At 41.9% G+C, this 144,179-nt stretch overlaps 5 protein-coding genes and 1 long non-coding RNA gene across 12 annotated transcripts in view; 3 read left to right on the forward strand and 3 right to left on the reverse strand.

Moving 5' to 3' along the window:
• The window catches only part of srpk1a (SRSF protein kinase 1a), a 12,935-nt gene extending 5,123 nt beyond the window's left edge, over positions 1-7,812 (forward strand). Inside the window, exons 6-16 of one of the 2 annotated variants that reach the window (XM_037104670.1) lie at positions 147-234; positions 713-819; positions 1,688-1,853; positions 1,955-1,980; positions 2,108-2,333; positions 2,468-2,836; positions 2,995-3,095; positions 3,303-3,410; positions 3,550-3,619; positions 4,748-4,840; positions 6,413-7,812. In XM_037104670.1, the coding sequence (XP_036960565.1) occupies positions 147-234; positions 713-819; positions 1,688-1,853; positions 1,955-1,980; positions 2,108-2,333; positions 2,468-2,836; positions 2,995-3,095; positions 3,303-3,410; positions 3,550-3,619; positions 4,748-4,840; positions 6,413-6,597 (1,539 nt within the window). In that variant the 3' untranslated portion in view covers positions 6,598-7,812. Of the gene's footprint in view, positions 1-146; positions 235-712; positions 820-1,687; positions 1,854-1,954; positions 1,981-2,107; positions 2,334-2,467; positions 2,837-2,994; positions 3,096-3,302; positions 3,411-3,549; positions 3,620-4,747; positions 4,841-5,974; positions 6,068-6,412 lie in introns of both variants that reach the window. The other variant, XM_037104669.1, reaches the window with a different exon arrangement.
• Positions 7,813-7,906: 94 nt separating this feature from the next.
• Positions 7,907-11,877, reverse strand: lhfpl5b (LHFPL tetraspan subfamily member 5b). Its single transcript, XM_037104475.1, has 3 exons — positions 10,870-11,877; positions 8,525-8,781; positions 7,907-8,077 (listed from the first exon to the last, which is right to left on the reverse strand). Exons 1-2 carry the CDS (start codon positions 11,276-11,278, stop codon positions 8,534-8,536), a joined length of 657 nt encoding a protein of 218 aa, XP_036960370.1. The 5' UTR covers positions 11,279-11,877; the 3' UTR covers positions 7,907-8,077; positions 8,525-8,533.
• Positions 11,878-32,907: 21,030 nt separating this feature from the next.
• Positions 32,908-110,875, forward strand: cpne5a (copine Va). Of its 5 annotated transcripts, XM_037104470.1 has the most exons (21): positions 32,908-34,165; positions 47,006-47,046; positions 47,829-47,875; positions 53,479-53,582; positions 54,873-54,912; positions 55,897-55,911; positions 56,073-56,149; positions 72,340-72,403; positions 76,570-76,673; positions 76,933-77,037; positions 79,708-79,749; positions 80,072-80,147; positions 82,784-82,837; positions 83,396-83,457; positions 97,538-97,584; positions 98,534-98,715; positions 99,616-99,743; positions 102,816-102,918; positions 106,539-106,596; positions 106,798-106,871; positions 107,061-110,875. In XM_037104470.1, exons 1-21 carry the CDS (start codon positions 34,056-34,058, stop codon positions 107,247-107,249), a joined length of 1,722 nt encoding a protein of 573 aa, XP_036960365.1. In that variant the 5' UTR covers positions 32,908-34,055; the 3' UTR covers positions 107,250-110,875. The 5 variants fall into 5 exon arrangements, with proteins under 5 accessions (XP_036960365.1, XP_036960366.1, XP_036960369.1 ...); XM_037104471.1 differs by lacking the exon at positions 55,897-55,911 and having other exon boundaries at positions 32,911-34,165; XM_037104474.1 differs by lacking the exons at positions 32,908-34,165; positions 47,006-47,046; positions 47,829-47,875; ... (8 more) ...; positions 80,072-80,147; positions 82,784-82,837 and having other exon boundaries at positions 83,417-83,457; positions 97,510-97,584.
• Positions 110,876-112,860: 1,985 nt separating this feature from the next.
• Positions 112,861-117,132, reverse strand: LOC119022187 (kelch-like protein 10). The gene is made up of 5 exons (XM_037102784.1): positions 116,876-117,132; positions 115,600-116,083; positions 114,788-115,396; positions 113,447-113,596; positions 112,861-113,322 (listed from the first exon to the last, which is right to left on the reverse strand). Exons 1-5 carry the CDS (start codon positions 117,025-117,027, stop codon positions 113,002-113,004), a joined length of 1,716 nt encoding a protein of 571 aa, XP_036958679.1. The 5' UTR covers positions 117,028-117,132; the 3' UTR covers positions 112,861-113,001.
• A 15,697-nt stretch (positions 117,133-132,829) lies between these two features.
• Positions 132,830-138,757, reverse strand: dclre1b (DNA cross-link repair 1B). Of its 2 annotated transcripts, XM_037105109.1 has the most exons (5): positions 138,640-138,757; positions 138,068-138,252; positions 136,551-136,716; positions 136,193-136,375; positions 132,830-135,399 (listed from the first exon to the last, which is right to left on the reverse strand). In XM_037105109.1, exons 2-5 carry the CDS (start codon positions 138,164-138,166, stop codon positions 134,096-134,098), a joined length of 1,752 nt encoding a protein of 583 aa, XP_036961004.1. In that variant the 5' UTR covers positions 138,167-138,252; positions 138,640-138,757; the 3' UTR covers positions 132,830-134,095. The 2 variants fall into 2 exon arrangements, with proteins under 2 accessions (XP_036961004.1, XP_036961003.1); XM_037105108.1 differs by having other exon boundaries at positions 138,068-138,732.
• Positions 138,758-138,885: 128 nt separating this feature from the next.
• LOC119023290 lies at positions 138,886-139,648 on the forward strand. The gene is made up of 2 exons (XR_005076224.1): positions 138,886-138,992; positions 139,108-139,648. It is a non-coding gene; the product is annotated as an uncharacterized LOC119023290 (long non-coding RNA).
• Positions 139,649-144,179: the final 4,531 nt, after the last annotated feature.

Consider the following 144,179-nt stretch of genomic DNA (forward strand, 5'->3'; position numbering starts at 1 on the left):
GATTCAAGGACAACATGACTTACAGTGCAAACCACTGCTCACTTTACATAGTGACATATGTGTGAAACCTGTATTGGTCCAGCCTTAAATTAGCAAGTGTAAGTTATGATTGTTTCAGATTGTGGTGTTCTTTTCCTTGTCCCCAGGTAAGAAACTCAGACCCCAATGATCCTAACCGGGAGATGGTGGTCCAGCTGCTAGACGACTTCAAGATCTCTGGTGTTAATGGAACTCGTATCCTTTACAGCCAGATATTGCAAATGCTTCTTGGACTTTTTTATGACTCTGATTTGGTCTGTTTAATCTCCTCCTACTGGAAAGACCAAAGCCTGCAAAGGAAAATACTTTGTCAGGGAAAGAATCATTCTTTCCTCTGGTGTCAAATTTAGCTGGAAAGCAGTATGCAAGTAACAAAGTAAACAACAGGTGACGGGTGTACCAACTGGAACTGTGTGCGTCCACCTATCACAACACTTTGGCTGAGTAAGATCCTCTGGATGCCACAGGGATTGCTGTAGCTGTAATGTGAGACTCCCAAACAACACTGCAGTGTTTGCAGTCCTCTGACCTGCTCTCTTTTCTGTATAAATAATAAGGCTACTCCTTATGTAGGTAAATGACCACAGAGCTTCATTGTTTTTAGTAAATGGTTTTCCTTTAATTGGTTTTCACTTGTTAAAACTGTTGATATCTTAACTGCTACGGTCTTCAGATGTCTGCATGGTGTTTGAGGTGTTGGGCCATCACTTACTAAAGTGGATCATAAAGTCCAATTACCAAGGGCTGCCCCTTCCATGTGTCAAGAGCATCGTAAGACAGGTAACACAAGACCATCACTGTCTTCATTTGTTTGCTGGTTACTTATGATGAAGGTTCAGTTTTAGCTTCCAGATGTTTATAAGAGCCAGGTAGCCTCCAGGCTGTGTGACGGGTGGAAACAAGTCAGGGTGGAGTATTTTCTGTTGATTGTTCACTGTATGAGCGGTGACAGAATAAACTGAGCCTTGTGATGTCATGATACAACAAACAGATTTGTCAGTTGTTATTTGTAAAAACACTGTTCAAAGTCGGCACCTACTCCGCAGCTCAACAAGGGAGAACAAGAGAATCAGACAGAAATAGTGGAGTGAGCTGTAGCGTGAATGAAGAGAGGGAGTGGCATTAGCATGCTCAAAGCAGTGAATCAGTAAAATACAATGTTAATTTTTGATTGTTTTACAGCGGTTTTCTTCTAAAGAACAAAAACAGTCCTATGGGAAAGGTGCTGCATTGTCTGATTCTATTTCATTTAGCAGAAGCACACACCTCATCCTGTCAGCCGTGTGTGGCCAGCTCTCAAATGTGTGTCTGTGTCTGTACACACAGACGTGCAGCCCTCAATCATGAGGGGGAGAGGCACATTCGGCCGGCTTGGAGATTTGTTTGGAGTGACGTCATCAGGTGGAAAGCTACTTTAGGGCACCTGGTTTGAGAGGTGCTTGGGATTGCGTTTTTGACTATGAAACAGACATCGTTTGACCAAGTTTGAATGTTCCTTAATAACTAAGGAACACCACTTGGAGGCTACAGAATTGTATAAGAACTTCAAAAACGCAAAAAATGGGCCTGCCTGTGCTTCTTTCGCTATACACAGTTTAATTTTTACAACCAGTGTAGTTATTCTCCATTCATTTAATTCATTTCACAGGTTCTCCAAGGCCTGGACTACCTGCACACAAAGTGTCAGATCATCCACACAGACATTAAGCCGGAGAATATCCTCATGAGCGTTGATGAGTCGTATGTACGAAAGCTCGCAGCTGAAGCCACAGAGTGGCAGAGGGCTGGGGCACCTCCTCCCTCCGGTTCAGCAAGTATGAGACACACACGCGCGCACACACACAAACACACATGGTCATGTCACATACATTAATGAGCATAGTTTGGTAACAGTTTATACTCATTCTCTTTTCAGTAAGCACAGCACCTGCTCCAAAACAGGTACAGCCTATTTCTTATTTCCCTTTTAACATAGGACACCAGCCTTCGATATGCTCTGTATAACAGTCATCCACCTACAATGAAGCTGCTATCCACGAGAGCTAATTTATTTCCTCTATTCATACAGGCGGTTAAAATGTCAAAGAACAAGAAGAAGAAGATTAAAAAGAAGCAGAAGCGTCAGGCAGAGCTGCTGGAAAAGTGCATCATGGACCTGGAGGAGATGGAAAAGACTACAGAGACACGAGAGGAAGAAGACGATGACGAGGAGGACCCACAGAGTCCTAAGGGACGGGCCTGTGCTCCTCTCAGACAGGTGTCTCTTCAAGAGCTAGAGAATGAGGAAATACAAGGTAAGAATCAAGGGTCAGACCTTACATATTTATTGCCATTGGTTTTAGGTCTGTCATGTTGTAAGACAGAAATAAAATCCTGGTATGAGTCATTCGGACATTCTTATCATCTTTCTTCGACCGATTATTTTCAGAGAGCAGCATCAGTGCCGAGCTCATGCGGTTGGGACCAGAAGGGCTGTCAGAAGTGAACTGCAATGGCCATGTGGAGGTAGACCAGAGACAGCCTCCATGGAGGGACGAAGACCAACACAATGGAAACGCAGAGCCCTCTGAGAAATGTGCCAGCCAGGAGGAGCAGGCCAAGGATTCTGTTCACCCCGTCTGCAACGGTGTGGACTCTGCAGATCTCAAGGAGTTGGACACTGAGACTAAAGGCAGGGCAGGTCACAGCAGTGGAGTCACAGAGAGATACCACCATGCTGGGCTGGAGGAAGGAGAGCTGGAGCACAGCATTTTGCAGGAGGACTGTCCATATAGAAATGAGGAAAGCCTGAGAAACGGTTAGTCAGCCAAATTGCTTCATCTAAGTGTAAAGAGGTTTTGAAGGAGCTGTTTGCTCCGACTGGGCTGCTTAAATGAAGTCATAGACTTTATTTTGACTGTTAGTATCTACCATCCTTATCTCTCTGTCGCTCTCTCTCTCTCTTCTCTGATGTAGGCAAGCTAACAGCAGGATCCCTGCTAGTTAACCCCCTTGAGCCACTCAATGCAGACCAGATCAAGGTCAAGATCGCAGACTTGGGAAATGCCTGCTGGGTGGTGAGTGTCCTACTAATGATCTTAGGGATTTCCTGATTAGGGCCGGAGCCTTCCACTGTCATCAAGCTACCGAAATAGAAATACTTTAATCTTCCAGCCACTTGTTGAACTGATATTTGTAATTATTCTCTCTTCAGTCTCATTCAGACTCTGTTACTTACACAGGTTGTTGAATCTGTTTGTTTCTCCTCTGTCTCCCTCTCTCAGCACAAGCACTTTACAGAAGACATCCAGACACGGCAGTACCGGTCCTTAGAGGTGCTTATTGGTTCTGGATACAGCACACCGGCTGATATCTGGAGCACAGCCTGCATGGTGAGAAATTGCAGTGGCGGCTATTGCACTATATGCGAACTTGTGACAAAAATCATGGTCTAATTTATCATGTAAGAATAAGTGGGAGGTAGTAAATGTGTCTTTTCCTGTGTTTATTATGATTGTGTTGTCTCTGCAGGCCTTTGAGCTTGTCACAGGGGACTACTTGTTTGAACCACATTCTGGGGAGGATTATTCCAGGGATGAAGGTATTGCTGGGACTTCCTCTTCCTGTCCATTCTCTGTTTTATCCAATTATAAGTGTACAATATTAATAATAAGTACTATACTTGGAAATATTTTTGAACTTCGACACTGGTAAGAGGCTTTTAGCATTTGTGGTAACTGTGAACAGTTCTTGCTTCTGTGAAAAGCTTCATGACATTTTTCTTGATATATTGGCCTTCACTGGTGTTGTACTGCTCTTGTCAATTATTAAAAATATTATAAGAGTTTCACAGTAAGCATGGCAAGTTGTGACCTTCACTCCAAGTTATTGTGCCGTTCACACAATAAGTTGGAGTGCACTTTGCTTACTTTTTCACAGTCTTAACACTTAAGTGAGGTACTCCATTACAGTGATTTTTAAATGCTCTCAGATTAAGAGGATATGTAAATGTGAATCATGTGATGATGAGTACCAACATTCCTGTGTCTATTTCCTCTTTAACACCTCAAAACCACATTTTTTTCGCCGCACTGGAGACGGGGCCATCTTTCATTTCCTCACTCATCACTCCTCTCTTCATCACGTCCTCACCCACGCTCCATGTTTCCTTTTTCCCCTCCATATGCTTTCTGTATGTTCATGTTGGCTTGCTGCTTAACTTTCTGCACTGACTTGATTCTGTTGCAGCATGTCAGGTATGTGCTTAGACGCAACCTTCAGTTAATTGCCACATGCCCTGCAGCTTTTTCGCTTGCATTACATGAACTTATGAGTCTACTGTTTAATGTTCTTCCACACCTTTCTGTTATGTGACGATCCTTCTATTTAATTGGACTATGCACTCATCCTGCATCACAATCTGCTGTACAAGTTTAAGTGCAAGTGGCCTTGTTGGCTGAACTTAAAGCCTTAGTTTCAGTCTTAAGGGTTTGTTTTCCTATTTCAAAGTGAATGGCCTCTGTTAAAAATGTTTTAATAGCTGTTGATGTGAAGAAATAATATAGGCTGCTGATACATGTGCTTCTTCTCATACGAGGCTGTCATCATCATCATCATCCATTGTTCGACATGACTGTTTGCCATCTCTCTCCCATCTCCTCCTCTTGTCAAACTGTTACCCACTGACTCTCTGTCCTCCCTCTCCTCCTCTGATGTGCCTCATTTCCAGACCATCTTGCTCTCATGATTGAGTTGCTCGGTAAAATCCCTCGTCACTATGCTCTGAGTGGGAAATACTCACAGGAATACTTCACCAAGAGAGGTATGCCACCCCTCTGTCAGTGGCTCGCTCTGGGGGCGGTGGATGGCAGGTGAAGGGTGAAGGATCTGGTCAGCACGTTCAGCTCTACTAAGCAAAATAATGAATACAGGCCAATAAATGAGTGTTTGTTTGAGCAGAGCCATCAGGTATTGATTCAGGTGTCAGTGGTTCTGCCAAAGATTGTCTGGTGGCAGTACATTCAGGACCTCCTCAGATGTAGCCAGAGGACTTGGCTAGACTTTTGATACTTGATTGAACCTTGCAGTCGCCGTAAAGGGATCAGTTTAATTCTTGAAACTTTTCAAAAGTCAAGTAAAGTAATTTTGAGTTTTTAAAACAAGTGTAAAATGTCCAGAAAACATCCTCAGTCATCATATTTGACATGTATGAATAATATATATTAAATCATATATGAAAATGAAGATCAATTAACTAATTAAAACCAAACATAAGAAAAGTGAATGCTAACCCATTTATAAGCATAATAAGAACGGCCTCAAATGACAGAAAAATCCAGGGAAAAATGTATTCTACCTGTATTTAGAGTTTGTAGTTTTGACCATATACCCAAGTACCATCTGTTCAGAGGGATCGGGTCTTTGCTGCATCCAACCACCAGGGGGCGATTGTGATGTTTTTGGCTTGACTTTTGGGGAGCTGTCATGTTATCCGTCTTTATATATAGCCAGTGGCTTACAACCAAGAATGAGGAAAAGTTTTGGGTTTATAAGCATGTTTAAAAAGAATATGACTGATTAAATACCTTCATCAAAAATTGGTGACTTTGAAATGGATTTGATACCTTTAGTTGTAGGTGGTGAAATGTCATAAAACACTACTGTAGTTTAATGTGACATTGAACTAAATGAACATGTGGATACAGAGTATTTACTGATCTGGCGCTGTATAAGGTTTGAGCACCTTTTTAATGTCCTGGTGGCCATGTTTGATCAAACTTTAAGGTCTGTGCCCCAAACACAACGATCGGACCTAAGTGTGTGTGCTGTCAGTCTGACCGCTCTCATCCTCAGCCCTCCACACCCAGAGTGGGCCTGTGATTGGGACATTGTCTGATAAATCTGTTGTGTGTTTTGTCTGTCTTTCCCTCTCCTCTTGCCACCGTCTGCCACATAGACCATATAGCGCTGATCATTGAGCTGCTGGGGAGTGTCCCACGCAAACTCATAATGAGCGGCAAATATTCCAAGGATTTTTTCACCAAGAAAGGTAAAGGTGTCAGTGTTATGATTAGAGAAGTTTTTCTGCCTGTTCAGCTCAGCCCAGGAGCCACTTCACTATTTCCTCCTATCTGTTAGAAATGTAATAAATCTTCTTCTTTCTGCACATAAGGCTTAGGGTTTTCTGCACATGAACTTTTATAATTTCTTACAATATACCAATATTAAATATCACTGTTATTTTTTAGAAATGTCATTTGCAAATATATGAACAGGTAATGCTCGTATCGAGATATTTGAATATGATCTATCGTCTGAGCTAGCTTGTTGTAGGGAATTCACAGGATGAAGTTGCAGTTCTCTGACACAGCTCTGTCTGTCTGACCATCTCCAGGTGATTTGAAACACATCACCAAGCTGAAGCCGTGGGGCCTGCTGGAGGTGCTGATTGACAAGTACGAGTGGCCCCGCGAAGAAGCTGAGTGCTTCGCCGACTTCCTTATTCCCATGCTGGAGCTGATCCCAGAGAAAAGAGCCACGGCGGCAGAGTGCCTGCGCCACCCTTGGCTCTCCCTCTAGTGGAGACCTCCTCTCATTGCACCTCCCTCCCTTCCTTCCCACTCTCTCCAGAGACTGCAACAGATCACTTTTTCCAATTTGGGCATATCAAATGAATATTTATTTCTCTTATTTTTGTTTTTGTCGTTTTGGACTTCCTATGTTCTCGTTATTGAGCTGATGCTTCCGTGTACGTTTTGCTTTGTATTTGTTGGTTCTTCTCTCGGTGTGATGACGTCGGGATTCCAGTGGGTTATATTACTTTGTGGTCACGTTGGCTCCAACTGCTGTGCTCCGTTCACCCACCCATCGAAGCAAACCTGTTATTGTACTGCTAGTGACTCATCCTTGTTTTGTTACACTCCTGCACTAAACCCAAACAAATCAAGGATATGTAGCCTTTATTGGTCATTTTTGTCCCCTTAAAAAAGGACTCGCTTTCACTTATTTTCTCGTACATTTTCATTAGTGCTGTGTTGTTTTGTTTTTTTAAGAATTAGTTGATCTTCTATTACACATGTAAGGTATATATTTTGTATTTGTAAAGTAGGTGTAGGAAGTTGCACACTGGGCTGACATTTACACTGACTGTGGTAATAGCATTTCTACAGACAGACTCTAGTTTCTTACGGAGACACCCACTGTCTGATACTTTAGACCATTATTTAGCCATAACAAATCCGTTGTCTCCTGGTATCTTGCGTGGTTACTTAATTATAATAAATGAGATCTTCCATTCTCATGGGAGGCTGGTATTCTCATATTACAATTCAGGAATATAGTGTTCTAGGTTTCAATAAGATGACACGTGAAGAAGCCCAATTCAAAGGAAAAAAAAGTGAAAAATAAACTGTATATATCTGTACCAAAGAGGTTGCCTTTATGTATATTACAGTTATGTACAGTTTTTAACAAATCTTATATCTTAGCTAAAATTATTTAGCTGGGTAGCTGTGTTTTAATAAAGCATATGGAAGATGTGTTTGAGCTCAGTTGTATGTATGGCCAACTGTTCAATAATGTCACTGTTTTTACCATTAGAAATGGTGAGATCTGATGATATATAATGGTGTCCAAAATTGATCATATCCAAGTAACACATGTATCTGTTGAGGCCTAGATAAAAACAAATTACCATCAGTGTCAGATTCAGGAACATAGCCTATATGTGAACTGTCAATTTACAAAACTGTACAACGCACCATACAATAAAAACAGATGTTCATACAATGCAAAGTGGCTGTGTCGAGCTGGTTTTTCTGACTTTATTATGTATTTGACATGAAGTACAGAATACAAAAAGTCTAGAGGTCTCGACAGGTCTGTGGAGCAGTAAAGGACTGCTTAACTGAATTCAACCAGAAGTAACTGAAAACAGCAGAAAACAACACAAAGGCAAGTTTGGTGAGCAGTTTGACCTAAACTACATGACGACATCTCTGGATGTTTGTTCATCTGTATCACACTGTGGTCCTGAAGGTGTGAGTTCATCAGGGCGTATCTGGAGATAAGGAAAAACACTTGTTGAGTATGATTTATTTAATGGATTTACCAAAATGGATCTTTGCTGACTATTAAACAACTCTGTAATACTGCTTTGTAGTACACTAGTTGAATAACTTAACCTCATACTGCCATTTGTATAATCTGATACATGACCAAAATCATGCTACGGGTTATGCTAAGTATGGGTCCAGTGCAACATCAAAAAATGATTACATAAATAGTCACAGTTCAGTAAACATTGTTTGTAAGTTTTCTGATAATTCTAAGATGTTTAACGTGTTGATGTGTAAATGACTTTTTTTTTTTTTCATGGAACACCTTTTAAATTGCCACAGCAGTAACGAGCAAAGGTGTACATAACAAAATGAATGTTGGCTGAATTCCATTTAGCTGCTCCAGTTTCAGGGCCCTGGTTTTGTTCCTGCTGGTTCTATCTGCTCACCTGTTGGCATTAGCCTTGACCTCCTCCCTCCACCTCGAATTCATCTGGCAGCAGTTTATCCTGCCGGTTGCCGAGGGTGAAGGACAGGAGAGCGAGGAGGAGGGCGTCCAAGATGCTGATGATGGCCAGGATGTAGGCCCAGCGCACGGTGCAGTTCCCCAGGCTGTACTTGTCCGTTCTCTGGCCACACATCCTCTTCACCTCCGGAGAGTCCCAGCCGTCTGGGTAGATCATGCAGCCCATCACCATCAGTGCGGCTGCGGGGGAAGAAAAGTCATTGAAATGGCAGAGCCTTGCAATAATTACCCCTTGTGTGCTCTTACTTTGATAAATAATTATTAGAGAGGTTTATCCTGAGCCCCCGCGTGCAGGATAAGGCATGATGTTCTCCATAAAGTGCTAAAGGTTTAATTTATTTATGGCGCAGCAGAGCAAAGGATGCTCTCTGGTGCAGTTTGCATGATGTACTGTTATGAAAGTTCTTAAATGTTAAAAGCTCTTTATCTGGTAAAGTTCCCTTTGGTTTTTGCCATAGCTACTGGACAAATCTTTGAACAGTAATATTTTAACAGGATGTCTTTAGTTTTTACTCAAGTATGACTTTTGGGTACTTTTACAACACTGCTGGTGCTTTTACTCAAGTAAAGAATCCAATTACTTCTTCTTACAGAAGCTTTTATTATACATCCAGTTGCCTTGGCTCTACCATACCTCGGGCACAAGTTTAGATGAGTTAACACCGCAGCAACACCTGATCTTGTTACATGTAACCGATCCACCTTCTGAGGTGTCAGAGTCTGGCCTGAAACCGGATCTCTTATTGGCTTCCACAGTCATGAAGAAACACGTCTAGTACAAACACACGCCACTCCTGAAACCAGAGAGGTGTGAAGGCGGCTCACGACACGATGAGTTTGTCAACAGAGACAGTTCATAAGAGAGCCGCAGGTCTGACTCATCCCTCAGATCCACGGCTTCATTTTCAGGGTTTTCCATCATCACTGTGATGAACTCCTGTGAAAATCTAAAAGGTTTTGTGGAATGTGACATGTGGGTTTTTACATAATTAGACGATGATGATGATAAAACAACTATAAGGTTTAGATAAATGGTGGAGTCTTTGTAATGTTTCTCCACAGTGTGACCTTTGACCTTTGCAAAAAAAAAAGAAAAGAAAAGCAAACCTTTATCTTGAAGGAACTTTTTTTTTTTTTTTTTTTTTTTACATTTTAAGACTAGTTCCCATTCTCTTCAGTTGTTCAGGTGGATGCCACAACACTGTTTTTCCCATCAGCATGGTGATGAGCAGATATTGACTGAACTTATTCTTGAAACCCAGAGGCACTTTTGTTGGTACAAATGCCTCCATATCAACACTCTAAGGATATTTAAGGGTTAATCATCTGCATTTTATTGATTTATATATACGAGTTTGACCGTATGTAAGCAACACAAAATGATGTCTTTTCCTACATTGTTTTTAAATCCTGATGCATTCATGTTAATTGTTGCTGCTGAATGCCACAAGTGGTAATAGTTTCTTTCCTTAAGGGGAAGTAGCAATGCCCCAGTTTAACACTCCATTACACTTCATAGGTGTTCAAGGCGAGAACATATAAGTATCGAAAGTATGATGTAGAAATGGACAATCTAATTTGATCTACTTTATATGCTGTTTAGCACTTTAATCAATATTAGTGACGGAATGTAACTAAGTACATTTACTCAGGGATAGTAGCCAACTTGTATTTTACTTGAACATTTCCATTTTCTGCTACTTTACACTTCCAGTCCACTACATTTGGAAGCTAATGTCTTACCTTTGCCTCCACTACATTTCTTTGATAACTTTAGAAACTAGTTACCTTGCAGACTGCATGTTGTGGGCTTTTAAAACATGTATTTATTTCATCAGTAACTGGATGAAAAAAATGTATCCTTACTCATCAGGATGAGGAAAAACGCTGAATATCAGATTCGATTATCGGTAATTGAATATACATATATACATACATGAACATTGAAAATTTAATATCAGATAGTTTTACACAAATACTATTCATTTGGGTTACTATTCACACTTTTACTCAAGTATTTTTGTACTTTCTTACAACTTTGATAAATATGCATCATATGTTATACATTTATAATGCAATCTTAACAGCAGAATCATTTTCAGGTAAATTAATTGGAGTAAAAAATAAATACAATATTAACCTCTGAGCTGTTGTGGAGTTGAAGTATAAAGTAAAATAAAATGAAACTGTTCCATTAAAGTAATTGAGTACTATAACACTGGAGTAAATGGACCTTCCCCTCCTCTTCCTCCTCCTCCTCCTCCTCACCTGAGGCCAGCTGCATCCAGGCACAGATCTTGTAGACGTTCCCCGCGTTGCAGAAGAAGAACAAGCTGAAGCAGACCATGGTGCCCACGATCAGCAGCATGGAGGTCCCCACGAAGAACATGGCGGTCCTGAAGGCCGGGGAGGGGATGGAGGCGAAGTCCAGCACGCTGCCCTTGCAGGTGAGCTCCGAGGTGAGCGCGTTACCGATGCAGTAGTGGAAGAGGCCGAAGTATCCGGCCTGCGGGGTGTTGACGCTGTCCCCGATCCAGTAGGGCTGGATGAAGACCACCATGGTGATGATGACGAAGCAGATGGTGAACACGGCCCACATGACGCCGATGGCCCGCGAGTTCCTCACGTAGTTGGTGTGGTAGATTTTGGCAGCCTCCTGGGCTGGAAGCAGATCCATGATGGTGGGCCTCTAGAGAACACTGTCAGCTGTTAAATGTTCTCCATCTTCAGTCAAGAAACATTTTCTAATAGGTCTTAATGCACGATCTATATAAACCTACCACCACATCACACACACACACACACACACACACACAGGCTGACACAACTGCTGAGGCTGCTGTGCACTGAAAGGCCAGGCTCGGGATTCAGCACCCTGGACAGCACCCTCTGCTTTCTTATTAATGAGCTACTCTGACGTCAGAGATTGACAGCTGCCTCACACCTAACAGTCTCTACTATCACTGGACAGTTGCATGCAGAAGTGCACAGTTTGTTCTAACGCCTAATGATGGAGAGTTGTAGCCATCGATTCATTGTTCTCCAGCTGCTGGCCAGTTTAGTCATTTTCATTTAGGACACGTCCTTCTTTGTTTCCAGTATTTTCAAATGTCATAATGTGATATTTAGTGAGCCGCTGCCTTGCTGCGGTTTGCGGCAGATACCCCAGAAGCTTAAGATAAAGGTTTGCTGCGATCACATTCAACACGGTCCAGCTGAGTCTTACTGTTGTGCTGCTTATCTGAAAACGTACTGCCACTGACAGGAACACGCAAGGATTTTATTTTTGACACATTCAAAAAAAAAAAAAAAAACTCACACAGATGGGTTGTCTTTGGATTTTGTGTTGCGGAGGGTTTTGGGAGCACTTAACAGCAAATGAAAAAAAAGAAAAGAAAAGATGGCGCAGATGTGAGGAACTTAACACACATGTGGACAGCTTCACATCACACAGTGCGCTTGCGTTTGCCAAAAACCAGCTGGTCTGTGATGCTCCGTACCAAAACTGAGATCTCTTTAATGCTGGCGAGTTTAATGAGTCCAGCTTTTCCCGCTCTATCTCTCAGTCACGGCTGTTCATTTGTTCCCATTTTAACTGCCCCTCTGTGGGCTGATAAGTTAATATATTCAACACCAGAATTAGATTTTGGGTTAAAAAAAAAGTGAAGCTCATTTGCTGCAGCCCCGCTCTCTAATTAATCAATCTAAATGGTGGGTTTTTTTTAAATGTTAAAACAGTCTCCTTTGAATCCACAACAACACATCTGTTCCCACTGTTTGCACTGTGCGTTTTTTCTTTTTCGTGCCATATTGTGTTCGGAGCATCACAGGAGCAGGCAGACAGAGCGTGTCACCTTACGTAACCTTCGTCATCCGGTCAGTGTTCATAACAAGGAGCCTGACGGCCTCCGACATGACACCCTGCCACATGTAGGGAAAAGGCTTCATGGATGAGCGGTTGTCCTGCATCCCCAGGGGATCCCTGACGGCTCCCTGCAGCTCAGGAGGGACAATCACATGCCGGTGGGGGGTAGCGGAGAGGAAAACAGGAGCTCTGCCTGAAAGAGGGGGATGAGACGGGGAGGAGACATCAGGGTTTAGATAAAAGGAGGCTAATCAAACTCAGCGTTTGGAGGAAAAATGAGGGGAAGCTGCTTTTGAGTGCTGCTCTAATGAGGCGTAATCCCGGCTACATGTGACAGCCCGACTGAGGTTTCATCAAGCCTGCTGTTTCTTCAGAGATGCCTTGAGGAGGAGACGTGGTGCAAGCATCTTGATGGAGAAAACACACCGAAGGCTTCATTCACACTCAATTACACACATGCCTTATGTTTTGAGGAGAATTGGCTTATTTGCTTTCTGACATAAATCCTTGATTTGGGCTTGTTTTAGAGTCAGAATAATGAAAGCCTGTAGTAGTATGAGGGAATTAGTGAAATCCAAAATCCACTTACTCGCTCACATTCAGAGCCCCTGGCAGTGAGTTAAAAGATAAATTCATGACCATCTGCTCTTGACCAAGAGCAGTGCTGGTGTTTTAGTCTATCTCCCAAATGAAGATGAAATGTGATGTCCATCTTACGGGTTCATGTGCTGGATAAATTGCGTATGTTAACAAAAGGTGGATGGTAAAACTTTTTTTCTAAACCCCTCTTGGTTTTGCAACCTTTGTTCCCATCACAGAAAGGGTGTGATATTAGCAGAGGGATAAAGGTATTTAACCGTGTTACCATTTTCACACATTGTTACTAACTAGAGAACGCTCACAGCTTTGAATTTAGAGCACCGCCGTCTCCTGAATATAAATGATGTGAGCATTTCTCTTTACTGAGGAGAATGAGACTTTGTTTGCAATGGGCTTTTCAGTGATATCACCATCTGTCACTCTATAACTTTTCTACTGCTTTCTTTTGTGCAGTGAAGAGAGCATTTTTTCATTTTTTTGATAAAAAGAGGTGTTTTTTGTACCAAAAAGCGATCCAGCAAATTTCAGACATGGCTGAAGGTGATGGTACAAGAAAAGAAGTCTCCTTGCAGCAGACAAAGGTAACAAAGGAGCCTCAATTAGATTACTGCACACTGACGGAGTAAATCAGAGGCTTTTGGCACGTCTGGGGGCCCTGAGGCTCTAAGACAGTTGCTTTGCGTGGTTGAAATCCATCCAGCACCACATCCAGGCTCTATCCTTTAACCCAAATGTGGAGTTGGACTTTATGAATAGATTTGAAATTGATTAAACTGCTTAATGTTTCAAACACAGGGCTCTTCCTGCTGCTGCTCTATACTGACAGATGCTATCTTATGTACACAAAAACAAGTCACCATGATAAATGTAAACAATATACATTTCTGCAAACCACCACTTCTCTTTGTGGTGCAACTTTAGCTTTCTTTAGATTGAACATTGCTGTGCTTATTATCTGTTTAAGTTTACACATAAAACGCACTTGATTAGGGTCACGAAGCTTACCTGGTTGAAAACTGTCACGACATCTTGTAAAAAATGTCATGTTTTGTTGCCGCTTACACGGCTTGAAAACATCTTATGTCTAGTGTTTTCACACTTACAAATGTTGAAACACTGTTTCAATCAGATGTCACACCGCCACTGTGCTCCTCACTGTCTGACATCACAGTCAGCATGTTATGTGAATGTGATCGGAGACTTATTGTTTAAATGTTTGTATGAAATGTACAAATTAAAAGGTATCCCTCTTTTGCAGGAAACGTCAAATGCCAACATTTTATTCTGGCGACGAGGCATCTCCCTCACAATAAAGCCGTGTGGCGTAACATATCTGCTCCAGACTGCTGTTGTATTGAGCCTTACAATCATTACTTTATATAGAGTGTGTAGATATACCCTCATCTTTTTAAAAGTACAGATAACGCATACATAGAGAGGTAAGATAAAAGAAATCTCTCCTGACTCCGACCAGAACACTGTCAGAAAAACAACCCAGATTGGTGACAAGAGGAACGTCTGTTCATACACACACAAGTAATAACACTTAGGCTCTTGTTATTTAAAAGTAAATAGTCAAGACAACAGGAAATTAAGGAGGAAAGAGAGGGTGTGCATCCAAGTTTACCACCTGGACTTGAAGCAGGGATGTTGCCATCATATTGCTACTGGCTTAGATACCAAAACCCTCGAGGACACCCAAACACTATCTTTGTCATATAATTATGAATTACTACATCATGGCAGCTGCAGAATGTAAACATGCTGTACCAGAGCCACGTACCTATTTATGCATTAAGGACTTGGAGAGAGCAAACATACGTATGAGCTCTTTACCTCAGAAGAATGACATTTTTTTTTAAGCGAACCTGGTGGTTGGGCTCTTCCGCCCCGTGGTTCTCAGACCTCTGGGAGTCAGGTTTGTTTATCTGTTTGTTCAATAATTCCTGTGCCTCACCGGAGTTCAGAGAGGCTGTTAAAACGATTTGCCAGTTCTGTTTCCTTAGCGCCACATTCACAAGCTGGAGAGGCCAGAAAGAGAGAAGTGAAGAGGGAAACACGTAGGTGAACGTTTTCCATCTGGATCTCTCTAAGATGGACAGAACACAGATAAAGTGATGGAGAAACACACAGAGGGCGGGACGACGGTTGCTGTATGTCGCCTGTAGGATGGCGGTGATGTCAGTAAAAGGTGTAGACAATTCTCACGTTGTCTAATTCTTTCATATATGATAATACAGAGGGTGAGATTTTAGTTTTGAAAAGACACAACTTCACAAACATGTTTCAGTGTATCACGTTAGCCCACAGTTACAGCACATTTAACTGTTCTCCTCATAGAGTGTCCTCACAGACTTACATAAAGTTTAAACACAGCAACATTATATTTTGAGCATCATCAGTCTTTACCTCGGCAACAACTTTCTCTGGGGTTCATGTATAAAACATACAGTATAATCAACAAAATCAACCAGATGTTGTGTCAGACACATCTGTTATTGTAACACAAACTTCTAACGAGGGTCCTTAAAATGTGTTTATCAAAGCATGTATGATCATTACAATCAGTATCTTTACATGAACAACATATTTGATGTTGAATTGTGTGTGAAATAGAGCTGCAAGGAGTAGCTGACTAATTAATTACTCACCTGAAGATCAATCAGTAAGTGTTTTGATAATTGACTCTTTGGATCGATTGTTTAAACTGAAAATCATTATGCTTGGAAATGATTTTGGGACAAAACAAAACAAAAAAACTGATATCATCACCTGGGACTGGTAAATGTGACATTTTTCAATATATGAGACAAAAGGATTCATCCATTAATGGAATCAATCAATCAATCAGTAATAAAATAATCTTGGAGCATTAATGTCAAAGGAGCCAACCAAATTAAAACCACAGTGTATTAGCACCTGAATCTGAGTGTTTGAGTGTCTTTCAGCTCATCATTCAGATGTTTTGGGTCACTTTCTGCTAGATATACTGTTGACTGTTTGCTATAAAACCTGGCATATCAACATAAAAGGTGATGATATATCGATGTCCAGTGGACAAAAAAATCACTTATTACAAGTTCAAGCAATTGTGACTAAGATACGTAATGAGCCGGACATCTAGCAGACGACAAATTACCTTATTAGTGCTCTGTGGTGTATGGACTGTGAAGTTGCAAGCTGTCACTAAACTATAAGCAACACATGGCGGTGGACAAGCAGTTGGATTGCAGCCCTCCTTTTAAAGGATGTCTCACCGAGCTGAGACAAACCGCTGCAGGCTGTCATAGCTGTAGGAATTAATGTGTATGAATGGATCCAGTCACAAGCCATTAAACCTCCCCTGGTCCTTTGTAAAATGGGTAAGTTCTACTTCCTTGGTTCATCATATCCCTCTCCATAATCCAATATGAGGTGTGTGAGCTATTGTAAAATGGCCTGTGGCACTTCTAATAACCTTGGCAGCTTTATTACATTTATGGCCAACTTCCATCAAATGAGCGGCATGCTTATTCCTTGATGTGATTAAAGGTCCGCCGCCGAGACCGAGAGCAGAGTGCATCATAATGTTTTCTGTAAATGTGACAGATACTTTGTCATCGTCACATGTTGTTGTTGTTGTTGTTTTTTTTTGCTCTTTTATTGTTAAATGTTGACTGACTCATCTTCCCACCAAAGTCTTTGTGAAATACGCTGTTTGCAGGCAGGGATTTGAAACAAAAACAAGCATTTCTCGGCTCACACTCTAGCAGGATTTGGATGCCAGTCTCAATTAGAGATGAAGAGGCATTTCATCTGATTATTAACAGTCTTTAAAGTCAGGCACTAATTTCTTGTATGATTTCTTGCCCTGGAGGAGGGTGCTGCCCATTGATTCTGGTTTGAGGAGAATAATAAGATTAAGTTAGTCTTCTCTGCTTAGTATTCAGTTTAATAAACCACTCCAATCAGTATGCAGGGGGGCGGCTGCAGGAGGGGGAACTGTCTCCAAGTGCATATTTGGTATCCCTTCATTTCTATAGTTTTAATCTCACTGGTCTTTTGCATATTGTAATATCCCTCCAACAACACCCCCTCGTGTTGTATCAATAACCTTGACCCTCTGCTGTATTGTGACTTTGTTTCCCTGCAGCAACAATGTCTGACGATAATGAGCTGTGTGAGTTCAGTGCAGGTGTCGTAATGGTTGCAGCAGCTCTGCCCAGGACGAGGGACGGGCATCCACATTTCTGTGCTCCTCCCAGAGCAACTCAAACCTTATCCTCCCCTCCCTGAGACCTGACCCTGCACTAATGCCACCCCCTCCCGTTCATTACGGCATCGCAGCTTCGCAGCCGACTCTGGGGCCAGTTTTCTTTCATCCAGATCTCTGTTACAATCAGCTTGGTTTGGCAGCAGAAAAAAGCAGGAGCCGATCTCCTCAGCCAGATGCATCTTGTTATTTTCAGACAGAAAAAAAAGAGCACAGTGGGCTTCCACACCCTCAGTGACCACTATTTTTTTTTGTGGGTTGGGGTGGGGGGAATAACTGAAGCATCCGCAGTGGTTACAACTTCTGCAATGTGTGTTTGGTGTCACACTAATGAGATTTTTTTCTCCTGCACCACAGTTGCTCTGCTTTTCTGCAAAAAAATAGAGAACAAATGAAAACACAAAAAATGCCTCAATATGCTTTTTCTCTGTTTGCTCTCATATTGCTTTGATGGAAAAAAAGCCTTTTATTAGCTCAGATAGTCCAAGAGGGGGCAGTGTGCCATTAAGTGTACTGAGTCAGGTCACTTATCAGAATATATGCACAGGGGATAGATTGAGAGCAAAACAAACAGCCGGATGAGGAACAGACTCGCCCTGCTGTTCACACAGGTATATTTCCATACAGTGTTTACACTTGCAGTAGACAGGAAACTTTATTTAAAAAAAAAAAAAAAATCAATATTAAACAAAAGATTAAACCTTCTGAGAGTCCTGTAGTGTTTATTTTCCTGCAGGGATTGCCTGTGTTGTCCCTGGATGCTGAATCTGTCTAAATCCTTTGCGGTGTGACGCCCTTTGAAGAGGCTCCTGGATCCTCCAGAGTGATGGAATTAATACGCAAAATCTTCAGGCACACCTTCACTGTGGAAGTCTTCCCCTCACTCCATTCGCATTCCCTCTTCATTTAGTTTGGTGAATAATGTGTTTATTTGCTGGAGGTCTCGCACGCGCACCTCTTTGTCTCCGGGATTGAAGCCTGCTGTGTGTGGGAACAAGATATCAAGTGTGAGCTGGGGGTCATCATTCAGCCTCTCCCTGACAGACTGAATCCCTGTGAAAACCACGCCGCTGCCTCTCCCAACGCAGCTGCTATTGGTGCACCGACACCGGCTCCATCTCCGAGCTCACACAGGCTGCATGAGATATCAGGTAAGGACACGCGTGACAAGGAGACATATTTACCTCCGGGGGGGAATCTCATCGTTACTCTTTCCTTTCCAGCCTCCCCCTGGTTGACTCGCTGCTGTGCAAAGACCCGAGGCTCTGAACTCTGATTGCGTGATGTGTACTCTCACATGCATAATATCAGAGGCCCTCCAATGATTAAAGAAAACACACCTATAATTTCAATCATGATGCGCGTTGCCCTTTCGAAATGTCACCATCAATATGTCTGTCAAGTGCCCTGAGCGGAGGCGAGGGCGGCTGCCACACATCAGTGCACGCTCTCTTCCTCTGTACATGCTACTTTGTGTCCAATCCTTCATGGAGCACTCAGATTGTCTCTGCATTGTGTCTGTTAGTGTCTGTTTTCTGTCAGCGGATGTTTCAGTGATGCTCCAGCAGTTATATAACCCTGTAGCAGAAGTGATAGGAAGGAGGGCCCCCTCCCTTCCCCTCCTGACAGTAAAATTTGGCGAGGCATTGCTGCGAGAGCTTTGGGGAAATTCTTGCTGTTAATTGGACTGTGAAGGATTTCTACTGCAGATTCAGCCTACTCTGCTCGTTCACATCAGGGACTGCAAAAGGGTATTAGTTTGCGGCATGTCCTCTGTTTCTCTCACTGTGTCTGTCTCACAGTTCCATGTTATAATCGCACCCGGTATGTGCTACAGGTTATGAATTTTTGGGGAAATATACTAAAATCTCTTTTGCACTGGACAAACCCCTCAATAACATCTGTTTTAACTTGTCTTCAGTAGGAAAGAAGAGGCTACAAGCTGCATTAATTCCTTGGTCAAATGAGTGGAGTAGTTATGGCTGAGTCACGACACACGACACCCCTTTTCTGGCATTTCTACAAAACGTGTCATGGGGCGGGGGGGATGACATGCAGTACAGGTCCTCTGGCTGGATTCGAACCAGGGTCCACTGCGTTCGTGGGATGCGCTCTAACCACTTTATGCATTCTAATGAGACCTGGGGACAATTTCCAATTTCCACAACGAAACCAGGTATTTTAGGCCAAAACAAGATCTTTTCCTAGTCCTGATCAAGTGGTTTCTGTGCATAGTAACAAGAACTAAAAAAGAAAAACTGAACCTAAGGAAAAGTTTCAGCACACCTGTGGTTTGCAGATACATATACATTTATTCTGGTGATTGGCTTGTCCAGGTGGTTATCTTAGCTCAGCATATAGACTGAAAACAGTTACTGGAGCCTGGCTATATCTTATTTATTCAAGTTTTATAAGTTGTATCAAGGACATAATGTATCACTGTGAGGCTTCCAAAAAAACAGTGGATTTACAGGTGCTGGAGGGCAGATTTTGTTACCTTTGAATCAGGACAGGTGAGCTGTTTTTTGCCTACCAGTGTTGCCAGATTGGGCAACTTTTAATCATTTATTTAATTGTATCATTTGGGTGGATACCCTTAATGAATAGTTGGACCACAATCCACTGAACTGGCCCCTATCATAACTATTAATGAGATTTACAGAGCGCAATAGTTCACCTCATTACTGTATGCTAATAAGAAACTAATCGAGCTTGTATTTAGTCACAGTACATAAGAGGAAACCTTTGAGCGCACGGATGAATGAAGAAACCCCATCTGAGCTCCAAAATAGAAAATTTAAAGAAGTCAGACAAGGTTTATGACGACTGGCCACCTTTGAGGATTTGATCGGGTCCACTTGGTGTAAATCACGTCTGGCAACACTAAATCCTGCTTCTACTCCTTATGCTAAGCTAAGCACGTGCCCATACCGCCCGCTTCACATTTATCTCACAGACATGATAGTGTTATTGATATCGTCATCTGACGGGCTTCCCCACAAGAGGAAGCTGCAGCAGCAGAGTGGTAAATTGTGTTCACGCAACAACAGAAATCCAACTAAGCTTAAACTTACACCGGAATATCCCTTTAACAAGCCTGTTTTTTTTGCAATACAATGTTGGCCTAGTCCTCTGAAAAGAGAAAGCCAGTACTTGTCTTCAGATCTGAAACTTAACTCGGTGGTCTGACTGGAGCTGTTTTCACCACCGTCTGCAATTAGTCCTCATGTGCTGCAGCTGTGAGGCGCTCCTCCATGTTCTTTGTGCACCGGCACAGTGGTGCCCGTCAACAGCGCACGCAAAAGATTTGGTGAAATAAGAAAGTGAATTTCATGATACATGCTTAGAGACTGTGTTCACTCTACCTCACACATGTACACACTCTTTCACAAGGCTGTTCACATCAGCAGCATCCAAACAAACAGCATTTGCATCAAAACACTGATGAAACAGCGGCTGGTGATGATGTCAGTTGATGTAAACCGACTGTAAAGCGGGATGAAAGTGACTGGGTGAGGCTTCAAACGCAGGGGCCGGGGATGCAAAGACATTCCTATTCTCTTTCATTCCATTCGCTGCTGCAATCTCTTCTTCATAGTGTATTTGACTGAACGACTGATTTCCTTTCCCTGGCATTACAGTTTGTATTAGCTTTGCGAGTTGATATATCGCAGTAATGGAGGCACGGGCGGGAAAAAAAAAAAAAAGCCCACAGAAAAACAAGCTTAGTTTTTAAATCACTCCACACCGCCAGGCGTTTAGCCAATAAACTGCTTTGCTTTTACCCACGGAGGAAAAGAGAGGTGCTCCATCACATGAAGCAGCAGCTAAATCCTGGACGACATGGACGGGGATCTAAGAACTTTATTAGTTAGTTACTGACCCAGAACAAGTCTTAAGTGTTAGCAGCTTCTCACTTATTTTAGGAATCTCACTGTAAATATTTTATTCAGCAAACCAGCCTCCAGGTTGTCCGTCCTGCTTCCATCTTGCCTACAGGTACGTAATAGAGAAAGTGTCTGTTTTTCACTGCAATGATTGTATAAAGATTGATCGTAGCTCTGCCTCTAGATGCTACAGTCAAACATGATGTGATTCCATAAAATTGTTCACAAGTTATAAATGACTCCTTTCATTTCATTGTTGCCTCTCGCCTGGTTTGATTGTGGGGAAGAGTGATCTCGGGCGAGCTGTCATTTCTATGGAAATTGTCAAGAGGTGGCTGCTGGTGGCGGCGTGGAAAGGAATAGCTCACGGGGTTAAAGACCGCTGGCGTTAACGGCACCACAGCAGGCCCGCACTCCTTCCCGGATGTGCCACTGATGAGTTCCCCCCTTTTTTTTTCGCCCCCAGACAGTGATGGCTTCCCTGGGCCCCCTTCAGCATGTGAGGATGCCCATCAACTCCTAAAGTCATGCTGCTCCTGTAATGAGGAAAACCGTAATGGCAAATCCTGCTCGGAGCGTCCTCTGGCTGTGATGGCTGCACCGGAGGGCATGTGCACAGAGAGTGGGGCTCGCTTCAGCTGGCGAGCAGGCTTTCCTCATTATCTAGATGTGAGCGCCACGAGGGTCGAAATAACGCAGAGGGTGTGGAGTCACATTAATCATGCTGTCACACATGTGCGGGTCCACTCCAGAGACAAGAGTTCACACCAACGCACACTAATGCTCCGACGATGACAACTAGTGTCCTCGCTCACTGAGCCACAGTGGTATTTAAGCCACACGGACCGTGGCACATTATATTTTTCTACTTTGCTGGCAGAGCACTTTTGATAATATTTGTGCTGTAATGGTAGCCCTCCTCTGTAGCTCCAGCTCAGCTGTGCTCCCCTGCACCTGCATCTGATCTCTGTGTGGGAGGCATCCTGCTATTTCTCCTCAGTGAGCCATTGGTGGAGCACTGCGCCTGCTGCGATTCTCACCATGGCAGTGCTCACATATCACTGGCTGTGTATTCATTTCCACCCATACTGCGCACAGTGCACGGGGGATAAATGCAATGATTTGCATGGATATAGCTTTGAGAAAACACAGTGATTAAAGCCCCTCCCACCCACTATGGAAAGCAAACTTTAATCAGCCTTAGGAGGGAAATGTCTCCATGCCTCCTGGCTTTGCAGGGCAGGAGGCGACAGGGTTGTGCAGCATTTATGAGTAGCCCCAGTGCTTGTTGGACAAAAAGATGAAGTCAAAATCCTCTGGGAGAGGCTCGCCTCTAGTTTTCTCCCTAAAAGTTGAGCCATGACGATGCAGGCATTTTTTTTTTATTGAGCATCTCAATCATTTTTATTCCATTAAAGAGGAGCAGCGGCGCCGCCGAGTTTCAGTCAACACAAACTAAATTGCTCCAGTTAGCATTCTGAGGTGGAATGATTAGTGGGTGTGTCGCTGTTGCATGTATAAGCCGAGATGGAAAATTTAGATGATGCTGTGGCCTGGGATTCAGTGGATGAACAGATGATACATTTCTCAGGCTCCCTGCCTCTGAGGTAATTCAATTCAATTTCTTTTATTGATTGACACTGGACACCGTGACGTTCACGGAGCATTCAAGCTGGCAGCGATAATGAAGGAATAACTTGCAATTCGGCTCTGAAAGATATATTTTAAGAGGATGCCAAGAAGTCAAAAGTGTGAGAGTGCGTGTGTGTGTTTGATTCTACTCCCATCTTTGTGAGCACAACAAACAGAAGTGGTGGTAACCAGTCATTGTCTGGGCATGTTTAAGGAGTTGTTTGGTGCTGAGGTTTGCCATGGAGTTGTGATGTTTATGGTGAGTGTGTGTGGGTTTGTGTGCCCTATTGTGAACCTATATTTGTGAGGACAACCTTAAGCTTTAAACCTTTGCAGAAGGAAACATTCTTGGTAGGTCCTCACCTCCTCAAAAGGCTGTTGGAGGCTTAATGATTAATTCAAGCGTTAAGATTAGCCCCTAGAAATTCAGTGACACACCAGTGACATCACATTTCAAGTTGATATGGAGAACTTGGCTTCTTATTCACACATTCTTTTAGAGTCCTGTATTGATGCATTGGGCAAATTTAGGTCCATGATGGCATTTCAGAATTGAATTGATGACATACCTCCGCCAAGGCTTCACAGTCCCCCTCAATTCAATCAAGCCTAATCTAATACTGAACTGGAGGATATTTACTCATGGATAGCAGCCACAAAAACTCGTAGTAGTTTTTGTGCAGTCCTGCTGACAAACCAACCAACTAACTAAGGAATGGACACAGGTGAATAATATTCACTCTCCTTTTATCTCTGGGTTTGGTCTCCACCAGATCCTCGGGTAAACAGCCAGTCCATTAGCTGATAAATGCTGCGCTACATTCACCAACCATCTTCTCACTTTGCCTGACTGTTGTGTGGTGCCGGGCTAGCATGGCGTGCTAGATGCAACAGACGCAACTTGTGGGCCATGAAACCAGAACGATGAGCTGAGGGAATCGTGAGAGCCGAGCTATAATTCTCTGTGGGCTCATTACCAGAGTGTCCTCACAAGTATAGAAGCGACACAACGTGTGTGTTTGTCAACAGTCTCTTTCTGAATTGTTTTGGAGAACCCAGGAGGAACCTGTCAACTTAGAGCTGCCTCTGTTTGATTCCCAGATATTTCTGCCCTCTGAAGCCTTTGAAGATATCGGGACTTTTTTTTTTCGTGTCACCCTCCAACACGTCTGTTTCTGTCAAGAATGGGAGAAGAACAGTTCTCTTTTATTCGCACCTAATTCTGCAGAAGGAAATGTGACTCTTTCTGGGTTGGCAGATTGTTTCAGAGCCTTTTAAACTGTTATTCATAATCACATTTCAAGGCATCGTCTCTATCCTCCTGGGAGCTGTCAAACCGCCGAGGTGCCTGAACTTCATAACTCATGAAGTCTGACCTCGGTTTGCCCAACAGCTTACTGGGGAGGGATTTCATACTTGTGAATTAATTTCACATTGAAGAGAAGACTGCTTGACCTCAATAGCTGCTGAAAATAACCTGCAATTTAAAAAGTGCACCTGACCAATTTTACATGTCAAAGTCAATTTACCAGTCATGAGTGTGCTCACCCATATCGCTACTCAAGAATGCAGATGTCAGACCTCCCTGCATACCACAGATTATACCCAACAATGTTTTCTGGACAGTTTCTTCCTTTTACTTCAAATGCCAACCCTTTTACACATCTCGCCTTCTCCAAATCTGCGCATGGCACCTCAAACTGGCAATAAACATTTTTTCTACTTCAAAGAGCTGTGATTGCACAGTGTAACAGATGTAGATTAATGAAACCATCAGTGTTTACATCGGTTCCCTTTGAACCTTGTTATCACGATGACCCACTGGTCTTGTGGTCACCCCAGAAAATGAAGCTTAACTGGTGATCTGTTTCTATTAAGGGTCACTGTTACTAACTGAGTCACCAGAATAAATGCTGGCAGTACCTGTATGTGCAAAGTACAGGTATACTACAACTTTCATTTCTTTGTGTTGCAACTCTACATTTCTGCAGGCTAGTTTTAAACTTTATATTGTGACGATGATGTGCTTAAGTTCCTGTTAGGTTTGGGCACAGAAACTAATTTGTTTGGATTAAGAAAGTATCCTGTTTCAGCTAGAAAAAAAAAGAAGCTTATTGTTGCCAAAAATGTGAATGTGGAAATGTTGAAATGGTACATATGGCAAATACAAATTTGAATGCATTCATGGTTTACAGAACATTTTATTTTCGAGACTTTGCAATTGTAAGTGATAGTTTTTTGTCTCTGATGTTTTCTGAGGCGGTTATCAAACCTTGGAAATCTCATACTGTTGCAACCCATATTGTGGGAGTTATAGGATTCAGTGTTTTTAAAGCTTGATCCATACTCTCCATATCCATAACACACATTCTTTCTTTTATCTTGTTCTCAATCATCCACCAGCTTTATGGATCCTCAACCAGAGGACTGTTTTGATTCAGATGTAGCTGTGTGTTCTTTCATGATACTTTTGTTTGTTGCAGGATCAAATGTATTCGTATCCCAACATCACAACATGTTACTGAGCAACAGCACGAAAAAATGGTTTAGAATTCCCATTAAAACAACAATCTAATGCTATGTACCATGTCTGTCCCATTGCATTCACTTGAGCTGCAAATCTTGAACAACAACAATCACAACTGACATTGAAATCAGTCGTTTTGTGAACGATGGGAGGGAAAAGAGTGCCTGTTGTGAAGTCTAATTTTGTTTGGACTGAATGTCTAAAGTGTCTTTTCTTGTTTACAGAAAACATTTTGCATGAAGGACCAGTTAGCGTCTGGGCTGAGTGGATAACAGAAACACAATGTGAAATAGTCAATAAGACAGAGCGTGAGCAGCAGCCTTCAGTCAGTCGTGATTATGTGCAGTGGTTTCTGAAGTACTACAGCTTGTGTCTGCTTTACCAAACATCATGTATCAACCCCTTTTTCTTTTTCTTTTTTTTTCTTTTCTTTTTTTTTTTTTTACAGGTGACCACAGATACGGCAGATGACAGCCAGCCTTCGAGGTGCAAGAAAACGACCGTGCCAAAAGACAAAATCATGCGGCGTGCAAGACAAACACAACCAAAAGAGCTGCCATCGGCTGATAGCAAGTAATTAGCGAGTTTTCTCTTCTGCTCAAGGGGCTGTCTTATGATTAAGAGAGCCCAATGAATATGTATACGGTGTGAGCGCAGGGATGGCTGCATCTAGGTCAGACTGCTGGTGGATGAGGGGTTGCCGGCGAAGTGAAGCAAGGAGACATGCGGCAGCACCACACTATTCAGAGAAACCCTCAAGAGGTACGCAGATGTGAGGGACCTTAACTTTTCCAGATTAAGTCTCTAACAAGTTTATGGGCTCTTGGCATTCAGATGGTGGCAGCTCATCCAGCTGAGGAGCTCTAAATGACTTCTCTGGGGATCATTTCTGCCTGTTACAGCTTGGCATTTAAATAGAGCAACTGGATGCACTGATTGGTCCATCTACTCACTCTGCAAACAGAATGTAAGAGAGACTTTTCTACAAAGGAGGTGAAGTAATGTCACATGCTGTCGGACTTATGTTCGTTGTAGAGAGAATATGTGGAAATTAGGGGTTTGAAATAGGACCTAAAATTCATATCATGGCATTATGTTTTTAATTTAAGGGATTCTCCACTCGAATATGAGGAGCAGAACGAGGCAGCTCACCAAACGTTTATTTGTAGAAAACCCAGAGTATAATTATATAAGTACAATAGTCAGTCTGTCACAGGGCTTGAACATCTAGTGCATTTACACATATGGCACCAACAAACTCATACTGTGGAGAATCACAGCGCAGAGGGAGCTTTCATGTGACATTAAAAACAGCGCCTGCTGAGCTTCCATCAAGTTTGAACCTTTCCAACAGCCGACCGACAACTCAAGTTGTTTACTTGGCTACAAATAATACATGCAAACTGAAGGTAAAAAAAAGAATAATAAAAGAAATGAAGACATGAAAACTTAACTGGTTCCAAGTTCAAACTCGGTAACGATGCATCCCTGATCTTGAGTTCTCAAGTGAATCCTGCTTTCTACGTTGCTGGCCGTCATTGTGAAAGTCAAAAGGGTTGTTGTTGTTGTTGTTGTTGTTCCCATCAAGAATAGCTAAAGCTAATCTACTGGGTCTTCACCTCCTCGGATAGTGGGAGTACATGAAGAGGCTCTTGCAGACAACAACTGAGAAATCGGGGGTGTCTGCTTGTACTGTCCATGTGTGTGTTGCAGAGGAAAACAGCAGTCGCTGGATGTAACTCCACTTCTACCAGTGCATGTCTAGCCCACTAACTGCATGTTATCACAGCCACCGTGAAGCATCTTTTTTAATCGGCTAAAACATTTATCACTGTAATGATGGTATGGCAAAATCCATGTTGTGGCAGAATGTGGTTATTTAAACAAATACAGTCTGAAATAAATAAGAGTTCAACTATCTGGGCTGCCACAGCCACCCTCCCAGGGTCTCTAAGGTACAGTGAGTGTGCAGTCCAGAATCATCAACAGCCCTTTAAATGGACCATGGGCCAAAATCAAACACCATTGCAGTAAATATGTAAAAATGGCACATGGATCTGAGGTTCCCTTAAATAAGTAACTTCCTGTATTACTTTGCCAGCAACCCTAAGATTATGAAAAATAACTATTAATGTGGGATCCTACATATTCAAAAAGCCGTCTTACCGCACAGAAAATAAACTTGCATGAACCAATTTACATTCTGATTTCTTTTAATCGATCTAAATTTTTTTTTTTTTTTCTTTCCTCGAGAGAAATATCTGCCAGTGGCCCCACATCGTGTCCCCAAGATCCTTAGAACAAAAATTACAATGGCTGGTGCTAAACCAATAAATGACTCTGGCTTGCACGATTATGTTTAGTAATTCAATTGGTCCAACAAGGTGAATTCAAAGTTTGGAGATGAGGTGGGAGTAAAAAGACGTGTCTTTCGCAGCGAGCCTGCCATACAGAGTCCTCCCTGCTGTCAGAGACGCCTCACCAACAGATCTGTCAGAGGATATGAGAAAGGCCCACAGCGTTATTTTCATTTATTAAAATGTGCAGGCATTTTCTTTCTTCCACTTTCAATCACACTTGGGAAGTTTGAAAGGTTATATGAATCCTACATGCATGACAGCTCTCAATAAAAGCAATAATTTCTCTCTGATTTTTTTTTCTCTTCGAGGGAAAATGATTGGTTTGAATTGCCCCGTGTTACGTGTGCAGCATTTCAAAGCAAAGCCACACGGAGCCAGATCTGTGATCCTGGGCTTTTCAAAGCATACTTACATAACTGCTACTGTACCTGTGACTGTGATTCGAGAAAATTTCTGAGATTCACACCACAAAAGGGATTTTATGTGTGAACTCTGCAGCAGTTTTTTCAGCCAAAACATACAAGTGACAGTCTAAAATATCTCCGCTGTGTAATAAAATGCCTCCTCTTTACAGGACTGTGAATCTTTCTCAACATAATGAACTCCCTGACAGGGAAGTGGCAGAGCTTCGCCACAGTAAAACAGGGCTGTTTGCTGTCACCGCCACTGAAAACAGTCACCATTCCAGTGTTTTAGTGACGCTGCAGGAGCCGACTTCACATTTCCTGGTGCTCAATCAGTGTAACGGATTAGTCCCTGCGACAGACAGTGATGCTGACACACGCAGATGTGAGCATGCATACATTTCACGCAGAGACACACATGCGGCAGCCAGGTCCTGTGATGCCCTCTGTGGTATCTCGCTATATCTCTGTCAAATAGAAGATGAATGGGCTAAAACATCACTGTCTTCCTCCCTGCGTGCTCAGTGAAGCTCCATCCACCTCACATGAGTGCAGCTCAATTGGACAGAGCAATGGAGCAGCGATGGACTGAGCACCACTTCTCTGCTGAGTTCAATTGCTCATTTGCGCTCCATACTGTTATGTACGACTGAACATCCACACACCACTCCCCTCATTATGACTTGAACATCATTTGCGCCGGAGGGATTTAATGCTCCCTTGTTTTCATCTCCTCAGAGCAACCGCAGTGATGACAAAGTGATAGGATCATATGAAATGGAGAATGACAAATGTGTTTCCAGCCCAGCACAGGCGCAGTGTCGATTTATGTCATGGAAGAATGAGAGTGGAACTGTTTTGTTAGTGTTCAAACGCTACTTTCAAGATAAATGGAGCTCAAAGTGTGAGGCTCTGCTTGTGATGAGCACATATTTCTATATACTGATTTTCATGTTTTGTCATCATCTTTTGTATATCATTTTACTTGCCACATCACACCGTCTCTGATCAACCTTTCTCTTCTTATTTTGTAAATGTACTGGTTTTACAGGAATGGTTGCTGCAGGGTCTGTAACCTGTATCTGTGATGGTAGATTATCTTATGAACCATCAAGATACTCCGAGGTGATTCAGGTGCTGGTTCCGAGCTAGTGCCTAATTTGAGATTTTTTGTGTTTTAACAACCAAAGTACAAATCAGAGCTAGTGTAGCGTGTTCTGACAGATCCATGGGAGAATTAGCAAGAGATTTTTGCTTTGGACCCCAAATCGAAGCAACAGTGGTCCAAAGACCAGTCAAGTTGGGATGCCAATGAACTCGTGCAAAGCCAGGAGCAACACTTGCAAAGAGTCAGTGTAGTGCCACCATGGTAGGAGAAATAAGCAGTGATTGAGTGATGTGACTACGATGGCTCTCATGCACATGGAAAAGCAAACCATTTCTTAAAAGGTTCCCAGGTCGAACCGACTCCGAACCAGCACAAGCAACAGCCCAGAAAAAGCACTTGGTTCGCTTTGGTTGAAAGGAATTTAGAGTACCAGGGTTAGTCCATCATCTTCTGCTGATGGTGTACATTGATGGACTGCTTAGTATCATCATAACATTGCAATTTAAAAGCTGACCCACTAGAGAGCACAAAAAAGTGTGTCCCCTCACAGTTGCCATATGACAGGAGTGGTTGGCATTTGTGACATGTGGGAGAGAAAATTAAGAGAAGTTTGTTGCTGCTCCATATGTTTCCATATCCTGTTTATTATTTTCCTAGTTAAACAGAGTTTGGTGAACCCAGGAAAGATGTTTATATTGTTGGTAGCAGGCTGTGTTTCTATCAGTCGTGCCATTATTATTGATTTCTTGTCTTAACTTCCTCAGTATGGCTAGCTGCCTAACAACACTTAAAGCCACAGAGACTGAACACAGCTTAGTTACAGACATGTGGTGCGGACACAAAGACATCCCAAAGTGGCGACGGGGACAGTGATGTCATTGTCCATCGTGATGTTTCGATGTGGGCATCGTCATCACCCCACGCTACTTGATTTAGTTTTTGTTCCTGCGGTTGAAACACTGACAAAGTTCCTGAGTTCCTCAAAAGGGCTCCTGGTCTATCCACTTCATAAAGAAAAAAAAAACATGTTTCAGATGGATGGAGCTGTAGAACTGAAACGAATCACTATAAAACCAGACATGGGAGAAGTTGCTGGACAAAGCCAAGAACAAAAACTACTGTCAAAGTCAAGACACTCTACAAGCAAAGACAGTGTGCCAACTCCGTCAGAAAACCACAGTAACATATGCAGCAAAAATATGAAAACATTATGCATCAACACATTTTTAGCACAGAGCCTCAAACAAACAGATCCTGGTGATTGTAAGAAGTTGCACTGTCAGTGTTTTCGCTGCCGTCTTGTACTGTTGTTGTCTGACGCCAGCAGGCTGTGAATATGTTCCTTCATCTGCTAAACTCTGTCTGGGTATTATAACGTTATTTTAAGTGGGATACGAGACCCGTATTAAAATCAAGCTGATTCATTCAGTAGGCAGTGGTTTTTGTGTTTGGAGCACTCAGCCACAGATGGCAAGGCTGTCCTTGAAAAGTATCTGCCTTTCAACATAGACTGAAGCAATACGTAAAACTAAAACTAAATTCCACTTTTAGCAACAATAATTGAGCGAATTAACATATTTCTTCCACGGTACATTTACAGTACATTGCTCCACAGATGTTCATTTTGTAATAGATGCATGGAGTGTTTTCAGACCGCACAGAAATAGACGATGTTAGACTGTGTGGTGCTCGATCCTTATTTCAGGCTCTTTCGTATGTTTTCTCTCTCCCTCTCACACAAGTATTTAGCCCTGTTTTACATACCAACAGGCAGACATATGCTGCTAAAAGTCTGTGACAAACCTGCCGGACATTACCTACCCTCCACTGTCTTTGATTCTCTGAGGTTGGTGGAGACCATAGTTAAGAGGCAGGGTAAATATTTGACTTTAATTTGTCAGCTGGCCAGAAACAGGACTTCAATTGAATGTTAATGCAGCTCTGCGCCTGCTGGATGTGCTACTGCTTGCCACAACATTTTTTAAGCAGACTTTAAGACCAAAAGTTTAGAGAAAAGCACAAGGGTAACAGGTGAGACACTGAGCTATGATTCAAAGAACAATATTTCCCTTCAATCTGTAAATTCACAGAAAATCGAAATACTCAAGTGAGGTAAAGTGCATCCGAACTGTACTTAAATCCAATATGTCTTTGAAAGCACTGTACTATATACTGTACCTGAGTAAGTGTCGGCCTCTGCTCTTGCTGCTGTAGGCCAATCGTCCCTGCAGAACAGCAGCAACGTTGGATTTTGTACCCCTTCATCTGGCCCCCTCCCCCTGCTGGTGCCGAGGACTGCTGCTGAGCAGGTCTGGGTAGTACCACGGCTCACGGCTCACACCATCTCACACACACTCGCACACACGCACTCCCCACAGAGAGGGTTCATACAGTCGTAATTACAGTCCTGCCACAACTGTAGGAAGTGGGGCGGCTGCGGGTGGGAACAGTGGAGAGCCTCACAGTGGGAGGCCGGGGAACAGTACACGGAAAGGAGCTCGAAATCAACCATCCAAGGGCCACCACGGGGCCTAATTACTGACTGAACATGACTAATGATGAAGCTGTGCTCTGGTGGGGCTGTGTCCGAAATGCTCAGCCCTCACTGCTCTATCAGTCCAAGGCTCCCTCCCAGGTGTAGAGGTGTAGCTATATACAGTGTGCTCATGCTGTGAGCAGCCCTCCCACAGTACTGCTGCTCAGAAATGACATATGGAGAGTGATGCATAGCCTGTAGACTTCATATGGTCTCACCAGTCTGGTTGATATGTATGTGTTAACTGTGGAACATGTGTGGGCGTTTCATGTTGTTGCATATGTATTTCCATATGTCATAAATTTGAAGCAGCTTGTTATGCCTATGGCGAATGGTCCTTATTGTGCTGTCCATTGCATTATAAGAGGGAAGGTGACGCTGTGAGTGTTAGTAGCCTTGACGCTGCTGCTGGCAGTCATAGGATGAAAATGATTGGCTGACACCAGATATGCATGGATTTTTACTTACAAACAATTGTAATTTTTCCTTTTGCAAAGTCTTATCATTCTTCAAACTGTTTAACGGAATTCTCTTAATGAGGTAATAAAACGTAGGGTCCTTTACACCATGTGTATTATCACCAAAATGCCCCAAAGGTCAAGGCTGTGACTGGATCTGGGTACTGGATGTGATGAACTTGGAATGAATGAGGTGGAGGAGAGTCACGAGGATTTTGCACTGAAATCACAGCTGACAACAGATGAGGAAGAACTGAGAGTTTGATGTACCACCTGGCTGGTTGAACTGAAGGAGTAAGAGCCCAGTCAGCTGAGGGAGGAGCGGTCGCCTGATTGAACTGAGCATAATTTTTTTAGTAATCAAGGTGGCAGATGACCGATATTTGGAACTGATATTTACTGTAAAAAGAATAATCAAAATAAGATTTACTCAGGTACTGTACTGTGCGTGAGTACAGTTTTGAGGCACTTGTACTTCACTTGGGTTTTTCCACAACAGTTTGCAGGCAAATGTGGTACTTTCCACTCCAACATATTAATTTGACACTTTCGCTACAATGTCAGATAAAGATGATCAATTTGTTTTATTGGCAAGTACATCCCCACAAATCACCAATAATCCGAAAAATGTCAATGATCCGCCAGGTCTACCCTGGTTTCCACTGATAACTGTGGTTTCAGGGGACTGATGGAGAGTGACGGCTTTAAAAAAGGCGTTTTGCCAGAGAGCAGCCATCACTCTGCCCACTCGTCCTCTTCGGGAGATTCCCGCTAGTTGGTGGGTGTGACTGATGGTAGTCACCCCCCACCGCACACACACACACGGCGGTTTACCTATGAATTATTTGGTTGACGGGTTGGAATTTCTCCACATTTCTCCGCCGGGTTGTCCAATCAGGGAAAGCGATGAAACAGAAACGAGGCTCCCCTGGGAGACAGCCTCGGAGATGACTCCCAGCGGGTGTAAGGGAGAGGCAGGCGACGCTTTTTACTGGCAGGATGAACGAGGCTGAGACCGAAGCTGCAGAAGTTTGAGGAGCTGTCCAGATGCTGAAAGAGCACCAGGCAGCCCTTCTTTCAATTAGTATTAAGCTGCTGGCTCTGGAGGAACTAATGTGATTTTAAAACGAGGTGAAAGCCATTCATCCGTGGCGTGTGACGTGAAAGGTTCAGCTTGTGTCGCTAATTTGAGTCAGTAATTTCACCTCTGCAGAGATCCCCTCCTCCCTGTTTTTTTTTTTTTTTTTTTTTCAAACAAGAGATTTCACTTTAGATAGTCGCCTCATTCTGTCATGAATATTTCACCTGCATTCATCTTCTGGAGGGAGAAAACACAGTTCAATGCAAAATCCCCCCGCTCCCCCCTCGGTGCTTATTTATTTTCTGTTAGAGGCTTTTAGAACCAATTTGGAGCAAAAATAACGATCCGTCCAGCCACAGATCAATAACTGGGGTCTGCAACGAGTGTCAGTCGCAGCCCCGCATGTAGGAGAATGCAGACAGGAGGGGTGGAGTTCACAGCTTTTACTTTTCAAACGCTGCTCTGACAGAGGAGCTCATTCTTTGCCTGGAAAACAGCGGAGTTGGCCACTGATGCGTCCTGGCATGTGATCCCGCTCTCAGTCAAGTCAATCGCCTCGCCGCTGCAGCCTCTCCATTAAACTTTCCATGCTGTTGCCCGTCCAATGGACAGCACTTAGGAGGTTTGTCTGGACCGTACTCGCTCCTGCTCGCTCGCCCGCCGCGCTCCGGCTCTCCGCCGCCGGCTCTCCAGGTTCAGAGGGACTCGCGCGGCTCGGGGAGCTGCCCCGGGTCTCCCGCACGCATGGAGGGAGACGTCATGGACAAGGTTGAGGCCACGGCGACGGTCCGTGACTTCGACCCGATCAGCGGGAGCATCCCGGCCACCAAAGTGGAGATCACCGTGTCCTGCAGGTGAGTCCGGTCCGGCGCTGATGCTGCTATGTCTGCGTCAGCGCCGCGCGCTTTTGGTGCGTGAAATTGAGCGTTTTGGTGCGAAAAATAAACGGCCCCATGTTTTATTTCATTGTGAAAATAATTACCTTAAACATTTTGAGAAATAATAAAACTTTGCAAAGGTGAAATTAGTAAATAAAACAGATCTTTTATTTGAGGACGCACAGAGGTTTCAAGACGTAGTTTGAATATTTACGCCTTTTGGAGACTTTTTATTAGGATTTTTAATTTAAAAAAAAAGAAAAAAGAAAAAAATCCAGTCAGCTCCTTACTCGCATTGCATTTGTGTCCAAAATCTCACTCAGTCGCAGTTAGTGAAGTAGACGAGGTCTCAAAATCTGACAGCCCACCAACTTTTAGGCTACGCCCTTGTTTGTTTGGAGTAAATATGGTCGCTTTGGTGCATGTTTACAGGGGTCTCTGTGACGTCTCCTGGCTCTGCATCGCCGTGTGTTTGTGTTTCACGCGCGCCAGGTCGCGTGCCACATGAGATATCGACCGCGGTGGAGTTAGTTGGCGTGCCAGAGAGCTTTCCCTGGAGGCGGCAGGTCGTGTGAAGCCGTGTAGCCGCCTGACAGCCCCCAGCAACGTCACCAGTGTGTAGCGGAAACGTGGAAAAAGCAATTAGCGCTAAATATTTACACCCCTCATAGTCCATTAGCCTTTAAATGAATCCCCGGTCCCTCCTCCTCCACCAAAGCCCCCCCCCCCCCCAAAAAAACACCGCGGAGATGGCAAGCGCCTCGGCTGGGAAGGGTGGGGCAGAGCTGGCTGCAGGTAGAGTCACTGTACACTGTAGACTGCTGCACGATCCAAGGTAGTGGCTCTGTTTGGATCTACAGTACAGTTACATCTCTCACGGAAATGAGCGCCAGTTTGTATATACAGGGCCTCCCGGGCTGTGCGTCATTTTGCCATAACCCACAGTGTTTATCTCCTTGCAGCTCCAGGCTACATCGGGCCTTATATGCATGTAAATGATATGTCGGCCCATGTGCACTGCTGTTGAAACTGATCCCATGGAGATTTTATACATTAATGTACGTAAAGCCACAGGCCCAGAGATTTATTAATCAAACACCCTGCTGCCATTGTTTCTCTCTCTCATCTGTTTCCACTCATAAGGAATTTGCATTCAGCTCTCTCTGGAGGGCAGCTGATTGATTCTTTCTCTGTTTGGCATCCATTTTGATACATTCCTTAGTTCTTCAACATATTCCCCATATTGGTTTTGCTGCTCAGGCGACCTTATAAGGCATTTGGGATATTAATTGATTAGTCACATTTCAAAACAGATCTGTTAACCTTTACAGAGTTGACAGACTTAGATGATGGTGTTGCTACTGGCGATGGGGGGGTGGGAGGTGTTTAAAGTTTAACAGCTCCATTGTAAGATCCTTTGTTTACGTAACCAAAATGATTTGATTATGTGTAACTGAGGCAGGAGTAGAAGTGTGTGTGTTCGGTCGGTACATGCAACTTAGGCTGTGGTTGCGTGTGAGCATATTGTGTGTGTTGTATCCATGTGTTGCGAGTAGCAGCTGGACTCGAGTCGTTTCCCTCTCGAGACACAAATTGTTCTTTTTTTCTTTCTCCCTGAGACCTTCATACTTTAAGCCAGGATCTGTGTTGACGCCCCCGGGCTCTGTCGATCTGCAGCTCCCTTGTCTGTCATTAATGTCTCTCCAAACAAAGACTTGCTCCAGGACACAGTTTGATAGTGAAGAAAAGAAAAAAACCCCCATCATCCCTGCTTTCGCCGGGCCTTGAAACATTGTCTGCTTTAGATGCAAAGACTTCGGGTCCCGCCTCTGCTTCTTTGTGACTTGTGGAGATTGCCGCAGTAGCTCATGTCTGACCTCTGAGGACCGCTTAAATGTTGGAGACGTGTGAAATGCACTACCATGTATGCAGCCCCATTCCTCCCACCTACCAGCAAGTGCGTATTTGGTCCAGTAGAGACAAAAAGAAACAATGGGTGTTATGTGGGTGAGAGGCGCAGGCTCCGCGACGCTGTGTAATTGATTTAGTAAGCCTGAAAGCTCCGAGGTTGCAGCGCACACATGGAATTGAACTGTGGCTCGCGGCCCTACCGGCATTCTCATAACCCTCTGCAAATATTGCAGCGAGTCCCCCGACAAACCGGAGGGACTGGAGCTGACAACCCCCTTATCAAAACAAGTGCATATCGCTGTGATAGCACATTGTTCCCCGCCCACGGCTCTGATTGGTTTTTGCTCACAGGTCAGCCAGTGAGCCGAGCCCAGAGCATCTGCTTCGTAGCTGCGAGGGGCTGCACTCCAGCTCTGCGATAAGATGACTCTTCAAACTCAAGTGGCCTCTATCTGCTTTAGCAAACGCATGCAAGGGAATACAGTTCAGTGGGTTAGGCCCAGTGGTCCCAAGGTGCCTCTCCAGGCTCGATCCCACCTCTTACATGGCAGTTGTGTCTTCATTTGTTAATATTTAAGCAGCCCGGATGAATATTTCACAAGTTGTCGGTGCGGTTTGCCACATCACGCTAGAATTATGGGCAAAGTAGTGACTGTGAACGCTGCTGGATTGTCAGAATGTGCCCTTTCTATATCTCAGCTTACCAGACTGTCTCAGAGTTCCCATGTACAATGACTTAAGGGAAGTTGGGGCTCCGGCTCTGTGGTTCCACAGCGAAGAACACTTTTGGTAATGAATGTCGAAAAAAATGTGCATACTGACAAAAATCACAAAGCCTCCAAAGGCACACGGATCTCCGTTTAATGAATGGGGCGTCTCTTTAGTGCGTCACAGTACAGATTCATGTTCAGGATGTAAGTAATGATTTTTTGAATGCACTGTTTACTGTATGTGACCAGAACGAGGCAGCAGAGTTGATAAGCTCGACAACGCTGACAAAGGTTTACAGCCCTTATCAGTGCAGAGCCAGGGGAAAAGAGCTTCTTTCTCTTTAAAGATTCGTTTTTGGCATTTCACTTTGTCAGAAAGTTCCCTTCCAGAGGAGAGAGAGGGGGAAGAAAATAACACTGATTTGATGAAAAGCCAAGATGTGGACGCTGTATCATTGTTAGAAAACGACAACACAACAAACCAGGCAGAAAGGCGTGGGTTTTATTTTTATAACACTGCCATTTTTAAAACAAATCAACGGAGGGCATATTATTGAAATTTATGGGCGCTTTGCAGCGTGTCAAAACACACCACAGGTACGCTGTTAAAACTGGAATTGGCTGACGAAGCCACCCTCCTTTCCACTGCGTTCAGCCTCCCGCTTGACAGCTTGAACATCGAACTTTATCAGCCCCCATCGCCCATTACATCAACACGAAGGCGCAGCATCTTGTCCATCCCCTCCTGCGCTCTGCTGTTGGTTTAGAGCTGGTTGTAACCATTCATTTGCTGTGATAGATTGGTTAGAGTAGCACTGCATCCAATCAATGCATTCCATAGCTGGAGGGATCTAACTCAACCAGGCCACTGCGCTCCCGACGGATTCATTACCTGGTGAAACACACCAAGAGGTCACGTGACTGCCAGCATCCTGTGACAAATGCTCGCGGGAGACGATCCCTGGCACACAAGGCCACTGATTGCTGTTCCCCGGGGTCAATCTGAAAACTTGCAGCACGCCTTTTGATCCGAACTCTTCCTGAGGCAATCATCGCAGCAGAGGGGGGAGCCCTAATGAAATCATCAGCACGATTAGGATGTGTGGCATCGCCGCTCGATCTGTCAAAAACAATTGCTTGAGCGGAGCAATTTGGATTTCAAGCTGTGTAACAACCTATTGTTTATTTGAATGCATTGTCGTGGCCCATAATTCTGCTGCTGTTGTCGTCTTGTATAGCGGCTGTAGCTTTGGATCTCATTCAGTCTCGGTTACCCATTTAATCAAACCCCGTGACCTGGTTTTTCTGGTTGAAGCATCCTTTTGTTTTGCCTCGGCAGAAAGCAAGTTTGAAGTGAACTAGTTTGCATTGTGTAAGAGCATGAAATATTAATAAAGGATGTCTCTGAGTAAAAGAGAAATTTCAATTTGCAGCGATTTACCCCGCTGTTCTTTTCACATCGTGTTCTGGGTTAAGACTGACCCGAGGCGAGCTCGTAGCTTCTTTCTTACAGGATGTCTTGGGTGTGTGTGAGTGATGTGTCGCATCTGTTTTTGGGCGTCGAGGCTGAGACACACGAGGGGTGCCAGGAGGAGGCAGTTTTTTTTTTTTCTTCCAATTTTGGGGATGTTAAGATTGCAGCAGGCGAGTCTCACAGGTCGATGAAGCGGATAATTATGCATGAACCCCTGACACAGTGAAAATGAGTTTTGATCCCAGACACTTGGCTTGTGGTTGTGTCAGTGTTATTAATATATTCTTGTTTGGGACCTACGGCAGCTGAGGGGGATCCCTTGGAAACACAGTCGTGGTGCCGTGCTAGTGGTTTATAACGCTCTGCATGTTGCCGGTGTCATCTGAAAGTGTTGATTGGAACGACAGGGAAAGTCAAGAGTGTGGCATAGCAATAAGAAATCAAAGCGGTCCCTCTCGGCTCTGAAGTATCAAGCTGCTTTTGTCACTATTTTCAGAGAACCTTAAGGGTCAGCAGAGTGTGTTAGTGGATTTCTGTGTCGGGGGATATTTGACCTAACATCACAGCTTGTCTGGGAGATGTGGGAGCTGGTGGCAGATTTGACACGTTGCTTAGTGGAGATTTCACCAGATTATGTTGCATATGTTGAAGGTTTCTCGTGTGTGGACAGTCTTAGCCCCGGGCTCGATTGAGCTTCTCATGGCCTGGTTATTGTCACATCTGTAGACATAGGAATTTGAAAGTTAAATGTATTTAAGTGGATATACACAGCCAAAAGGGACATTTCTTACCGCGTGGGTGCTTTTGCTATAAAGCTGTGTGTAGAGCTGAAACATCAGGTTTGATAAGTACAAATACAATTAATTTTCACTGAAGGGAAATGGATTATCAGTCAGAATGTGTGAATCACTCAAGATAAAGTTGTCCACAAGCTACAACACAGTGAAATGATAACAGGCTTCTCTAGAAGCTGCCAGTTAGTCTCATTTCAATTATGTTTCAGATTGTGTTTCTTATTTGTGTTTGACGCCGGCAAGTTGAACACGAAAGCTCATATTTTTGACAAGGGCACAACGTGGTCGTTCATGGTGCTTGTTGAGTAAAAAGAAATGTCTTTTTTTAAAAAAACTGACCATAAGTTTTGTGTTTTCGGCATTTCCTCGTCATGCCAGGAGCAAGAAAGTGCTACAACAAAGCAATTAAACAAAATCAGAATTATCAGAAAATGAACAAAGTCATGACTACAACCATCACTGGGTTTTACAAGTGAACATAGACTGAAAGAGAGGACATGGTGCGAAGAAATATTGCTTTACACACACACACACACACACACACACACACACACACACACACACACACACACACACACAAACACACACACACACACACACACACACACACACACACACTCTCACACTCAATGAATGTTGGTGCTCTATGTGGTCAAGGGCCTCCACAATGCAAACAAAACGAAAAATCCAAGACACAGCATAATAAAATATCTTAATATTGCAGCACTCACACTTTCATCCAGATGTTGAGCTAAGATACAAAAACAGACACTCCTGTGGCAAAAGGCATGACAGAAATGAATTACATCCTTCTTCCATACCTCTGAATTGCCACCTACATCTCCAACATGTACAAAAATATCTTGAGCTGTGTTTTGTGACGTTGTGTTTCTCACTGTTGAACTGGAATGATGTTCCTCCAAGCTGAGCTTAAGCAGTCACATACAGACGATGGGTTTGTATGTGTCCACTAGGAAACAGTCTTATTGCAAACCACGATGTATGCAACACGTAGAACATATCAGGGAACAGAAATCAATTTCACCCCATTGACAGTGTGAACAAACCACTGATGGCTGTGAAACAAATATGAATGAGTTTGTCTTTATCGGCTTGAATGGACAGTACAATGATGAGATAGAGAACAACAGAAGTGAGTGATCTGAAAAAGAATTTAGTGTCCCGGGGATCAGCTGGAACATCATGCAGCAATGGCTCTGCAACTTGTGGTTACCCGTACCACCTGTTTTTGGGTATTTTTGTACCAATTGGAGTTAAGATGCTCTACCTGGATTAAGAACATGTCAGAAAAATGGCAACAATTGTTGATGAGATTGCCGTAGCTGAACGAGTTGTTCTAAGTTGATAACAACTCTTAAAAGCCCAGTGGCAAGGATTTACCCAGGACGGACCCATCCTCCATCCAAGGTTTGTGGAAATTTAATGTCCTAGGAACTGCTATGGCAACTTCCATCTTGTGAAGTCGAATAAAATGGCAATTATCCCTCTATCTGTTGTGGAACTGCAGATTTATTTTCAACCCAGTGGTTACATTTCAGGTTAATTATCGCATATGCTTGAGTGGATAGGTGTGTGTGTGTGTCACAAGGTTATACCTCTCTTACAGATCTATCAGTAATCACCAGCTCATGCTCATTACGGTTTACCACCACCTACCTGCTCGGTGGTGCTTTCACCTATCGAGGCCCAACATGAGTCGACCACCAATTAGACAGCTCCGTTTCTCTGTTTCCACCCTATATGGTGGGCTCGCAGCTGTCTCATCCCTCACCAACATCAATAAGTGTTATCCTCCGAGAGAGCTGTTCTTTATACTGTATTATCATGATCACTGTTGAGATTGATCCTGCTCACTCTGTGCCACACTTGACTGAATGCGCACAGAGTTTCCTTTCTCTGCCTCGATTTAATGATGAGTTACTGTCATTTCAAAGTCCAAATATGTATGAGCTTAGAAGTGCTCGCCTGATTCGCTGCCTAGTGTACGATGTAACACGCTTTACGTAGCCAGTACCAGTGCTGTGAGCATCATGGACAGTGTGTGCGGGCACAGATTTGCAGCTTGGGTTTTTTTTTTCAGTTGGAATGGAAAGATGGAAGGAAATTGGCGTGAATTCACCATCGGCTAGGTGCAAAGTGCTGTGCCAGGGTTATAACAGACATATAGCGTCAGTGTGTGCATCTCCCTCAGCTCCTCGCAAAAAAAACCCCCCAACCTTTCTTTGCACTAACCCCAGGCTGTTACAGTGTGCAATTAACAGTGATATTACTCCCTTGTTGGGCATTAGTCACACACCAAAAGCCAGTTTGAAACAGGGAGTCTCAGCGTATGTGCACTCTCATTTATTATACTAGCAAAAGAGTGGTTTTATGACTGAGATTCTGTCACTGCCAGCCAGACGGCCGCCCAGGGAGTGCTCTGCTGCAGGTATTGTCGACCTGGAGAGATCCCAGGTTGAACAGTAACTGAATAATTAAACAGATGGAGGAGAAGAAGACACCTGGTGCCATCACAGTGAAGGTCAGCAGATGGCTCTGTCGCTAATAAAGGTGCCAGATTAAGCGTTGAATGTAATTGACGGGAGTTCTCGGTATCCGGACAAAAGTTAACATTACTCTTTAGCATCGTCTCTCACCATCCGGGGAATCGGATTATGCAATGCAAGCAAAGATCGTTTCCAGTAATGAAATGCAGGAGTGCATGAGATTTGATCATTTGTTGCTTTAATTAGTTTGGTTTAATTTCAGGGGTGGTGCTTTCTGACGACCTTTCGTGCATAACATGCGATACGTATTTCTCTGACAAATGACTAAAACACCCTAGAGGAAAACCAAGAAATTCAATCTAAATAATGGGATTCCTACAGTTTGTTAAGGGTCAGGCGACCTCTGCAGCGTTATATATCTTCCCAGTTTTGTTCTCTGACCATTTGAACCCTGAGAAGCTGCTTAAGGGTATACTAGACAAGAAGAAGACCTACTGACCCCACGGTGTGTGAGTGGAAAGAAAATGTCTCTCTGTAGTCAAAAAAAGGGCCATAGGGCAGTAGAGAAAGTGTAGTGACACCATCCTTCACCTTCTCCTCTCAGCCGTCTCCCATTGTCTCTAATGTATTAGAGATTAGATTTTCCTTCCCCCAGCCCAGTCAGAGACTTGACTTTCAAGCTTGCATTTGTCGTGTCCTTTTAAGAAACCAATGAGGCAGCAGCTCATACTGGAACTAGCCAGTCTAATTCAAGTCTATTTAAAAGCCCTTTCCACTGAATTAGATGCTGCTTCTCCAAGGTGCCAATTATGATTTCGACACCTCTAAGAAAGTGGAGGAGAATTAAGGGACTACTGACAATAAGGCACTACGGGTGCAGGAATTAATTCCCACATTTCTTAGTTTAATAATCAGCCACATTGACCAAGGAGCTGCTAAAATATCTCAAGGGATCTGACCAAGAGGGAGCAAGTGCTCCTAATATTTTCTTTAAATTAGACTTAGCTCAGCCAGCCATGTTTTAGAGGTCAAGCATCCTTTACACTTTTCACTGTCTTGGGAACATTTAGCAATATTCTAGCCAAACTTTATTATAATACTATATTTTTATGACACATTTATACAGCTGAAGAAAATTGGCACATTTGACTTCAGAGCACGTGCACTGGTTAGGCGATGCTAATGCAGCGTCTTCTGATTTTCCTGGTACTGCCTTGTTAATTAAAGTGTGCATAACTACAAGCTTAATTCACTGGTAAATAAAACAAACACTACCTTGTCAGGGCTGGTTAGACAGAAAGAAAACTATTCAAGTGACATTTGTCTTAATTTCTCAAGTGAAATTAAATTACATTTCTTGTACTTTTGTTTGGCCTACTTATAATAACGCACTCCACACTCTTGCTTCACGTGTGATGAAATATTAAACGCTCTAGTGACGAGGAGATTATTGCACTCGGAGGTTTTAATGAAGGTGGTGACATCAAGAGGACTAGGAAGAGTTTGTCTTTTTCATTCACTCATTTCAAGTCGGACGGTTGTAGTGATCTCAGAAGTGCTTCGCTGTGAGACGAGGCTGGTACATGAAATGCAGTGTGGATTGAAAGTAGCTAGATCTAATTACTTTTGTCCTACTTTCAATGAACTTCATCTTCATCAACAAACTTTCTCGGCATCCGCTTTCGGGGTAATGACGTTCTCTTATCCCCCTGAGATTTGAAGAGAGAAGGAGTTAACTTTTGCAATTGGCAGCGTTACTTCAGTGAAGGCAGACGGATTAGCTGAGATGTTAGTACCCGTCCTGCAGTCTTGCATACAGTAATATGGCGGATTAATTTATTATTAATGTATAAATTTTTATACTTGTCATTTCTGATTGGGAAATATGGGGATTGTTTTCTACAGCGACATTGTGTAAAAGTGAAACAGGAAGTTGTGATTCCCTGCTCACCTTTTTGCATGTAACGCTTGCTCTCCTGCGCTGAGAGACGGGGCCAGGTGACAGAGCAGCTAATTGTCGGTGGTTAATGGATGCCAGACAGAGCCAGGTGGATACAAAGAAGCAGTTAGTCATGGATGGCTTTGTTATCTTCAATGATAATTACTCACTCACAATATTCCAACTGTAGTCAGGTCAGCCCAAGGCTAATACCCAACAAAGCTGCATCTATTATCCCCCTACATATCCCTGTGACAGAAGAATTTGTGTCCAGGGAGGCAGAATTACGTGTACATGAATGATGTGCAGATGCTTGGATTCAGTCCTGAAATTCTCATCTATATTCATTGAAATCCTGCTGTCCTCTAATGCCTGGTGCACACTGGAGGATTTTCAGTTCCTAGAGGATTTAAAAAACGTGGGAGACCACAGACGTGATGACAGATTTAACCGATTTTAATATCTTGATTGTCAGAACGCACACACCAGATAATTCAGTCAAGGTGCACGCACTTGGCATTTTACACTAAACAATTTCAGGGTGGAGATTTTCAGGGATCTGGCATCCCTCAGAAACATGCACGATCAAACACAACACAAAACAAAAACAAAACATTCATGGAGGTGGACTGTCACCATCAGATTGTTGCTGCTGTGTGTGCAATAGAGAGTTGAAGACATGCCCCTTCTGGTGGACCACCATGACACCTTATTCCAGAAAAAATATGTACGTATGTCAGTGAATGTGGAGGGTAAAACTTTTGGTCCCATCTGAATTGTGCCGTGTTACACATATGATGGTCGTCATAAAACTAATCAAGTATAAGACTGTGAAAGTGCAGAACTGGGAAGACTACATAACTAACAATCGCAAGTGACCTTGTAGAGCTGGTCCCGCATATTAGCTGGCTCGCAGATCTGACTAATTCTCCTTTCATATAACTGCAGCTGTCAATTTGACCTTAATAATTAAATTAAAAATAAATTGTAACGCTTTTTCTGTGCCAAGGCGACATCCCTGTTGGTGTTGATGTAAATATTGTGTGAGACAATGTAATGGTTTTACACAAAACTAAGTGGTGATCAACACTTTTGTCTCTCCCCATTTGACAACTGTGCAAATGTTTTCAGAACTAAGTGCTGTGTCCCATAAGTCACATGCACATTGTTGCCATAATTCCACAAGCTTATTCTCCTTTTCCATTATGTGCCCTGGTCAGAAGTCCTCTTCTCGTTAGGATTCTGTTCAACAGAAGCATGCAACATCAAGTCGGCGACTCTTCCCTGCAGGAGTCTGCTCCATAATCCATTGCTCTTCCTTTCAGTGGTGTCACACTAACAACCCTAACCCTAATGGACATATAGACAGACATCTACATTACATCTTTTGAGAAACATTGTTGGGAAAATAACAGATTTTTAACAATGAAGTATTGAAAAAGTAGCTTGTTTTGCTATAGAAAACCTTGCAACACTAGGAATACACATTGGGGAGACTCTGATCAAGTAGGTTTCATTAAGGTTTTGTCTGTAAAATCTAGTCACACCACTGGAACAAAACCTTATGCTCCAATGCTCAAACCTGCCTTGAATGTGGGACACCTGAAACACCAGGCGAACTGGGCCGCAACCTTTTCTCATCTAGTGTGGGACCAGCATAAATGGATGAGGTCTGTTCAGAACTGTCTTAAATGACACTGCTCACAAGGTGGATCCAGAAACAAGACATGTTTATTGGCAGTTAAATAATATGGGTGTGCTAATTAAATCATCTGGAAAATGTCTCTCATCTAAAATGTTTAATGAACTAAGCAATTGATGGTAGCTCTGTCTTATGTTGTAAAGGTAGTATCCGCCGTATTAGATCTTGTTCAGAGACAGAGAAAATGTTGGAGGGAGTCGAACTCAAATTGTCGGCATTACTCTTAGAATTTCCTTTACATACACAATCCAGTCTGGAATAAGCTAAAAAGGAAAGACTGGATGAATAATGTTATTGCTGATTGCGGCACTTATTTTGTCAATGAGCCAATCAGAGTATGTGGCTGCTTTACAATGTGTTGGATGATGATCAGCACCAGGGAACTGGATAGCTCCCCCACAGCGAGCAAAGGCTGCGCTTTATTTTAGGGTTTGGTGGGTTTACTGTTAACGCTGAAGGGAATGAGTAGTGACTCCGCTGTACTGTACAAGAGCTTTGAATTTAACTGCAAGCAAACCGATGGACCTGCTCAATGCATTGATAGTTCCACGTTGCTGTGAATGGAGAAATAAATGTGCCCAGGTACTCTGTGTTGTGGCTTGTTGCTTTGCACCCTGAGGCCAGAGTCACTGCGGCAAAGACAGCGAGGCCCCTCACCTTCACCCTGCAGAACTGCGCTGCAACAGAGCTGATTATGTGTTAAATGTCACCAGTTTCCTCTGCATTATCCTGGACATGTGAAGAGAACTGGACACCCACCATCATTATGATAAAAGCTGCTCACATGGTGGTACGCCACCGAGAGTTTGCCATTTTTGGACCCATATCACATATACATGAGGGTTGGGGTTGCTACCAGCAGAAGGTTTCATTATTGATTATTCTGCCAATCTATATTTATTTTGTTGAACTGTTTTGTCAGCACAAATGCCAAATGTTAAGTCTGATGTTGAAGTTAAAATGAGAAATTAAGTTTATATAGATCTTTTCAAATTAATTGTCCGTTTATGGAGTCCTTTTTTGGACGGAGCACTCTCATTGCCAACACACAAATGGCACAAATATAATGTGCCGGTTCAAGACTTTGTAATTTATGGACACACTGTCTCAAACTATAAAACACTAGAGTTATTTCTGTATTAATAACATTTGGTGGACAAGAAGGTTATAAGATCAAGTGAAGAAATAAAACGCAGATATAATTTTTGAAAATCTTTCAGGAAATATTTATTTTAAGATTTTAAAAATGTTTTTGCTTTAAGTGTTTTGTCCTTAACCACTTTACTTTCTTGAATTTAAAAAAAAGCACAAATGGTGAGTGTCTTTTACATGTAAAAAAAAAATCAGCATTTTCTCTTATTAGAATAAATGTGTAGGATCATGCAGCGTTGGCGAAGGTATGCGCTCTCTGAATGCCTTGTGCTGTTTTCTTAAGTGTGCCCATGTTTCCACTGGTGTCTCAGCCTCTGCGTGCTCCGTGTCCTTTCACTGAGCTTTAATGTGCTTACTCTGCATATTCACTTGGAAATGGTAAACTTGAGGACAGAATGGTTCATGTGAAATTAAGTGCGGGTGTGAATTATAGTGCAATTATCTTGTCGCTCTTTGCGTATGGGAGTTTTTTTGATTAAAGTGTGCAAGAGAAGAATAATTTACTGTGCAAGATAAGCTGGAACTTCCCGACTGTTTTACAGCAGTCTGAAAACCTCAGTGAAGTTAATTGGACTAATACAAACACATGGTGGACTCCAGTGTGACTTACGTTTCCTTCTCTTACAGGAATCTGTTGGACCGAGACACTTTCTCCAAATCGGATCCATGTAAGTTCTCAGCTTTTTTAAAACATTTTTTTTTATGATGCCTCCATTTTCGCAAAGCTTTACTTTTTACTTTTGCTGCGCTTGATTTTGATTCAGTTTACTCTTCTTTTTCAAAGTGTTCCTTCAATAACTGCATATCATTTGCACAGTAATGTGACAACCTTTCTTCACTGAGAGCTACAGAAAGTACCTTAATGCATGCAGGTTATAAACGCCAGCCTTTGAATACAAATGTGTATCTTTTGGTGAGACACATGGGGAACCGCCATGAAGGCATTTTCGCTGATACTCCCCAAAGGATAGAGGATAGCGGAGACATTTAACATAATAGGGAGGAGGTTCAAGCCCTTTGTGTAAATAAGCTTCCGGGGAAATATCACACTCGTCCTGTTTTGTATTTGCCTGAAGATGAACCTTTGCAATGTATGACAGGTCACGTCGTGTTCGCCTGCCTCAAGCTTTATTTAAAGTAGCAAAATCAAATAGGAATCAGGAGAATCCCAGCGTTCAGGAAATTGGAATTTGATTGCACGGTTGCAAATATAGCTCAAGGAGCCTCCAGTATTGCATCCCAGCTTTTGTTCTTTGCATGTGGACATCATGCGCTGAGTGTGATGCAGCGTGGCATCATCAAGCTTGGCACTTCATCATGCTGTCAAGGCGTGGCACGATAATTAATGATGAATGTCAGCAAAGAAGGAGCAAAACAAACAACCATTTGAAGAAGCAGGATGCCTGATTGAGACTGTTAAGTGACGATGTTTTCCCTTCTCTCTCCTCAGTGGTTGTGTTGTACACACAGGGCGTGGAGTCCAAACAGTGGAGAGAGGTAAGAGACCACAGCTGTCCCTGTCAACACAAGTCAATCAGCCTGCCTCCCCTCCACATGACAGCCCGCTCTCTGTTTACAACCCTCCCCTCTTCTCTCTCTCTCTCTCTCTCTAAATGCTGTGAGTGCCAATCATTTGCAATTGATTGATCCTGCGAATGTCCGTGCGTTCTTCAGCACTGTGTTAACCGTGACTGATTGGCTGATTAAGGTGACAGCGACTCGTATCGATAAAGATTTGCCTCTGCGTCAGAGTCCCCCATAGCTGTTGCTTAATTAGACCAGAGAGACAGATAAAGTAAGCAGAGCTTGAAGAAAGATTCCTTTTGGGATTCTTATCCCCTACTGTAAATTCAGTGGATGGACACGGAGAGAAATGGAGACTTTAAGTGCACCTGAAAGGAGACTGTTTGATATTTCAGGATGTTCCAACACTCTGATATTCTTTTTGTCCAGGGAAGCCCAGCCGCGAACATGAAAAGCTTTTTCAGACGCCAAAGTCAGACATCCAATGCAATCAATACTGTACATGCAGCCTAACAGGAAGACAGATACCTTTCACACTCAAATCATTTTTGATTGAATAGGATAGCTGCGTTTATCGACTCCACAGAGACCCCGGTGTCAAACTGCTGCACGATGCTGTGACACAACAGATGTAAGAGTTGGACACACTCGCCACAAAGATTTAAGCGTTTCAGTTTTAATAGTGTTTTTTTGGTAGCTGTGGGCTCTTTGAAAGGCAGGAGGGTTGGAGACAGGTTTAAGCATAACAACACAGGATGATGATATGAGTTTCAACATCGATCGGAGACTAAATCTCACATTTTCATGGCAAACACACTAATGTTTGAACTTCTGTATTTGTGAGGACCATCACTGACACAAAGTACTGCCTAATATCACCAGAACCTTTACCTCAGATTTTATTCCAACCCTAACCCTAAAGCCAAGTCTTAAAGGGATGATTTGGGCATTCTGGGAACTACTTGCCAAGAGTGAGATAAGAATAACAATACCACTCTCATGTATGTACCTGAAATATGAAGCTACAGCCAGGAGATGATGTGCTTAGCTGAGCATAAAGACTAAAGGCAGGGGTGAAACAGCTAGCCAGACTCTGCTCAGCATCACCTCTAAAGCTCACTAAACACATGAACTGAATTGTAACGACAAAAAGTCAACAGGTTTCATGTGACTATTTCTTGGCCAGCAGAGTAACTTATCGGAGTGTCTGCAGGTCGTCTGCCAACTGCTCAGTGACGCCAAGACTCCAGCGTGTTATCGACCTCCTTGTCTAACTCTCGACAGAAAAGCGAATTAGCGTATTTGTCAAACTGTTGCTTTAACCTCAGATAGCCCTTTGAAGACACGAGGACAGGGTGAGATGTCCTCGCATTCCAAAGATGTCCTTGTTCTCAATGTTTAAATCTCAAACAACCGGTGCTTTTAATCTTTGTAGCTCATCTTGAGAATCGTGGTCCACTACCAACATGTCTAAACTCTTTTGGGTGTTCCTTGTATTTGAATGTATCTGAGGTCATCTGTTTGTCTCCATGGTGATCACTGTCACTTCTATCAACCTGACTGTGTGATGCATTTCCCCGTGGGGACAATTAACATGAATGATTGACTGAATGATGGACTGGTTGGATGTTTCATCAATTGTTTAACTGATTTGATGCTTAAAAGGGAACTCTGGATCAAAACCCTCACCCTAACCCTTTTTTCCCCTCAAGTGTGTAGGTGACTAATGTGGGACAACAATTTTTGATCTTGGTCCAGAATTGAGTGAGAGCGCTGAAGCAGACAGGCGAAAAACAGTCTGCAGCGTAATCCTTCAGGACACTGTCAGTGTACGTTTGTTTGTCTGGTTTTTGGGCACTGACAGCCTCAGCTTGTTATCCTGTGTCTTTACAATGTTTTTACAGATAAAATAAAAAAAAAAAAAGAAAATGTTTCAACCTTTAGCTTGATTCATTCTCCTCTGTGGCTTGTTTTTGTTCAATCGAAGGTAGTAGTCTACTGGGACGTGTTTTTTTTTTTTTTCTGGCACAGTTTGGAAATGCACAAATCTGAACCGTAGTTTCTTTTTTTTTAATCTTTAAGATAACACTAAGCTACACTTCCTACTCTTCCCGACGCTGCACTCTTATACTCTATCATTCATGTTTCCACCGATCTCTTCCTGCAACACCTCAACTCTCACAAGACTCAGATGGAGACTTTTTTCCCGTGAGTGAGACTTGGTTAAACACATTAACACATACAACGGATCAAACTGAATTTAAAAGAGAAAAAGAAAAATGTTTTATGTCTTTGAAGGGATCCTTTCTAAGGTGCTGTCAGAGACCTTAATGATCTGAGCCTGTCAGAGGCAAAAACAAGCACTTTAGTGAGGCTTACATTGAAGCTGTGCAGTCACGCTTGAGAAATGCCAAACTTAACCTTTAACTCTGTGAGCTGAGTATAAAGTGAAAAAAATGCAAGTGGTTGATAAATGAATTCACTGCTATGCTTGAAAATCTTTTCACAGTGGTAATCACTCAGAGCAAAGCTTGGTGACTGCTTGTCTTTTTGGTGCACGTCTTACGAGACACGTCACCTGGCCTTCAGCCACAGAGAAAGCCAAACTTGGTGCTGGTAGCAACACAGTAATATTCAGTCGAGTCAGACAGTACATTTACTGATTTATATGCAAATGTAGACAAACGTTAACTTCGGTATTCAGGCTGGAAGAGCCTCCTACACCTGTCACCTCTGCTTACACCGCCCGACCTCCAGCTTACAAAATGTGGGTGCAGCCTGAGTGTCTCTCCCTGACAGAGATATGGGACTCTGCTTTCAGTGGAGACGACAGCTGGCTTTGTGAGCAGCAGACTCAAGCTGTCCCGTATTGATAAAGCTAAGCGCCTCGTTTCCCCTCGGTCATGTAATGTGTTTTTGTTCTCCGGAGACTAGATATGGTTGGCTGGAGCACCTTTAACCATGCCACCAACCGTCTGTAATCCACTTATTCTTCTGTGGGACAAACTCCCCACTTTGGATCCTTCGCCGTCAAGAGAGGAGTATTCAAACAAATACTTATGGATACATTGGACGCCTTCAACAGCTTCACTTGACACCTGTGCCCCCCTTGACTAATTTCTGTCAGCATCTGCAGTTGAATATGTAAATATTGTAGCTGCAGCCCAACACTCTGTTACCACATGGCTTTAAAGTCTTCATCGTCAACTCCCTCGTCTATAATTACTTCTAGTGCGTGACAGGTTCTCCTCTTTCTACGGCTTTCGCCTAATTGAGCACCTGACACAATATAACCTCCCCAAATTCAAGCAAAGCCTGGTTTTTTCCACTTCCTAGACATTAATCTTTTCACTGAGATGAATTGTCTGACATTGCAGCTCATAATTAATCCTAGTAAGGCTTATTGAAGAGAGAGTGCACGACGCAAAAACCTAGATACATCTGGGTTCGTTTTGGCAGTGGGGGTGGGGGATAGATAATTCTATTGATTTGCATCTCTGGCTTTACACAAGACTGTGTACTTGCCAAGGTAGGAATAATGTGCGTATTGGGCGATCTGTTAGTTCCTCGGGTGGCTGTTCTTTGCTCTGGTGCTGATTTGTCCTTTGTTAAGTTTTGCCTGAGACCAAATTGAATATGATATCAGCCCCCTGCTGCCACATTCAGCTCCTGTCAGTGGAACAGGCTCCTGAGCTTTCACCTCCTTTTGCATATGCTGGAAGGGAACTCTCCATATTTTCTGACAGGGTATGAAGAGGAAGAGCGAGAGGAGAGGTGGTGCCACACAGCAGTTACATTTTCATGGGCTTAGGCTCACTTTTATGTGTGATGGCAGGTTCCACTTCAGCAGAGCCACTCTCAGACTGTCATGTGATACACACTATTCAGCTCGACTGTGTTTGCATTAGCAGCTGCAGCATCTGTCTGTAACGTTTCTCACTGGCTATTCACGCCTGGCATTAACATGCGTCTCAAGAGACCACATGTGATCAGATCTCACTTCCCCACTCGATATGCAAATATACACCTACATCACTTGGACACATGGGCCCAACATCTTTTTTACACAAAGAAAGAAATATTTTCATATATAACAATTGCTGACTTTAAACAAAGGCCCAAATAATTCAGAATTTGTCACAGAAAGCGTTTCATTAAGTTTTTCCTTAGTCAACAATTTGGAAGATGATGCTCATTTTAAGGTCATTATATACCAAGGAAGTCAAAGGTTTTAAGAACGAACCAGTCTACCTTCTGACATGTATCCAGATCTCATTTTATATCTAGATGTGAGTCACACTTTTTGCATTAAGTGGTGAACTTAGAAAAAGGCATGAAAAATAAAAATGTGCAGATTTGTCATTTTTGCAAAGTTGATTAAGTTTCTCTTTACTCAACAACTCTCACATTTTTTCAAGGGAGTCTGGAGATATTACGGTTTCTGAGTTCAGTGGTGAGATCAGTTGAAACAGATCTGCTTTGATCAGTGGAAGGTAAAAGAGCCCAAACACACATTACAGTGAACCAAATGTAAATCAGACACCAGTTACGTCACTTGAGTGGGTGTTCCTTGAATGTTGCCCGTGACACATTCTTGTACACTCTACATACAATACGTGGTCTGATGCATACCAGACCGCCTCCAAATGTGGTCCAAGTTATTGGACCTCAGTGCATCTCAGTTGCATTCACACCTGTGCTCAGAGCTATCCACTTCTGTTTGGATCACTCAGGATGGATGTCAATGCCAGGTGTGAATGGGCTCTCTGTGTAGCTCCCCCGTTAAGTCCCACTTTGCGTTTTAGCCCCTCTGAATGTAATCACAAAGGTGTGAGCCTGTAATCCTGCTGTTTCATCTCCTCATTAAGCCCCAACACCGCTGTTATTAATTCACTGTGTCAGTTTATGGTAACACTTTCTACTGGGGATCTTTTATTTATGCGGCTCAACATCAGTTCTCTGACTTCTGAATTATTCATTTTGGATATAATTAATGTGTGTGTGTGTGTGCGCAGCGGGTGCAGCACTTTCTGTGTCTGTTGATTTGTTTATCAGCACATCAACTCATCCGAAGGTCTTGCTCTGTAACACTGGCAAATCCTTTTTTCTGTGCTGGCGGGTTTTCCATTTTCTTCTTAACGCCAGGGAACAGGAAATAGTTTTGCCGTCTTCTCCTCATCTGTGACAGTTCCCCCGTGTGAAGACAAATATGTGAAAGTCACTGCTCCTCTCCTGTCATCCCCCCCATCCTCAGCCCTTTGTTTTGAAGTGGCTCTGAGAACAACGGTGGCATTAATGTGGTATTAATTAAAACGAGCGTAATTGGACTCAATAACGCGCTTTCCTCAGGCTTGCTCATCCCAGCACAATAAGAAGAAGCAAAGAAAAGACGACGCTGACTTCTGTTAATCAAAACTGATCTTTCTGAAGAGTTCACATGGTTGCTGGGGGATGACAGAGGGGTTGGGGTAACGTAGTAGAGCTTTAGAAGCAGTTCATGTGTTGCATCGCAGGTCTGTGCTCACATCTTTCTCTGTCTGTCTTTTTGTCTCCTCTCTCTCCCGGTTCTGATCTAGTTTGGGAGAACAGAGGTGATTGACAACACGCTAAACCCAGACTTTGTCAGAAAGTACATCCTGGACTACTTCTTTGAGGAGAAGCAGAACCTGCGCTTCGACGTGTGAGTTATTCTGTTTGAGCCGGTCCTCTGTGGACATGCTCGAGGTGCCGCCCTCCTCTCACCCAGTACTCCAATTTTGCCTCTTGTTTTTGCTGCAAGCTCAACACTTTCTTCCTCATTTACTTCCCCAAACTGGCTCATTCAGTCACTCCTCTTATTCAAAGGAAATATAATTTCAACATATGTTATTCTAATTTAATATTCTAGTTTTTTTTAATTATTATTTGTGTTAATATTATTTAGCTGATATAAGCACATAGCACAGTGATATGAAGAGTTGAGGCAAGAGTCGTCCCTCTCGTCAGTATCGCTAATGTATGTCTTAAAATGTACATGTCTTCCATTTTATAATTCATAGGTGAATGAGCTTCTTCCTTCCACGTATCACAAATGTATTTTTAAAATATGATATTTTTCAGGATATGTCTATTGTTCTGTCGGGGAGCTCCTCTCTCTCCTGAGGAATTATTCATCTGTGCCGTGTCTCTGTAGTCATTCGTTGAGGGGAGATTGGTATAAGGCTGATAAATATTTCATGTAAAGTTTTATCCTTAATCTCCATGCTGCTAAGCAAATCAAATGTCTGAAACCAAGTCCCAGAAAACTCTCAAAGGCCTCCATCCTCCCCACATTCACTTCCTCCTCTTAAAAAGGCCAGACTACTGAAAGGGTTAGGAGGGTGCAATGTCATTTGAGAGATCCTGGCTCTCCACTTCCTTGTGGACAACAGATATTCTTCCAAAAACCTGTCCTTTTCCTGCCACCTTCAAGCATGACGTCCCCGGTGAACTATCAGGGGCGGAGCTGCTGGTCTCTGAGGATTTTTAGACACTTCATGAATTAATTTGCTGTGTTATCATGATACGACTGTGGAACAGGAAAGGAGGGAGTGCATCCCCTCACAATTAGTGTGACTCATTTACATCTCTCTTTATCACAGAGGTGGGAGCCCGGGCATACCGCCGGTTTAATTACTTTTACATTAAGTTTGACTGGCAGATGCTCAAAAACTTTCTCTGCATTGGTGGATTGTTTTAGAACGATCCCTCAGGCATCGTGTGGAAATTACATTCATAAACTATAGGAAGACTTCCTTAATTAACTGTCACATTATCGCTTACGCTCTTTTTTTTCCACTGACCGTTCCCTTCTGCTGCCTCATTGACCCAGGTGTGTGATTGAAAGGCAGAAAAAATGTTGCAGCCAGGATGCTTTTATGAGATTCTGTATTAACATGTAAGGTATAAAGATGTTTTTCCTCTGTGATTTGTGGCCTCTTTGTGATTTCAGATATGATATTGATTCTAAAAGTCCAGATCTGGCAAAGCATGTAAGTGAAAAACCTTTTTTTTTTTTTTTTACTCTGGATCAGGAGTTCGACTATGCATTTGACCCTACAATGAGTTTGACTGCATGTTTCCACCATGTAGGTTTTATGCAAACCAAAGTTTATGGCACCTAAATGCTCAAATATATTTTGATACAAAGAGTGAATTGTTGCTTAATCGTGCAAAATGCTGTTTATGTTTTCCTTACTCTCCACCTGCTTCACTTTTCGTGAAATGATGTATTTTATTCCTGCAGAGCCTCAATAATAACCAAAGTGTCATTTGCATCTGGCACACCCTCATTACCTTGTTATTTAAGATGAGAAATGAGGAATTGCACATCATTATCAAAGCTTTTCAACACATTTCCCCGTGTGCTCTGTGGTGCTGTTTGCAATTAAAATTTGCATTTCCAAGACAGCGTACAGTTCTTCAAAACATCACGTTCATATTTATTTAAATGGCGGTTTTGTCTGAAAGGGACAGCTTTTCATTGTAAAACATACATTCAGGTATGCCACTCATTGAGGCGGATGTATGTTTTTTGCTGAAAGCTTTGATAAGATAAACTCCCACTCATACAATGCGGACCCATAAAGAATATATTTGCAGCAGCTGGTTTGCATACTACCAAAGTGTTCATCGTTAGTTACGCTTTTGTCACTGTCACGCTTTTGTTGTTGTGTTTTGGCACTCTGCTACAAACCAACCGCTCCATGTGTGACATGCTGTGTGCCTCCGCTCCTTCTCCTGCGCTCTTTCACTTTCCCTTTTTTTCTTCTGTGTCTCCTCACCCTCTGCTGTTGCCATTCTGCCTATCTGCTCTTTCGCACATCTTCTCTTCTTTCTTGCACTTTGTTGATGACAGTCTGGTATTTGAGTTGTGTGCCTTCTGTTCCATGATATGCTCTGTTGTGTCACTGCTGCTGCCCGGTCTCTCTCTCTCTCTTCCTCCTCCTCCTCCTCCTTCTTCTCCACCCTGGAAGCCAACCGACTTTAACGTACGTGTCTGCCTCAGACGTCCTTATTCATAACCGTACAATGCTTATACCGATGCTTAACTCCTCACCGACTTTCCTTGTTACCCCCCGTGGTCCACCTGAACGCCCCCATCTTTTGCCCCAAACCTATCTCTCTCTCCATCCCACTCTCCCCATGGCAGGACTTCCTGGGACAGGTCTACTGCACGCTGGGAGAGATTGTGGGCTCACCTGCGAGTCGCCTGGAGAAACCTCTCGGGTGAGTGTTCATTTTACTGTTCTTTGTACAGGAGAAAGATCCTCTCAGAGGTGGGGAGAGGTTTTTCCTTCTCCTATTCTCTCAAGGAGACAAATAGAACAAATTCAACTTTGCAAACACGAGTTCCCAGATATAATCAGATAATGAAAACTTAGTTCCCCCTTACCGCCTGCACAGACGTGACATGTGTCTCCTGCTGGATTTCACACATTCCAGCAAAGATGAGGGGGTGATGAATATGTCTGCCTTCCAGAGCCATCTGTATCGTACATTACGCCGCAAGATTAGACCCGTGTGCTTGGATGGGAATGGGTAATTGAACACGACCGGGGGCTTCCTCAATACAATTACTGTCATTAGGGAGGCGATCTAGCACGGAGAGTGGATTGAAGTCGGCGTCAGACACATGGCGCTATCAGCTCTGCTTCAGCGCAAATTGGGAAATATGAAGCCCTGAAGCCACTGGCACCCACGGATATGTGTGTGTTTGTGTGTGTGTGGTTATGTGTGTCTTTTTCAGTGAGAGAGAAGGACGGTCCGACTGACTACAGAGCTTGTGTTTGTGTGTGATGCTGTGAAGTGCGGTGTGTGTGTGCGCCTCTATGTGAAGTATGAGGTTATGCTGGCCCCGGCAGTGGGGGGTTTGTGTGAACAACAGAGCTTTGGTGTCGACCACGAACCCTGCCAGGGACTGGTGGCGGTGGATTACAGAGCTCGGTGCCCTTCAGCGCTGAATAAGAGGATGAGCAGGATCAAGAGACAGTGTTCACCAGTATGCTGTAAACTACGCTCCACTCTCCACATCAGAGACAGGCAGGAGGCTCAGGAGCCCCTCAGACATGATGGACAAAGGTATTGATTCTGCAGCTTCAGCGGGGCACCTTGATCTCCGCAGAGACTCCGCACTGATGCAACACCCAATTTAGCTGCAGCAGAGGGCGATGATGATGATACGGTTGCCGTTACAGGCCACAGTTTAGTGTGCAGCCAAAGAACTGAGCCCTTATGTGTTACTATTAACTCTCCAAACAGCGCCTATGTTGGGGAGTAGCAATTCAGAAACACAGGGAAAGTAAAGGCTTCCGTTGAGCCTTTGTTCCCAGTGTCATTCACTTGAAGGGACATTTTTATTCAGCCCTGTCCTTTTTAAATAGCTAAACAGTGTCCATGGATAATAGAGTTTTCCCTCCTCATGTGATGGACGATAGATCAGAAGATGTTTAATGGCTATGTGCTCCATTTCCTTGTCATGCCCCTGACAGTGACAGTGCCTCCCTGGTCCGGAGCTTTGAGGAAACGTCTCCCGCGGGGACTGAGGAAATCTGTTAGCCATGCCTAAACGAGCCTTCCCAAGGCACACTGCGTCCAATGACCTGCTTAAGAAGCACATCAGCACCCCTTCATCCGTCAGTTATTCCCCCTCCTTCCGTCCACCAGATTATTATTTTTTTTCCTGGCTTGACCCCCTTTCTCTTCATCATGTTTTCCCTTTCTTTTTGCTCCCCCAAACCTCCACCATCTCCCTGTTCCGCCTCCTTTTCACTCCCTCCTCCATCCAGTAGACATTCAAAGATGTACGCTGCTGTGACTGTGAGGACATTTTACTGGTCATAAAGAAAACATAAATGCCACTCACCTCACAAACCCTAACCCAAAAATGAAGCTTCACCTCAAAGCCAAGTCTTAAGCACGAATTCTTTACTTTTTAATCGTTTTGGGACCAAACGTTTGGTCACCAGACAGGCGGTGAGTCGACCTACATCAGAGTTTTTACCATGTACTGTACGGTTAAAAGTAACATTACCTGTTGGGGCGTAGGCTACAGAAATGACAGCTTGACTATAACCAAAAATAACACTTAGTCCGGGATGTTGCTCTTGGGTAGATATCAAAGACACTAGCAAAGCAATACAGTTTTCTTCATGGGAGTGACTGTTGTTGGTAGCATGATGTCACGGTGCAGTTTATTGATCAATAAACACATAGTCCTTGCAGCATTACATTACCTTCCATATGTAAGTAAGATGCCAATATAAATGATCTGCATATAAATCTAGTTTTAGGAAGACAGGTTGGATTACATTCACTCCCTAGTCTTTCCTCAACAGTAACCATCGCTGGTTAATCCAAAACTTTTCCCTTACTCAACGTTCATTTTAACAAAATAAATATTTTGCTTAATGAGGACTGAATTTTTGGACTGATTATTCATCATGTTGTGGGGTTTCTTGTCCTCATGTAGTGATGAATACATACACACAGACACAGAAAAATAACCTGCTACTCACGCTTGGCTCGATAGCTCACCTCAATCATTTCTGAAGAGATGCGCACAAGGGGACAAGCGTAATGTTCTGTGATTTGCCTCTGAAAAAAATGTCCACAAACTTATTTATCTTGGGGAAAATAACAAGTCAGATGAGATGCATGACTTTTCCAACATGCCTTTATTAAGACAGAAACATATGCCAGCTGAGGAATGTGAGCTATGGAGCACCTAAGTGACAGTTGCACAAATCCCTCTATACTTATAATCTGCTTTTAATGAGAGGCATGTATCAAAGTAATTGGTTGCAGAGGAAATGTAAAGCTAAATGACTGACTGATGCAGAACGGCATCTTTCCTGAAAAACATACAGCTCTAGTGGCTGTAATTATCTCTATAGCCTGCGGGAAGGAATCATGTATGTATAGGTAACATGATAATGGAGTTCATTATATAAATGGCGGTAACCTTTTTATGTTGGTATGGTAAATCATACCACACACTGAAGCATATGAATGCAGCGCAACATTAGCATGTTAAACACATTAACCCACTTCCAGGCAGGAAATGAACCGTAAAAATACTACAATGACTGTGGTGGGTGTTGTGGTTGTACCCATGGGAACCAAGGGAGGAATGGGGTTTGTACAAATATAGAATAGTATATATAAAAAGCATGTATGTTAAATTGATTCAGAGCCGGAGCACTCATCAAATTTTCAACTGAACTGTGTCCCCCTTAGCCATCATCAAAAGGTGTAATATTTACACTCAGTCATCTCCATGTGAAGTGAAAAATGGAGTTTAGGAAAATATTTACTACAGTAAAAAAACTAAAGTAAACACCTTCTACTGCACTTCTAGCCTCACTCTGAGTTAAAGCTAACATAAAACACATGTCCTGCTAAAGGGTAGCCTGTATGTAGAGGTGCAGTGGAAGTTATTGATTTCGTGCCATCGGTGTTGTCATCGGTGTGACAGTATGTTACTGTGTTTTCTTTAAGCCTTCACCATAAACTGTTGAGCTGTTCATAGCTCAACAGAGCACTAGGCCACAGTGGTGCTTTGAATGCAAAACTTCAAAGTCGAAGGCCAAGCAGAAATTAGATTGAAGCAAGCCCAAGGGTTTCACTCAGAAAAGAAACAATAAATATAGAGGAGATGAGAGTGAAGTGAAAACTGATTTTCTCTTCATTTCTTACTTGTTCGGATAAAGACACAATTCGATTAAGATATATAGATAAGATAAAGCAGAGCCAATATTTGATGAAATCGCAAGAAGCTTGATTTGATAAGATGTTTATCATTTCTTTTCTCTGGTGTGGGAGTTTATGGCTCAATGTGTGTGGTGGCCGATGTGTCACAGGCCATGTTTACATCCAACAGGCTCTCTGAAGATTATAATTACACCTGTTTTTAGATAATCGCTATTGAGAAACATCAATAAAACAGCTGAAAGTCTTGAGAGAAAAATAAACAGAAAGTCTGCCTCACACCGAAGCTCCAAACAGGGTCTGTCACATTCAGCTACCTGATAAGGCCTCAGGGAACAGGAAGCCAGAGCAATCAGCACTGACTGTTCCAGATGAAGTTTTGACTGACACACTGGTGTACATTTAATGTTAAATGATAACTGCTCCCTTCAGTGCAGATGTCGAATGATAGGGAGTGATGAATGATAATGATGTTTTTAAAATGAACTTGGTTCTGCTTCCGTCTACTGATTCGTCTCTCTAGCAGAACAAATCAAGATGCCTTAAGAAAAGTTTTCAGTTCTGTAACATAAGATTGTACCAAATCAAATCAGTTTGGTATTAACTTGAATTAGTTTATTAAACTGTCTCTCCTTGTGTTTCCACTGAGGATTAGATATCATTTCAGCATTGTACTGCTCCCTATGATTGAGTTTATACTACGTATTAAATACAGACACACGTGTGCAATAAAATGTGATAAAATCCAACAATTCAATAAATACTACATCTGTGAAACCTCTAATGTTTGATACGAGGCTGCGTGAGAGGCGTAGATGTAACTATTTATTCTATGAACAACGGTTTCTGGTGTTTTGCTGGATTTAATTAGTTTTAGGTGGCAATGGCATTAAAGCATATTAAGAATTGAGCTGTACTTTATGCCCATGTTGGGCCACCTTGGGTAAGCGTTTCCACACAATGCGAGCAAACCAATACAGTAGTGTAACCAACTGAATGACTTCAAGTGGTTCTTCTGAACAATGCAGCGTGAGTGATAGCTAGCAGCATGGTGGATGTGGGGTATGGGCTGTAAAAGAAATGTCTTTAATGCAATGTTGTGTCAAATGTTGCAAATGCAGATATTGATAAACTATTTCAGGTCAGGCTATAGCGTACAGTAACAGGACACTTCAAATCTGAGGAAGAAAGATCACAATTTAAATTTTAGATTATTTAGATTTTAGAGGTTTTTTGGTCAGATCGCCCACCCTTAATCTCAGGGGACAATGGCTAAAGTACCAACTGTGAATTTTCCCGAATTCCAGAAAGCACCAACATACTTGTGCTGCAACCCCACAAACCGATGTAGTGCGTTTTTGAAATGCTAACCCTTTAGCCTTGGAAGTAATTCTTGGTTACAAGTACATGCTCATATATGCAGCTTGCGTTGGAAACACACTTTGTCCATTGTTAAAACTTTTGCTCTTGCATTTATGATTTTGAAAAAGCTAAACAAGATACAAATGCAAACTCTCTTGACTGAACATATTTAAAAAGGTCAAGTAAATCTGCAAGATGTCGTGCGTACAAGATGTCAACCTACTGCGTGTGGTAGCGGAGCCATATGACTGAACAGAAGTTTACTCAGAGAGTGCATCACTTGTCTCATCTCAACTTGTGAGACTCAGACTTTCTTTAAAGTTGGTAAAGTTGGTGAAAGTACTTGGCTGACTGACTCTGGGCTACACAGCAGCAGCTGCTCTGACATGACAAAACAAAAAACATGGTGCCCCAGGTTTAAATGATGAGTGGGAGTGAGAGTTCATTTTTCGGTGAAACTGAGAATCCTTAATTTAAGCTGCAATAGTGCACATGCAGAGGGGGAACTTGTGCCCTGTGTTTGTCCGTGTTACTTAACTGGGAGGTGAAGTGTTTAAGACAGCTTACAGTAATCAGCATCCTCTGCCTCAGGACATCACACACAATTAGAGCATTCTGCTGCCTCGCTAAATGCCAATTTGGGCTCCAAGGCTGAGCACTAACAAGAGGTCCCTCTCTAATAATGTGTATTCCTGCTTAGGTGTGAGAAATCCTAGTGTGCTGATTGTACAAGAACCATTTTTGTCCACTGAAATGGGAATTTATTAGGTACCATTTTGGTTGCATAAGCGGGCACAAGCCTCCCTCCTCAGCAGCACTGTGCTGTTTTTTCACCTGGCCTTCCCACATCCAGTTGAATTGCATAGCTAATGACTCTACGAGGACTTTTGGTGTCAAGCATAAAATGAAAATCTCCCCTTTTTTCTGCCATGAAAAGGAACATTTTATTCAATATAAAAGTGTGGTTGTTAAAGGGTTTAAAGCTCTGTTGATAATAAGGTAATACATTTTAGTCTCCACGCTGATAATGAAGACCTCTGGTGCAACAGCAGGCGAGGACAATGGAGGATTTTACTCCGTGGGTAAGCCGAGCTGATTTGTTTTGCTCTCAGAGCAGACAGTGTTCATTCCTGTCATCTGCTGAAAAGGTGAGAAAGCACCCCGAAAGCCTCCGAACAAGAGCCGCTGCCCCAATTTAACACGCCCAGGCTGTTAATCTATTCAGCAGCCGAACACAATCTGTCGGCACGCAGATTGCAATCTATAGCCAGCAGTAACCACCACAGTGGAGGTCAGGGCGCCTCGGTGTAACATCATATGAATTCCATTATTTGCCTCCCAGCACAAGGTGAAGGGGTGAGAGTGCAGCGGCCTCATGACACTGCGGGGGGAAAGGGAGAGGGGAATCAGCTGTGACTTGATGTCAAGCACAGAGAACGGGAAAGTGGGATAAAATGTGACTTAACATCATGAGTGGAATAGCAAAGAGGACTGGGCAAATCTTTTGGACTCTGATAGAGAGGGATGTTCTGTTCCTGCAGTGGGGAAATTTGAAATGGGCTTGTTATGTCCTCTCGAGGAGGGCTTTTCCTTGTTGGCAGCAGGGAAGGATGTGAACACTGTCAGGACTCTTGAGTTATTTTTTGCCTGTAGACCGAGAGAGAAAGTTTCTTTTCTGACTGGCATCTTCTTCTAATCTTCTCTTTCTTTGTCAAAACAAACAATTTCTAGCTTGCAGGTGGCTGATGAGGGCCTCATTTACTTAGAAACACGATACATTAAACATTGTTATAGTGATTAAAGCCTGCGCCTGTAATCAGAATGTCAACAGTGGTTTCATTACATCAATACATGCTCATAAAATAATACATTAGAATTTAAAGGGTGCAGCGTACAAGCTAATGTACTTGTTATGGTATAAGTTTGTGGTGTATTTATTTTCTGTTTTTTGTGTCATGTTTTGCAGTTAATTTCCTCCCTTTGTCCTTTTCCTGCCTTTTTTCATTTAATTACTCTTGTCTGTTAGCCTGTGTTTTTCACTTTGTCAATCCATCTGTTCTGTTTTGTCATGTTTTGTCTTCTTTTCCTGTCCTGATTCCCTGAGTCAGCCCTGTTCCTTGTGTTCCCAGTGCTTCTTTGGTTTGTACCTTTTACATTTTTGACTTCTTTATTCTTAGATATTCCTGCCTCCTGTGTTTTTTTTTTTTTTTTAAGTATTTTTTTGGCCTTTTCTGGCTTCATTGATAGTACAAGCTGAAGAGTGTGACAGGAAACAGTACAGGTAAGAGAGAGCAAGTAGACCCGGGCCGGGAGTCGAACACGGGTCTGCTGCAGAGCCTCGGCACATGGGTCGCGTGCGCTACCGACCGAGCTAAGCGGCGCCCCCCTCCTTTTGATCTTGCATTTTGACTTGATTTCACATTGTTTAAGTTTTGCTTTGGATGAGCTTGTTATTAAAGCTCGCTTTTTGTTTCAAGCTGCCCGCTATTTTGGGTCTTGGATTTATGTACCCTTTTGTTTAACCCCCAGCAGTATTGGTTATTATACAACACGGGGTTGCAAAACATCAATCCGTAGTGCAGCTTTTGAATCTACGTATGGATTTAAACAGCAGCAACAATATGGTGATGATGATGTGGACGGCATCTTCACATTAGATGTTCGACATCTGGGAAACGCTGTCCATCTTTGACTGCTTGAAAGCACCAACCATCGGTGTTATAAACACACCTCTGTTCATGCGCTGCCCTGAAAGACGGCCCGCCCCTCGAGTGCAGCAGCTTGATCCGAGATGTTGTGGTGGAGACAGGCATAACAGTCTCTAATCTCACATTGTTTGAGTCCCATTTGTCCATTTCCTTTTCCCACAACTGGATATTAGCCAGGAGCAGCCTTAAAACCAAGCTGGATTAGCATGGCTCTTATTCCTCCCTGGGGCGGTCCGGCTGGTGAGGTTGGATTATTGAAACATGCCGCGGGCAGTGAACGTTTCTAAAGTAGCCCAAAATAGACAAACGAAGCAGTAGCTCAAGAGATGGCCTTTTGCTTTTTTAGCAGCCACAGTGTGAGGGTGAGGTGAGGGGTATTTCCTTGGTTGCTGTGGCATTAAATTCTACACACTGGACCTTCATTGGTATCAGGAAAACTTTGGGAACACAGTCCAAAGTATACTGGAGCAAACAGATTGATACTCAGAACTTTTATTCAATGACCAACATTTTGACGGCATGTGTAGCGCCTCTCTAGCGTGTTTGAATATAGTGAGAGGAGGCTAACCTGTGTTCTTTTAACCATCAAAAGTAGCTTGGGATTTCCTGCTGTGTGTATGATCATTTACTTTTAAATGCAATACTTTTTACCTTTTAGATCACTATTTATACTTAACCTTTATCATGAACCGAAATGTATTAAGGACTACTTTTGTTCCTTTTAAACACTTTCACCCTTTAAACACTTACTCTATCAAACACAAATCACTCTTTGTCTTAACTTGAAATATCAAAGTATTCAAAAACCACACCTGTTTTATGAAAAAGTATGAGTTATTTAATATTATTTGAACTCACTGGTTAAATGTTTTCTTCAATTGTCTTATCAAGTGCTTTACATCTCACAATATTGAGTGCATTCACACACACATTCTAAACACATGGGCCCAAAGAAAATAAAATAGCCGGCAATAAAATAACCTAATGAAAATACCCAGTTCAAGTTACAGGCCTGAAGGTAGGTATGTTGTAGCCTTAAAGAAAAAGGCTGCTTCACCACAAAGGCAAAAAACAAACAAAACAAACAAACAAACAAACAAACACTGGTACCGTCACTCAATGGAGTTAGCCTCCCGCGCTCAGGATCCAGGCAGTCAGAAACAGGAGGAGAGGTGAAGAGAAGACTCACACCGCTGTCGATATCGACAAAGTCCGCCACTCGGCAACACTGTCCGGCTCCGCCTGGGTCTCTGTGTCTGTCGTCGGTCTCACAGCTCCACATCGGCTCTACTCATCAAGTTTGCTCTCGTTAGCTTGTTAGCAAAGTCCGTGCTGGCACCGCTAGCCGCTAGGTCAACAGCTAACTCAAACTCCTTAATGTCTTCTTGTGCTGAGTAGTCCACTCAAACCTATAACTCTAACACCGTTCAAGTTTTTAAAGAGTCCTGGTCGAACACCTTCACTGAAACTGGCATAGACATTACTAAAAAGTTCGTCTCTTTACTTTACAGCAGACAACCTGCATCACTCGGCTTCCTCCGCTCGTCACTCTCTCTCTCACTTCCTCCTTCTCCTGTTCATCCCGCCCCCTGGTCATTTGACCACAACTGAGATTGGTCCAGGAATACGAAAGGTCCTGAATAACATAAAATCACTTAAGGTCCAAGAATAACACATTTACAAAACATTAGTGCAACTCTTTCTTTCCTATTCTTATAGGTATATTCAAAGCATTTTAACATTATAACACAACCAACAATTAACATTTTAAATGCTGTATTTTATGAAACCTTGTTGTTACATGAACTTTACCCAATATGAATTCCTCTCATTGAGCAATATTTAACTTCAGCTGGTCAATGAATTTTAACATTTTAATCTTAAATGCTATTTATTACCCCATGAACTGATTTATTAAATTATATTCTGTTCATCTTTGAATACATTTCAACAGGGTTACACATGTCGATCCTCATCAGAGTCAAACAATACAAAGACTCAGAGTGCGTTAAACTCCTTCCTTTCGTCCTGGACCGTCAGTGATATTTCGTGCTCACAATTATCAATCGAGAATGAACAGAATTCCCTGAGATAACAGATGTTATTAGGATTCATTGAAATGCATCACTGGGAGACCTGAGGTATCCAGTGAATGGCACCCAAAAGGTCACCCAACATGTCTGCTACAAAAGAAGAAGAAAAAAGGACCGCATGTTGTTGACAATGCGGTTTCATGCCTCGCACCTGGTTTCCTCTGGTAACTAAACTAAACACATTCTTTGCTCTCGGTTGTTTTGTGTATCCATCTGACATTTTCTGCAGCAGACTTTTTTTTTTTTTTTGCCCCATTTACTTGCTTTGTGCTCATTCTAACAAAGCTTCAAAGAGCTTAGCACAGGTTGCCTGTAGCTGCCTGCTTTTAATACAAACACCAGCTCCCCTAGCAGAAGCAGATGCAGGCAGCCTTCTTTTTTCCTCTTGGAGAACCACACTTTGAGTACTTCTCATATGCTGGTGTCCTTTTGAATTAGCCCGTGCACTTTTCATCCGCATTATTAATCCTAGTGAGGTGAGGGATTATGGATGCTTATCGGTGTATGAAGATCAAGGGGATTAGGGGTATAATCCCATTTGAACCCACATAGAGTTTTGTCAGCCTCGTCTAATTCTGTTCAACTATGATCTGCCCACTGACCCAAACCTTTACAGTGGCACAAAGCCAGATTATCTGTCTATCCTCCATCCCTACTGGTCTGTGACTCAACTTAAAACTATGAGATTTGTTTATTCACCCGTAGTCCCAGGCCAACCAGAGAGATTCAGTAGTCTCACTAACCTGTGCAGGCTCATTGAAATCACTCTCTTGCGCAGTGAAAATGATCCTATTTCTTGTTTTATTGAACTCCGCCTTCACAGATTATGTATTTGAATTTGCTTATCCGGAGATGTGAACTTGCAAAGTAATAACCTTCTTAGCATTGTAACACCACAGTCAGATCTGTCTTTTAGGAATATAGGCAGACCCACCCAGCAACAGCTGCAGTGAAAAAAATAGAATAAAAATTGTTTTCTGCTTCTTCTTGGGCTCTCACTCACACTGTTGAGCAGATAGCCCTCCCTACTCTCATATGCGTGACACGTTGCAGTGTTGTTAAATATCAAGCCCATTTTTCATCTTAATGACCTAATGTGAACGGCATCAACAATTGCTTCCTTCTCCTTCTTCGGACTTTAATCTCACCAGCCACCACCCGCCCCACCTCCGCGCTGATAAGTAGTGGAGGATACAGGCATTGTGAATCACCATTTTCTGACAGCAACTGCCTCAAGATGGGAAATTATAGAGGCTATACATTGGGCCTGAATATCTGTAATATAATATATCATGCCCAAATGATCTCTGATGCTTGTTTTTTTTTTTCAAAGAGTAAATGGCTTGAATGCGTTTCCCTCGGAGACGAGATAAACTCAGTATCCTCATCGGTATTCTGCAGAACGGCAGTATCAGTAACTTTGGCCAAGTAATTGTAATGATGCTGAAATATGCTGCTTGATCTCTTTCCATTCAGTTGATCAAACAGGGGATCTGTCAAGGCAGCTTCGGCTAACTCCCTGTTTCAGTGTGAGCATGTGAGAGCATGGCAGCACTTCTTCCTTCCATTTCTTTGTGGGTAGAGGAGGCCACTCTGCTACAAGGCCCTGTTTGATTTCTGCCTCTTCTTGTTTGTTATCTGCACAAGGTTTTCTTTGATCCTCTGGGTTTCTGTAAAAGAGGAGGTATCCTCACTGACATGATGCTAATATAACTGTAAATATAAGGCCCGCTGAGGTTTTCAGACAACGCCAATACACATCATGGCCTGGCGCTGGATCGGTCGGGACCATATGGCACGGTGTCTGTTGAGTGCCAAGGGAAGCCTGTAAGTGACTGTATGAATTATGGAGACTTGTGAAAGGTGTCAAATTTCATAGCTTCTTAGCATGTGGTTAGTGCAGTCACCACTCACCTGCGCTGCTTAGATGATGAAAGCATTGATATCTTTGTCTTATCACGTTCATCATTCCCTGGAAGCACAGAGGCTGTGGACGATAACATTGTCATTAGTCTTCTCTGAACAATACCACCTCATCAAATCTATTCAATCTGCACTTCATTGGGTAAATTTAGATGCCATTGTCGCTTCTACAGAATGATCTTTTCTGCACCATATTCCTGTAGTTAAACTGATTAATAGAATTGTATTAGTGCTTTCAGTTCTTTTCTTCAAATAAACTTGTAGTTGTTAGTGCAATCAGTTGATTGCTCAGCTCAGGTCCATGTGAAGATGGGAGATATAGAATATTTATTAGTGACCTTTCTTAGCAATCATGTAGGTCTGTATTTGGAATCAAATTTTTATTTTATTTAATATGTAAATGAAAGCCCATACACACTCAGATGCAGGTCTGTTGGAAAGTGTCACTTCAATAAATTAAGAAAAGAAGATCCTGCATGGTGCTCCTGCTCAGCATTATAATTTATTCATGCTAATAATCCTGGACCCTCCCGATGGTACGTTCATTCATTTCTTTTGCGAACAGCCATGCAACGCGTTCGAGGAGCAGAGCGTCACGTTTCGAGAGACAGGGCATGGTGTTACCTGCCCCTCACTTGCCTCAAGTTGAATTCTGGCTACTTAGGTGAAGAACTTAAATTAGGGGCACACATGTTGCCTCTGGAAACAGTAAGACAGTTTTCTATCAGAGTATTTCCAACAATTCTCACAACAGTGATGTTTGATAGAAGAAGAAGATCAGTGGATCAATTCTTCTCCTTTCTGACGGAGTTTCACATCATAACCAACACCAAAGAAAAATGCTGCTCAACAGAGAAGCACATGTAAGCAAGTGAGATACCCCAACAAAAAATCAAGTCTGTTAACAAGAATATTTAGAGAAATGACATATCTAATAAACGAAAACATCGGATTTACACTTTCTCAAGTATTCCAGAGCTATGTAATTATAATAAGGGGGATTAAAACATCAGTAGCCTAGTATGAAAGATTGTGATTTTGAGCAAGAACGTTGTGAGGCATCTTCTTTTTTTTCTATTTGACTTTAACTTTATACTGTTATTTAACTAACAAGTGTATGTGACATCATGCAAAGAAAAGCTAATTCATGTTTAATTAAAAAAACATGTTTTGGTCCTTTGTTGTTGATGTAATTAAATAGAGACTCTCTGTCACTGTATGAAATGCCCAATATACCAATAGTTTTGCTATTTGTACAGTCTTCCAAGTAGTCTGTAGGCTAAATTATGAGATTGTTGAAAGTGCTGGCCAAAGGTTGCGACTGAAGAGAGTTTAAATTATCTTCCTCTAATGAAAAATTTCCAGTTAGACTTTGATACTACTTGTGGGAGTAGAGGAGCGGCCAGGGGATCACCAAAAACATAAGCGACGCATTTTATTAAGGGTTTAACGAGCCTGTCTTCACTTCCTCTCTGCTTTTTCAATACTGTGAAAACTCAAACTTTGTTACAGTGAATTATGTACACTTAAGCCATGCATACTATCCAGAATGCATTATGTGGTGTTGAGTACTTAATATCAGTTGACATTAACAAACTTTATTTTACATTCTGTGCACTCTGTTTTGATTGAGGTACCTGCACTAGCAGAATTTACATATTGTGTGTTTCCAGAATTACATAGCTGCAAAGTTCACACTGGGCATGACAACGTTATAAAGTGACATCATAGCCAGTGTTTCCCACACATACACTTTACATGGGCCGGTCCCCCAAATATGTTTGGCAACCCATTTTGCCATTTCATACTTCACACTTGTTTATTTTCTTATCAGTGAAGGAGAACAATGCCATCAATGATCAGTTAACTTGTGGACAGTCTTCTCTTGCTCTTCCCCTCCTTCCCCTCACATGAGAAAGAGTTTCTCTCTGGTATTACTTTCCTTCTGTAAATGCACTGATTGTGATGCATCTACTCCTATCTTATGTAGACCTACTTATGCCATTGTGTTATACCAGTTTGGAAGTGCACCTGGTTGTGTCGTGTCTTGTCCCATGTCTGAATCAGAAGATACCAATAACACATGGCATTTTGGACTGGCATTTATATGGCGCTTTTGATGATGACTGATGATTTTGATTGCTTTATAGCACGTGCCACTTTGACACAATCCCACACACATCCATACATTGAAGGCAGAGGCACATAAGGAGATTTGTGGGCGACCCACTTTATGTACCTGAGCCAGAAAAGCTGCTCGGAAAAGAGGAAGAAACACTTCACATGATGTATACACTCGAGTTGTAACCTGAAGCGCCGATGCTGTCATGTCGTCTTGTTGACATGAGTTGGGCAGCCGAGGATTATAGGACTATTAATCATCACAAAATACGCTAATAGTGTATGACTGTTGTAATTTGAATATTCAAACGTTTCAGTAGCAGCAGAATCAGTGGGGACAAATATGACACACATTTACATGACCAACTGATTAAAGCACGTCAGCGCCTCACAGCAGTCAGACTGCACGCCTTGTTCATTGCAAATACTACAGCAAAGAGGACCACAGCAGTGCGTTGCACATGATTTCATCATCAAAGCATTTTCCCCACTGAGGAACCCGAAGTGAATGAGTGTTGAGCGAATGAGGCCTCTTGATGCCGGATGCTTCGTATCCCTAGCGGCTACATTTCAGCACAGAGGTGAAGAACTGGCAGAAAGATTGTCAGCATGGGCAATAAAAATGAACTCATGTGCCTCAGATAAATGACAGTATTTATCCATTCAGTGCTTGCTTGCTCTTCAAGTTAACTAGTCATTGTCAGAGGAAATGCCGCGCTCAATAATGCATGCCTCATTTAAAAGAGCGTTGCCCTTTTGGTACCCGCTCCTGACTCGGCAGTGGAGATTAGAGCAGGGTGGTGCATCTTAACGTGTCTGCAGCTGATGTTTTAGCAATCGCTGGACCTCATTTCCCAGTTTGAAAGGAGTGCTGGTCATTATTCTGACCGCAGAGAGATAACTTGACCTGTGGAGTATGCAGGGTTTACTGGCTTCGTTGGTGAAGGTGTTTACTGGCATTCTGAGGTGTCGTCAAACTGCACGGTGGCAACTCGGAGTGAAACATAAATAATTCAAGGACAGTTAATTCACCTTGAGATTGGCCTCCATGGAGCTTTAAAAGACAGAGATTGAAGCCTGCTGGCCCTCTCAAACTGCGACAGCTTAATTTTACATTTTTTCTCCGATGGTTCTCTTGCACTCACTGGTGGATGTGCAGAGTTTGCAGTCGGATGCTTTCGGTTGGTTGATTTATATTGTCGTATCGATCAAAGTTGACATATCAGGGGCTACAGCTGCTTTTATGGAGCATTGCTTTGCCTGTATTGTGGGTGTGGGAAACCTGCGAGAGGCCAGTAAAGGTTAATGGAAGCATCCTGCACCATATCTCCTTAAATCACCTCAAACACTTCCTACACAGGCTGATAAGAGAGACGAAACCACACTCTATCTCTTAATAGGTGCCCTGGCATTAGCAGAACTGTACGCTCAGCTACTGCAGGTTCAAGCTTTAGATTATCTTCCTAAATAATGCAAGCTTCTGCTACTGTAGTCAAAGGCTGCCTCCTGAGCAGCAATATGCAGCATTATTGCTGCCATTCAGAACTGTCACAGCTTGATGAGGATCCGCAGCAAGTCTGACCTTCTAATGATTGTCCTCCAGCTAAGGCCACAGCAGGACTCTCATGTTATCTCCTTCTTCACCCAGAAAGATGACAGGAGTGTCCACAGTTGGAGTGCTGCTGTATGATTTAAAAGGAAATAGTTGAGTAGAATTGCATTGGAGTTGGCTGAGATTGGATGCATAAAAAAAGCTCATTTTGTACCCTTTCAGATAATGTTTAGGAGAAACTCTGGAGCAGTGTTGTCTCTATTTTTTGCCGGCGCCTTTGGATTGGCAAGCTACTGAAGGGGAGATGTGTGGGAACACAGACGCGCAGGGAAACCTCTCGTTTCACTATGCCATGTCTTGATCATCTGCTGGAGCGGAAGTCAGCGGTAAACAACTGCATACCTGCAGAGCTTTAAAGTCTCAGTGCACTGATGGCAAACAGGGATCAGAGGAGTTTTGTGTCTCAGCAGTTCTATTCCACATTGTACTAAAACACTCAAGAGTCAGTATTCATAACTGGCTTTTGATTCAGTGAGAGTGGTGAAACAAAATAATGTGCTCATTAAAGCTGTCAAACTGTCACTCTAATATCACTTTGCCATTTTTTAAATGCATAATTCGATTAAAGCTCCAATTTTATGTAAATATGCTTGTTTCATCAGCCTGGAATTAGAAGTATGACTGCAGATTTTTGAATGTTAATTAATGTTAATGTTAATGAACAGTTATTATTGCTCTCTGGTGGAAATGGCGGTGAGAAATAAAACTGTGGAGTAGAAGTTGAAGGCCTCAGGTGTCCCCACTGGACTCACCAACCAAGTTAAAGCTGCTGATAAATAACTCCTCCACAGCTTTCACCCCCATCGACCTTTAAGAAATTTAGATCAGATTTGTGTCCAGTGTATTGGCTCTATTGCAGTCAGAGTGAATGATGTCTATTTGTTTTCACAGTGGCATACCCGGGAAGAAATGTGGGACCATCATATTGTCGGTAGAGGAGCTGGGAAACTGCAGAGTAAGTCTGAACAGTTCTAACCAGAATATGTTTTTCATTTTCCTCACAAAGTTGGCTTCATAATAAATGTTTTGCAATGTTCACCCATCTACGTTGAGACTGGCCCTTTAACAGCAGTACATTAGACTTTAATTGAACATTATTATTTCCTGCAGCTGATGGCGTGTCACTGTGAAATTGTATGTGACACTCGGTAGGGTAATGGTGCATGTTGTTTAAGTCACGTAATGTTTAGCAGTGTTCACAAGCCCGCTGAAGTGAAGTGGGATGTTTAATGGCCTTGACTTCAGTGAGATATATTACATCATAACTGTCTGCCGTTAAACCAGTATGATACACCATGTCACTATGCAATTATGTTCGTCATTTGGAAATTGTGTACATAGTAACTGTGCTGCGAGTCTGAATGGCTATTTAATGAGCCCGCCTTCATCTCAGTTGCTAAAAAAGGCATTTCTTCCACAAGTCCGCATTAATAACTTGTGTCCACTAATGCCCATTGGCTTTCTCTCCGTGCTGCCAAATGAAGATAGTAAATAATCACATTATACTGCTGCCAGTGGAGCAGGAGAAAGTGGGAACACTTATTGGCCAGAACAACTGGCCTCCCTCGGAGGATATAAAGCAAGCCATTGAGCTGTAACTATCCCATACATGTTTTTTATGATTTCCTAATGAATGTAAGCATCTAATGATTCAAAGCCTTGTGTCTTGCAGTCAAACATATTGAGTAAAAAGCTCTAAGTGTAACAGCCTGCTATTTTTTTTCATCTAATTTTTTGAATTTACTAATGGCATCATGCATTTCGTGACAAGTAAACAGCCTCAGGTGACAGTGAGACAGATGAGTCATGCTGACAATAAAACCTGCATGATAACCGTTACTGATTTGGTCCTGGCTGCATTGAAGTGCTGATGCTCACAGTCACTAAAGGGCTGCTGTGAGTCATCAGGTGCATTGGATCTGAGATGATAGGAGTTAGCATAATCACTGCAAAGCACCACTTCACGAAGCGGTTTTGTAATATAAATGCAAATGATGATCACTGGTACAAATGACCGATTCCTTTCTCCCAGACTCAATTAGATAGACACAGTCTTGACATGTCACTCTGGACCTGCGCTGTTTACACAGAATGTGACCCTGAATGGAAATACCTCAGGTCTGAGTAAAGAACAGAGAATGAGAAAAGGCTGAATAGTCTGACAACCCTGCTGTCAGGACAAGTCCCACACCTGTGAATTATAGCAGTTTGTAATTGCTACCGTCCATCTGGATGGTGTTTATTCTGTAATCCACCTGCGACCAACAAATGGAGGCAGCAAGGTTGCTGTTTCGCCTGAGGTAAACTCCTGTCTGGGGAGACTGAAACCAGCAGAGTGGGGATCTACTGGGGAAGTACTGCAGGGAGTTTTAACCAAGAAGCAGGGTTGCTCTCACCTTGGTGGAGGATTTGCCAGCTATCATTAAACAGAGCAACAGCCTCTGCTTGGATCAAAGGCTTCCTCTTGGCTGTCGTTATCTCAGGCACATATGACATGCTGAGCAGCGGCTGGCTGACCCTCAGATCCTCCTCACAGTCCAGTCACAGCTCTGGCTGATTTATATCGAAGGAAACCACACCAGACTTTAAATATGACAGCAGTAATCCACAGGCAGAGTCAGCCGTCCATTCATATACTCAACAACAAGCCCAATTACCATTGACTTTTCTGATTGTTGGATCTATATACGACCCACCCCACCCCACAGTCAAATATGGAACTGAGCTTTGTTACCATTTGATTATTTTCTCTGCCAAGGAGGTTACGTTTTCACCTGCGTCTGTTTATTTGTCTGTTTGTTTGTCTGTTTGTTGGTTTGTCAGCAGCATTACACAAAAACTACTGAACAGATTTCCACAAAACTTGAATGTTGGCTGGGTTGATTTAAGTCCTATATCTGGTTAGCTTCACTTATGGTTAAGCAGTTACAGGTGGTTTAAAATGCAGCGATACAGGGCTTTCAAGTTTGATATCAGATTTTACTTGATTGAATCAAAGGGGACTGTTGGGCCTTGGTAGATATGTGCTCTACTGAGTGCCATTCTAGTTTCTTTTTTCTTGTGGATTTGAAACCGTGCCTCTCATTGATAAAAATCCTTCATTGGAGGCTCTCAGTCATAAAAGACAGACACCTGAATCAATGGAATGATGCACACATAACAATTATTTTAACTTCTGATTCATATGATCCTCCAGCTTGTGATTCAGTTTTTCAATCCAGAGGAAACTGTGAGCTGATGCAATGTTCAAGTACCGTCTGCACTGCTTTAAATTCCTTCGAAGGACCAGGCCCGCTCTCTGAAAGTGACAGTGTGCGTTGCTCCCCGACTTACCCCATGCAGCGATATCTTGGTAGGGCAGAGAAATGGAAAGAAGGACGCAGCCTGCACTCCGTATTCCCCTGCTGCTTTTAAAGCTCAGCGGCTGAAATGAATGTTCTGCCTTTTTTCCCCACTTAATGAGAGAACACTGCCAGGCACCAAAGTGGGTATGTGTTATCTGTGCCTAATGAAGGCTTAAGTCACCGTGTTGCCATGATAGTGTAATTGTAGAGGCCATGTCAGGGCTAAGCAGGACAGTTATAGGGTGCCTCCACTTTTAAGGGCTTTGATAACTGACCTAAGCAAACTCCTCTAACATAATGTGTTGGTTTAAAAGAAGAAATGAGCCGCGATGGGAACTTTGAAAATTAGATGTTGTGAAAGCTATCAAGGGGGAACTTGACACACTTCAGGTACAGACTGCACAGTAGATGGCTCTATAATTGGCTGAACCATGTCCAACTACACAAATTGGAAAAAGACAATCACCCATAAACAAGCTCTCTACCTGTATTGTGGAAGTGGTGAAAAAAACACTGATAATAACCGAAAATGACGGGAGGGAATAAAAGCGGAGCAGCTATACGACAGCCCTGCTTCATCTAGCCACCACGGGCTGATTTAATCAGCTCTTTACCTTGCTTTTTCCACAATGCTGATTAGAAACACAAACTATGATTGGAAACCGCAGCGACAATCACGTTAGCTACGTTTACGGCAGAATACTGTAGGAGTTATTTTACTGTATATTCATGTAATGGCATCCGTCTTTTTCTCAGCTGTTGCCTCAGAGAACAGAGGCTGGTCTGTGTCTTGTCCGTGTCCGAAGGATAAAGTGATGTGATGGGGGTGAGTGAGAGGCAGGTCACGGGCAGAGTGCACCACACTGATGCGTGTCAAAAAGCAATCGATAGAGGCCTTGCCCAGCGCCATGCTGATTCAGATCTAATAGCTGCACTTCAAAACCTAAAAACCCCGGAGAGCTGTAGGATGAAAACAGCTCTTCATTTTGCTAGCCGAAGGCTCTGAACGTCTTTCAGGTATCACGTCTCACTAAGTTATGATGATTAGACACTTGACTCGCTTATGCAGTATGAAGCAGGGCCGGGGGGGTTTAAAAAAAGACTCACAGAGAAGAATTCTCTGCAGAGTTTCTTCTGATGTGGACATTCACCTGTCTGTGTCCACTGTGCAGCCTCATTATTATACAAAGCAGACTAATATGTTGACCGAAGGGAGAATATCTGGAACCAAGAGCATCACGGGGCATGTTCATTGTTCTTGTAATGGCGGCACACATTGAAATGCTACCTAAATGAGTATAATTATGGTAATACAAACCTTTCTAATGTATCATTAGCTGCACTCACACCCTCCACATCCTTTTTGTACACAGCCCTCCCTCCTCCATGTGCAGGGCTTTAGAATCCATTTCTGTGCCTCTGCGTGCTCCCTCATACTGTTACTATGATTATATTCAGCACAACAAGGCATTTTCAATTCGATATCCCTTATCCCATCCACTGTTGTTATGCAGGAGTTGCATAATAAGGAATGGTAATGAATGCATTTGCGGGTTTTGAAAACTGGAGCCCACTGGCTGGTTTCACTCGGCTCCTATTAGGATTCAGTCAGCACTTCGCTTTTATTCGGTGCTTCAGTGCTTTTATATCTTGGCACACAGCATGTATAAACAAACAACAGGAGGCAAACAGAGGCTGGAGCATGGATTTACAATGTCCTTTACTTTTTTTTGTCTTTTCATTTCTCTGACTCTCTGGTCTTGGCCTCCATCCGTAGGATTACGCCACCATGCAGTTCTGTGCCAACAAACTGGACAAAAAGGACTTCTTTGGAAAGTCAGATCCCTTCATGGTTTTCTACCGAAGCAACGAGGATGGAACGTGAGTCTTGCTTCTGCCCCTCAGTGGGGTTTTTTTTTTTTTTTGATTTTAGCTTATCAAAGACAGGTAGGAGGGTGTGGACATCAAAGAGGAGGCGAACCCAGGTCGAGGGAATTAGATTTAGATCCCTTGAACTCTGCGGTATAAAGACAAATTCATGCGGACACGGTCTCGGAGCAATGCATGGTGGGAAGATTTTTTTCCTTAGAGGTGTGCCTTTTTAGGATTTTAAATCCCTGAACCCAACCTGCGTCTCCAGGTTCACCATCTGCCACAAGACCGAAGTGGTGAAGAACACGCTGAACCCGGTGTGGCAGGCCTTCTCCATTCCCGTCAGAGCGCTCTGCAACGGAGACTATGACAGGTAGGAAGAATGATGATGTACAATAAAGTGTTCCGCACGCTCTCACACACACACACACACACACACACACACACACACACACACACACACACACACACACACACACACACACACACACACTCATTACTCAAAGAGTGATTTTTCGGCGGAAATCAAAGCCACGCAGCGTTTCAATATGCAGCGTACTTACAACAGTATGGGTTGGATGTGCGTCAAATGTAGACGCCATTGATTTTCCACCGTTGTTTTATCGGCTGCTGAAATAGAGAATTATTTCAGTGCTATCTCTTGACTGCATGCTACACTGAGGGGCTGTTCATTGATTTGCCCACAACCGGCGAGAGCATTTTCAGGGCATTTTAAGTTTCCGATTGGCTGCTCCACTGGCATCTCCTATCTTATCTGAATATCCTCAGGGCAAACGGCCTCGTGGGACACCTGGGGAGCAGGAAGAGTTTTGGCAGGAGAAAAGAAAAATAAGAGAAGAGGGAAAGGAAGTGAGACGGGGGAGGAGGAGTGGCTGTACTTGTTCTATAGATGTTGACAGGAGGCTGGATCACAGAGGAGCCCTGCTATCTGTGTGTGTGTGTGTGTGTGTGTGTGTGTGTGTGTGTGTGTGTGTGTGTGTGTGTGTGTCTGTGTGTGTGTCTGTGTAAGCATTAAAGTGTGTAGACCCAGACAGCCAGTGTGTAGAAGTCGTCAAAGAACATGTCAAACCTCGCCCTCTCCAGCACACTGGGTGTCAGCGGAGGTTCTTCACTTCGATCCCGTCTCTGCTCACCTGCCGGGAGAAGCTAATTGGGTCAGACAGATGGAGTGGAAGCATGAAAGACGCCTGATTCCCTTTGAGGATTTTGATGGCGAGAGAAATCCACGGCAATTGAGGGTCTCCCCAGAGTTTAGTGTAAAATATCTACAGTTTGCTGTGCTGGGCTTTTTTTTTTTTTTCCGCAGACCCACACTGCAGAGCCAGTGCAATTTTTCTGTCCTTTGATTCACGACTTCTCAGCAAATCAAATTTTAAATTACGTTTCAAACATAATGGCTTTGTAATAATCACTGTTGGCCTGGTTTCGATGTACACTATTTGAATTTCTTTGGCTCAGGCATTTATCAAAACTCTTTTTACTTTATAGATAAAGCAGCGTTCACAGACTGATCCACTCTGCTTACTCTTGTGCTCTATTAAATGTTTTAAATGTATCCAGCCCAAATATTTGTCTGAAAGGGGTGTAAAGCATTCAACGTGCCTTATTTTATAGACACTTAATTTGGATAAGGAGAAAAAAGGGATCTGTCCTCCAGGCTGGACAGATGGGCAATAGATTTCATGTGCTCGGAGTAGACAGAAATATCAAGACGTCTGCACAAGAGCCAAAACCGAAGGACAGCGTTCACTCAGTCTTCAATCGTGTTTACTTCCTCTTCTTAGTCACGTCTTGCAGCTCCATGTGAATCTGTCAAATCTCTTGTAATCACCTGGCTTTGATAGCGATCAGAAAGCGGAATCTCACCCATTTCCACTCAAACATGCGGTGGGCGCAGGCGCCAAAGGAACATTGATCCGGACTAATTCTCTCTACGCCGTCACTTAGATTTGATCCATATGATGAGCCTGATCATCAGTTGCGAGAAAACAACATTAGGGAGAAGTGATGTTGACTGACACACCACTGCGGAATGATCTGCCACGCCGGCCCAGAGTGTCAAAACACATTAGTGGGGGTCTTTTTTTCTTTTACTCAGGATTATCAGGATGTTTTGATAGGTCTCTCACTCTGAGTATCTGACTGTGTGACATGTTGCTCCAGTATTTAGAGAGAGAACAAGTGGTTTTAGCCCTGATTCTCGGTGCTCCGTGGATCACACACTTGTTGGGAGGGGAAATACGTTACACGCAGACAGAATGAGTTCGGGTCAGGATAACAGGGCAGGTCTCCATCACCTTGCCCCCTCCTGGATCCTCTGACACTTGACTGACAGCAGCTGATGGTGGGGATGCGAGCCACTGATCTTTTCCATCAGATGAAGAAGAGGAGAGGAAGCACTTTCCTCATTCTCAGTGAATTCTCTCAGGCTTACTTATTGGGTTTCTCGCCTTCCAATTTATTTTGGGAACTTGCAAAATATGCCCCCTCCCCCCGAGATGGTAGGCTGCTATCTTTGGCCTGTGCAGGGAAATGCTTTATCCAAACCTCTGGAAACTCTATTAACCTGCTATCTCTTCTGTGAGAAACACAAATTCACTCATTAAAATCCTTTATCCAACTCTTGTTTTGCTTTTCTTTTTTTTTGTTTTGGACTGACAGAAACAGTATTGATCTCAGTCTTGGTTAAACGATTTGTCATTAGCTCATGTGCTTTAAAAACAGAGTGTGCAGCGCAGTCTAGCCTCAAAGGAGTAACTAATTTCTGTCACTCTTATTCCATCATTGAAGGATGTTTGTGTCTTTTGCATGCAAAACACTAAGGAGGCTCTCTTTGATTGATTTAATTCGGGCCTCACTAACAATTAATGAGCTTCAATAGCTCCTTTCATGCTACTTCGCCATTTCAGGAATGCTCTCTGTGAAGTTTCCCCGTAAGGACATGTAGGTAGAGGCTCTCGTGGTTCCTTGATGTGCTAACACAAACAGACACTTTTTCTCTCTTATTTGATGTGTTTTACAGGACAATAAAAGTGGAGGTGTATGACTGGGACAGAGATGGAAGGTTAGTGGATGCACACAGACACACACACGCACAGACACACACACACACACACACACACAGTGTTTACAGTACATTCGTAATCTACAATGAATTCTTCTCATCTAGTCTTACACACTGTCTGTGAGTATCTCCCTAAACTCCTCCGTAAATTATGTCTCCAACATTTCAATCTTACAATCACAAACCTTTGATTGCTACAACATTTTTCATGAGCAGTTGATTATTCCATCAGTGCCTGCTGTTCAATTTTATGTACTACCTCTCAAGGCTGTACCTGTCTGAATGAACGCCATGTGATGCAGTTTTTGTCTCATTTCTCCAGCCACGATTTCATCGGCGAATTTACCACCAGCTACAAAGAGCTCTGTCGAGGTCAGAGCCAGTTAAACGTCTATGAGGTGAGTGCAGATAAAGACAGTCGATGTCATGATCAGTCTCTCTGTCTTTCAGATTGCTATATTGTCTGCCACCAGGCACGAAAATGAAGGCTGACCGGCAGTGTTCGGTCCTCTGTCACTGGTAGTTTGCCACTCTGAGGAAAACTGAGAAATCCAGTGTCTTTGTGACACTGTGCCAACAATGATATGACTTGGAAACGCTTGGCTGGAAAAAAAAAAGTTGTGTGTTTCCACTACAATGCAACAAAATGTAACTTCCTGGAGCAAGATAGTTTGAGTCTCATCCACACATCATCAAACACTTACTCGGGTCAGCCACCAACCCGAAGTGACAGTATCTGACAGCTTGAAGTGTGACAGGAAAAAGGGGTTGAGAGAGAGGATGACATGCATCAAAGGGCCACAGTTTAGATTTTAGCTCTTCGCTGCTGCAGCGAGGACACAGCCTCCCTACACGAGGCACTCGCGCTCCCAACTGAGCTGCCGGGGCTCTCCATGTCCCACTCAGCCATGTCAGTGAGTGAGCTTGCACAATACAAGAACCCTGGAACCTGCTCACCTAAATGGAATGAAACCATTGTGACCGATATAAAGGCCGCCTTTGTTTTTTTCTGCTTTTACAAGTCAGACAGTCTACTGTAAAAAAGTGTCTAGCTGGCTGTTTAATTTTCTCAGCTTCTCCTTTCAGCCTGCCCAAGTCATTAATACCCATTTGTGCAATTAGCTATTAATTGATGAAACGCTTGATAACTTTTTCCCTGTAGTCACAGTCTCTTCCAAATTTGAGTAATAGTTGAGCTCCTTTGAAAACCTTTTCAAGATCACAGCACTGTGTTGTGAAAATCATTCTCAGCCGGTTGTTCGTTACATTTGGCTCCTATAAGTAGTTCAGGTCACGATAAAAGCCAGACCTCCTTTGTTCCCAATTCTGAAAGTCTGCTTTCCGCAGATTTCTGCATGGCCATTGCTTAATTGGTTACTTCATGTAAAGCTGATGGAACATGCTGGAGCCAGACGGAGTTGTGAGCAACTTAATAATAAATGAGGAGTGAATGCCACTTTGGCACAAAGGTGATCGTTCTTGGGCGCAAAGACAGACTTAAGCTCCATGTCTGGCTACCACCGTAAGGAAATGACATTGATTTAAGAGCAAATCAGTTTGCCCTTTGGCTCAGCAAGGTCTTGTCATCCAAAGTTAAATGACTTTAGCAGGCTGTAGCTGTTTGAGCCAGAGTTGTGGCTATTTGGGATTAACAGCTCGCCTCCTGCCTCTCCTCACCCTACACGACATAAAGCATCCGAGAGGTTAAGTGTTGCGGCAGAGAATACAAATGGGAACGCAACAGAGCTATGTTGCTGATTAGAGTTTTTTTGGATGGTCCTTGGAGGGTCAGAATGGGTATTACTGTGAGGCTGCTATCGGTCCCTGCTCATTAAAACACTTGCCATGTTACATTAGCCTCTGAATTAGTCATGGGGGTGGCTAAAGGAACAGACAGGACCAGTGGAGAGGAGAGTGAGGGGGAGAGGAAGGTGGCTAGATGGGGACAGGTGAGGGGAGACAGAGCGGTATAGAGATGGAATCAGTGAGTGGCAGGCAGAGCTGCCCTTTCACACTGCTGACATGGCAGAAGAAGGCGCATCCATTACCCTTCACCAAACCTTTCTGTGTTTTAATTAGAATGTGGGACACGGCACTTTCTTCACGCACTCATTGCCAGGTCAGTGCCCTTGAATCAGTGTCAAGCTGCCTTCAAAAAACTTCGCGAGCTACCCTTTCACCGTTGAAAACTAACAAATCTGAATAGGTCACTGGCCTGTGGTGTTTGACTCTGTGGCTCAACCCGACGAGAATGCAGCCTGCAAACTTTTGCTCTGTGAGCTGAGGTGACAGCACGTTAACGCCAGCATAGGCTGGTGTAATTGAGGGTGATGTCCGCGTGACGTAGCGCGAAACTGGCAGTTGAGGGAGTGATGGCCTCGGCGCTATGAGGCATAATTTGCATCGGAGGACTTTGAGGAGTCAGAAAGCACAGAGGCAGAACGGAGGAATGGATCCTGCAGAGATTAAACGAAAGGAAGGGAGAGGAATACCTTTTACTTTATTATACAGCTCAGTTTCCTCCAGGCTTGTACTTTATGTTTTACTGCAGACCAGGAGGATAAGCAGTAGATATATTTGACCTTGATGGCTCACTGCTGCACACATACTTTTGGCTGCAAGCTAGAAATGTAACAGGATTTTAAGCAGGGGGCCCTGTTATTGCTCATTTTTTGTGTACCTTCCTACATTACGCTCAATACTTCATTGGTAAATCTGCACACTTTGTAATAATATGTTGTTGGGACAGAGACATTTGTTCCACCATCCCTGAGCTTGGTAATGTGCATGTAAAATATACAGTGCAGTGTACGGTGCTCATAAAAAAAATATCTTGCTGCGAGGCATGATCAATGCTATCTCATTCTCACCCGCTGCAGTTATTGGATTCAGTCCCTATGCTCCATTACCCTTACGGACATGGAGTAGGAGGACAAAGATGCTTTTATTACTTGCCCGAGGGTGGATAAAAAGAATAGTGCTACAACTTTACATTATCATTATCCTCTTCTTTTCTACCCTACCTCCACACCAGGTGGTGAATGCCAAGAAGAAAATAAAGAAAAAGAGATACATCAACTCTGGGACGGTGAGTCTGAGTTCTCCGATAAGAGCAGTTCCTGATGCATTCTCACCCCTGCTCCCCTTTTGCCTCTGAAATAATCAGGGAGTTATTCTAAGTGGAGCGCAGGAAGCAATTTGGCTCTGTTTCATATTTTCTTCCAGGGCTTATGATCCAGGTGGTGAATTTGAGTAGACGGGGAAATATTTGTCTGACCTCGAACAGTGTGAAGTCAACGGTTACGCATAAAGGGACTCTTGTCCTATTAGCGATGAGCACTGATGAATGTTTGTAAATGAGCCATAGCTTTGTTACTGCCTGAGCACTTTGGCTGCTCTTACTTTGGCTGGGCTCTGTAATTAAAATCTCAGGCTACTTATCCATCACTCTGATCATCCACCGGTGTTCTCTTAATGATTGTAATGCTAATACGCTGCCCGGCCGTCGAAATCATTCTGCGTGGATGAGTCATTTTGTGGGTGGTTAGCTCAGAGGTTGGTGCTGATGCGTAGATTGGTAGATTTTTCTTCCCTTAATTACCAAGCACAAGATGATCTGTTTGGACCTTTTTCCCCCCTCCCTCAGGTGTCCTTGCTGTCATTCATTGTGGAGTCAGAGCACACCTTCCTGGATTACATCAAAGGAGGGTGAGTTCAGTGTTTATCCGACACTTGTTATCTTGTTGCTGTTTATTCCAGTACGCAGAATATGCGAGTACACCTTTGTGCCAGGCCCCTTTACGGCAATAACAGAGAAAGTCTGACAACATATAATTTGAGTCCTCCTCCTCTCAAAAATGTGTTTTGTTGCCTCACTTGGATGTTTTGAGCTTCACTGTGCAGAATGATGACTCTGAAGCCTGTTTTCACATTCACCTGCCGAAGGTGGAAAGTTTCTTTCTGCTCAACTTAGATCCCAGTCTAAGGCGCGTATATACTGGGAGGATTTGTGACATCATATCGAGTTCGGAAGTCGATCCAGGTTCGGGACCGAGCTTACATAAGAGTGACGTGGGAAACTTGAAGCCTTCAGTGCAAATACAATGAGAGTAGGCATTTCAGTGAAGTAGGAGGCATCTTGTTTTCAGCGGTTCTGCAACTGAGTGAAAAACATTTGCACATAGAATACACCCTTTAATAAAACATATCTGAAGGGCATCTTTAATTACATTAAAGACATTACATCCACCGGTCAGCTTCATAAACACACAGCTTTGAATGTCTGCGTGAATGCTGTGAAAAGCAATTGAAATTGTTTATTACAGATGGTGCACTGTCTGGCTCACTGAAAAATGTTCTGCTGTTTTCCATATATGCTAATTGATGAAGAGGCATTTACCATGTGTTCGAGTGTGCACAGCATGTAAGGTCCTCAGGGTGATCATTTCTCCGACATTCATGTCATTGATTCAGACTTGTAAATAGCTTTAATATATATATATACATATATATATATATGTATACATGCAAGTTGTGCCTCACACAGGCAAACGCTGAGGTATTCCACTTGGCCCTTGATAAAGCAGAAATACCTGAAAACCCCCAAAATATGGAAACCTCCCATGATAATGAACCCACATTTAATGATTTTGGTCTTGTTTTTATATGCAATATCTAACTTCTTATAATAATAATAATAATAATAATAATAATAATAATAATAATAATAATAATAATAATAACCCCCCTTGTTGTCACATGCACTAGAGTTTCGTCTGGAACAGAAATCAGTAAAAAATGTCACAAAGACAATAACTTCTTGTCGGTTGTTTTAGCTCCTATGTCTTTATTGTCAGATAAAGTTTATGGCACTGCTGCAGTCAAAGTAGCAACATCTTGAGCCTGTACCTTAATTTAGTGTCTTCTATTGACAGTGTGGGTGTTTTGGGTCTTGCATGCGTGTTTTGGTATCTACAACCAATTACCCTGTTCATGACAGTTGTTGCAGGGGAGGATTTTTATGTAACTTACTTTTTTAAATTATATTATGGCTTAAAGTTATGCATAGTTAAGGGCATGGCCACTTTGAGTGACAGCTAGATGCAAGCTGTCCTGCTACATGTCCACAACCAGGCTCCATGTGGGCGGCCATGCTCCATGTTTCTGTGTGGCCCACTGGTGACTCCACTGAGACTGCTTTCATTGTTCAGTCTACTGTATGGTTTGAAATCGGTTGGAGATCTTTGTGGTAAGCGGTCACCGTTTCCTATTTACCTCTTGTCTACTACTGTATCCCAGATAAATGAACATAAACATAACAATGTTATGTTTTGCATTGTGTATTCACCTGGTATATTTTAGCAATCCAGTGTGGTTGACGCAAAATTACAACACTGAAAAAGTTCACAGCTGGAGGCACTGACACACACATTACTCACATTTCACCGTGTATACCTACAACATGAGGAATGTAAGTCAGTAGTGGGAGTTAAGTGGTCTGCTGCAACTTCCTACAGCTATTCAGACAACATTAGTGAGGGATGTGGGGATTGTAAACATGTCATTGCGGTGACTAATACATGGAAATAAGGTAGAAAATCAATGCAGTGAGATTTAATACAGCAGATTTAAATGCATTACTTCTGCCCCCCTGCTGCAGTACAAGCACCCATCCACATTATCTTCACTGTTATCGACTCCGGCTACTGGCTGGCCTGGAATTTTCCACATGTGAGTAAAGTGCGGCCCCCGAAGGAGACAGTCCTGTCCACATCCACAACCACAGCGTGGATGAATATGAATGACTATGATGAAATATGTAGAAGATCTGAGAGCTTAATTAAGGACAGCCAACCTGTCACATATGGAAATGTTTCTCAGTGGATCAGTGGCTGCCCTGGTTTTAGTTTTTTGCTGCTGTGCTACTGATGGCTGAGTGTCCCAGATCTGTCCGGTTGCTGCTCCCACAAATGGACACACACACACACACACACACACACACACACACACACACACGCACACGCACACGCACACACACACACACACACACACACACACACACACACACACACACACTCAGAGTTACAGTGTTTTCTTCCTTCTCTTTATTACCTGCTTGCCTCTGATTTCACTTGTCCTTGAGACCCTGCAGGAACATGGAGTGAGAAGGACTACAGACAAACAATAAATCCTAATACACTGTAGGTTCAAATGAGAATATATTACATTGTGATACATCTTTCAGATAGTGGGGTTTCTTTTTTTTCACAATAAGACCAGTTAAAACTTAGCCAAGCTCTGAATAACCTAAAAATGAGCCCTGGGATTTTCTGATTCTGGGGCATGTACATGCTGTTCTTGCTTTGACTGCATGCAGACACATTCCTGACATTTGTAAGGGAGGAAGCTCAAAGAAAAACACTATTTAAACTATGTGGGGTATTTGAGATTAATACGTAAAAGATGTGTTTAATCAATTCGAGACCTTAAAATAACTAATTAAAATCTGCAAATGTTTTAAAAACTAATTTTAAGCATCTAAAATATGAAGCCATTGTGAGCGTGCCTCAAACATGCGTTCTTTCCAGGCCAGCAGGAGATGATTTCACTGGTTTCAAAAAGAAAGTCAGATTGTGTGTAAGCTTATGAGAAAAAGACTCTACTTCTCACTTGATTTGTTACCTCAGTAAACAGTTTCCTAATGATTTTATGGTCTCAGTCACTAGTTTAAAGTCATCTTTAACACTGCATGATGCTATTGCATAAGTTATGCTCCCATTTAGAGAACAATGGAGGATAAAACAGAGCATTCTTTAGGGCATGGTTATCTTGTGATTGACAAGTTGCTACAGCAGCGTTTTTTCTAGTTCTCAGTCAGATCCAATCAATATAACCTCCCTAGCTCCTCTCTTACAACAAATGACAAATACATTCACTTCTGGCTCCAGAAAACCAAACTCGCGGCTTTAACGCCAGTGTGATAGTACTCGAGATCAGTCTTGGTCTCAACACCTGAGTGATGCATAATATTGATATCAGCTCCTGTGTGTTTTTATTTAGGACTTGTAGTCGTAGAGAAGCAAGTAAAATTCCCACACATGAAATTCTAAAAAGCTTTTCTGACCCATTTATCAAGACATTTCTTATGGTACATTTATGTATACACACATATATATACTGTATACAGTATATAGCATATAATAGGTGAATAAAGAGGCATTTTCATTTGTCTTCTGCAGGTGTTTTTATACAAATCAGGATCTTTCAAATCAGTTTTCGGAGTGGCTTTAGTTTGCATGTTCCACATGTTATTGTAAGTGGGTCATGCAGTGTGGGAATAGCACTGGTCTGGTCTTGGTCTTGACTTGATCTTGTTGTGCTTTGATCTTGGTCTTGACTTCAAAGTTTTGGTTGTGTCTTGGTCTCAACACAGCCCAGTCTTTGTTATGTCTTGGTCTCAGTTTAGTTGGTCTTGACTACAACACTGTTCGAAACGGTAGTCCACAAACCAACGGCTGACGTCACAGTGGGCTTCAACTGCAAAAACTCAAATCTCATGAGGAGAAATTCCAAAGAAATATCAGACAGAATGTTTTTCCTCAGATGTGAAAATCATGTTTCCCAAATACAGGGAGAAAGACACCACCAATGAGCTGTTGATCAAAGATGTCACCATAAGAAAAATCAGATCAAATTTCCAACGGATGCCTCTGCACAGAGCAGGCAGACGGTTGAGCAAAGTCTGCTCTACTGTAATATGTATGATACACCAAATGCAGCACCAGCTGAAAGAAAACATTTCAGGAAGACGGCTATCTAGTATGTGTTTCCAGAATATTAGAACACACTACTGCAGGAGGTGGGCCTTCTGTTCAATAGTGAACCAGTGAACATCACATTCACAGTAGTTCTTGATAAAGACTCTTTTCAGGGGAACTGCTTGGATTTCATCCAGGTGGGTGAACATGAAGGGGGTAATCAAGAAATGTAACTTTTTAATGGTTATAATGGTCAGCCTACATCCTGGCGAATGAAGAGCCCCTTGATTCTGATTTCAGTCTAATTGAGCTAAATTTGTTTGAATAAAAGTGAACGTCTTTTCCGTCAAAGGCTGCCCATGCGTTATTTTTCCACTAAATCTGTTGTTCAAGTAATTTTTCTTCTCAGCAAAATCAGGTTGGAACTAAACTGTAATAATGCCATCAGTTTGAAGCTCAGAACATGTTTTATCCATCATCTTGTTCAGTGCTAATCTTCACATACAACTGTTTCAGACACAAATGAATGACAGATTACTCATTAATTACTGTGACCCAGCATGGGGAGTGAAGCATAATGTAGAGTGGTACTTAGAGATGTTAAAAGCTCATCACTTCTTTCCTGTGGTGTCAGTGTCGGGCTTGGGAGAGGGGTTGTTAGAAGATAGACACTATTACTATAATTTTGTCAATTTCTTTTTTTGTTTTTGTTTTTCCAAAACCCTGAAATAACATTGCTGCAGCATCTGTGATGTAACGTTTTCTCTCGAAAAGCCTTGCTGCAGCTCCAGTGTCTTCTATTGTCACTGTCTCCCAAATGTTTTTCTTTTTAGAAGTGCTCTCTAAAATGGAAGTGCTTTTGCAATAAAATTCTCATAAGGAGATAAGAGTTGTCTAGAACATCACATCAAACACATGACATCTATGGGGGATGAACAATGGGTCAATAATACTGAATCTTATCTTCAAGCTCTGCGCTGTAAGTCAAGGCTGCCTCCACCTCTGCGTTTTTATGTTTTTGTTGGTGCTCTTATCTGTTTCTACAATGTTACACCCCAGTTTTTGTGCCAGAAAATAAACCAAATTGCAAATTTATGTGAGCAACTGACTGTGCTGTCAAAATAAATGTGAGAATGATTTATTGATATAAATATTACAAATGTTTGTGATTTCAGGCAGCATTAATTTTTAATCATTAGGTTAATTGAATCAACCTACAACCACAGCACCCAAGCTTCTTAACATTAACATTCATTAATGACTTAATTATTCATATAATCATTGTTTTAATTCTTACATTGTTAACCCTTCTGAACTGCCCATTTGTCTTTATCTGTTCTGCTTCTTTCTTTGACTTTGTTTCAGTTATCTTTGGTATTCTAGCCTGGTTGTGAACAATTATCCAATGATATTTGTTGACAATGTATGTCCATCTTCTTGGAAACTGGCATACCGTATAAAAAGTAGAAAAAACAGCATTAAAATCAGTAAGCTGAAAAACACATGGATGGTTAGTTAGACACAAAAAACCACATAATTTAATACTGAGTCATTTTGATGTAGTTCTTTGTCTTTGTGGGTTCAAACCCAAACTAGTTTCTGTCAGTGTGTTAACTCTCTGTGTTAACTAATATCAAAGACTGCTCGCTTTTTTGCTGCCTGTTTGGTTTTTAAGTTTTTGCGTTGCAGTTAGATTTACACTCAGTTGCCAGTTTAATAGTTCTAGTCTGATGCAACAGCCATGAAGAAAATCTTTCCTGTCCTTCAACTTCATGAAGGTTATAATGTTTTAGAGAGCAGGTCCAAATAATCTGCATAATAACCTTGATGAATGTAGGATTCATCACTGAATTTACAGTATTGTTCTGCTTCAGTTTTAGCTAATTGCGTTGAAGTATTATATTGTGTCGAGTGCAGGCTTTGAATGCAACACAGATTGCATCTAATTGTTACTTTCTAGGTGACAAACATTCACGTGTCTTTAGCTTGCTGAGGATGGAGGAGGTAGAGCACAACATGCACCAGGAGGAAGTTATTGCATAAACAGGCAAGCCTTACCCATAGTAACAGCTGAGGGCTTCAAACGCGATCAGACTCTGGCCGAAAACAGCAGCCTGATGGAGAGACTCAGTGAGAAGTGTTGCTCAAAAGTTCTCAACCTTGGTGCGTTAAAGAAGCGGATATTGGAGCCCTGCAATGTGTAAACATTTTGTTTATTGTATGTGCACCCAAATGCAAAGAACATAATATGGGACATAAGCTCAAGTATAAGTAGCACACATGTATATTCACTGTAAAATGTTCTTTAGTTGTGTTACTAAGTTTGAATTTCAGCATCCAGCTGTTTTTTTTGTCTTTGTTTCTGTGTTTTGTGTGGAGTGCATCCTACAGTGTGGACATGATAACTGAGACGTTTCGTGGCTCTGGATGACCTCTCTGTGGATGTCTTCTATGGTCATGTTGATCACCATTTTAGCTCTCTGATACGAATCACCTGTCCTAAAATCTATATATGTGCATATGAGTCCAGGCTTCTTTTACCAAAAAAGAAAGCTTATCTGAGCTGAAACATTCAGTCGTATAATTGAAAATTGAAAATACAAAGATTGTATCTGGTTTATGAGTGTGTGGCTTTCCTCCTCCTTCCTTGGATGTCTATTCATGAGCCCACAGCTCGCTAGAACACCATCTCTGTGCCATCATATGTATATTCTAGAGACAAACCTATTATCATTTTTCGGATATCATTTTTGCACTGCCATTATCTAACAGATCTCCTTCATCTATTGGAGCAATGATAGCTACGATTTGTGACTGATGGATATCGTTTCACTACGTCAAATCTCCACACTCATAAATAGCCAGAAATATCAAGTAAGAGAAGCAAAATGAATAAATAAATAAATACAAATGTAACAGAGTCTCTGCTTGGAGCAGATTGCATGACAGACTGATGAAGAAAATAAACAAGATTACTAGTACTGGCAGAGGAGGGATGAAATAATGAGCATGCTGCTGATCCATGATAGATAAGATTAACTGTATCCATGGAAAATGAAACAGCGGACTTATAGTGTTTAACTGGAGAGGGTTCAGCAAAAGTAGCTGCTGTTTTGCTCAATTAAACCATGAAACCTTTAGGCAACTTTGAAGTTTTATCAGCCTTTATAATTAGAGCCTATCTCCACTGAATATTCATCAAGTTAGGCCCCTTAATCACTCCTACTGTCTCAGGGCTTCGCAACATCCTTATTATGAAAATAAACCACACCTCCGTAACCTTGACCCTGAAACTGAGGATGAGAAAAACTCACAGAACCACATCAGCAAATAAAACAATTGCTCCACTGGGACAGTCAAACATGCAATGGGTGGAAAAGGCCAGTGAAGATTAAATGCATGTTTCGTCTAATTATCAGATGTTTTAATTGGCTGGGTAGCATTCAGGGAAACATTTATCTCCAAGATGAGCAAATCAGATGTTATCTATCTGAGAAGATAATTGCAATCCCGTCGTGTCCTAATCTTACACTCACATCTTCAAGTCTTACTTACTATAAGACAAGTGTCACATACCCCTGAATCAGGCTCAGGTTGGACTCTGCTTTTGTTCAGATTTTATAGATTCACATCTGCATCCCACAAATCTGCAATTTAAGAGTTGTGGCACAGAGCACAGTCAGTGTTCATCCATTGGATTGCTTAGTTTTGATTTGGCATCTGTACTGCTGTAGCTGTGTGAAAGAGATTAGTTTCTTCAACTTCACCCAAATGCATAAAAAGCAAACAGCTGAACCCAAATGCCTGCCAGTTGTGCTATTCAGTGAGATGATGAGAAATATATCATCCAAATTTGACATTTTAGATTTCTGCTATCGATTCCTTTCATACGTGCTCGCTATACTGCTCGCTTTCTAACAGATGAGAACCACCATGATGCATTTTAGATGATTTTTCTCAAGTGGAGGTTAAAAAAGCAATTTCTTCGCCAGGCACCACCATCACATCCTGCCTGGTTTCACAGTGAAATGGTTTTTCATAATTTTTCATTAACGTTCAATTGGAGCAGAGATATAGTCAACTGGAGGTAATTAAAGTCCAAAAGCCACATACGGCGCTGATCCTGAGAGGCTAATGAAAGATTTATATTCTTTTCACCGCATGTTGAAAATGTTTCTTTTCAAATTAAATCTCCAGTGAGATCGGCCGTGTAGTGGCTCGTGTGAAACCTTTATTGTGTGAAGATCTTATTAAGCTTTAATAGTTTCATCTCAAAATATCCTGTTGTCCTGATAAGGGAGAAATTGATATTTTTTTCATTTCATCTAGGGCTGGTGAGTGGTTAGACCGAAGAGGCACGTTTTTCTTCTTTTTCTTCTCCCCTTTTCACTTACTCTTGAAAACAGGGAGATATTTCTCATTCTTCTTACAGGTTATATTTCACTGCCTGCTTAGTGTTTTGTTAGCATTTCACCTCGCAGAAGTACAGGAAAGGAGGGGTACTGATGTTAAAAGATTTCAGTTACAGCAGAGATTTTTGCTTCTTTGGTTTGTCACCCTGACACTGAGCCACTGTTGGTCCTGTTCATGTTTGGGTTCACAGGGATGCAGAGGCAGAATGTATGACCCACAACTGTGCTGTTTTTTGTCCAGGGAAAGTCCTGCGCTTAGAAAAGGTCATGACACTTTTGTGCATCTGAAGTCTTGCCTCTCTTGACCTATCAAACAGTGTGACTCCACCCGGGGTGGGTGGACATTTCCCCCTCAGTCTTCAAGGTCCCACTTTCACTCCCCTCACTTTTATATTGACTTCCTTTCTAAAACCTTTTTGAAGTTATACCCTTACTGACGAGTCACCAGAGTCCAGATGAGAGAAGAAGATCTGAGTTGCTAAAAATGTCGATATATTTCATCTTAGTTGCCTGCAGTTATTACCATGAGCTCACAGCAGCTATGCCAAACAAGCAGCGGAGAGTGCCTGCGGGATATTTTTCAGCCCTCCATTTCACCTCTCAGGCTACAAACAGGCTGCCTCATTTTAATGTTTCTTAAACTGAAACCTTCCCATTCCCATTGTGTCAGGATGTGTAGTCACGTTCACTGTTGAATGAAGCACCTTTCATTCAGGTCTCTGGTGGAAACAGAGACTGTTGTACCTTACGTAGCCATGATTTCATGTTCCCTCATAAGCAGTTCTTCTTTGAGCGAAGGTAAACATCTTGGTTTCACTCTGATGGAAATAAGCTGTTTGGTTTCTGCAGCAGTCCCTGTTAATATTCATCAAATGAACTCGTCTACAGTCTTCTAGACTATAGAGAAGGCTATACAGAATTTGATCCAAAATACAATAAGGAACTTCTAAGTTTTCCTGTTCAGGTTGAGCAATTTAACATTAGTATGGGTTGTGGCACAGAGCTTACAATTATTAATGTCTTCCATGATGAACACAACAAGGAGCTGCACGTTGTCAGTAAGTCAGCATCGCTGTACACTCGCTGTTAGAGGGCTTTAGAGGGCTTACTTCCACTCCACACTGATTGGCTTAAGGGTGGTACTGACTGTGGCGAACCCTCTGGATGTGCAAATGAAGTGGATGCTAGCAGAGAGAGGGTGCATGGGGAGGGGATGCAGCATTTAAAGGAATACCTACAGACTTTAAGAAGTTCTTTCAGTTTCTCTTCACACTTTTTGAGTTTAGCATGTTAGATAAAAAATAACTTGAATTTAAAAAATGAAAAATCAGGTGAAGTTTTGTTGTCCACAAAAATGATTTCTGGAGCATTACAGCAAACAGCATAAAAAAACCTCTCATAACAATTTAAGTAGGTTTAGATTTGTTTTAATATGTAGTGAAAAACAACAACAACAAAAAACAAACAAACATGAAATGGCTCCATACAACTTGTCTGAAGTCTCGAGAGCCCCAAGATGCCAAATTGATTAGAAAATACTGTATTTACACATTTTTTAAGATTAAATCTCCACTGTAGCCACTAAGCTAACAGAGCAAATTATGTATTTCCAAATCAGTTTGAGATCTCTGGGCTTCTAGAGACTTGGATTATGCTGGATGTGGGAAATTTAGAGTTGATATTCTAAAAAGATGCTAAAATCAGTATAAGCCAGCAAAACACTAATCAGAAAGCATCAGCATAACTAAAATAATGTTTTAATGGGTAAAACTGTGAATTAATGAGGTGTTTTTCATAGCACCATTATTTTTCAGACGCACAGATAGTGAAAAATAGTCATTTTCATAATAAACAGCCACGGCTTTGTGCATTTCCTTTAGCATATCATTATGCGAGAAAAGCACTGTGCCAGTCCGTTCATTGATCTAGTCTTGGTTGGACAATTTCCAACTCATACTAATGAGACTGTAGGTGTGCTGTAGCTGCAGTCTTTGTTTTACATTACATACAGTAACACACACTATCCAGATTGCCGAGACTGTAGAGATTTCACATTACAACGTCTCCTGCCATATGGTGTTTGTCTAACTGGAAGGGGAAAGTCAATACGACACTGATATGTTTGTACCTATTTTAAACTATTGCAGAGATTCAAGGTGATACGCCACCTGATTGAGGAGCTGTCACTTCAGCTGAGTACAAATCTGAGAGAAAAGGAGATGCTTAGAGAGTTAGTAATGATATGAAAGGGCAGAGTGAAGTCCACAGGGAATTATTGGACCGCCTGTTCCTGAGTGTTTGTACTGAAGCTGGATGGTAGAAGCCATTTTTAAAGGCCAGTGTCAGATTTATGAACTCCTGATCAAATGTTAGAAATAGTGATGGCACATTCATTTGTCCATAGACCAATATATCATTCAAAGATGAGACTAAAAAATGAAAGATGACTCAAAGATTACTTGCTCTCAAGGACTAATAGATGTGAGCATTGCTGGGATAAAAATAGCAATTCCCAGAGAAGCAGCCAGCCATCGCTTCTGCAAGAAGACCTGCAAAACCGACAATACTGCAGCATCAGTCAACATCAATTCATATTGATTTTAAGTCTCAGAATAATTTGCGAACACAGCTCTCAAACAGATCCCTGCTGTGCGTCACAAGTGACATAAGGAAAAAAAAGCAAGTCCTTCAGTCCAGTCAATGGACACAGCGATGCAGTATTTGTGATAGACTGTAACTCTTCCTGGTACGAACAGACAGCAGCAGATTCTGTTCCCAGAGGACCGTGTGTGTGTGTGTGTGTGTGTGTGTGTGTGTGTGTGTGTGTGTGTGTGTGTGTGTGTGTGCGTGTGTGTGCGTGTGTGTGTGTGTGTGTGTCCGTGGTCTGCTGGCCTGTTTGTTACACAGTACTGTCCTCTAATAGAAAGGGACACCAGTGATTTCTGAACCCAGTCATCTAGTGAATCCTCATGGAAAGCTGCTGTACAGAGTGTGATAATGAGCACCACCGTAACTCTGACTTCAGCCCAGATGGAAAGAACTGATATCTACCCTGGACACAGTGCCGTTGTTAGAACAAACTTCAGAGAAGTTTGAAATCTTTTTTTTGGAAGACGCGTCTTGTAGATGCCTAAAGATAAAGTATATTAAGATATAGTCCGACAATATTTCTAATAGGAATAACAAGAATGAAAGACCTCATCACTGACACGTGCCCCAAAACAATCATCATAAGACAAGTACACAGATATTTAAACTTCATTCAGGATGAGTGTGTCAGTACCATGTCTGCACCGGGATGCTACTTCACATGGATAAGGTTAGGAAGGGATTGTTTTTATGGTACATAAACTATGGTTATTTCTGTCAGGACACTCTTGTCAAGGACTGGAAACCCTTTATACTATTTTTTTTTATTAATAAATGGTACATTTATAGTCAATTTAATTTAAGTGAATAGTTGTTTCACTGTGTTGTTTCAATTGTATACTTAAACCATTTATTTAGCAACTGTTTATTGTTAAGCTGCAATTGATGTATCTAGTACTTTGTACATGGTTAATAAATACTTTGTAGCTCATCTTTAAATATTATTTGAATGGTCATTATAAGTGTGCAACTGCTGTTTATACACATCTGCAATGGTTTATAAAGCACCTCAATAAATTTACCACTTTAAAAGTTTTATTCCTTTAAAGAGCTACCCAAGGTTTTAACCATGAATGACTGAAAGTGATTCTAAAATGACTTCTGGAGAACAAAGACTGGTCTCCAGTAGGGAAGTCAGACACACTGTACTGTACTTCACACTCCCAACACTCTTGACACTCTTGCTTTATGTCCCATTATATAAATGGTACACTGCTGCCTGCATTTGCAATGGCGCTGAATGTTGGTGTTGGATATATATCTGGACAGTGTCCATGTAGCGATGTAGTTATTCTGGGCAGAAAACTTTTGATAGCATACCAGAAATAACTGCACATCAATTAAATGTTCCAATGCTAAATGTTTCTATAAATCTCTGATCAGAACTTTCATCGTGTCTGGTGATCTAAGTCTGTAAATCCTCCTTTGGAAAGACTTCTTTCTCTGTTGTCTGTTCAACTTAACCTTTATTATACTAAATTTGTATTTCGGGAAACAGGATTATTTCTCTGATCAGTTTAAGCAGGGTGAACAGCTTTAACTAATGATTAATTTTACTGTCAATTAATCTCTTGGCTATTTATTGGTTTGATAACTTTTATTTTTGTCTATAAAGTGCGAAACTGGTGATAAAAGGATATAGGTTTATATCTGGCTTTGGGCTATTAATGCCATAAAAGCGACTTGCTATTTCTGCGTCCCCATAAACATTCACATTAAATAATTTTTGGGTACCTCCACCTACTGCAGAGTTTAGCAGCTCCTCTCTTAGGATGAACTTAATTGGCAGTTTGAATGACAGCTACCTTGTGACCATGTTACGCTGCCCTGCGCTCCGCCTTAACTTGAACTCACCACCTTGCTTTTTGAGCCAAACATTCAAAACTAACCATAGAAATCAGCGGAAACTTTCAAATTGAGGCAGCACGGCATTGTAACAATCCCCCTTTGTCAGCTGAGCAGTCCAACTCAATGCTGATTAATGAGCGTGGGTCAGAGTCTCCCCAGGAGGAAGTCGCCATTATCTCCGTTGCTGTGCTTGTGAGAATTTCTGAATGGAGGTGAAGTCAAGAAAGGCAATCAGTGTTAATCACAATGAAAGAGCACACACTTTGATCTGAGCTCTCCCCGCCTTCGCTCTTCGTTTGTTCTCTCTGGGGAAAAATGCAAACCCAGCAGAGACTTGTTAGGCCATGTTTAGTTTCTTCTCAGGGTTTGGGCTATCATTACAGGCTCATGAATAACATAAATATGCAGCATCTTTTTTTTTCTTCTTTTCAGCTTTTTTGTTAAGCTCTTTTTTCAGATTGATACACTGAATGCATGATCTTGTCCATTGATCGTAAAGAAGTGACAAACAATAATGGTGGTTATGAACACGATGGTGGCATTAATGGATGACGGGGTGCACGGGACACAGGATTGTGTAAATGTTTATACATCTGGGAAAAAACAAAAACAAGGTAAGGAGTCAAAACAGCTATGGAATTGGAATCATTTTCTTTGCACAGCTTTGTGTTCCGCTTTTTGCATTGTTAACAATGCTTTTTTCCTCGGTGTGATATTAAATCACTAAGCCAACTCATTACAACCATGTGAGAAATTACCAAATTAGTTTTTGTGCAATGTGTTTGTGGTTTTGACTTTACAGCCGTGCCTGTTAAATGTTAAACTATGGTGTTTTAGTCAAAGATTGTAAAAAAAATAAAAAAACAGCGCTTAAGGATGCTGACCATAAGCAAACGTCTGCTCACGCTGATACATAATTGAATAATAAAAAAACTGATATCATCCTATTTTGCACAGACAATAAAGGTGTTTTATCGCCACAGATTCTTTATATCACACCTCCTCTCAGATGAGAGGTAGAGCAGAGAGCACAGTGAAACCCGAGCCTCATTAAACTGCAGCGCTGACTTTTCCTGCCTCTCTTTTGTTAACAGCATCCTCTCCCCCATTCATCTGTTTCAGGACTCAGATTCACTTCACAGTGGCCATTGATTTCACTGCATCAAATGGTGAGTGTTTTGACTACATCACCCTGTTCTGCTTTCCATTTCCATCCTCTGATGTATGACTGTGGCATTTCCCATGAATCAAAGATGGGGCTGGAGTTTTCTCCCTGCTTGTAACATCTTTACCTTTTTTTTTATTGAAGTTTTCATGAACAGTAAGCACTTTACCAAAACTAAGTCAAGTACACTTTTTTGTGGATTGAAATAGAGTGAGAAAGAGAAACAACATTAGGAAAAGGTAAAATGAAATTCTGTGCCTAGTACGAAATATTAATAATGCATAATGTCCTTGAAAGAGATGACATGGTAGATTGTTTTACATATGTAGAGATTCGGAGAAAATCTAACATTGCCATAGACAGTAACTCTGTCCTCTTTCTCTAATCCTCCACCTAATGACTTGTCCTGGTTTTAAAACAAAGCAGGAAACATCCACTCTCAAGATCATACACTGTCTTTTGGACCAACACATCCTCATACCTAAACAACACAACTCTCTGTTCCCAAAACAACACAAGGGCTGCGCCGTAACAGCGACGCACATATCGGAATTTTGTCGGGCAGTCACACTTTGGTTAGGTTTGGGCACTGAAACTACTTGGTCAGGTTTAGGAAACCACGGTGGTTTGGGTGCCTAGCAACAAATGACAAACAAAGGTTTCAATTACCTGCTTTCGTTTTTGACTTATATGGTCATTTTCTGATGAGGACAGGCTCAAAAACCGTTATCTTTGAAAGTGGTATACATCTATTAAGAGGTTTGTCCAGATAGTAGCTGGTGGACTGTGACAAAGAAATCCAGTATTAATAACAACCCAGGCATTTACTTCAAGCTTCACCTCTGTTCTGAAAATCCAGTTTAGTCTTTGCTCACTCTTGTGTTTCCTAGCTGTCAGATCGGCCTCTGCCTCATGGTCTGCATTACTGACTCTGACTTCTCTTGTCATGGAAGGAAATCCATCCCAGTCCACATCACTGCACTACATGAACCCGTACCAGATGAATGCCTATGCCATGGCACTGAAGGCTGTGGGAGAGATCATCCAGGACTATGACAGTGATAAGATGTTTCCTGCCCTGGGATTTGGTGCTAAGCTGCCCCCTGATGGGAGGGTCTCCCATGAGTTCCCTCTGGTGTGTAAACTACGGGGTTATTTCAGGCACTTAGTTTGTAATGCATCCATTTTTTTTAAAAGTTAATCTCCATGTGTAAATGATTTTTGTCCCTCCCCCTGGAGTTTATCTTTGAATGTGAGAACTCAATTGTGGCTTCATGCTCTCTCCAACAAGTATGGATAAGCATGTTTTCATGTGCAATATGGATGTGTGCATTTTGAGATGAATGCCGCTGCTACACCTCTGACATGCATAATTCAGAGTGAATTTCATTTACCTTTTATAGTGCAAATTAGATTCTGTAAGGCTGAAGGATTCTTAAATCAATTTGGCTTCTCTCAGCCAGCTAATGCGCTCTGGCTGCTGCATAGTACAGTCTAATGAGGAGTCTGTCTACAGGGTAACGTCTGCATCACTCCATGTTTCCATTAAAATTTGCAAATTAAGATTCATCTCACCATATAATTGAAGCCCCATTCTTTCATACTCTGTGTCTTGTATGGGACTTTAAAAGTAAAGTTACAGTCCTGGCTGAAATGTTTGTTATACTGTGTGGTTAGAAATACGGCTCGCAGCTAGTGGCCAGCCTTTTAAAGCAAAGATTGACAAGCATATCTCTGGAAGGAAAGATTTTCAAAATGTCACTCCACCCTCAAAGAGTAACTCCACACAATGTTTTATAATGGAGCAGCTCTAAAATTTTATTGCCTCAGGGTAAAAAAAATATATATATATATGATGGCCCTGCATTTCATCATCACAGCTGGGACTAGTAGTAGGTGTGGTCAGACCTAAATGCTACATCACTGCTGCACTGGAATAGTTCAATTGGAAGTGTGTTTTGCTGATCTTAGATTTAGCTGAAAGCAGTCCAAGTTGCTTCTCTACCATTCATGTTTTGCCTTTGTTTCTTCTCAGAATGGCAACATTGAGAACCCGTACTGTAATGGCATGGAGGGGATTCTTGAAGCGTACCATCAAAGCCTTAAGACGGTTCAGCTGTATGGACCCACCAACTTCGCTCCTGTTGTTAATCATGTGGCAAGGTACAAGCATAAATAACCTACTGAACATCCAAGACACGGCCGTCCTGTCTGTGAAAGCCAATCTGTAAATAATCTTCAGCAGGGAGACACGCTGTCAGTGAGTGATGGTTTCTCTTTGGATTGAGCAGAACTAATGAAGAGAGAATAAACAATCAGCTTCCAGGCTGAGATGAATAGACATGGTCGTTAGGCATGTGCAGTACAGGTGCTATTGCTCTTTAGATGTCTGTGTGAGGGTTTCAAGGTAAAGTGGCGGGAATGGCAGGGGACTTGCAAATGGATTCACAACATGTAGCTTCAGCCGTTTGCTGCTGAGTCACATTGCTTAGTAAATTAACTTAACTGTGAATGTGGCACAATATGCTTCAGTATAACATTACAAAAACTTCTTGTAATTGCAAATGGAATAAGTGAAATTGTCTACAATGTGGCTCCACATTAAAAACACAGCAGGCATAATCAGTTGAAAAATGGTCCCAAGATTGAAACAGTAGTGACAATATAATAAGGCACCTGTGTGCTGTCTGGACCCCGACCTCGGACTCAGGCTGGCACCGAGTTTCCGGTAACAATGACTCATGACTTGGCTTTGGCTTGAATATTAATAATAAATAATAATAATAATGCATTTTATTTAAAGGCGCCTTTCAAAGCACTCAAGGACACCGCACATAAGGACAACAGTACAACTAAAACAGGAGACAATTTACTGCAAAATAAATAAATAATAAGAAGATGCAATTACATAGTGCCAGGAGCTCGGCACAGAATTCCTACTTCTACCAGTCCTCACCATACAGGAAGTCAACCGGGCCGGGTTAGGCAGGGTTGAGCTTCCAGGGCGAGAATAGTGAAATGGAGTGCAATAAAGAATAGGCAAGAATGTGTTTACATGATTAGTCTAATACAGAGTAAGCCACTCGGAATAAGTGTGTTTTCAGGCGAGATTTAAAAGTGGAGACAGTCAGAAGTGCGAATGTCTGGTTGGAGAGAGTTCCAGAGAAGGACTCACAGACTCAGGTTAGTGCACTGTTGGCCTGAACTATAATTTTAAGAGGAGATTTTCAGCATTAACTTGTATTTCTGGTTTGCCAACAGTTGCACCATGAGGTAACACTCTCTCTTTAACTCAACTCAATATACCATTTATAAGCACAATATAAACATTTAATAATTGCTTAATAAATATTTTGAATCAGACATAAGGACATTTTGTGGGAATAAAATGTATCAATGTACAGTATAACCTACTATTATAATGTTTCTTTTAAAGACATATTTTACAATATAACAGTTGTCTCATTATGATGTTTGTTGATACACCAGCTTCAATTTCTAGGTTTTCCACAGTGTTTGACAGACACATTAGTATTTAAGACTTACATCCTTTTACAAATTTGTAATGAACCATTTATTAAATTTTTTAATGCAGACCATACATTCTTAATGCTTGTGCAACATACCAATTTGTGGATTTCAGTTTTGTCAACATTGGAATGATATTCATAATATCAAGTGGCAATAAGAGTAAGTAAGATATGGCCAGAAACTTAGGTTTAAACATAATAAAAATGACCTAACATTATCAACAGAGTGTGAAGAGATGTCAGAGATATCTACTCTCTCTTAATACCACTTTGTACTGCAAGAGGTGATAGTCTAAAAAGTCCAAGATAGTAAGCAGGAGGACTTTATGCCTAATAAAATGGTTTTGAATGGTCTGGGTTGAAAGCAAATGGGACTTCATGCATTTATAAAACTACACTTTCAGCAGTCTCTTCTTGCCTAAAGGGTGCAGTTTAACTGAGTACTGAGTGCAGTAAAACTCAAATACTGAATTTTATTCACTAAGATGTTGCAGACCATTAGTGTCTCAGCTACTCAGAGCAAGTGAAATAGGTCATGCAGTTAAGCAATGATAAAAAGATTAAAATGACTCTTTACATGACCAGAATCAGACTTTAACATGACATGTTGAGCAGAGCATGTGAGTCTGTTTTTAACTGTGGGTGCGTGTAGCACAAACATAAAAAGGAGCAGATCATTCTCTAAAATGGATAAAAGATGCAGCTGCAGAATACAAACTGGAAGTTCTATATTCTCATTTATGGAGGAATCTAAATGTATATATATATATATATATATATATATATATATATATATATATATATATATATATATATATATATATATATATATATATATATATATATATATATATGTATGTATATATATATATATACATATATATAAATGTGTTTTGTGCTACAGGTATTACCTTGCAAATTCTTCTTCAGGAATCCAATTAGCTTCGCTAATCTTCCTTGGGTCCTTGTAAACACGACAACAAAACATACAAATTAAAATTGCCACTGAGGTCAAACATCTCCAGTGACTGATGCACATATTGTTGTGCTATAGATGAGGAAGACAAATGTCTCTCTAATCCCCTGAACACCCCTCATCGCTCTTGCCTTGTCACTAACAGGGCATGCTCTTTGATTAAAATGTCAGCGCCTCACAATCAAATTTACCGAACAGAGAGCAAGAGTAAAGGCCGACCTCTGACCTGTCCTTGGCTCTCGGTGTAAACGGCCACGTTTTCTACCCCTCTGGCTCATCAAGTCGGGTCAATTGAGTGCTTGGCAATCAATAATGTTCTGAAAGAATAAGACTGCAGCACTTGCATAAACAGTTTAATAAATTATTCATAGCCAGAAGCCGGCAATGGGCGATTGAAACTAGGCCACACTCACTGTGGTGTCTCTGATGGGTTTCATAATAGTGTCTGGATAGACCTCTGAGACGTGAAGAGCTATGCAGCACATTTTACTTCTTACGTGTCTATATTAAGCCTTTGTGTCACATGCTGGGCGGAGGGGAGTTGCTTCTGAAGATCATGTTTTTTTAATGTTTTGTTAAAATAATCTCTGGTTTAGCAGCGGCTGCTCTGCTACTCTTAGACTTGGTTGGAGATTTCTGTGAAACTATGAACATGTAGTCTGCAGCTGTTTCTTTAAACTTGACCCCCATTTCTTAAACCATTATGTGCTGATGATTTCTCTGTCTCAGGTATGCAGCAGCGGTACAGGATGGATCTCAGTACTTTGTCCTGCTCATCATCACTGATGGCGTCATATCAGACATGGCTCAGACCAAGGAGGCCATAGTGAATGTAAGTGCTGCTCGAACACTACCTGGAGGACGCTCTGTCCCTCTCCTTTCCCCTTTGCCTCTGCAGGGCACTGGCATTGCAGGAGCTTTTAGCTTACTGTGGCACTTCTCTCAGGCTTTCCGTTTCTTTGAGCGGCGTATAAGCCAGTGGCACTAGATTTGAGGATTTATAGGATGTTTTCTGCTCCACTTGTCTCACCTCCTGTGCTCGGCCGCTCTGTTTGTCCAATATCTTTCCTTTATATTGAGACCCTCGGGAGGCTGAGGGGCTCAGCTGAGACTCACTCTCAGGTCAACAGGTTCACTTTATTAGAGTCGAGGGTCTTATCTAGTGCACCGTCTAAGGCCGCTTGTTTGCTCAGACATTACAGTAGCATCGTGTTTATCTTGTGTGTTTGCTGCATGCTGCATATTCATTTAGAGTTGGTATATGGCTGCAGACTCGGTGAGTCATCACAGCGACACGGCTCTCTGACCCCCAGCAGACTGGGTTTAAAGGGAATTTGCGACTGTTAATCAAACCATTCGAACAGCCACACCTTCCTTTTAAGATCTTGTCTGCTGCTCTGCACTGCTGACTGCTGCCGTGTCCACCTCACGCCTCCCAGTTTGGACTCCGTCTGCCCACAGAGCGAAAGGACTGAATGGCCCGCCTCTCCTGGCATTTAGCCTTCACCCTGAGATGAATCATAACGAACGAGTTACGTGCAACGCTCATCTCTGCAGCTTTGGTTTCTTATGTGCGCTCTCTGATGCTACGGTGTATTTTTAGAGACTGCACATTGGAGATATCTGTTGCTGTTGTTACAAGTAGTGCTGCTCACCAAACTGTACTGTTACGTTTATTCTGGCTTAGTTTAGCTGTCAGTGACTCATATGTCCACACATCTAACAGGACAGCCTCTGGGGACATCTTTCCTTTGATTTCCTTTTTTTTTTTGGAGCCTCAAATTTAATTTCAGGATTTTAAATTATAAAAGAGGGCCCCTATCTCTGACCTGATATGCCAGAACATAAATGGATTTGTGCCCAGGTATTAAATTATGTCTCCAGCTGTCAGTTTGTGTTCTGGATGGGACACTGGCTCGACCGGTAACTTCATAAAGTCTATCAATATTTTAAAATCTAGACACACTAGACAAATACTGCAAAGCAAGTTTCACCTGTCAGGCCAACTTTGGAAACTTACTGATTAAAAGATACCTGAATATCCTTATTTTGTCACCTTAATTCTTATATTACCAAAGTCATAATCAAGCCAGCAGATTTAGATGGATGTCACTGAATTGACTCTGACTATAAACACTGTATAATGTCTTGAAGACCCTACAAGCTGCTGTAACTCTCTGTTCTTCACTGTTCTGACCATTAATCTCTTCATCCCCACCATCCTTACAGACTTTTGCCGTTCAGCCAAGCTTTTGTTAAACCCAGTGGACCCAGTGTTTCTGAAGATATCAGAATGTCAGGCTTGATTTTGAGGAAATTTGTATTAAGTGACGCAGGCGACGTGTAGATATATTGTGTTATTTAAATCACTCTTGTAACTAAACTAAGGGTGCTGAGTCTGCCTCACTCAGAAATACCACTTAGCACAATGAAAAGGTAAAGATATGCTCTTCTGCTTTAGCCTGACTTAAAGAGGAAAAGAATGGAAATAAATCCTATTAAATACATGCAATAAAGAACCTGGATGCTTAAGTGTGAGCATTTCCCAGACCTGTCAGCAGGATAAAATGTTGGCAGTTAATGTTTCTGCAAACCACTGATAGCCACACGTGTGTATGCATCATAGCCTACATGCCATATTGACATTTCATTAAAACATGTTAAATCATGTTCACATTAAACGCTTATGACCTGACCGTCACTCTGGATTGAAGGGGATGGTGGTGGAGTTACAGGTGAAAAGGCTGCCAAACCAATGACCGCTGTTCGCTACTGCGTTTCAACATTTGTAAGTCTGAAACAAGTGGATGTGTTTGACGAAGGACCACGGTATGTCATCCTTCGTAGGCGTGACACCACTGGATATTTTTGAGGAGAGTTTCACAGCCGTGGTTGTGGTGAAAAAACTGGTATTTTAAGCTAAACCATGATCTTGTTCTAACCCAGTGAAGAGGTAGCACAGTGTTGTCACAACATCAAATGGAAAATTGAACACAAAGAATTGTAAAGTTGCAACAAAAAGAAAAGTTTTAGCATATCCAGGGTTTGCAGATATGTACACTGCCAACATTTAATTTGGGTTTGATTTTCGCTGGAAACATTGATCTACGATAGATGCAAACACTATTATTTTAGTACCAACTCACTCATCTTTTGGCTAACGTGACCAATGAGAAAAATACATTGTTACTGTCTTTTTAAAAAAAATCAATGAAATGCTCATTTTGAGAACATGTAACTGTGAATGTATGTTCTGTGCAGTGAGAGGTATGACAGACAATGTGTGGACAGTTTGATGGCGTGAGATCCCCTGAGTGACTTTACAGTACATGTAAAGTAACAAATGGTGTAGACTAAATAATTCAGGTCTGGATACAGAACCTGATTTGGCATTTAACGGTACCATGTGTGCTTGCGGGGTCTTGTGTTGCTGGAGACAGAATGTATGCTTTTCATGTGAGAGCAAGAGGTCACGGGGAATGAGACTGGCAGAGAGGGGAAGATAAAATGTGAAAAGAGATGGAAGGATGAATAATGATACAGGAACAGGAACATGGAGAGGGTGGTCCTCCTCAGTCTATTTACTCCTATCTGTGGCAGGCTGCTCCCCTCGGGAGATTTTTCCAGGAAAGATGACCTACTTTTGCCCCTGTAAATGCATTTCTACCACAAGCATATATCATTCATTCATGCCGCAGCTTTCACATTTTTCACGTCTGGGCTGTGGTTAAGATTCATGTAGAGGAGAAACCTGTGCTCCTGAAACAGGCAGGACATGCAGCTTTTATACTCTGGCATGAACAGTATTCAAAAGATTTTTATATGAAAACATCATGAAAAAATAATGTTAGACTGAGTGATGCAAGTGTGTAGGATGAGGTCATCGTGTTTTAGGAGTAAAGTGTTTGACCTCATTCGCGTTTGTACATTTTTCTGATTTTCTTTTTTTGCTCTTAGTCCAGGACATTAAACTGTATGCACTTAAACACAATTAACTTATTTTGGTAGGAGCAGCCTGCAAAATGTATACACTGTGTAATAGTTAGCTGAAATGTTATGATGTTGTAACAACCTCAAGGCGGCTGAGTAGTATAAAGTACCCTATGATTTCTTTCAGTCCCTGGATAACACAAAGTATGCAACATAATATGATGTGAAACAAAGTCAAGAAAGAAAATGAAGCCATCGGGCATTTACGTCAATCTCATTTTATCTTGTTCAGTATTGTTTCTATCTCTGGAGGTGTGTGCGTGCAGATTTATGCTGACTCTGCAGAATGAGAAGTGTGCATTGTGTATTGTGAGGAGAATACAATTAAGCAGAAATGTATCCCCTTCACACGCTGATAAAATGTCTGATGATGTCAAGCTGTTTTCAGAAAGCACAGCACAGTGTGTGCTCCTTCAGGCATCTGACTGAGAACTGACTGTTTGTTCTTCTTGTTCATGACAGGCAGCTAAACTCCCCATGTCTATCATCATTGTTGGAGTTGGCCAAGCCGAGTTCGATGGTGAGAAAAGTAGCTAAAGCTCTGCAGGGAACAGATGTGTGTGGAAACCAGTTTGTGCTCTGTGGTCGCCAGGGATGATTTGTTTTATTCAAATGTACTCAGGCCTGCCCCCAAGCACAACAACCATTGTACATTTTATCCATTCACTGCACTGACATCATCAAACTCTCTTTCTGATCATCAAACATCTTCTCTCTGTAGCCATGGTTGAGCTGGATGGTGACGACATCAGGATTTCCTCACGGGGAAAGTTGGCAGAGAGAGACATTGTACAGGTGAGTTGTTTCTAATGTTTTGTCTAATCTCTGCTTGTTATTTGTCCCATTAAAGGCCATTATTATAAATGCTGTAAACATGAATACTTGCAGGTGTAATGGGCCTAATAGAAGGACTTTACCACTTGATAGTCTCCTGAGCATGACACGTTGCTTTCAGTCATAGATTTCTTTCCCATGTCACGACAGTTTGTCCCGTTCAGAGACTACATGGACCGCACAGGCAACCACGTGCTGAGCATGGCTCGGCTGGCGAAAGACGTACTGGCCGAGATCCCCGACCAGCTGATCTCCTACATGAAGAGCAGAGCTATTAAACCGAACCCCGTCCCACCGGCTTACTCGACCATCGACCAGCCCCAGACCAACCCTGTCTGAACCCCCCTGCAAGGCTCCATGTTTGCGTGGGCCAGGGTTGAGATTGATTGAAAACCCGCCTTCACACCCGCCCTTCTGGGAGAATGGAGATGCTCTGGAGGCCCTTTAGTAAACATTAGATGGGAAGACGATGAGACTAACATTTTTGTTAGGGAGCAATATAAGACTGCTTTGGGGCAAGCTGCTGATGATCAGGGAGTTTTTTTGCTCTCTGTTTGAGGATGAGAGCGCTAGAGATGAGTCAGCTGATGAAGGGAGGTTTTAGTCATTTGCTGTCAAACCTGTCAAAGTGGTGATGTTATGGATAGCAAGTAAACCCGTAGAGAGAGCCTGTATGAGGGCGTAAATATATTAGAATGTGCCAGTGTGTATCATGTTTGTGATACCTTTTGGAATCGATGTGTGTTAAACTAGGAAATCATGTGTATACTAATTTATTTATTTATTTATTGCAGAAATAATTTATTCCTTCGTGGGGGTTTTAAGGGTGGGGATGAAAGTCATACTTCCCCTGTAGTTTTCCATCTTATATTTTGTGACCAGGTTAATAAAAATCTCCCCATTTCTACTTTGATAAGGACTGTAATATAAAAGCATGTGATAAAACCTATTAAGCAGTTTATGAATCATTTTCACTGATGGATAACTTTTTGATTGCAAGCTGTTATATATAGAGGACCTGCTGTGAGCTGTCGCCATACTGATTATCCAGCACCAATTCTTCTATGTATTTCTTATATTTATATTAACAGAATGCACTAATTACTGTCCAAATAAAAAGCACAAAGGTTAAACTGTTAATAAGCTTAAATAAACAACTATTCTTTTGAAGGAACCAACAGCTGCCACAATGAAAATAATGGAAAGGACCCCATATTGTGTTTTCAGCACATCATCTTCCACCATCATTTTTAAACAAGACGGCAACTGGAAAAATGACTTTACTGATTTATTTAAATTAGCTCGTGTTCATCATAAAAACAAGATGTTTACAGAACAATAGATGAATAATTCAGAGCACATTTTTCGCTTTCCCTGTTAGTACACCGAGAGGTAAATCTGCTTAAGACACGCTGCCATATCTCATTCGTCATCTCGCTGCTTGTGTTACTTCCCATTATATTTGTTGTGGTTACAGTTTCTTGTCTGAGATTTTGCTTGGTGCTGTTCAAGGACCCTACAAATAAGACTGATGTCAACTAATACCCACTTTAAATAGATTTGCTTCCCCAGAATGAATAATTCATTGTTCAGCAACAAAAGTATGACATTTAGGCGATGAATGTTTTTAAAATAAGTTAAAAAAACCCCACAACTGATCGCACAAAAGAAAAGCTGATACAAATCCATCATTTCTCATTCATCTGGTGTCTTGTGTATGCGTTTTGTTTTCTATGTTTTTACTCTTTAATTAATTGATTGTTCCCGCAAAACATTGTTTTAAACTGATAAACAGCAGCCCATTTTCTAACAAAACATTGGGATACCATTCTAATACCTAAGAGGCAATTTCACAATTCTGTTCAAGGGTTTAATTCCAGCCAATTGTTGATATATTCACAACACTGCATTTCTTTTTAGTGACTGTGTACGAATTCTGTTAAGACAATTTACCGCCATTGTGGCCCAGTTGTGTACATCCTAATTTATAGTGATCATCTTTTTCATCAGTCTCTCTCAGTCACTCAATATCTCGATCCAAATGTGCCTACTATATGGAAACATATCCAAATTCAGTTACCCAGGTGTTACTCTGCCAGCAGCAGCAGCAGCAGCAGCAGCAGCAGCAGCAGCAGGTCTCATGTTAAAGATGTACACACAGAAAATGTTAGTGATGATAAATCTGTAAAAGATTAGGACTATTACAGCTGCAGAGGCCGACCAGTGTTCTGTACTTTTTTATACTTAACAGCTCTTCACTAATGATCTTTGAAATAATGAAAGTTAACAGTGTCGCTGAGCCTTGTTGTACAATGTTCAAAGTCAAGACTTGTTTACAATTCAACTGTGGCTACTTGCATTGCCTCAAGGAAAAAAAAGTAAACATTCATGGGTTTCATTAAGAAAGTGAGTTCACCTTTGATCCATTGTGTTCGTGCATTATTCAGTCTTATTTTGTACTTTGAGAGTTTCATCGACTGACACTGGAGAGCGAACAAAGATTTGTCATGTTGTTCTCCGAGCTCTGAGTTCTCACTGTTTTGTTTTGTTGTGTCGAAGTGCGTCATGTTGCTTTACGATCTTAGTTAGGCTTAGTTCAATGTTCTCTGACTCCCATTGCTTTAGTGCTCTCAGAGAGAAGAAGATATAGAGCCTGATGATTCTGCAGAAACTCAGTCCAGAGGCAGTGAACTCCTTCTGTCACGGGCCCAGATCCATATTTGGCTTTTTCTTTTTGTTCTTTTTTTTCTTTCCCTTTTTTAAATTTTTCATTAGTGATGACATTTTCTCCCTCGGAAGACAAAGCAGCATTTAATCTGCTGCCAAATTCACTTGTTCATCACAAGTGAAATGAGGCCATTTAGTTTTAGTTGCATAACACACATGAGTACCAGAATACCTCTTCAGAAAGCCATTCAAGCCAAAAGGAAATAATGAATACATAGTGAAAAAATGTCTTATGAAATATGTTTAAAGTATTATATATTAACAACTTAAATATTTGATGTATTTACTTAAAATTCTACTACTTCTATTTTTTATGCTTTTCACATTTTCCCTCAATCACAGGGTAATCATTACAGACAGATAATTAATTAGGTTAAGGAAGTCTTTTGGCAGCCGTGTTAAGTCACCATCATCATGCAGCTCACGAACTGTAAGAAGAAGTGCAATTCGAGCTGTATGTTGTGTGCATCTTTTCAGACATATTTTACGTGATTAATTCTAGTTAAAATGAGTTCAAATGGCTTTGCTGTGCTACTGAGATGATAAAAAGCTACAATCTTTTTGGTCTCTCTCCTGAGGCCTATTTCCTCCACATGGAAATCAAACAACTACTAATCAATAAATATGTAATGAGCACTGTAATGATGCTTATGCAATTGTTTGAAACATAATAATAATAATTAGATATATTTTCCAGTCTAAAACATGTCGCTCCAGCACCACAATTATGTCTTTCCTCTCGGTGGAAATGGCTTTGATTATTCCTTCATTTTGATTTTCTCTGAGGCTGATCTCCGATTATGTACATAAGCCCCGTACACAGAACACTCAGTGCCAAACTGTGTTCATTTGCTGAACTTGGCCTCTTTAGACAATGTGCATGTTTGTGCCAAAACGGCAGGAATTTGGTAGTCTGCCCTCATTTCACTTGATTATTGCATTTGCCATGTGCTTTGTTTGTTACTTTGGGTGTTTTTCCACGAGAGAACAGCCACCTCGAGCATGTTGCATCTCTGGTTTTTGTCCATTCTGTTCCTATGAGACACATACTGTATGGGTTCTTCTTGCCACTACTCCTGTTTTATCCCAGGTTGTTTACATACCTCTCTTGGTCTCTGACTTGCATGCTGAATTTCCAAACCAGGTGTTGGACATGATATTGTCGTCATACTGTGGTTTGTGAAATGCTTTGTAATGGATTGCCTTAAATGAAGACTATTAAATTATTGACAACTTTGGCAGAATGCAAGATGGGTTTCTTTTTGTGTTTGGTCACTTTGAACTTTAAAGGACACATTGTTCATTTTCAGGTTTGTGATTTCATTTTTGGGTTATAACCAGAATAGGTTTACATTCTTAAGTCCCTACAATCAAGTCAGTGTTCTCACACTCTTCAGTCTTTCCGCACTTATTCCCCCTCTGTCTTAAACTCCTCCTCTGATTGGTCAGCTCACACATGCCTGAGACAGCACTGCTAACAGCAACAGAGCATCTGTGCTAGATCAGTTCTTATGTGACAAACTAACCGCTTGGCCTAAAAGATGCAAATGTTTAACATGGTGACGTAGCATGATGTCACAAAGTCATGGAATTAAAGGCAGGGCTACTGATGAGGTGTTTCAGGAGCAGTGTTTTCTGTGGGAGAAAGAAGATTTTGTTCTGTCTCTAACTTTCAAGATTTTGAACAAAAACCTATTGTATATAAAACACTGAAGGAAAGGACAAAAATGAAAAAAAAGTATGATAGGCCTTCTTTAAAAAAAAAAATGCCCTCATGATAGACAGTTTTAACAGTAGAACCAAAGATTTCAGCTCTTTTCTTGTATCCAATTTTCTTCTGGTTGAAACCATATGCATGCATTACCTACAATACAACTTAACCAACTAACCTTGACATTTAAAGCTGTGATGCTCCAGAAATGTTTTCTTGACAATCTATCCTGACTTTGTGTTGGTATGAGGGTGAGTAGATGACTGAATTTTCATTTTTGAGTGAACTTCTCCTTTCACTGTGCCACTGTCATATTTGATCAATATTCAGTATGCAGTTGACTGAAAAGTTCACCTGCCCACCCGAAAACCAGACCACTGTACTTTCCTTCACATTTAATGACAATAACATTATTGATTGATTATAGTAATCGATACATTTAATTAAAATGTTATTGCATTTATAGACAACAGTCAAGTTATCAGGTTTTCTTCAGCTCCAGCCCCACTTGAAAATGGCTTGGTATGGAAAATCCTCAAAGAGCAAAGTACAAATTATACAAAGTCTTTCAAATAAGCTCTTTAAACTAAACATTTGCATTGTCGTATTTTTAACACATATTTTACACTGTGCACTGTGATGTACTGATTCTGTAAACATTATATTAACAGCATTTGTGCTTCATTAACACATGTTATCACAGTATGTTGTTGTCTTGTTAGGGCAATAATGACAAACTGCTGGTGGGCCACATCTGACAATTCATGTCAGACCTTCACGTCATGGTTTTGGTTTTCAGTCTTATTTTGTGGAATTCATCCTCATGTGTCTTCTGACTTTCCACTTCCCGTCTTTGTTGCTTTCTCATCCTTTTTCTGTGTACACCTGTGTTTCATGTTTTTATAATCCCTGTGTATCTGAGCCTGTGTTTTCCCCTAGTCTTTGTCTGTTCACCTGTTCTTTGATCATGTTTTGTTCCTAGTGTCTGTGTATTTGCTCCTCATGTTCTCTGCCTTCATGTTTTTGCAGTCCTGCATGCTTTCCCTGAGTTTCACCCTGGTTTGTATGTTATTTAGATTTCATATTTCTCTTTAGTCTTTTGTTTCGGCAGTGTTGTTGCTTCCCTGTTCTTTGCCTGGATTTTGTTTCTTAGACTACAGCTCATGCTTTTTTTTTTTTTTACCCGACTGTCACGTCTGTATTTGAGTCCTCATCTCTTAGCAAACCATAAGTCTGGGTGTGACAAATAAACAGCAGGAATATGTGACATACTCAGATGCAAATATATGTCTGCTTGATGCAGCAGTAAAGCCAGTAACTCTCATGTTGTGTGAGGTATGCAGCTAAAGTCAGCAAATGGTAGCCATTGTTAACATTTCACAGACGTTCACAGAGACTTAATTTCATTTAGTTAAATAACAGCAAACGGTTTCTGCTCTTGGATGCAGGAAGGGTGCTGTGTCAGCAGGTAATGCCAGAACAAGTAACACAAAATAAGTTGATAGAAAGATAGAAAGCTCAAAAGAAGCAGCTGTTTTAATGCTCAGTGAAATGTATTTAACCTTTTCAATGCTGATGTTAAATCTGCATTAAAACACAATTTAAAAAAAGTCACAATAAAACAGACTGTCAGGCGGATTCTTCCTCCACTTCTCAGAGTGGCCGAGCGTAACGAGACAAAGTGTACTCGGCCATGTTGGGGAGTCCGTGCACCACGCAGCAGCTGAGGGCGCTTCGCAAAATCTCCATGTTACAGGCCACAGACCACTCATCCGTCATTATGTTGTAGTACTCGACATCACAGATGGTGGTGAGGCCGTTGAAGCCACCCACAACAAAGAGCAGATTACTGATCACTTCGATGCCGAAGTTGCTGCGGCCGGTCGACATGGAGGACAATTCACGCCAGGCGTTGGTGAGGGGATTGTAGACCTCGGCGCTGCGCAGACGATTCCTGCCATTGAAGCCGCCGACCTGTGAGAGGAAATGTTGAACAAGTGAAGATGGAAACACCTTACGGCATATGGACCTCAATGAACAATCTACAAGACATGTTGGCACAAATTTGGTCTCAAGAGGTTTACATTCATGTACTCACTGCAAAGATGTGGTTTGCATATGACACGATGCCAACTCCAGTGCGCTGACTGTTCATTGGGCTGATCATAGTCCACTGGTTGGTTTCTGGGCTGTAATATTCACAGGTATCCAGGCACTGAGTCCCACTGAAACCTCCACAAATGTAGATCTAGGAGGAACAGGGTGGACAAGAATTTATTTAGCACTTCCCAAATTCAAACACTGACTTTGTCCCTTGTGTTAATGCAAATAATACAGAAATGATTTTACACGTTGTAGGATAACACATGAATTACAGCTGAGACCCAGCGTCTAGTCACAAATCTAATAGTCCAACTGAAAAATAAATTGCAACTGATCTGATGTTGTAGCTGTCGGCTGATGAATAACATGAATTGCAGAACAGAAAGGCAAAAGATATTGAGGTGATTTAGCAACATGTCACCATTACATTGTTTGTAGGAGATCACTTAGAAGTTTATTTTCCCAGTTGTACGATGTATGGCTCAGTAGGGCAACACAGTGTTGGTCAGTGTGGCCAAACTGTTTTGCAACTTCATGTTTCAGCTCTCCTAACCAGCCAATGTTTAGCGGCAGCTGTTTGTGAATGCACTGTCTGTCTCAACGAACCACTGAGCTACTGACCCCAAGATTCCCAGACTCCCATAAAATATCAAATGATTTTAAGAGTTTATTGAGTGAGAGAAAACGTACAAAGTTTGAGAACAAACTACGGCCAGTTTTAAATCATTCAGGAGCTCTTGTGAGTTCAGTATTTCATGCAATACATTAAGTGGTTTCTTTGCTTGTATGAAAGTGTCTTCTGCTTTTGCTTCTGTGTCTTGCTTGTCAAAATGTGGCAGCTGTTTTCAACTGTTTTCATTTGCATTCAATTCATGACAAGAAGACAGAATTTATTGACAGTAAACTTGTCAAATTTACCAATTTTGTCACCTCTGAAGAAAAGTCCTCAGAGTACCGTAAAAAAATGCATAGATTTGCAAGTTGGTAGAAACTTAACTATGTAAAATGTTGTCCGCTACAAAGCTATTCAGGCTGTCTTGGTAATTCGCCAAATGTTATACATAAAGATATTTATTTATTTGTATAAAACTGTTTGTTCAACTGATGCTACATGTTAAGAGTGAGGAAATCAGGTCACAATTGGTCATTCAATGTGTGAACTGAGGGGTTTTGAGTTGTCCATCTGTGATCAGAACACTCAGGATGCATGTTAATAACAGATCTGAATTCCCTGTGAGTCTTGCTCCAAGCAGGTACAAAATCAAATTGGCAATGTTCCAGTCAGCACCACACATCTCTCTGTTACTAGTTCTGGCTGCTCTTTCACTTCACCCACCTTGTTGTTGAGTGTTGTGCAGCTGGCGTCGCTCCTGATCTCATGCATGGATGGAATGATAGTCCACTGGTTGTTGTCCGGCCTGTAGCACTCCGCAGTCCTGAGGCGCACATGCCCATCATGGCCTCCGATTGCATAGATGCACCTGTTCAGAACGGCGATGCACACATAGCAGCGGCGGAAGTGCATGGGTGCCACTTCCTGCCAGGTGTGCGTGCTCAGATCAAGCCTGCGAACAGTGTTGAAATGCACCGTACCGTCAAAGCCACCGACACAGTAGACATACCCGTCAAGGAAGGCAGTGTCGTGATAGGCACAAGGGCGCTCCTCATTGATTGTCAGGTTGATCCACAGGTTAGCGCGGATGTCATATGCCTCAATGCTGTTAGTTGGATCAGGTCCGCTCCAGCCTCCGATGGCCAAGAGGATGGCGTTAGGCACGCGAGGACGAGCGACAGAGTCACGCATGTACAGTGCAGGCGAGGTGAGGCGGTCTTTGTTGTCCATGATCTCTTTCACCATTTGAAAGCACTCTGCCTTGCTCCTGACCAGCTCATTGGACATCACAGTTGTCCTCAACTGATCCTGAGTCATCAAGGCCAGCCGGATCTACACGGTCAAGAGATCTTTGAATTGAACTGCAGTGGCTTCACTTTTCATACCTGGAAACTGCCCTCTTGATACACAGTCTGTAGTCTAACATGACTTCAAGCTTACAGCTCTTAGTTTGTTTGTAGTGGAGCTACCGGTTTGAAAGCACCCATATTTTTGCTGTCTGCTGCATCCAAGCTAAAGCTAGTGGCAGAACTTACCTTGGACAAGAGTAGGAGCAGGTGTCCTTGTCTTTCTTCAGGTCTGTGAGCGATCCAGTGAAAGATGGCCTTGCACACGTTACTCTCCCTGCTTACATTGAGGTTGTCTCTTTCGATAATGTCAGTTAGTTCCCGCACAGTGAGATCCTGAAACTCTTCACTGGAAACAACTTCCTCAAAGTGATCAAGGATTAACTGGTAGGCTTTGCTCTGCAGCTCAAAGCAGGGGCAGATGTTGGTGAACTGCCAGATGCCGATGCAGTTCTCTGGGCTGAGTTGCTCCACCAGGAAGTCGCAGCAGGCGCGCACCATGTCCTTTATGTTGAGCTGATCGGCTGCTAGCAGCAGCTTCTGCACGTTGTCCTCGGTCACAGAGAGAGAGCCGGTGTATGCGAACACTATGATTATCTCCATCGTGTCAGGAGACAGGCCTCGGATGCTAAAGATCTTCATGTCTGGTGGGGACCAGCGTATGAAGAGAGCTCTGTGGGTCAGGATGAAAGCACAGCAGAGGATTGAAAATAACCAGTATTCAACATCTTTCTCTCATCCTGACACTGATTTACTATGATTGAATCGCAAGTGAGGTTTACACTGTGCAACATCCTGCCTCTGTTACATGTCTTCAACCCTATTCGCACAGAACTAGTTTTACCTGGGGACCCCAAATTGTGGAGTTTGTCTGAGATCTTAATCCCATCCAAATCTGACAAATCTGTAATTTGTAAAATAAAAAATCCACCGTAAAGTTTTTTCCAAAAAAAAAAAAAAAAAGCAAACACAGAATTCCTGTAATATTAAACCCGTTTGGTTCCATTTGGCATGTCACGGATATGGAAATTAAATTTGATTGTTGCTCATAAATGCTGAACAGCTGTGCTCCGTGGTCGTCCAGGATGATGTTTGATGATGAGAGACAAAAGGCATTCATATTCAATAACTTCCATTTATTATGTATCAGTTAGACACTGTTTAATTCAAAATCTGCTTAAAAGTACAGCAGCATGGCACTGAGAGACAGTATATAGAGTCATAGGAACTTGCGCCATACTTAAACTTATACTTTTAAATTATCTTTTAAAACATGTTGTCAATAATCCCCATCAGGTCGGTCATGTCGTCGCTTCTAGGTCAACTTGTTTCATCACAATTGCTCATGAATCAAACCAACTCATTGCTGTCTGTGATTAATCATGAAGCTACCATTTTGTTTTTCTGCTTATTGGGACAGATATTCATTTATAATCTTCCCCCTCTTATCAGATTACTGACTCACCGGAAGTACAAGCTAGATTGACAGAGGATGATCTTGTGGATGGGAAACTCCACATCCTCCACTTTGATGACTGCGTCGCAAAAGAGGCCCTTCAGACGGAGATCATTAAACACAGAGCCTGGCTTGTCTGAAGATGCACCCCAGTCACTCATCTTGAGTTTTAATTTGAAATCTAGTTTAGCTTCCCTCAGTTTATAGGTTGATATGTCTTGATAGTCTCAACAGGTTTGATGAGTGAGGAGAGAAATCTCAAAACAAATCATGATGGAATCATAACATCGTCATGACTACAGTCTGTGAACTGTAATGGTTACAACCATACAACCACTTGAACAGTATTTAATTGGAAAATGTAGTTTTTTATTTATAACAGCCCAGTTGAACAGTAGCTAGATAATGTTTTATCCAAGTGGCCTCTTTAGTGGGTTGAAGGAAGTTCACAGAACACATCATGAACACGGCTGTTTTGTATATAAACTAACCCACAAAGAGGGAATTAGTTTGGTGTAAGGTCAAAGGTCAGGATACTGTAACAGTTTATTAATCCTGGATATGAATTTGAGGTGAGATTTCTCCACATTGCTGCAGTGAAATGTAACAAAATGTGTACCTGTGATAGAGCAAGACATCAAGAAGAAGATGCAAAGACAATGATGAAGTCACCTGTGATGTGACTGAACGTGGGCCAATTCCCAGTTGAGACGAATATTTTGGTGTTTGATTGGAGTGAATAAGTTGAAAAATGTGGAACGAGTTCAGGGCCAAAATATCAGACCCAGAAGATATAACCAGAAAAATGAGAGCTCACACACTACTTTCCTTTCTTAACTATAAATGTCTGTGTGTGTGTGTGTGTGTGTGTGTGTGTGTGTGTGTGTAGTGTGCTTCCAGATGTAAAACAGATTTTGTAAAATAAACATATATATCCATAAAATAAATATACAGATGAATCTGACATTCAGCAGTGGGTTATGATGAATCTGCCATTGTCTCTCTACACTGGTGGCATTGTGGTGTCCATGCACTCTATAAGTAGATACCTGCAAATGAATTTCAACTGTGTTGTATTTGTAGGCTGTTTGAAGTCCAGGTAGCTGTTTATAGTAGCTCTTTATATTCATGTGTTTATAGAGGTGAGCTGAAATGTCGTCTGCATGTCGTCGAGTTGCTAACAGGACTGCAAACAGACACTGGCAACAGAAATGCCACATCCAGTAATAGTCAACCTTGAAGCTCCTACAGTGTTGTATAAGTCTGAAGGGGCCCCTGACCTTAATTTTGCCGTTCTGTGTGGGTGAACTTGACATTAATTTTTAAAACACCAGGTGAAAAGTTGTTTTAAATGCTTAATTTTTGGAGTCATTTAGTTTGACATTAATTAGTCATAAGTAGCAGTATCCTGTGTAGCTGACGTAGATCTTTGTCCCTTCAATCAATTATCCTGTTAGTTCCACTGTGCTTCAGTCTGCATGGGCTTGTTTTGCAACTCTTCTGTTCTTCTAATTTATTCTGAGTCAGGTTTTCCAGTAAACAGGAGGATGGGTTTCTACAGCAACACATTAAATTGCATTTAGTTTGTTGTTTGAAGTTAACTGAATAATTCATTGTCATCGTTGAGAGGCAGAACGAGAGAAGTAAAAAAAAAACTAAAAAAAAACATGTATATCTTTGTGTGAGTTGCTCTCTCCTGCAGCAAGATTGGTTTGAAGTGGGATATTCCACAGACACTCTGCGGATCCAGCGGCATATTCTTACTCAGTTTCACCCTGAGTTGGCTGCAGGAGCATGGTTAGCTTGCTTCAAAGTCCTCAGGCTTAAACGCTGGTGGGGGGAGGGTTCACTTAGGAACCATCAATAAATAAATTGCCAGTGTTTCTTTTTTTTAATTCCAACCCTTCAAGATGATTTGCCCATATTACTGAAATGTGTAATTTAAAGAGATGTAATAAATTGGTTTCTTTGAACACACAGTTCACATTCACACAAAAGTGTGACTTGTCTGTTATTTTACATCAATATTTTGACAAAAAGTAATGGCAGTATTTTCATGTGCTTGTGATCAATAAGAAAAATTATAGGGGCGTTGGAAAAAAAAATAGGACACACGTCTTCATATTGGAAAAGTATTGACTTTTTTTTTCTTGCCCAATAGCTTTCATGAGATGTGACTCTTAATCAATACCAAAAAGTATCAAGACACCAGACACATTGCCTCAACTGCCGTTCCACTGCACTGGTGAGGTTAAAATGAGGATCATAATTTTCAATAATGGGGGAACGTCAGCATTAAGGTATTGAAAAAAACATCAATATTGTGTCATTCAAACTGTAATTTATGGATGGTCCCGAGGTGAAACCCCCAGCAGGTGTGAAGGCTGGGAGGTGAGCTGACAGCCCTTCTGCTGCCAAGACAGGCTGAAACTAAATCAGAGGAAGGAGCCGGTCTGTCGAATATTCAACCTAAGACTGACTTCACTGAGGTTGTTGCTCTGTGTAGAGACAGCTAGAGTGACAAAAACAGAGACATCTGGGTGAAGTTCTGTAGTCCTCCAAACATTTCTGGAGCTTTACAACAAAACACTGTTTTTACATTCTCAACAGAAGTAGATGGGGACTTGTTGTAGAAAATGAAATGGCTCCATACAGCTTGTTCAGTGTAATCCAAGTCTCAGTCTCAGCCCTGAGATCCCAGATGGATTTGATTTTTGCCATCGAGCTTGTGCACCTACTTCAGACTGGGTGCAAGCTTTAAGCTTAGCAGCTACAGGGACGACATCAGCTTGGAAAAGGCTGTAAATAACCAAATTTCTAATCGATTTGGATCTCTTACGCTGTACACACTGCAAGGAGCTGTTTATTTTTCACATTTTAAATGTGAAAGCCCCCATCTACTTCAGCTGTTTAGGAGAATGCAAAAATACTTCACTACTTGTCCAAGATGCATCGGGGTGAATGTGGTGGAACTGTTCTGTTGATGGGGGTGCAAAGAATAAGCCACCAGTACTACTACAGATTTTACTGTCAAATTGTTGATGGCGTGGAAGACATTTTATTATTTCTGGCTTTATAGATTGAATTCCTGCCTGTAAACAGACTTTGACAGATGAGAGAGAGTTCCCCCTTAAGCTCAGCCGTCTTCTTTTTCTGATAAATCCGGCTGTCAGCGTCGGGTCATACACTCAGAAAGCTGCTGTCACGAGATGGTGTATGTGTACCTACACATCTATCCCCCTGAGAGAGAGTACTGTCCAATCAGCGATGAGCGCTGTCCTCTCACACAGTGTCTTCCCCTTAGAGATGTGTTTTCTCCCCCTAATGAGATGCACTGCTGATGAATCAACACGTCCACCTGGGGAGAGGGAGACAGCAGCTGGAGCCATAAATTACCAGCCTAAGATAGAGCCAACACCTCCCATGCCCACCCACTTACTGCTTGAACAATAACCGCCGACAGGCTGCCAGGAACAAAATCAACCACTAATGACATAGAATTACACCCTTCTTATATATAAGATTTCACACGGATGATATGCAAAAATCATCCACAAGAGAGTTCTGCTCAGAACTAATTACACCAATTACTCTCGGGTTCTGGCAGGCAAACATATTATGCGCCAGGATACATGCTGAAAACCCAGTCTCACGGCAAACAGACTTAAAGGAAGAGTTCGCCATTTTGGAAAATTATACTTATTCCCTAAAAATCAGATGAGAAGGCAGAAACCTCTCTCATTTCAGTGCGCTAATTATGAGGCTCAAGCCAGCAGCAGATCATTTTAGATTAGCATAAGAACTGTAAACAGTTATCCTGCTGCATGTGAACCTAACAGCACCTTTAGAGCATAATAATAAACATGTCTCCCTTGTTTAATCTGCAGTTGTGGTTTTATGGCAGCTTTGTCCATGTTAAGTTTCTTTATTGCAGAAGCGCGCAGGGAGTGCATTCGGGAGTGCAGCGGTTGAAGCACTTGTGTTGTGAGAGAAAAAAAACACTGCACGTTTGATTGACATTAGTTAACGCTACGCGAGCAGACAGCTGATTGCATAGTTAATGACAAACTTATAACACATAGGGCAATGAAAGCACAAAACCAATCAGAGACATTTAGTGTACGGCTGTTCTGCTCTCACAAATGGGCTTTTCTGTCTTGACTTTGATTTAGTTTCTGTCTAATGGTGCTTGCAATCAACAGACAGCCAAAACAAGCTTGTCCTCCATTATCTTGGCTACCAGAATTAGAGGTGACAGGTCTCAGCCCTTCTGATATAGGATTGGTTGCCTAAAAAAGAGCAACACGGACATTATGGGGACACCTGTCTGCCTTTTTCTCTAGTGAAATGACCTCTCGAGTGCGTTGACTTCCTGTTGTAGACTCTTTTTTTTCCCGTTTCCAGTTTTTGTGCTAAGCTAAGCTAACACACCCTCATATCTGTGCTTTATATGAAAGAGTGGGATCAATCTACTCATCTAACTCTCACACTGTTGTGTTTTCTATATGAGACTTTCAAATTGATCAAATGTATTCAACCACTGACTCATGGGCTTGTCAGTTGTTTAGGTGAACACATCACGAGCATCTCAAATATGAGACAACAGAGTACGGCAGGGTTTAAGTATATTTGCTGGGAGGGAGCACCGCCCTGGACGAAATCAAATGGGATTTTGGATTACTGTAGCAAATAAAGCTCTGTCGCTAACACAAGCTAATGATACAGACACAAGTTGCATGTTTTTGTTCAGTGAGGTAATATTCATGAAACAGCACCACGTTTATGAATTTTTTAAGGCGTGCACACAATCAGCAGAAGTGAAAAGCTATATAAGGCTATGAAGTAACTACATCAACGGTCGCCACTGTAAGCTTCATACTTCACTATAGTGTACACACTTTAATGATAAACTGATCAATCTGCAAGTTTTAAACTTAGAGTTGGCATAATTAAAGTCTGCCTATAGAGACTCTGTGTCCTGTATGATGACATTTATTGTCCCGGACAGCCTCTGCAGTCTGTTTAGCAACAAGCAACCACTTTTCTGAAGACATATAAATGCTTTGTAACTCATCTGGGGTATTTACTGGCCTATTTTGTGTTGCAGAAGAAAACATGAAAATGTCTCAAGCTTGTATTGACTACTGACCCAATTTCAGCCATCTAACCAAAGCCCATTCAAAACAACCTACATTCTTTAAGATGAGGGAAGTGTGAAAATGCTTTTGATTTCCGTTTTTTAGGACTCATTCCTGAGGCACTCTATATGTCATTTGGCATTGCAGCAAATCACGAAATGTTTACCTTTTTAACTTTTCTAAATACTAGATATTAAATGATCTTAAGCAGTCATTTAAATTACTTGCTGCAACTGGCTGCTTTTACTTGAGGTACAGCAACAACAGTGGTGCGATCATGAATTAATAAGGTCTGCTGTCAGTGTGGTCAAAAGCCCCTCTGCATCCAGAATGTCTTTTTTTTTAAATGTGATCAACAGAGCGAGGAGGGAGGTGTGCTGAAACTATTCCCACTCTAATCAGAGATCAGGTGGACTCCAGGTTCAGTATTGACTTGGAAACCCAGCAGAACCAGACCTCTTCCTGGTCTGTCACAGCACTGCCCAATTAAAACAGCCTCCAGCTTCTCTAGCAGTACGGTGGGCCATTTCATGCCTGATGGTGGGTGGAACAGCTTCCACCAATTTGTAGACCTCAAGAGCTGAGTTCAATTGAAAGTATAAAGCTATTTATTTTCAGATTTGGATCTGGACTTAGTGGGAAGTATCATTAGAGCTTCTCCCCTCACAGCTCCCAGTGACTGTACTTTATACCCGTCCTTTGTAACCTTTCTGCTCTGCTGTTCAAATGAACTCCAGTCACCTCGGGGCTACAACGCAGGTCTCGCTCAGCAGCACAAATGCAGTCGCCACCACGATTCACTAGCCTCCTTTGTATTGGCCATAAATCATCATTAGGCGACCGATAAAAAAAATGATACATGAAGAATAAGTGTGTTTACACTGCACCGTAGGTGTTTTCCCATTACCGCCTATATGAGATAATGTGCTGGAGGTTTATGAACTGGGATCGCCGGTCACATAGAAAATTATTGTGATGAATCATGTTAATTAACATGTCAGATTCACTGAAAGGAAACACAAACATGTCATATTTATTTTGACTGTTAATGTTACGTTTAAACTGAAGGACACGGTGGAGATATTCGGCTGGATGAGAGTTGACAGTAATGAGTAAACAACTAGGAACCTGACCACGAACATTATTAACATCAGCAGCTACACAATGGAGAGGAGCTGAGTAGCTCCAGTATGAGAGTGCTGACTTCTCAGGGGGGAGTCTGATGTGCTGAATATCATTATGTGGCAGAGTGGGCCTTATTTACTGTTAGCTGCATGCTGGAACAGCCTGTACCTCCATAAAAATGCAGTCCCATTATGGGCAAAAACAACAGTGGAATTGAAAATGTCAGAGATATTTTAGAGATTTCATTTGAATTTACTACATACAGCCACACACAACAGGAGGACACTGAGAAGATAAATAATCCAGTCTGAACCTAATAAACCGCAAGCCTTAACAGTTTTTAATTGACCATACACTAAACAGACAACTGTATAATGGATATTGTACCATAATATTATAGAGAATATAATAAATGATTCGACTGACAGAAAATCTTTAGAATCAATTAGCTGCTTAGTGGCAAATGAAATCAAAGAAGGGAGGAGTTGTAGGTGTAGGCTTTCTTTTAAATGTAGATTTTTTGTTTTATGTGTGTGTTTTTTTGAAATTTGAAATTTGCTACTTAAAATATTATCAAATGTGTATTTTTAGCAAAATCAAGGGCCTTGCCACAAAGCTATTACAAATTAGCTTTTAAAAAATCTTAAATAAATGATCTGGGGCCAAACCCTGGATGAAGCTGCAAAATGTACCCATAATTTTTTCTCATACTAATACAACCAGATAAAAACATCAACCCCCATGCCAACAAAATATTGAAAATCCAAAATATCCAAAATCTACTCTTTGAAAAATACTTGGGGGGGATCTCAACATCCCCGTTAGATTGTCCCACACACATATGTTCCAATGTTTAAAGTATATTAAATATTATTTATGCATATAAGATGAATAAAGATACTGAATAAGAAGGGAAAGAAAGTGAAGGTCAGTGTAGCTTCAGAGGTGTTTTTCATAATAGTGGTGCTAAAATAGAATAGCATATTTAATACAAACAAATAAAATACGTACTTAACTTTCATTTCATTAATTTCATCTTTCTCCATGTAAGGAGCAATTTGATATACATATTTATTTTGTGTTTTTTTTGTTTTTCTACAATTTTGAGCAAGACTGTATCTACTTCAGTTGTCGTACATCATTAAAATCCGACAAAACAGATTTTCTGTTAAGTCTAACAATGATTTGTAGGCACAGACAACTTGCTGTTGTCCTGCCAACAGAGGTGTCAGATTGTTCCAGAGGGCATGGAAAAACAGCATATTTTCTTTCATTAATTTAAAGGACTTGTTGCCAAATTACCCATGTGCTGAAAATATAGCTGATCATATTTTTAACTTTCTAAACTATGAACAGCCAAAAGCAATGGGGTGAATTAGAGTATCAGTCATCCTATGGGGAAAGAAGATCTCCTAAAAAAAGTCAGCCTACCCTCCCTTCAGCAAAAATTTAAATTACAATACCCTCCTGCCCCCTTCCTCATAAATTTCCTGCAGTCTTTCAGAACTGTGAGACATCTCTACTGACTCAATCGCACGCAAATCAAATGGCTGTTACATCTCAGAGTGCGGATGCTGCCAGGAGCCATAAACCATTTCAGCGGCGAGAACCATCCCCTGGTTGATGTGTGTCATTTAGCAGCAAACTGAAAAGTGCACACAATGCCCGGCTTCACCAGCTCTGTCATGCAGAAAAAGGCGTTGGAGAATCTCAAATAAGAGAAAGTAGGTGGTAGTTTCACACAGCGCTCAGATAATACTTCCTACACTGCCAGCTGCTCTATCTGCTGCTCTTGCTGGATGTATTTACTACACACTTTAGATCACCTCCTCAGGTGGACTTGGAGCCAAGACTGTAATCTGTGTGAATGGAAGGGGAAGGAGAAGAGGAGGCTGGTAAAGAAGGAATATATGTGAGAGAGAAGGAAGGTGGGTGGTGAATGTAAAGCAGCTACGAGCGACTTTCAATTTGTGTTGATTTTGGCAACCCCTGTGGACAACAGTGATTTCGTTCTGAGAGAGGTGTTTCCTCAGATTAAAAACGACATTTTACATGATCATCACCACATTGCAAGAATGCCTTTAAACATGTGTAAGTGTTAACAAGCAGTATAGCATTTTAGCATTTGTACGTGTGATACCATACTTTTTAAGGAGACATCAGGACAATTTCCAGTAATGGTTGTGGCAACAAAGCCAGGTATTTAAGCCAAAACTGTACATTTTCCCAAAAGTTTTGGGTGCCTCAACTTAACCAAAGTATAAGCACATTGTTGCTGCTAAATAAAGTGAAAATTCAAGTTTCAGCATATTTGTGGTTTGAAGAAACTTAAATTCATTTTGGCAAGTGGGTTGTGACTTTGTTTTGGAAGTATTTTTGATACTATTTTTTAAAAATACTTTATTACTAATGTAATAAATGTATTTTGTGACTATGTAGGACAGAAAAACGAAAAGTAAACTTGGCATTAGTACCATTCATATGCCTAGTTTACATGTAGTCCAGTGTTTCCCACACATAGACTTTACTTCAGTCAGCCGCCCAGGTACATTCACAGCAACCACCAAATATATTTGGCCACTCATTTTAAGAATTCTGACTTTTATCTTTTATCTGTTTGATCAGATAAACAAGTGGACAACCTGCCACTGGAAATGTTTTTCTGTTTAGTTTATTTGCTCAGCTCAGAGTATTTTTTATAGAATATTTTTTTTGGGCATCTTTATAAAACAGACTAAGAGAGTCAACAGAGCAGTAGACACACACTGGGAGAGAAAAACAGAGGGGTGATGTAAGCCAGTGTGTGTGCATGATAGTGGACTATTAGAGGTACACGGCCATTCTGTGGGAAACACTGTAATCCTGCAGCTCACGAATTTTGATTCCTCTGTAAGAAAGTTATCAACATTCCCCAGTATATACTGTATTTTGAGCTTGGTAGGAAGGCCAGTTATATGACAGTGCGGCTCCATGGGCTGCGCATGCTCTATATTTAGTAAAAGAAAGACATATCAATACAGCGCCTCTCTGGGAGGAAGAGGGCCGATTCAGGATCTGTTTTGAATCCTTTCAAATCTCTACATCTGTTGAATGACCGCTGAAGGGTGACTCATGTTTACACCTGTGCTCTATGATTTTGTCTTTCAGTCAATGTTCCTCATGCCTCCTTTTCACTAGCTAATGTACTACCTACTATAAAACGTTGCCTTGGAAAATGTAAACTTGCCCAATCTGTGTGCCGTAAATTGTTTCATCTGATTACCCGGGAATCCAACTGGGAACATGCAACAGAATAGCTATATGAATATAGTAAAATCTCTCGTTTGCTTATGTAAGTTATGTAGAAGCATCAGTATCAAACGGAGTCTTTTTCATAACCAGTTAAAAACTCCTTGTAGCTGCTTTAAAGATAAGAGACAGACAGAGGGGCATCGGTCGGGTAAGAAAAAGGCTGGCAGGTGGAGAGAGGACAGAGGGAGCGGGTGGGAGGCTGGAACGAGGAGTAAAGGAGATTAGAGAGAGCGCAGAGGAGGGAGGAAGAGTGTGTCGAGGACGAGAGACAGTAGGAGAGAGAATGAGGAGTACAGTATAGGAGAGAGGAGGGGAAGACGGAGCCCCCCCCCATAGGGAAGCACTGCCTTGTGAGTCATCCACACAAGCAGCTGGATTTGGGCCTGTGTGAGCCCTCCTATGGTCTTGTGGGATATTAACAAAGGGAGAGTGATGAATGACTGCTCCTAGGATGAAGAGAAAATAGAGAAAAAGTATCTCATGGTGAATTCAAGGCTGCCTGATTGAGTCTCGTTGGATGTGATAGAACGTGATCAATGAGTTGTACTGTATGCTACATCGACGTGAAATCCTTTCTGTTAATGTTTTTCAAATTTGAGCCTGAGCATCGCGGGAGAACAATTCTTAATGATGGTTTGTGGGAAGGAGACAATTCTCCCCCCAATTACATTTTTTTTTTTGCAGCTTTTACCTCTTGTGCCCAAATCCTTCTTTTCTGAGATGTTTTGTGACTCTTGCGCTCAGTCTCATCCCTCTCACTCCTACTTACCCCCTCACAAGACACACAAACATTGCCAAATGTGTGTGTGTGTGTGTGTGTGTGTGTGTGTGTGTGTGTGTGTGTGTGTGTGTGTGTGTGTGTGTGTGTATCCCCGCCGCACACAAAAACACTGGCAGAGGCAACAGAAATAGCTGTAGACTGTGAGCAAAAAGATAACAGCCACTGCTGCTGTGTGGGTGTGACACAGCTCAGCTTCATCGTTCCAACTCTCTGCGACAGTTTGGGAAAGACGGGGCTGAGAGAGAAACCTCTACAAAGTGCAGAAACCAGTGGATGTCTTATTGTCTGTCCCCGGACTTGTGTGATATCACCTACACGGGGCTTTGAGCTGACGCTCGTCTCCCACACAGCTCCAGCAGGAAGTCTTTTAAGAACTGTCAGCGTCAGCATTATAAGAAGTGGAAATGAAATAAAGAGCAAGGTTTCTCTGAGTTGAAAGTTCATATCGGGAAAATCCACTTTCCAGATGCTTCAAGTCAAGCAGTCTGCCAACTTGATGCATTTGGTTCAGTCATCCTCTGCTTCACACCACTGCAGTCGAGATGTGCTGCTTCACCAGGGTGAGGACTCGCTCTCTGCACCAAAAAACCAAACCAAGAGGGAAATGCATTCATTTGCATGTTGGCAATATTTTCAAACCCACCTTACCTGACAAAAACAAGATGAGAAAATGGCCCTCGTCAGAACAATTTTGGTGTGATTATCTATTCAGTGAAAATTCGTGACACTGGAGCACACTCTGTGTTACCCATGAATCTGAAAAGCCATTTACATGGTCAGGTTTCCTATGACAGAGACTGAACCTGGTTGTGCTCGCCCACTTTCCTGACTGCACCTGTGACAATTAGTGCAACTCTGATTGCCTGGCAGCTGACACCAGCCTTGATATACAGCATCTGTGAGCTGCTTCTTGTATTTACATGAACAATTGAAGACTCCGACTTGAACTACGTAGGCCTTAAGCACATTTATCGAGGGCTTTTTACATTTTTGCAAAGCAGCATGCCTTGACAAAATATAAGTCTAACCTTTCTCTCTTTCGTCTCATGACATCTTGTTATGGTTCCTCCATTGGTCATGCAGCACTCCTCAACCAATCCACTGGCATCAGATCGCCCAACCAGGAGTATTTGCAGTTCTGGAAGAAGTATGGATATAATTCAACATTTCCATTATCAGAACAAGTCTCGAATTTCATGACTTTGCTCAAACAAACAATTTGCAATTTCTGCTGCAAGGAGTGTCTTCATCAGATTGACACAAATGATGTTTGCATGGGAAGGGATGGGTGGAGCAGCAGCAATCTGCAGAGCTAACCTGCATAGTCGGGTGTAAATGTTGCTGTAATGTTAACGGCCAACTGGAGCTGGAGCTGCTTTACCACATGACCATAATGTCATAAAGCGGAGGGGGGAAAAGAAAAGAAAAGAAAAGAAAAGAAAAGAAAAGAAAAGAAAAGAAAAGAAGGAAAATAATCTAGTGAGTGCTGAGTTCAGCGATAAACCTACACCCAAACGCACAGGTGCAAACAAACACCCTCTGTGTGTCATTGCTTGATTGTTTATGGTTAATGTACATAAGTCTGGCTGTTGGGGCAAATAAACACAACTGATCTTGAGGTCTAACTCGCTTCGGTGCCGGTGAGCACCATTAAACACAGCATTGCTCCTGAAAATCTGTGTGATGTGAAGTGACTCAGGGGGTTATGAGGCTATGTTCAAGTTTTATTCACATCACATTTAGTCAGAGCAATGCCATCGACTTTAAGTACACTTTACTCAATAGTCAACATAGTGGAATGCAGTGGAAGTTTAAAGTATCTCACTGATTGTGTATATAATCTACAAAGTAAAACAGGACACAATAACCAAAAATCCAAACCATGACAACGGATCAGCAGTTTTCTGTCCGGCCTGTGCTTCTCCGAGTGGTTAAAATCAGATCAACTGATCAAACAAACTGTACAAAAGAAAAGAAAAACACACCAAAAAATGTGTCAGCATTAATAATTCTTCTTTACTTATCTATTCTCTGACTTTTTTATTCTTAGATTCGTTTTATGAAGGTCACTCCATACAATATGCAGTATCAGTGAAAGGCACTTGAGCCCATCTCAGGGGGCTGTGGGAGTACGGCAGACAAAAAAAGTTTATATACCACTGTTTCTTCAGAGGCTAAAGAGCAACTGCAGTTATGTAAGTATTTGGCACCAAATAACAGATGAAGATGAGGACAATCAGCTGAATCATATCCTCAAGATGAATAAAACATATTCAAAAGGCTTTATGAGAAATAGTTCTGGCAGAGAGGGCATGGGACAAGAAACATTCATCCATTCTGAGTGAGATCACACCGACATTAAGGCTGACAGTCAACACTTCAACAATACAGCCCGGGTGACATCCAGAACAGGAAGTTATGAACACAGCTCTAAGAGTCAGGGAGCTCACTGTATTATACCACCGCAGCAGTGAATCCAGGACTCCCCGTGATTTAATGCTTCAACACTCAGAACAGAAGTTCGGTGAGCTTGCCTGTCATGTGCATTAACTTCTTTTATTTGTGGGTCTTCAGGGGAGCCAATTTTTAGTCCCCAGTAACAGTTGAAGAATGTATTGAGAGCTCTTGCCGGAACAGAACTATAAATTACACAGCTGGATCCTTCGCTTCCTCTTCACAAAGCAAAAGCAAAAGAAAAAGACCTTAAAACACCCAGCAGCACACTGTGATCCTGGGTGAATGTTGCCAGCGCACCTTGCTCGGCAGTGTGTTCTGCAGGTGAAACTGTAATCCATCTGGCCTGTGTTAATTAGATCATTATCATTAGCTGAAATATTGAGAGAATCACAATAGTCAACTCATTATATGAGCAGTTTTACTCCTGGTAAAAGGGCTTGGCCTCGCAGGTAGCAGCGTCCTCATGTTTTCCACTTTGAAGTAATGGCGTGTGTGAGGAATCCATTACTTTAGCCCTAATACCCTGCTGTGATGCTGGCGGGGGCATGTGACACTCCATTTCCTTTCATTTCCTGGCCTCACTGTCAGGGCTTTATTTCCATCATAGTGTAAAAAAGAAAAAAAAAGAAAATGCTTTTCACCCCCCAAGTCCCCACTTCTTTTTTTGGGAGGGGGTCAAAAACATGCTTTAAAAAAACACTGCCTTAAAATAGCTTTTGGGGCTGCAGGCAGCTCCTGTAAAATATGCAGAAGTATTAATGCAAATCCGATCTTCAGCATTGTCTCGTCCTGATTATGCCTCCGCCTATCTCAGGAGGACAACAGTCCATCCCGCCTGCTGTCAGGAGAGATTCCAACCGACTATAATCTCACCCACATCAGTACTCTGAAACTAACACTGCTCGCTCTCTTTTAGTCCTGGACTTTGATTACCTGGAGGGGTATTAGAGCAGGTGCAGCCTTGTCTTGTGTAGGAAGGTGAGGCAAATACATTTTACATCTCTGTGGAATGTAGCAACTGTAAATTGTACCGTAATTAAACACAATTTTGAGGGGATTGTACTATGCTTGAGTTCTTTATCTTCATTCCATTTAATACATCCTCTCCAATCCAATTAGAATATATCATCCTTGTTAACTCCACTACATTTATTTGATAAGAGCCTGGGTTAACCCTAACCCATAAGAATTGTGCACTAAAATATATGAAGAGCTTAGGAAATAGTGTTGTGTTACGTCCTGCAAAGAGGTTATTTTTTCGCCTGTGTCCATTTGTTGGTTGATTTGTCAGCAGGATTACACAAAATAAAACTGAACAGATTTCCTGGCCCACATTGGTGGTCCTGGAAACACCGGATGTAGCGGGAACTACCACAGAAGTGATTTTCAGAAGTTTGGCCGACGTTTGTTTGTCTGTCTGTGTGCAGATTACGTCAGCTGATAGCATCACAGTCGTGCAGAGTTTGAAGATTGGCCAGTGAATGTTCAAATTTTACCTTTCCAGCATTTGGCTCGTGGCTGGTGCTTTCAATTCATTTTTGATATTTTAAAATAAAATTTGGGTTTCAAATTCACGTATCAATCAAGGTTTTTGTGAGAATATGGCTGCTTTGAGGTTTGGACTATTGGTTGGACAATGTAAAAGTGTCACTTCGGGCTAAATGTAACTGACAGCATTTCTCACTCTCCTCTGAATGTATACAAGGTAATTAATCAGTTAAGGACAATTATAATTAGCTGCAATCCTGCACAAATTAGTACAAACCACCAGTAGGTAAAACAGTCAATGCTGCTTACACATTAATACCTCAGTAAATGATCTATCTATCTATCTATCTATCTATCTATCTATCTATCTATCACAGGGGACATTTTTATACATTTACCTTAGGTGAAATGAATCTTGAATGCAGGACTTTAATATTTTGTGGTATTGTACTTCTACTTAAGTAATGGACCTGAGCACCAGCTCCTCCGCAGGTCATCATCAGTATTCACCTGCACACAGTCGCCTCTGTGAGCCCGCAGATGATTGTTAATCCCACATCTCCCTCCTCCCTCATGCAGGGAACCCCTGTACAGGAGCTGATCTTTCATCCTTTATGAGCACAAGAGCGGGCTCCTGTTGGCAGCTCATGTCAATCTGACAACCCACTGATGGCAACTTTATGGTGTCTCAGCAGGAAACCTCTGAGCTTTCCGAACTTCACAGGGAGACAACTTTCTATAAGCCAAATGGGACGTGCTAGGATCAGGGCCAACTATAAATGTTAATACAGCTAGATCGATCGCCCTGTTTGTTTAGAGCCATTACACTGCTCACTGAGGGCTGTTCTGAGGAGGTGATGAGATGTACTGTATTACAGCGAATGAATTGGTCCTAGTTTGCCCTTAACAAGGCTATTAAAGCTCTGGGAACACTGATGTTACTTTGATTGTTTTCTTGTCCTTGTTCCTGTCTTCACAAGTGTGGACTCTGGCCCCTGTGAGACAATGGACATGTTTCATTAGGGTGTGGTGGATGAGGTTCTCTGTGGCTGTTACTGCAGGCACCAGAAGGCATGCAGACCTCCAACCTTTCTTCTATGGTGGCTGAAATGAGTGACAGCTGGTACTTCTGTGTAGTCTGGCAGCGCAGCGTTCAATCCTCAACACTATACTCGCATATAAACTCAGTTATTGTGCAAATGTGGAAAGTCTTAAATGAGTCTGAGCATGATTCCACATTACGAGCATAGCAGGTTTCTGGTCAGATTGGTTCTGTATGTGGTAATTTCTGCCATATAACATTTTTACTATGTTAATTTGCAATATAATTCCAATTTAAAAAACAGTGGAGGGGCAATAGATTTTGTTGAGAGCTGAGTCATTAGTGCTCAGCACGCTGTTTTCAAACGTACATGATCTTTTTCTCCCTGTTCTCCACAGACATAAGACATGCTGCAGAAACCTAAAGCCCTAATAAAATGAGCAAGATTTGAAATAAAAGCATCTGCAGAACTTTAACAAACTACTGCCATCTTAGGGGAGAATGGAAGCACTGCAACCGGAAACAGCTGAATCCTTTGCTCGGACAGCAGATGCTGACAAAAATCTGTGCTACAAAATAAAGAGTTATCAGGCTTAAAAATGTATTGAAATACAATGTAATTGTAACATAGAATTATACTCATTTACAAATATCACAGTAATTTATTGGGAAAACTGTTAACACAAACAGGCTTTGTATTCAACATAAATATTAGTTACATTATGATTTGGATTTCCTTTTCATTACTTCACAAGAAATTAAACTGAAAAAGGCAATATGTACATAACATTTGAATATCAAATCAAAATTATTTCTTTAAGTCATTTAAACAACATTTCTGGCAAATGTATATTTTCTTCCTCAAACACAAAAGGCAAAGTGTTGCTTCACAATGTTTACAGGTGTGAGTTACACAGTACAGAAGTCCAACATCATCTCTCATTGAAAAACGTAGAAAGTGTAACAGCAGCTCTTTTGTGGCAAAAGTGGTCATGGGAACAGGCTGGTGTTAGAATCCAATCAATTGTGCTCTACCATATACTTGCAGGCTATTAAAGATACTTTTTCCACCCTCAGTAATTCCATTCTACACAAATGGTTGAGTGTCAGGGTGAAGGCATCTGGAAGTAGCTGAGCACCAATTTCTCTTCACTAGTGGACTAAGAGGGAGAGAGACAAAAAAAACAACAGTTTAACAGCTGCTACAGAATATATATGTTGTACAAAATCTTCACAAACTGTTACAAAGAACTTCACATTTAGTGAGTTTATCTTTTAATTATAAAGTACCAGTGAAGCTACTTCTTCCCCAACCAAAATACATAAGACATCAAAACCACTATTAATCTTAATCTTTAATACTGCTATTCTCAGTCAAGAGCCAAAGAACTTCATTTCAAAGGGCCCCTTGAAATGAAGTGGGAAAAGGCAGATCTTGTGAATGTCACAAATGTGTTTCAAATGTAGTTGCACTTCCTTTCTAGCTTCAGAATATTTCTTTAACTTGGCTTTTGACACACTTTGTAAGAAAACCTTCCATCCATTGAACTCTACAACACTTACTCCCTTTTTTACCTGTTCAACTATAAAGAATAAAAATAAGCCACTCAGGGCAAAAACACATATATAGGCTTACTTGTGAAGATGTGACTTGGCAAACATAACGCTGTGTAATTAAGTTTGTTTGTTTGTTTGTTTGTTTATTTATTTATTCAGAAATTACATTTTTTTACTGCAAAAAGTGAGGGGTGCAGACATGGGTTTTCCAATACGTTGCAGGTCCAGTCTAAGGACAAGCTCATCAACTTGTGATTACAAACCTGCTTTTCTAAACTAATTTTCTCCAAAATGTTTGTCTTTATACACAGGAACAAAAAGGCCTCTACAGCCAGGCAAAAACTTGAACATCAGGTCACACTATCTGTCTGCCATGTCTGTTTTGCATAATATACTGGACAGAGTGGAAACTGTTTCACAAAGCTCTGCATCACAGGTCTCTTTAACTTAAAGTCGTCCCTTGTGAAGGGGAGATCATCTAAAATACTGTTTTCAATCTTCTCTATATACTCCTGCCGCAGCAAGGCTGAGGAGTGAGATGAAGTGTGGGAGTAGTGATTGCGGCTCTTCTGCGTTAATGTCACATTGTCATTCTGATCAGTTCCATGTCCATAGTGCTGACTCGGGCTGTTGTCATTTGACACGATGTCGTCGTCCTGATCAATTCCATGCTCACTTTGCTGACTCGTGCTATCACCATCTGACAATAGGCTGTTTTGATCTCCGTGTCCGCTATGCTGTTGCATGTAATCACTGGGTGTTGTGCTGTTGATGGTTTTGACATCAGTATTAACAGGCCTTCTCATGGTGCTGACCGGTGTTGAACATGCCTTACTGTTCGTCATGCTTTCCACTGGAGCAAAGCTGCTGTGGGTGAGTTGACTGAGTGGCACCATATCTTCAGACACTGTTCTGCCAATGCTGGCATACCACATGTCTGCAGCCCCTCTTCCGTGTTTGTTTGAGGAGAGATCTTTGGTAAGGTCAACGAGGATACAGTCAGAGTCTTTTTCACTACTTTCTGTGTCCATCTCTTCTTCAGAGTCATCCTGCTCCAGGCACTCTGCCTCCGAGGCTTCTTCGCATGACATCTTGGATCCTCTTACAGGAGACTCAAATACCACCCCTTTGGGTGCAAGAGGTCTGAAATGTCTGCGCCGAATGCTGCTGTACTCTGATGAGCTGAGCTGGCTGTCAGGCTGTCTCAACATGTAGTGTTGGACTGACTCAGGCACCAGAATTTCATGCCGCTTTCTGCTGGGCACTAGGGCAGAGAGACTTCCAGGTACATAGTTTCCTACAATGGGCACAATGGAGTTAGGTTTAAGGGCAGAGACAAAATCCTCCAGCTCTTGGTAAGAGGAGTGGTCGGAGTATGGCACTACATGAACACTGGGGTGAAAGGAGACCAAGGGCCTGCTGGTGGGCAAGATAGCCAAAGTGGGTTGGTCTCTGTTCCACTGGTGTACAGCAGTGGAGCAGATCGCCGACTGCTCCACGACTCGGATACGACCGGCTCCTGGGTCAGTGGTGAAGACGTCAGGCAGCTCAAGAGCTCTGAGGGTCTGCATCCTCTCAAAACTCACCTCGATCCAGGTTTTAAACTCCATGGCCAGCTCCAACAGCAGGGACTCTTTACCCAGTTTATATAGGCCTGAAAGGCAGCATAAGAGAGTATGACAATCTGTGTCTCAGCTGTCCATGTGTGACAACTGGCACATGTAGAATGTGTGTGTGACAAGAGACAGAACAGTCAGTGTTTTCCATGTGCACCAGCTGTCAGCTACAGATTCAAACATTTCCAGCTGACTGCTTTCTTACTGTTTTGAAAACATTACCACCACTTTTTAGATGCTGGTCATGTTAAACCATATCTATTAACTGCATGAAGAATTTTAGTCATCGCTGTTAGAAACAAGCTGAGCTAATGTTAACCACAGCTCAGTTTTAATTACTGGAAAGAGGAGACCTTTGTGGATAATTAGGCTCCTGGTAAAAAAACTTGTCAACAATGGACTCTTAAACTGAGCTAACATTAGCAGCAGCTTGGTTTGTGGCCTCTCCTGACCTGTTTTAATCATCAGGGCCCGTTTGCGAGGAGTAAGTGAGGTAAACCTCCCAAACAACCAACACTAAAGAATTTTAATCTAAAGTTAAAAATGGCAATGGTGGCTGTTTAACCATGAAGAAAACAACTCCCACAATCCCATGCAACTCCAGTACTATTTTCACCAATATGGCCCTGTATGCACTAGTGGAAAACACTGGTCAAAGACAGAGAATATAGCCATGATGAAAACAAAAAATAACATCACATACTTTACATAGGTTTGCAGATGTAAAAAAAAGCTGGTATTTATAATTTCTGACAATACAACATATTTACACCCAGCTTAGATAAGGAGAAAGTGCATAAAGCACATTGAGAACGGTCTACGTAATATTACCTATGACAACGTTGTGGTTGGGGTGGCTGCGGATGATCTCTTTGATCTGTTGAGTGGCTTTCTGTCTGGAGGGGAGGATGCGGTTGGGATCACAGTTGGTGTTGTCCAGGTACAGGACATCTATAGTGGTGTTGGTCCTCAGGCACGGCTCACGCAACATAGAGGGAATGTATCTGAAGTCACCTGAAATTAAGAATGTGTGACGGTTAATTGATTTTGAAATCAACATACTACCTGTGCATGTTTAATACCAAGTGTTATGTGGAACGAAACAGAAACCATAGTTTAAAAAGTATTCCCTTCATCCTACAAGCAAAAGATGAGGTGAGGTGTTGTGCATGTGCGTTCAGACACTGACCAGTGTAGAGAATGGAGCCAAAGTAGGCTTCAAAGAGAAACATGACAGCCCCTGGACAGTGGTTTGCATCTATCAGTGTGACTGTCAGCCCCTCTTTGCCGATGTCATCCAGCGGCAGCAGGTAGGGATCACCCAGCTCTAAGGGATGAATCCACTGTTCTTTCACCTGAGTGGAAACAACATCAGCACAAAAATGATCTACTGAAAATACAGAAAAGGTTAATGCAAGAAGACATCTACTGCTGCTATTATTCACTTCAATGATATTCACATTCAAATAAAAAATATAATACTACTACTACTATTAATAATAATAATAATAATAATAATAATAATAATGTGCATAAATCAGTGGAGAAATTGATGCAGATGCTTTGTTCTTCAGTCTACTGTTGTCACGATACTTGAATTTCTTACTTTGATACAATATCTTGAATAGTATTGATATTCTATAACACTGGGAAATATTGACACAACATTGGGGGCATAACATTTACGATTTTGGCTAGTGGACTGTACTTTTAGAAAATAGCATCCAAGTTAATTTACTGCTGGACTAGTTGAGATTACATGGACACTGCAGCAACACGTGTCAACTTACTGTCTGAGAGGAGCTAGTACTGGAGTACTGACAACATGAAAAATAAGTAGATATAGTTGATACTTTTGACAACACTACTACAGACTAGTGGAAAGTTTGCCATAGAACACTGAACTTATTTGGTGGCTCTTGGTGACCCCTAACGTATCTAAGATACCAGACTCAACACAAATATAAATGTAACACCTTTGCTCCCAAGTGAAAGATCCAAGACTGATACAGCTCACTGTGAAATAAAAATTAAATTACTGTGCACCTGCTATACAATAAGCATGTCAACTGCACATTTTATAGAGGCCTTTTATTGTGACTAGTCCAAGGTACACCCGTGCAGTAATCTTGCCATTTATTCAGCATCTTGATGGGCCACACCTGTCAGGTGGATGATTATGTTGGGAAAGGAAAAGTGCTCACTATCATGGTTTGTACTCAAAACTTTAGAGAAATTAGCCTTTTGTGTGCACAAAATCATTAATGTTTACTTCAAATGGGAGTAGAAGTGTTCAAATGTGCATCACTTTTTCCATTTTTCAAGATACCTTGACTAAAGTAGATTTCTGAGGATTGTCACGTCAAACAGATTGACACAGTAAAAAGGGGACTGCCACCCATTGAGGACTTAAAGTGATTCTTGGAAAATTACAATTTAGGCAATATTGATGTAACTTTCAAAAAGCACAGAAATCATTGTGTTTAACAAAGTCAGCACCTCAGTTTAAATGAAGCAGGCCACATGTGTAACTAATTGATCTAATGATCCAAACACAACTCTGATCCACATCAGTCAGTCCATTTGTTGCATTATAGTTACTACAGTACACGGAGAGCCGGGACATCTTAACTGGGTGGTATACTAACTCGAGTCTTATATTGACACTCAGTCCATTCATGGCTGTTTGCTGTGACTCCCCCTCACCTGCAGCTTGAGTTTGAGCAGGGTGGCAGTGGTGGGTGAGCAGTAGATGGGCCGGTTGCTCCAGGTGGAGGTCAAGCCCACCGTGTGGTCGGAGTGCATGTGGGAGAGGAAGAACAACCGTGTGCCCGGACACTTCCGTAGCTGCCAGAAGTCCACGGCCAGCGGGGTGTGCGGGATGACTTTCCCTGACATGGTGTATGGTTTCAGCAGGAGAACAGGTGAGCTGGTAACTCAGGAGGATCGACTGAAAATGTGACGTTTTTGAATCACTGCTACTAACTTGTTATTGTGCAATTAATACACAGGCCGACTAAAGTAACCGCCGTGGAGATGAGTAGTCAACTTGTTGCTGTTTCGGTGCATATGGCACGAACAAAAATACTGTCGCAGTTTAAGCAGCGGTGTCAATAACAAATGGAGAAGACACCCCAGCGGTAGCTAGCTAACGTTACAGTAACTCCAGACGCTGAACGCTGTGTAGCTAGCTGTAGTTAGCAGTATTCGGCTACATTCTTGGACTGTGTTGTTTCGCTACGACATTATTTTGAGTTATGAAAGATCTCCTGACCAACCGTCCGTATTTCAGCCAGCTGGCCATCGTTTCACGTGAATACCACTGACAGTGTCTGGGCCCCGCCACTTCTGTTTTCAATTTAGCACGCAGCGCCTCGTCTTCTTCTCCTCCTCCTTTTCTGTCCTCCCGCTTCTTCTTCTTCACTGGAATTGTACCGTAGCATGAGTCCATGTTGTTGTCACGCTGCCGCCCAGAGGCCGCACCACGGTGAGCTTGTTTACCAATAAAGATATGAACAAGAGAGCGCCTTTACTGCCAGGACAATACAAATATTACAAAGACTGACAAAATGAATGGATACAATTAGAATAAACACTTACTTATTAGACTTACTTAACGTGTTGGCCCTCGGTAAGTCTGAGATATTACATATTAAGATATTAAGTCAGAACAGCATGCAAATGTTTCAAACAGTATTTTTACACAAAATCAGTAACTTTGGTTTACTTTTTGAATGCCTCTTTAGGCTCTAAAGACAACAACCCCACCAATGTCTCGGCAAGAGTAAAAGGAACAAAATCAAACATGCAACATCAGAAAACAGTGGACACAAAAATCACCTGAGGACCCTGAATTGAGGAACTCTACCCCAAACCTATTCCAGAAAAAGGAGATATGACATACAATTATTTGATTAAATAAACATTCACAGATGATATAATATAATAATAATTTATCTAGTCTCGAGTTCAGAAAGAAATCGACTATGTATGGGGGCATCCTGGATTACAAACTACAGTATCTCCCCGAAATCAGTTAATTGTTGTCTCTTTTCCAGAAGATGGCGCCAAGAGACAGGAAACAGATGAGAGGATCAGATTTATTTTTTGTGAACTAGAAATTGAGTTTACAGGACATTTATTGGAAAGCTGCACGTTATGAGATATTCTGGAAAGAGAGAGATAATTATTTGTCCAGTAAATTCAGGAAAATCTAAATATTTCATGTTCAATTTAATTCACAGTAAGTCTTTTTCTAAAAAGCTGAAATAAACATTTGTAAAGCGATGACATTTTTTTGGCGTCTTTTTCACATTTTTGGAATTTTATTTTCTTCACTTATGGAATTATGTATGACACAGTGATTATCTGATTGTGATACTGGATGAAGGATTGCTCCCTCTCTTGATGCTTTTATGTAATCATGTTTGTAATTGTCCTGAACATCATCACATCCATCTAAATTAAATATTTGTAAATGATATATTTTTTAATATACTGAGGGGGGGGGGGTTACTACTAAATGGGGGCGTTGCTATGGTGACAGCTACCCATTGTATCCCCTCCTCCCCCTACGTTTGCACGCTGCTCACTCTTCAGGATTACCTGGCATTGCTGCACATTCCTGCGTTATCACGCAGCATGCGTCCTCTCCTCGTACCCAGAAGCACATTAATCATACCCTGCTTTACAGTTAATTATCCATCTTCCTGCCACACACACCCACACCCCTGCGGAAACCTTATGCTATAGATAAAGTACATTGTGCTGGTGATTAACTGAACAGGAGTGGGTTGAGCTTACTCTGGGAAATTATTGGAGCCCCTGTTACTATTTACATCTCATGCTCAGTGATAAGTAGCACAGCTGGATACCCTTTACATTACTGTACACAGTACAAGAGACAGGATGGCATGTAATTAATTTCAAATTCACTCCATGAATCCTACTTTTACATTCAGATATTTTGTTTTTTGATTTATGAATGGTGAAAACCCTCAAACCTGACATACAGTAACACATCTGCATCAGAGCAGACTTGGTTCTGTGAAGGATTTAAAAATGATTCCATTAAACAGAGATTCACCCAGGGAGAGAACATGTTTACCACACATGTAACACATATTTTCTATGCATTATCAGTAAGCAACAATTCAACACTTCCTCAGATGGTTTTACATCCTCATTAATCAGCACTTTATCTTTCAGAGTGACAGGAATATAAGGACAGTGATAAGAATAAAAACAGCCTCACTGTTTACATGTGTCAAGCAAAAAGGTTGCTGAGGTCAAGAGGATGAGTCGTCTCCTCTGTCGTGTCGTTCTGTAGAGAAAAACAAAAGCGCTGTCAGACAGCAGCAACGATGCTATGAAGGCAGATGGCTGCACCGTCTGTGTTGTTATTAAAAGCAATGCTTTAAATCCTCCACACACACTTTCTCTGACCTCGGTATGTAACCTATTCATTTCTTTTCTTCTGTGTGACAAAAGAAAACTTTTGAGATTAGTTTGAGGAATATTTTATGGATGTTCTAAGCACTGCTATATTGTCGGATCTGAGGCTTTCTCTGGCTTCTCATGTCATCACTACATATTGATCCACCTGAGTAATGAGCGATGTGAGTTATCTGCATAGCCTCCATTCATCTGAGTCAACACATTTGTACAGTCAGAGGCCGTGGCAGCTTTATTTCTTACATCCCCTCGGGGATGATGCAGTGCTGCACACACTCCTGCAGAGATATTTATGGACATATGCAAGAAGTCAGAGATGTCCCTCGGGGGCTAAGAGCAAGTCGACGGCTTAAACGGACTGGTGAGAACGCATATTTTCATTTTGGCATACACATTCACTGATTCCACATGTCTTTCTCTGTTTATCCCTCTGTCACACTCTTGCTTTCTCCGCTCTCTCTCTCTCTCCCTGTCTCTTTTCGGATGGGTCTATGTTTCATTTTCCTGGCTTGATCCCCTCACACTCTGTCATCCTCAATAAGGATTTCCTGATGTCTCCTTTTGTGCTCTTACTGTTTGTCATTTCGACACGCTGGCACAAACACTCACACTCACAACACAGCAGCCTGTCTCTTCACAGCCAGTCTTGGTGACCACCCTCTTGCCATTTCAGGCCAGGCTTTAAGCCATGACGCACCGCAGTATACTGCGGGTTACCAGAACCACTTGATTCCCTCACTCATCTGACTTGATTAGCTTAGTTCATTAGTCTTTCAGGAGTGGGCTGTGTGGTGTGGCACACAGTCAGCCTGCTGAAGAACCCCCACGCCCAGCGAAGGGTGCAGTTTTAGGGGTTGCATTATGCAAAGGAATATGCTCATAGCTTGCAGTCACGGCACCGCAGCATACCAGGAATAAAGATGACTCTAATTGTCTTCCTGTAGGGCTCCAAGTCTTTTTGAATTTCTCTTGGTAGGACGCAGGCATGGAGGACTGAAAGCTCTTACAGACGTTACCGTCCTAATGAATGTCCTAAAAGCTGAATAGGACTGAGACAGTCATTAATTCTCTAGATCTATGGAGGGAAGCAGAACCCTGGTCACTTTATCAACCATAGTTGATCTATGATCAGGCCTTAATCAAAACAGATGTAACTTGTGCTCCTAAAGGAGCGAGTAGACAAATTGTTCCTCAGTCTTTCAAGAAAGAATAACAATATGAGCTATGTGAAAACTGTACAGAAACACAAGAAACGCAAAGCCTGTTAAACTTTTTCGCTTTATTGATCGGTGGTGTCTGCTTAAATCTTAACAAAAACAAAAATTATTGAATTGTGCGCTGCCCCACACACACTGGACTCAGTGCTCAAGGGTGTTTGAAGGTTAGGATGTGCACTGCAAAAAAGTAAAGCTAAAGTACAAAATATTAACACTGCATTTGAGTTGACTAATGATGTGTCCGATGATGGTGGTGTCGGCCGCAGACTTCAACAACAGAGTTCTCCTGATGTCTGGTGTGCAGCCCCCCTTCATGAACAGAGGGGGGCTGCACACACAGACCTGTGGGGCTCCTGTGATAAGCACTAATGTAGATGAGGTGTGACTGCCAATCTGTACTCTCTGGAGTCTGCTTGTGAGGAAGCCCAATATCTACTTACAAAGTGTGTTACTCAAGCCTTGAGTGTTATGGGTAAGATTGTATTGAATGCTGAGCTAGGATGTTGTTTCTGATGAGCTGGAGAACCAGTTTCACTTAGTTTTAGTTTATTATGCAATCATGGATAGAAATGATGAAATAACTTTCAAGACAAAACAAGACAATTTATCTCATAACTCTAAATAAAAACAATTCAAGACCAGGCAAGCACAGAACTTTTTGCGATGTATAAAGCAAGCAATGTTTACAGTACTGACACTGTAAATATGTTTGTTGTGCTGTACTGAGGTAATGTAATGTGGTGTGCAATGCTGTACTCCATTTTTACTCTGGCACACTCATAACTAATAATCCTGCCCTTAGAAGCAGGTAAAAGCTGTGAAAGACAGATTTTTGTTTGTTGAGCCCTGAGATGTTTTGCATTTTGCTCAAGCAGACAGATTTATTTGTTACACAGAGCTGCTGTTGTTGATCGTCACATGACGGCAAGTTGACAGCTCCTCACAAACGTGCTGTCAACAGCAGCAGGATCATACAGCTGTGTATCATTTCTTCCTTCACACGAAGGAAGAGTAATACGATCATCCAGTGATCAGATTTATATACATTCACCACCGTGATGACAGACTTTCAATTGCTTTCATGTCAGCTCTGTTGACTCCCCTCTCATGTGGATCAAGATTTCACAGAAGCAGTTTTGCATTTATATCAAATTGCCCCATAGATATTGCGTTGAAAGAGGACTTTAGCACTGGGAGCCTTTCTAAAACTCTTTTCTCTTTACAACAGAGAACTAATATTGTAGGTGCTTTTCAGGAATGGACCAGAGGTTGGATGATGTTCAGAAAATATGTGAGTCTGCAGTAAAAGCATCATTCTGTTGGAAGAGTAAAACTCCCACTCAGTCGTTAAAAAAATTGGCTCTCAAGTAGTTTCAAGTCTGCCGGCTACGGGCTCGAGTGAAAGTACAAAATGGGTGGTCAAGAAAAAAAAGTCTTTGTTAGAGCAAAGCATGAACCCCACTGCGCTTACGGCTAGTCTTTATATGAGGTGGTTATGTCAGAGAAAATCAATGTCTGAAAGTTCAAGGGCCGCTGTGAGTTTATGTAATTCCAATCCGAGAAATACGACCACTGTCATCTTGCTTTTACTCTGAACAGATGTCACAGATCTAAAGAGGTTGTTCGTGCCGATGGTACCCTGCACTAAACCGTAATAAAAGACACGATGAATAATTGATCATAACGGCCCCAACGAAACTATATTCACCAGGCTGCAATGTGCTTTTGTGTATCAAAGTGCATGACAAATGATGCGTTTACTCATGATTTAGCAAAGTGCCCCACATGTGCACAATGGAACAGCATCGCAAAGATGTGCATTTACTGCAGAGGAACTGTTTCCAGGCACTGTTGGCGAGACTGTGGGAAAACTTAACCGAGGCTGCCTCTCTCCTCATTTCACACATTCCCTGTAATGCTGCCCAATGGGAATAGGTAGGAGAAATGTTCAGTTGTTATTGTGGGAGACTGCGGAGGTGTGTTTTTGTTGGTGTGTTGCCGACAGCAACCTTGGAGGGGTTTTGGCGCCAAGCGGCTGCAGGAAAAAATGGGGGTAACCTTGTATTTGGTGGGGAAAGCTGACAAACGTCAGAATAACAATTTGCCCTGCCGCTAATGAGGCAGCAGACACACACACACACACACAC

This window comes from Acanthopagrus latus, chromosome 7 (genome assembly GCF_904848185.1).
Source record: "Acanthopagrus latus isolate v.2019 chromosome 7, fAcaLat1.1, whole genome shotgun sequence".
Taxonomy (NCBI): Eukaryota; Metazoa; Chordata; class Actinopteri; order Spariformes; family Sparidae; genus Acanthopagrus; species Acanthopagrus latus.

What these genes read in the sequence shown, in the direction of transcription:
- lhfpl5b (XM_037104475.1), bottom strand. Translation starts at nt 11,278, where the DNA reads ATGGATCTGCTTCCAGCCCAGGAGGCTGCCAAAATCTACCACACCAAC. An exon ending in CTGGATGCAGCTGGCCTCAG is followed by an intron (nt 8,782 to 10,869) that starts GTGAGGAGGAGG and finishes CTTCCCCCGCAG; the next exon opens with CCGCACTGATGGTGATGGGC.
- cpne5a (XM_037104470.1), top strand. Translation starts at nt 34,056, where the DNA reads ATGGAGGGAGACGTCATGGACAAGGTTGAGGCCACGGCGACGGTCCGT. An exon ending in AGGAGCTGGGAAACTGCAGA is followed by an intron (nt 72,404 to 76,569) that starts GTAAGTCTGAAC and finishes CTCCATCCGTAG; the next exon opens with GATTACGCCACCATGCAGTT. An exon ending in TCTCCCATGAGTTCCCTCTG is followed by an intron (nt 98,716 to 99,615) that starts GTGTGTAAACTA and finishes GTTTCTTCTCAG; the next exon opens with AATGGCAACATTGAGAACCC.
- LOC119022187 (XM_037102784.1), bottom strand. Translation starts at nt 117,027, where the DNA reads ATGAGTGACTGGGGTGCATCTTCAGACAAGCCAGGCTCTGTGTTTAAT. An exon ending in CAATCTAGCTTGTACTTCCG is followed by an intron (nt 116,084 to 116,875) that starts GTGAGTCAGTAA and finishes CCTGACCCACAG; the next exon opens with AGCTCTCTTCATACGCTGGT. An exon ending in TGCTCCTACTCTTGTCCAAG is followed by an intron (nt 115,397 to 115,599) that starts GTAAGTTCTGCC and finishes TTGACCGTGTAG; the next exon opens with ATCCGGCTGGCCTTGATGAC.
- dclre1b (XM_037105108.1), bottom strand. Translation starts at nt 138,259, where the DNA reads ATGTCAGGGAAAGTCATCCCGCACACCCCGCTGGCCGTGGACTTCTGG. An exon ending in TGCTCAAACTCAAGCTGCAG is followed by an intron (nt 136,717 to 138,067) that starts GTGAGGGGGAGT and finishes GTTTCCACTCAG; the next exon opens with GTGAAAGAACAGTGGATTCA. An exon ending in TGGCTCCATTCTCTACACTG is followed by an intron (nt 136,376 to 136,550) that starts GTCAGTGTCTGA and finishes TCTTAATTTCAG; the next exon opens with GTGACTTCAGATACATTCCC.